Source organism: Hyla sarda, chromosome 11 (assembly GCF_029499605.1).
Source record: "Hyla sarda isolate aHylSar1 chromosome 11, aHylSar1.hap1, whole genome shotgun sequence".
In the NCBI taxonomy this organism is placed as follows: Eukaryota; Metazoa; Chordata; class Amphibia; order Anura; family Hylidae; genus Hyla; species Hyla sarda.
This window is the reverse complement of record NC_079199.1, coordinates 85,901,448-86,026,724: the sequence shown is the minus strand read 5'-3', so window position 1 is coordinate 86,026,724 and position 125,277 is coordinate 85,901,448. Positions and strand designations below refer to the sequence as shown.

Below are 125,277 nucleotides of genomic sequence, written 5' to 3'. Positions count from 1 at the left end.
TTTTTTTTCTGGACAAACTGGAAATACTAATAGTTTATATAGATTATAAGTAAAACATGTCTATGTAGATTATAAATAATACAAAAGCTTATTATTAGCATTTACTTTGAAAAATTATAATTATAGACAGGCCTTGTTTATACTGCGGAATTTCGCTGCGGAATCTGACGGAAAAATTTCGCTCAAAAAATTCCTTTGCAGCCACATTGTTTTTAATGGGATTTGGCTGCACCATTGCACACGCAGAATTTCTGCACCGGAAATTCAAATTCAAACTTGATTTGTCAAATCTTTCTCCGGAATCTGCTTTGAAATGAATTGCGCATTTTATAGCAGTCCTAGCGCTTGCTTTTTCTGACTTTCCCTGCCTTGGTTTAGAGCAGTGGTCTCAAACTGTGGCCCTCCAGATGTTGCAAAACTTCAACTCCCAGCATGCCCGGACAGCCAACGGCTGTCCGGGCATGCTGGGATTTGAAGTTTTGCAACATCTGGAGGGCCTCAGTTTGAGACCACTGGTTTAGAGAGCATTACTTGAGTTTCTTCCATCCCTGCCATTGACTACAAGTGTATGTTACACCTGACACCCACTGCGGATGGTGCAGGCTCTTGAGCTTTTGCATGTTTTGATGTATTGACCTACTTTTATGTACAATTTTTATGAAAGATGGCTGGACCATTCAAGTCAAGCACTTTTTTGCCTTTTATTTCATCACTACTACTTATAAATTGTAAGCTCTTGTGAATTGTTAGTTTGTTACTCTGTACATCTGATGGACATGTCTTTTTTCAACTGGACTAGCTATAAAAAGTTTGATTTTGTCTGTACATGGACCATTTGTATCTGTAAGTCTTGTGGAATGTGTTTACACAATATAAATAAAGATTATTATTATTAGGGGTTGTAATAGTATTATTTATTATGGCGGTATTTATTTTGCACTATAGGGTACTTCTTTTTTTGCAGGCAACAAGGGCTGCTATTTAAGGGGTATTCCAGGAATCAAAAACAGGCCTTTTTTCTTTCAAAGACAGCACCCTCCTTGTCTCCAGTTTGGGTGTGGTTCTGCAGTTCAGCTCCATTGAAGTGAATGGAGCCAAGTGGAGACAAGGAGAGCGCTGTCTTTAAAAGGGGTTATCCAGGGAAAAAAAAAAATGTTTTATATCAACTGGCTCCAGAAAGTTAAAAAGATTTGTAAATGACTTCTATTAAAAAATCTTAATCCTTCCAATAATTATCAGCTGCTGAAGTTGAGTTGTTGTTTTCTGTCTGACAACAGTGCTCTGTGCTGACATCTCTGCCTGTCTCTGGAACTGCACAAAGTAGAAGAGGTTTGCTATGGGGATTTGCTTCTACTCTGGACAGTTCCCGAGACAGGTGTCATCAGAGGGCACTTAGACATAAAAGAACAACTCAACTTCAGCAGCTCATAAGGACTGAAAGAATTAAGATTTTTTTTATAGAAGTAATTTACAAATCTATTTAACTTTCTGGAGCCAGTTGATATATAAAAAAGTTTTTTTTTTCCCTGGATAACCCCTTTAAAAGAAAAAAAGCCTTTTTTTATTCCTGGAATACCCCTTTCAATACTAACTTGAAAGTTGTTTTTTTTTATTTTTTTTAATCAAATATTGTTTTTACAGTCATGGCTGTAAATGTTGGCACCCCTGAAATTTTTTCTATAAAATGAAGTATTTTTCACAGAAAAGCATTGCAGTAACACATGTTTTGCTATACACATGTTTAATCCCTTTGTGTATTGGAACTAAAAAAGGGAAGAAAAAAAGCAAATTGGACATAATGTCACACCAAACTCCAAAAATCGGCCGGACAAAATTATTGGCACCCTTTCAAAATTGTTGAAAAATAAGACTGTTTCAAGCATGTTATGCTCCTTTAAACTCACCAGGGGAAAGTAACAGGTGTGGGAAATATAAAAATTACACCTAAAAGCAGATAAAAAGGAGAGAAGTTCACTTATTCTTTGCATTGTGTGTTTGTGTGTGCCACACTAAGCATGGGCAACTGAAAGAGGAGAGGAGAACTGTCTGAGGACTTGAGAACCAAAATTAAGGAAAAATATCAACAATCTCAAGGTTACAAGTCCATCTCCAGAGATCTAGATTTGCCTTTGTCCACAGTGCGCAACATTATCAAGAAGTTTGCAACCCATGGCACTGTAGCTAATCTCCCTGGGCATGGATGGAAGAGAAAAATTGATGAAAGGTGTCAACGCAGGATAGTCCGGATGGTGGATAAGCAGCCCCAAACAAGTTCCAAAGATATTAAAGCTGTCCTGCAGGCTCAGGGAGTATCAGTGTCAGCGCAAAGTATCCGTCGACATTTAAATGAAATGAAACTCAATGGCAGGAGACCCAGGAGGACCCCACTGCTGACACAGAGACATAAAAAAGCAAGACAAAATTTGGCCAAAATTTACTTGAATAAGCCAAAAATCCTTGCACCAGCCCTGTCTGTAGCACGACATTTTGCTAACAGTAATCATAATGTAACTGATCTGAGATGACAAATCTTGGAAGAGATACCGCTCAATGTGACTGAGGATATGAACAGACATTGTTTATAGCAACGGGAGGTCTATTGGATAAGTGAGTTAGATACAATAGAGCCAAGAGGTTTAAATTAAATATGTTAATTATGTATTTAGTCTTTTTGTAGATTGCCTTTCATACATTATTGTTTTTCTTTTACAAAATATGTAATGAAATTGTAGTGTCATGTGCATGTAATAGTTAACTCTATTTGTACCATAGTGTGTGCTGTGAGGTATTTGTCATCTCCAGCTGTTAGTCTGAGCGCATGATTAGGGGACCCTCCCCGAAACGTAGCATCGGACACAGCTATGGACGTTGGTGAACCATCCCCGTCCTCCTATCCTGCTTAATATGTACTTTTTTCGACCTTACAAACCATGTAATGACCTGTTCAAATCATGTTTTTGCATTCTGTTGAATAGTCTTTTTTTTTTTTCAAGGTAAGAAAAAAAGGTACCTTTTAAATGCCACCCCCCCCCCCCCCAAAAAAAAAATAAATAAAAAACAACAAATACAATTTATGATGTTATATTCAACATTTGTGTACAAGAGGATGTGGGTAGTGGGACAAAGTTGTTGGACTTGTGTGACCACTAACATCAGATGTATTAGGAATCACAATAAATCCAGGGTCTCCGTAACAACCACATGACACCGATATTTGGTCACAAGAGCATTTTTAAAGGTAATCTGTCAGCTCAATATCGTGCTCAGAGCTTAAGTGTCAAGCAGGCTGTGTTGAGCCACAGGATGCTGTAATCCTCTTTCCCACCCCCTCATTATACAGAGCTGGAAGTGGAGCCGGAAGCGCAGTTCACTCCCCAGCTCTCAGCGATCTTAGTCTTACTGTCCCATAGACTAATAAAGGAGCAGCGGGGCAAAGATTGCTATAGGTTGGGAAGTGAACTGCGCTGCCGGCTTCACTTTCACCGCTGTACAATGAGGGGTGGGGGATGGAGGAGGCTTGTTCTTCTCATCGGTAGGGGAATCTGACCAATCAAAACTTTTTACATGTCTCTAGGCCAGTGGGACAGTGTCCATGTAAAGAGAATCAGTAAGCTCTATAGTGTGTCATAAAGGTGGTGCCGAGCATCAGCATGCATGAATTTACCGTCTCTGCCTTGACTGACATACAGGGCTCAGTGCAGGAATTGTAGCACTGTACATCAATGATGCAAGACACAAAGGGGTGGGGGAGAAGGGAGGCATGCTTGACACCACCTTCTTGACACTTGGGCTCTGAGCATGATATAGAGTAGACAGATTCTCTTTAAATGGGTTTTCAGTCTTTTGAAACTGATGACCTCTACTCAGGATAGACCATCAATATTAGATCAGCATGGGTCAGACTGATCAGCTGTGTGAGGCAGTCACGGTATTCTTCAATGTTTACTAGCACTCGTACCTGTATGGCTGCACTTTTTGTGGCAATAGTGCAAGACACTGTAGGACTATGCTTCAGTACCTTACAGATACAAGATGTTGGTATGCATTAAAGAGGTTGCAGCGCTTGCACAAGCTTTTCGGTGGGATACTGGGAGTCGGGCCTCCACCAGTCTAGTATTACAAAAATGTATCCCCTATTCGCAGGTTAAGATTTAGATTGAGTGGGGTCCGACCAGCGGTCAGATCCCTGCAATGTAAAACTTACGCCTCCCCCCCCTCTCTTATTGGAAGGCGCCTTTTCCCAACAGCAATTTTAAGATCTTTCCACAGTTGTTCAATGGGATTTAGATCTGGACTCATTCCTGGCCACTTCAGAACTCTCCAGCGCTTTGTTGCCATCCATTTCTGTGCTTTTTGACGTATGTTTGGGGTCATTGTCCTGCTGGAAGACCCAAGATCTCGGACGCAAACCCAGCTTTCTGACACTGGGATGTACAGTGCAACCCAAAATCCGTTGGTAATCCCCAGATTTCATGATGCCTTGCACACATTCACAGCACCCAGTGCCAGAGGCAGCAAAACAAACCCAAAACATCATTGAAACTCCACCATATTTCACTGTAGGTACTGTGTTCTTTTCTTTCTAGGCCTCATTCCTTTCTTCGGTAAACAGTAGAATGATGTGCTTTACAAAAAGCTCTATCTTGGTCTCATCTGTCCACAAGACATTTTCCCAGGATTTTGGCTTACTCAAGTTCATTTTGGCAAAATGTAGTCCTGCTTTTTTATGTCTCTGTGTCAACAGTGGGGTCCTCCTGGGTCATTTCATTTAAATGACGACAGATAGTTGCGCACTGTGGACAAAGGCAAATCCAGATCTCTGGAGATGGACTTGTAACCTTGAGATTGTTGATATTTTTCCAAAATTTTGGTTCTCAAGTCCTCAGACAGTTCTCTTCTCCTCTTTCTGTTGTCCATGCTTAGTGTGGCACACACAGAGACACAATGCAAAGACTAAGTGAACTTCTTTCCTTTTTATCTCCTTTCAGGTGTGATTTTTATATTGCCCACAGCTGTTACTTGCTCCAGAGTTTAACCCCTTAACGACACAGGACGTATATATGCGCCGCGATCCCGCATCATATTGCGTCGGTCCCGGCGCTCATCAACGGCCGGGACCCGCGGCGAATACCACACATCGCCTATCGCGGCGATGTGCGGTATTAACCCTTTAGAAGCGGTGGTCAAAGCTGACCACCGCTTCTAAAGTGAAAGTGAAAGTGACCCGGCTGCTCAGTCGGGCTGTTCGGGACCGCCGCGGTGAAATCGCGGCATCCCGAACAGCTTACAGGACACCGGGAGGGCCCTTACCTGCCTCCTCGGTGTCCGATCGGCGAACGACTGCTCCGTGCCTGAGATCCAGGCAGGAGCAGTCAAGCACCGATAACACTGATCACAGGCGTGTTAATACACGCCTGTGATCTGTGTAGAAGATCAGTGTGTGCAGTGTTATAGGTCCCTATGGGACCTATAACACTGCAAAAAAAAAGTAAAAAAAAAGTGTTAATAAAGGTCATTTAACCCCTTCCCTAATAAAAGTTTGAATCACCCCCCTTTTCCCACAAAAAAAATAACAGTGTAAAAAAATAAATAAACATATGTGGTATCGCCGCGTGCGTAAATGTCCGAACTATAAAAATATATCATTAATTAAACCACACGGTCAATGGCGTACGCGCAAAAAATTCCAAAGTCCAAAAAAGCGCATTTTTGGTCACTTTTTATACCATTAAAAAATGAATAAAAAGTGATCAAAAAGTCCGATCAAAACAAAAATCATACCGATAAAAACTTCAGATCACGGAGCAAAAAATGAGCCCTCATACCGCCCTGTACGTGGAAAAATAAAAAAAGTTATAGGGGTCAGAAGATGACATTTTTAAACGTATACATTTTCCTGCATGTAGTTATGATTTTTTCCAGAAGTGCGACAAAATCAAACCTATATAAGTAGGGTATCATTTTAACCGCATGGACCTACAGAATAATGATAAGGTGTAATTTTTACCGAAATATGCACTGCGTAGAAACGGAAGCCCCCAAAAGTTACAAAATGGCATTTTTTCTTCGATTTTGTCGCACAATGATTTTTTTTTCGTTTCGCCGTGCATTTTTGGGTAAAATGACTGTCACTGCAAAGTAGAATTGGCGACGCAAAAAATAAGCCATAATATGGATTTTTAGGTGGAAAATTGAAAGGGTTATGATTTTTAAAAGGTAAGGAGGAAAAACGAAAGTGCAAAAACTGAAAAATCCTGAGTCCTTAAGGGGTTAAAGGAGCATCATATGCTTGAAACAATCTTATGTTTACACAATTTTGAAAGGGTGCCAATAATTTTGTCCAGTCCAACACTTATCCATTCTCAAGATAGGGGATAAGTGTTTGATCACGGGGTGTCCGAACGCTGGGGCCCCCGGCGATATCCTGTACGGGGCCACAGCTCTCCCGTGCAGGGGGGGCGTGCCAGCCGCAGCATGAAGTTGCGGCTGGCACGCCTCCTCCATACATCTCCATGGGAGAGGCAGGGAGGCAGCATTCGTGCCTCCCCGCATCCCCCATAGAACTGTATGGGGACGGGGAGGAGAGGGGGCGTCACCGTCGACCTCTAGGTCGACGCTACGTCACCATGAGCGCTCTTGGCGGCGCCCCGTTAGGGAGATTGGGGGGGTCCCAGCGGTCAGACCCCCCGCGATCAAACACTTATCCCCTATCCTGTGGATAGGGGATAAGTGTATTGCCGCTGCAGTTGTCCTTTAACCCCTTCCCTAATAAAAGTTTAAATCACCCCCCTTTTCCCATAAAAAAAAGAAAACAGTGTAAATAAAAATATGTGGTATCGCCACGTGCGGAAATGTCCGAACTATAAAAGTATATAAAAATGACCGCATGGTCAATGGCATACAGGTAAAAAAATTCCAAAGTCCAAAAAAGCTTATTTTTGGTCACTTTTTATACCATTAAAAAATTAATAAAAAGTGATCAAAAAGTCCGATCAAAACTAAAATGGTACCGATAAAAACTTCAGATCACAGCGCAAAAAATGAGTCCTCATACCGCCCTGTACGTGGAAAAATAAAAAAAGTTATAGGGGTCAGAAGATGACATTTTTAAACGTATACATTTTCCTGCATGTAGTTATGATTTTTTCCAGAAGTATGACAAAATCAAACCTATATAAGTAGGTTATCATTTTAACCGCATGGACCTACAGAATAATGATAAGGTGTAATTTTTACCGAAATATGCACTGCGTAGAAACGGAAGCCCTCAAAAGTTACAAAATGGCGTTTTGTCTTCGATTTTGTAGCACAATTATTTTCTTTCCGTTTCGCCGTGAATTTTGGGGTAAAATGACTAAATGTCACTGCAAAGTAGAATTGGTGACTCAAAAAATAAGCCATAATATGGATTTTTAGGTGGAAAATTGAAAGGGTTATGATTTTAAAAGGTAAGGAGGAAAAAACGAAAGTGCAAAAACTGAAAAACCCTGAGTCCTTAAGGGGTTAAGTGTTCCCTTTATTTTTTTTGAACAGTGTAAATAAATATATAGTGTGTGTGTGTGTTTTTGATGACCACCCAAAACTGAACAACACTTTCACTGTCTTCTGGGCAGTGTTTCACAACCACGGTGCCTCCAGCTGTTGCAAAACTACAACTCCAAGCATGCCCTGGTAGCCATGGGAGTTGTAGTTTTGCAACAGCTGGAGGCACATTGGTTGGGAATTATTATTCTAGGGAAGTGGTCTCCAAACTGTGGCCCTCAAGATGTTGCAAAATTACAACTCCCACCATGCTAGGAGTTGTAGTTTTGCAACATCTTGAGGGCCACAGTTTGGAGACCACTGTTCTAGGGAGCAAACTCGTCGGGGCAAATGGTGGACTTTGAATATATATATATATATATATATATATATATATATATATATAATGTGTGTGTGTAGGAGTTCCCGCCAAAAAAAATCCAAAACAAAAAAAAACACACAGAAGGGAACTTCAGGTACTGGATCAAGGTTCTAGTACAACAAAAAATGCGCTGGCTCACATCCGTCAGAAAACCGCGACCACAGCAGACGCATTGTCATGACGTCACATCCTCTTACCCGGAAGTGATTCTAAAACGCGTCGCGGTCTGGTCTGCATTTTACAACACGGAATCCTGCATTGTCCTCCATTTTGTCGAAGCCCTGCTCCCGTGAATACCTAAAACGGTCATCTCACCAAAAATGGCACCGTCTCTGGCGACATCGAGACGAAGCAGATTTAGTTTGTCGTTGTAGGGTGCTGAGTGGAAGTGGGGAGGTGTGAACAGGAAAGGACCCGATTGTGCGTGAGTAGCCTATAAAGGTGAGTTTTCTGGGTGCTTTGGGTCCCTTGTTGATGCTATGGTGATGTGTAGGGACTGTCATTGTCCTCATAGTCCCAGCTGGTTGCTGTGTTGTATACAGTTTTGTATTTGCACATATATGATGTGCTTTCAGCCAAATGGTGTTATTTATATGTTCAGTGAAGTTTTTTGTCCCCATTTCATGTTAATGGCGCAACTGGGAGTAAAGGTCGTGTTGTCACGGCTGGTGGTCACATGACATAGTCTGGTGATTCTGTCGTCCAATAGCTACAGCGCTGTATGCTAGAAAATCGCACAATTAGCAATTCCTTAAAGCAGTAGAGTAGTCTCCAAACTGTGGCCCTCTGGGTGTTGCAAAACAACAACTCCCAGCATGCCCGGACAGCCAACGGCTGTCCGGGCATGCTGGGAGTTGTAGTTTTGCGTCAGCCAGCGGTCCATAGTTTGGAGACCTAGGCCATAAAGTGTTCTGTACAGCACTGCAGCCATTGGATGGTGTCGTAATCACCATGGGGATGATTTATTAAACTTTGTGCAGAGGAACAGTGATGCAGTCACCCATAGCTACCAGATTCCAGTTTTAATTTATTTTATTAAAAAAAAAAAAAAATGAAAGCTGAAATCTGATTGGTTGCTATGGGCAACTGCTCCACTTTTTCTTTTTTTCCCCCCACAAGGTTTGGTAAATCCCTTGGACGTAAAGTTTACATGTGACTTCAGGGTTTTGGGTGAAACGAGACAGAATTTTTAATCATAACCTATGGTGAAGTTGGCACTTTTTACTATATGCAGGTTAGTGGACTGACATGGATATATCGGGGGTCACTCTAATATGTGACATGATGTTCAAGTTACCGGGGGCAAAGCCCATACACAACAGTGGTGCCTCACAGCAACAACTATTATCCAGATCCTAGTGGGTCCTCCACTCTTGTGACCCCCCCCTCTATGACCCAAATGAAGTGACACTCGTGAATAGCTCATGGTGTGTCCAAAAATTGTATGTACACACATTCATCTGAATATATATTTATACACTGATCTGTTTTCTCTTTAATTGTAAACCTGTCACGTCACTAATTGTATCACACCTGAATGCTATATATACACTTTACAATGTGTACTAGTCACTGCTTGACAAAGGCCGTGTGAGACGGCTGAAACATCGCAATCTCTGATGTTTTGGTGAATAAAAGCAACACATTATTCACGGATTCCTTGAGTGCTGCTGTTTTTGAGTGCTGATGTGTGTGTGTGTGTGTATATATATATATATATATATATATATATATATATATATATACATACACACACACGCATGGATTGATACAGCACTACCTAGCCAGTCCTAGTGGTAGATGGGGGTAAGGAGAAGGTCGGCACTGGTACTAGGGGTGCTCGTGGATCAAAGTAGATCAATGTAGGTGAAAGTAGATCCCGGCACACAACAATCTTGATGCAAATCTTGATAATTTTTATTGAAGCATTAATTCATGCTGAAAAGAACGCAGCATGCGTTCTGGCTATAAAGCCTTTCTCAACTGCAGTTGAGAAAGGCTTTATAGCCGGAACGCGTGCTGCGTTCTTTTCAGCATGAATTAATGCTTCAATAAAAATTATCAAGATTTGCATCAAGATTGTTGTGTGCCGGGATCTACTTTCACCTACTAGTGGTAGATGGAACCATCTTCCCAGTTTACTTAACATACCAATACGATGGCACAGCACTCAAAAGTCTGTAAAAAAATTAAATAAAAATTATAGCTCATGTCAGAAGGATTCTACATTTCAGTTCATCCTCAATGCTTACAAGTGAATTAATGGAGAGGTACGGAAATGTTGCATCCTTTTGATATGAGCTTACATGTGCTGTTTAATTGGTATGTGTATGTGTGTATATATACATACATATATATTATAATTTTTTACATGTTGTCCAGACATGTCAAAAGTATAGATTGCATCAGGTCTTACTCCTGAGGCCAGCTAGGTGAAGTGCAAAAAAGCATGTGCATCACTCCACGGCTACCACTCAAACTCACCCCTTCACTGCATAGGTCTGTGGTAGTGCTTCTCAATCAGTGTGCCTCCAGCTGTTGCAAAACTGTGAGTTGTAGTTATGCAACTGCTGGGAGTTGTAGTTATGCAACAGCTTGAGGCACACTGGTTGGAAAACACTGGAGTGAGAAGGTCAGACGGAGCAGCTGGCTGGGGAGTGAAGAGCAATGCCACACATTTCACAGGGTTATTATGCACGATTTTAGTGGATCTTGGGGGGGGGGGGGGGTGAGGGGGGGGCGGTAGAACTGTATGTATATCTAAACCTTTAAATGGGCATTTTCAGGTACAATAACTTTTGATATATCATAAAGCATTCAAAAACCTAAGTTTTGCTATTGCTTTCTTCAGAAAATGTTCAGTATTTCATACTGAAAAGGCCAGTCAAAAAAAGTTTAAAAAGTGGCCACTAGGGGTCCCCCTGCCTCCTGGGACACATACCAGTCCTGCAGTGTCCAGTGGTCATGGACACGATGAGTGATTGACAGGGCTGCAGGCAGGTCCAGAGCTGCTGTGCTTGCTCTCAGGCCTTCTGTGAGTCAGAGGGAGGGGGAGGAGCCATCACAGTGAGGAGAAGAGAGGGACACGCCCCATGCCTCTGCATGGACAGAAACCTCACTGAGCGAATGATGGCAAGTAAAGTTAATTCTGAGAGAAATATAGGTCGTAGACACATAAAAATTAGATGTACATGATCAGGATGAGGTTCTGAGAAACACATAAGTTTATTTATTTATTTATTTTTTTACTATTTTTTTTTTTTTTTGGTGGGGGGGAATCTGACAGGTAGGATTTAACATGTCTGGACAACATATCAACACTTTAAATGTTTTTTTTTCACAATGATCCTGTGTCCCTCCTTGTTAAATATAGCTTGGGTTAGACACGTGAGCTGACACTTCATTAAAGGGGTAGTCCACTGGTGAAAAACTTATCCCCTATCCTAAGGATAGGGGATAAGTTTGAGATCGCGGGGGGTCCGACCGCTGGGGCCCTCTGCGATCTCTCTGTACGGGGCCCAGGCTCTCGGCCCAGATAGCGGGTGTCGACCCCCGCACGAAGCGGCGGCCGACACGCCCCCTCAATACATCTCAATGGCAGAGCCGGAGATTGCCGAAGGCAGCGCTTCGGCTCTGCCATAGAGTTGTATTGAGGGGGCGTGTCGGCCGCCGCCTCGTGCGGAGGTCCACACGCCCCCTTCCCGCGGGCTGTCAGGGCTCCGTACAGGAGATCACGGGGGGCCCCAGCGGTCCTTAGGATAGGGGATAAGTTGCTCACCACTGAGTCACCACTGGATATCTCCTTTAAAGGGGTATTCCCCTGGAAAAAATTTTTTTTTTAAATCAACTGGTGCCAGAAAGTTAAACAGATTTGTAAATTGCTTCTATTTAAAAATCTTAATCCTTCCAGTACTTATCAGCTTCTATTTGCTCCACATGAAGTTATTTTCTTTTTGAATTTCCTTTCAGTCTGACCACAGTGCTCTCTGCTGACATCTCCAGTGTAGGAGCAAATCCGCATAGCAAACCTCTCTTTCTCCAGACAGTTCCTGAAATCTACAAAATATGTCAGCAGAGAGCACTGTGGTCAGACTGAAAAGGAAATTCAAAAATAAAATAACTTCCTGTGGAGCAAATAGAAGCTGATAAGTACTAGAAGGATTAAGATTTTTAAATAGAAGTAATTTACAAATGTGTTTAACTTTCTTGCCCATAGAGGTATATGGAGTGGCAGAATGCATGTTATACCTGAATGGAGTCAGGAAGGATTCCCCATCTTGTGATTGGTGGGGCTCCCAGCTTTAAGTACCCCTGTGTGTAGGTGATAAGTCTTATGTGGGGAAAACCCCCTTTAAACTTTATTTATATAGGATTTGACCACCAAGTGAAGGCTCAGTTGGTAATAATGGCTATAACAGAAACATGAACAGGGTATAGAATAGCTCTGCATGTCACACATTGCTTTTAGACTATTACATTCATTTCATATCATTTTCTTATTTTTATGCTTCTAGAATAAACATGGACCAGGAAAGTAATACAAAGACATTCAGACGGATGTGCAATGTAAGTACTGCAACCGACTCTCACATTTATTGTGAATTTTAAACCCTTCTCCGGCAGTTCTAACAAAAGAGGCCTGGCTTTTATAATAGGAAGTGAGGCCTAAGCACATCAATAACTGCACCAAAATGTCGGTGCACAATTAGACAACATAAGTGAATCTGGGCCAATATGTTTAACGTAAGTGATTGACCTCTGTATTAGTATGTTACTTAAAGAGTACCTGTCACCAAACTAAACTTTTAATATATTGTTCCTTATGTAATTATAAGACACTTTGCTATTTACTTGCTGATAAAATTCTCCACCTTTTCATATGTTTTTAATGTGATTGAAAAAATGGCCACTAGGTGGCTCTGTTCTGTTCCCTGCCGTAAGTAACACAGTTAGTATGGTCTCCTCCCGGCCTGGCAGGAGGCCAAACTCAGGAAGTGCGTGCGGGGCATGGTAAGGTACAGCTCGCACAGGCTTCCATGACGTTGCGCCTGCTGCGGAACACCCACTTTCTCCTGCCGGGAGCTCACACAATGGGGGACATGTATCATTATTTGTGTATGGTAGAAGCAGTTTACCCCTTTTCCCGAATTCTAAATTATGTGCAGAAGCGCTAAATTTATCAATCAAGTGCAATGAGCTTCATAAATTGCGGGTAAATATAGTAATCTCCTAAATCCACTCTTTGGAAAATAGAATCCATGATTTAGAGCATCTTGCTACGTCAAGTCCAAGATGGCTTATATTTGCGCAAAAAAACAGCTCTTGCGGCAAAATTTTTGGTGTAAAGGAAAAGTACGCAGTTAATAAATCCATGTGTACTATAGATGTCACTCCAAGGTACCCCGATTCAGCCACATCTGGAGGACATGCTCTACCAAAACGTGCGCAAAAAAAAGGGCTTGCGCAAAATTTTGCGCAAAAAAATACACACAAAACAGGGGTAAAATCTTTGATACATGTCCCCCAATGTGAGTAAGGAGAAAGATGTGATACAGAGCTTTTTAAAGCTAGAGGGAAAAGGGGAAAAAATTATGGGCAGGAGGGGTGTTAGGAATATTTAGGGAATATAATCTGAGTTAGTTTAGAAAATATGGTTTGATGACAGGTACAAATGGCTTTTCTTTGTTTTCACAGCTCTGCGATGCACACTTTTACACTGAAAAAGAATATATTACACACTATGCAATGTCATTTCACAAATTCATGACGGTAAGGGATCTCCCTGAGTTTTTTTTTTTTTAAATAGTATTTTGTAATACAAATAATTCTAAATTATGAATTGTCCTTTTCCTATCGCATGACACAGGGTAAAGACTTCTATTGTAGGTGGAAACATTTGTAATGTACATCCGGTGATTCTCCAAGCCTGAGCCTTCTACAAGACTACGGGCGATCACTCTATAGATTCTCATGGGACTTCCGCAATATCTGTAGATTAATCTCTTATAGACTTGTGCAGGTCTCAGACTCTGGCAGCGGTGCAAAAGTTTAGCTATATATCACTGGATTTTCGCATTAGACAATCTTCTTATGTTAAAGGTGTGTTCATGAATTGACCTATTATTTAAAGCGTCAGATTTGACCACAGTGCTTTCTGCTGACACCACTGTCCATATTAGGAACTGTACAGAGCAGGAGAAGTTTACTATGGGAATTTGCTCCAGCTCTGGACAGTTCCTGACATGGACAGAGGTGTCAGCAGGGAGCACTGTGGTCAGACATAAAGGAAATTCAAAAAGAAAATAACTTCCTGTGGAGCATATAGCAGCTGATAAGTACTGGAAGGATTAAGATTTTTTTAATAATGTAATTTACAAATCTGTTTAAAGGAAAGCTATCAGCAAGTTCACCCACACTAAATCAAATACACTGGGCTATAGTGTGGGTGCACAGCAGTTGATTCAGGGATCACTTACTTTTCTCTATCGGCTCCATTGGGGGACACAGACAGTGGGTGTATCTTGCTGTATCTAGGAGGTGTGACACTATGGTGATAAAAAAAAAAGTCAGCTCCTCCCAGCAGGATACACCCGCCTTCATGCTCTGAGCTAGTCAGTTTGAGCTTAGTGTCTGAAGGAGGTGGAAGTGGTCTGCGTTGCTCCAGACCATGTCTTCTAGTTTCTTTGTTTTCCTAGTTAGGGACGTGTTAGTTTTTTTATTTCTTTTCTGTTTTCAGGTGGGGACTGCGTTTCCCCATTGCGAGTGAAGGGGCACAGACATTGCGTATATGCGCTGTTAACCCCCCCCCCCCTCGCCAACGGTCAGCGCTTGGGTGGTACCTCACGGGTCCGGGTTCCCTATTTCCCTGCTCGCCTCGCTCGCGCATAGCAGCCAGGTGTGATGCAGGTAACTAATGCTGACTGAAGACTCCAGTAGGTGAGTTCTTCTGACTGAGGTAAGTACTTCTCCCTTTTTTTCTCCACAGGTACGGACTCGCAGCAGCTGGAGACCCCCTGTTTTGGCCCACCTTCAGTTTTTGGGGCTGCACTTTATTTTTGGGGGAGCAGTGGCACCTGAAGGGACATCATATAGGGGGCACTTTACTTATGTGTGTGTGCTTGGGTGTCTACGTCCACAGCGCCTTTTTCAATTTGTGTGTGTGTGTGTGATTGATATTGCCTTCTAAACAGCGCCTTATCGCGGCTGTCAGCCGCAGTGCTGTCCCGGGCGCTCTCAGCGCCGGCTTACTTTCACTTTGTCGGCAGCGCCTTATAAGCGGCTGACAGCCGCGGCGCTGCTGTGAGCCGGGCGCTTCTGCGCCGGCTTACTTCTTTTCACCGGCAGTCTCTGTCTGCGCTGGTCGCCCGCCCTATTACCCCAAGCGCACAAACGGCCGACAGGTGCGCTCGGGACAAGGAGCGGGCGCCATGACAGTTCTCTTTGGCCGGTCTGTAGCTCTGCCCACGGGGCTGGGAGCGCTCAGAGGCGCGAAGCAGCCTCCAATCAGCGCCGTGGGCGCGATTTTCAGTAGGAAGGGGTCAGTTACTTAGTGCCCTGCTTCAGGCACGCCCCCCTTTTCCTATTGGTTGTCCTGTTTCTCTCTCTCTCTAGCTGCACAGCGCGAGTCTCCTCACTGCAGCTGACAGGGGACACAGACTAGGGTGAGAAAGTTCCTACCTCCCTTCTTTTCCCACATTATGTCCGTACCCAGAGCTGTTCCTCCCTCTAAACAGAGACCTTGAACTTCAGTGACTTACTATCTCTGTAAGCACTGTAATACCAAAATGTCTGGCTCTGCTGAGCCCACTTGTCCTGCCTGCTCCACTGCTCCCCCAAACCCCCTGGTACCCCCTGATGCCCCTTCAGTCCCGGTGGATCAAGCCGCTCCCCCAGCCTGGGTTTCTTCCCTAACCCAGTATATGGCTGACTTGAACAAAGTCTCCCGCTCGGTGGCTGAGGCCTCCCGGGAAGTGGTATCCGCCTTGAAAGGGTCTTCCCTGGTCAGGACCTCTGGAAGGGCTCGCTCCTCGTCTCCCTGTTATTTTGCCCGGCTCCTTCTCATCCTAGGGAGCACTTACTGCACAAGCTGGACGTGGTTCGGGCTGTTCGGGCTTATCTCTCCATCACTTCTTCGTTTCGTCAGTGTGATTCCTTTTTCATCCTTACGGAGGGTCGTCGCAAGGGACAACCTGCTTCCAAGGCCACCATTTCTAGGTGGATTCGGTCTACAATTTCAGAAGCATGAGAGAAAGAAGCCACGCCCCCTCATCTCCCCCTCCTGGAGGACTCAGGTGAGCATAAGAGAAAGAAGCCAGAGCAGGGGGAGAGAGGACATACAGTGGTCCCTCAACATACGATGGTAATCGCTGTAAGGGGAAGATTCCTTCTTTCAGGGTTGTGGCTCATTCCACACGTTCTGTTGGGGCATCCTGGGCTCTCCAGAATAGAGCCTCAGCCTCGCAGATTTACAAGGAGGCTGCCTGGTCGTCTTTGCACACTTTCTCGAGGTTTTATCTGGTTCATACTTTCGCATCGACTGATGCTGCCCTGGGGCGTAAGGTGTTGCAAGCGGCAGTGGATCAGCCGTCTGCCTGATTACTTCTCTGCCACCCAAGGGACGGCTTTGGTACGTCCCACTGTCTGTGTCCCCCAATGGAGCCGATAGAGAAAAGGAGATTTTTTTACACTTACCGTAAAATCTCTTTCTCGAAGGATCCATTGGGGGACACAGCTCCCGCCCTTTTTGGAGTTTTTCCTTGGTTCTCTGTCCGAGGGTGTGTTCAGTTATGTTTTTTCTTCTGGTTCTCGGACAGTTTGGGGTTTTTCCTTGACCTATTAGTCTCCTCCTATTGCTCTGGAACTTAAACTGACTAGCTCAGAGCCTGAAGGTGGGTGTATCCTGCTGGGAGGAGCTGACATTTTTTTATCACCATAGTATCACACCTCCTAGAGACAGCAAGATACACCCACTGTCTGTTTTCCCCAATAGATCTTTCGAGAAAGAGATTTTACGGTAAGTGTTAAAAAATCTCCTTTTCTTTGTCCAGTAGCCGTCGAGTTATGTGCCTATGAAGTTCCTTTCTTCTGTCTATAATATGCGCTTCAAGATGGGATGCCTGCCGATCGTCTGCTTCAGCCTCCCGCACTGAAGCTTCTAAGCACGCCCTCATTTTATAAATATTCATTATCTTCAACTCCACGTCCTAGTGACGTGGAGTCACATGTCTCCTGAGCGCAGCTCTCTGATTGCACAGTGCATGATGGTGTGATTGTACGGCTATTGAAGCTTCGCTACCCCCTACTTCTGGGTGTAGCGAGGGATGGCACATGCGCAGTGGCACTGCGCAGTGTGACAACAGTACGCAGAGCTCGTACGTCATGTGCTCTGCAAACGGAGTGCCGCGCTCAGGTGATATGTGTCTTGACGTCGCTAGGATGTGGAGTTGAAGATAATGAATATTTATGAAACCGGGGCGTGCTTAGAATCTTCAGTGTGGGAGGCTGAAGCAGATGACCGGCGGGGGTCCTGTCTTGAAGCGCATATTATAGACCTAAGAAAGGAACTTTACAGGCACATAACTCGGCGGCTACTGGACAAAAAAAAAAGTAAGTGACCCCTGTATTAACTCCTGTTCACCCACACTATAACCCAGTGTATTGGGTTTAGTGTGGGTAAAATTGCTTACAGTTTTCCTTTAACTTTCTGGCACCAGTTGTTTTAAAAAATAAATGTTTTCCAGCGGTGTATCCCTTTAAAGACAGGCAAATCAGTGTTTCTATGTATCACTTCTATATTGTGAGATATTCTGTTAATGATAACGTGTCTTTTTCCCTTGTGGACACTAAGTAGCTGTTCCCAAAGATTTGTTACAAAACACTTTCACCAGAATGTTGCTCCGAAAAACGTTCTTGCAAAATGCTCTCGTGCTGGGAGACTGCCCCGGCCGGCGGCGTCTACAACCAGCGATTGCGTTCGTTGAATGGTAATGAAGACCTACAGCTGTGTGAGACTTCATTACACTTAGCTGTAAGGGTCGAAAAGCATCTAACGCGTTTTGGAAAAAGGCGTTTTCCTTCATCAGAGTTGAATTTCCAAGGTTACACAGAACAGTTACTTTGTATCCACACGGTAAAAAGACACTTTATTTTCATTAACAGAATATCTCACAATATAGAAGTGATACATAGAAGCACTGATTTGCTTGTATTTAATGTTCAATTCATGACTGTTTTTAAACAGATGGATCCCTGATACTAAATAATTTTTATATAAAAAAATAAATAACTAGGTGACACATTCTCTTTAAGTAGACTGCTCTTCTTTGTGTCAGGAGATAGATCATTTGTTGGGGTCCTGGTACCCTCTTGATCACATTAGGGTCAGCAGAACTGCTTGCATGTTGGAGTACTATTGGCTTCAGTGGGAAAACCCAACGATAATTGTATGCTTTGTGGAGGATCTGTTTCATGCATAATAATCCAGTAATTCAAAACATTTGATAATCCAACATTCCTCAGATTCTGTCCGTGTGGAGGTAATGGCAATGTACTGTATGATGACAACACAATATGATTCTCATTACTCTTCATATAGACATTAAAGAAAACACAGCAGACTTATATAGGAAACGGGAAGACGCTGAGTGAGCAGATCACCGAAACAGGCAAAAAGGAACCTTTAGTTGGTAAGAAAAAATGTGGCTTTAGGATCAGTGGTTGGGTGACAGCTGAAGGGACTTACAGCACTCTTTGGCTTTCATTGGGAAATATCTGGGGTCTCCTAAGAAGAGCCAAGCTTTCTTAAATTGGAGCAGTAGAGAATATTGAAGTGTCTCTCTCTTTGCGATTGGTGGTGTTGCTGCAGTTGGACCCACATTAGTTTTTCATTTTTTTTTTTTTTTTTAAATATATGCTAGTGTACCCTACTCCTTGTGATAATTACGTATAAAGATAGGACCTTCTGACACATCACTGCCAGTCACCAGGACCAAATTGAATTGAGAAATCTAAATTGTTTTGTGCTTCCCTCATTTAATTGGTCCATGGACCAGAATTCTGGGCCAACCATTCTTCTGAAAATAGAAGGCTATGCCTGTAAATGGAAAACTTGAGGGAGGGCAATGGATAAATTGTCTATTAAAAAGCTTATTTCTTTTGCCAGGTCTCGAGTACATATACGAATATGCAGAAGATAGCCAAGGTGTCCGCATGTATGAATGCAAACTGTGCAACTCTGCATATAAATCAGATTCCATCTTCTTTCACGTTGTGGGAATACAACACAGAGTTCTGTACCTGGTAAGTTTGGCAGCATTGAGGGGAAATTGCTGTTTTTTTTTTTTTTTGTTTTTTTTTTACGGCAGTTGTACGTGTCATCTATGGGTCTTAAAGAAATGCAAGTTTATACTTCAAATACATAGTTGAGCTGCTTTTTTGAAGTATAATAATCTAACTTCTAATTGTTATAAAAAAATTATATGCCCACCCAGAACCCCCTGACCATGTTATTTACATGGTTTTACAGTTACATTGGCATATAGTTGTCATGCAGGTTTTTAGTGATTTAGTTAGGTAAGTGAGACCCTTAGGCATGGTGTCAACAGAACGCCACTCTTGTCATAGCTTAGCTTTAGTGAAGTGAATGTGTTGTTGTAATACTGCATATATCCTTTTGGACAAATGTGGCAGTATTTTTTGTTTTCTTTAAATAAAAAAATAAATAAAAAGAAAGACATGTGTCCCCCCCAATGGATCCTTCGAGAAAGAGATTTTACGGTAAGTGTTAAAAAAAATCTCCTTTTTTCTGAATTAGTAAAACACAGTTAACATCATGGTGTGACCATGTACAACCTGCATGACCATCACAAATCACCCCTGGAGTTTGTCACTCGGCTTACCTAGATTCCCACAGGACATTTTTTAAATGTGACGCTTGAGCAAAAGATGTATGTATGTATGCATTACTAGGTAGGATTTCTATGTCAGGGATCCAGGCAATAACACCAGTGATAGCTGTCCTTGGTATTGTTTTAACTTCTAATGCTATAGAGACCTCAGTTTTGATTTGTTGCATTTTTTTTTCCAGGCGAGGCATCATCCTATTATGGGCATTGATTCTGGCTTCGAGGTACAACAGCAAGGGCAGTACAGGAAGTTAGCCAATAATGCCCTGGCCATTGAACAAACACACGGAAGGAAGAAAATAAATGTAAGCCGCCTTCTGACAGCAGCCATAAAGATCTTGTATTGGTTACACAGGCAGTTTGTAATTTGCATCTTCTACAGCTGTTGCCAGAATGAAGAATTGAGAGGTTGTCATGCACAGATGGCTAGATGTTTCTGTAACTCCCATAAAATTCAGTTCAGATCCATATGTATGGTCTCTTCTCCATTAATTCACTGCTTTAAAATGGCAAATGTGTTGTCAGACATGCGTCTACCAAACATTTGTGGCATTTTGCCCTTTGCTGGTCCTAACCATGTATAGTAGTTATTAGGGATGTACCGAAATTTCGGCTGCTGAAAATGGCCCTTTTCGGCTAAGTAAATTTTCCACCGATCATAACGGGAATCGTGACTTAATCCCTAGAGGATGCAGAGCGTACAAGTACGCCCTGAGCACCTGGGACTTAGCGCATCAGAACGTACCTGTAAGCCCTGAGTCCTGCCTCATTTTTTATTCAAAGGGAATAAGCCCCTCCCCCAATAAAAATTAAATTCCCCTCTTTTCCTATAAAAAAAAAAAAAAAAAAAGTCAAATTTTTAAATTATTTTTGGGTGTGGAATTTCCGATCTATGAAAAAAATATGCTAATGCTCTTATACCGTGTACGGCGTAAACAGTTAAAAGCACCAAAATATAGATTTTTAATCGCATCATAGATCAGAAAAAAATTAATTAAAATTGATTTAAAAAAAAAACCATCAAAACAAGAATGGTACCGATACTGGTGCAAAAAAAGAGACCTCATACATCTCTGTATAAGGAAATTTTTTTTTATAGGGGTCAGAAAAGGACAATTTTAAATATACAAATTTTTTTTCAATGAAGTTTGACTTCTTATAAAAGTAGAGCAGTATTAGAAAAACTATATCAATTCTGTATAATTTTAATCGCATTGACCTACAGAATAAAGATAACCTCTCATTTTAACCATAAAGTGCACTGCGTAAAAACAAGACCCCCCAAAATTTGCTTAATTGTGGTTTTCTCTTAAAATAATACTTTATTTATTTATTTTTTTGTTTCACCATACGTTTTATGGTAAAATGAAAGGTGTCATTACAAAGTACAATAGGTCACGCAAAAAACAAGTCCTTATATGGGTCTGTAGGGGGGAAATGTAAAAAGTTAAAGAGGTACTCCGGTGCTTAGACATCTTATCCCCTATCCAAAGGATAGGGGATAAGATGCCTGATCGCTGGAGTCCCGCCCCTGGGGACCCCCGTGATCTTGCATGCCTCACCCCGTTTATAATCAGTCCCCGGAGAGTGTCTGATTACCGGCGACCACAGGGCTGACGGCGTGTGACGTCACGCCTCCGCCCCCGTGTGACGTCACGCTCCGCCCCTCAATGCAAGCCTATGGGAGGGGGCGTGATAGCTATCACACGCTATACACTTCACACGCCGTCCGCCCTGTGGTCGCCGGTAATTAGACCCTGAGCGAACATGCTCCGGGTACTGATTATAAACGGGGTGCAGCGTGCAAGATCACGGGGGTCCCCAGTGGCGGGACTCCCGTGATCAGGCATCTTATCCCCTATCCTTTGGATAGGGGATAAGATGTCTAAGCACTGGAGTACCCCTTTAAAACTCTTAGAAGGCGAGGAGGAAAAAGCAAAAACGCAAAATTGGAATTTCTCGGTCGCTCTTCATTGGGGGACACCTATACTGATGGGTATATGCTATTGCCACTAGGAGGTGCCGACACTAGGAAAAAAAAGTCGGCTCCTCCCTGGCATGATATACATGCCCACTGGAAGTGAGGTAATCCGTTTTAGTGTCAGTAGGAGGGAAGACACATGTCTGGGAGCTCTCCCAGGCCTGGTCTTTTATTGTATTGTTTTCTAGTTAAGTATGTCTAGTTAGGTTCTTTTTCCTTTATTTTTCTAGGTGGGGCGACAGGAGCATGGCGCTACCTGATCTCCCACATGCGACAAGGGGGTACAGTGCATAAGAGTATGGGGGGTCAACCCCTTATCACCACCGGCTAGCGCTTGGAGGTTGTACCCTGTCCAGGTCCCCCACTGCCCCTGCTTACCAAAATGGGCGGGCAAAAAGGCTGTCTCTCGCCTCTGCTGCGCAGAGGAGGTAATTTGCATACTATCAATAGAGTCTATATTTTAGAAACAGCTGGGGGGACCAATTTTAGTAAGTAAAACATTTTTTTTACTCAGGTCCACTCACGCTATAACTCAGTGTATTGGGTTTAGTGCAGGTGAACAGGCTGACAGTTTCCATTTAACAAACCTTCAACAGAGAATTCCATATTGGCTCTGGGATTCATTATTCTTAAAGGGGTACTCTGCTGCCCCTTCGTTTGGAAAATTTTGTTCCAAACGCTTGGACCGGGGGTCGTGACATCATGACCCCCGCTGCCAGCACCCAGTGTTCTAAACGAACGCAGGGTGCTGCACAGAGATTGTGGGGTTCCCAGCTGCGGGACCCCCACGATCAGACATCCTTTGTATAAGGGATAAAATGTCTAGGGACGGAGTACCCCTTTAAGATTGGTATAGGTCCTGGCTGTCGCTTCTCTATCGATCATACTTTTATGGTATATTCAGTTGCTTTGGAGGAAACCTCCTATAAACAGTAAGACAACTACATGATGGATGTGATTTAATACAAGAGCAGCTCTTCACATTGTTTATGCATATAATTTTTTTTTTACCTTAGGTCGTGAATGAAGTTTATGTGTCAAAACCGAACGTCTGTGAAGTCAGTGATACAGAAAGTATTCCTGAGATTCCTGAGGGTATGTTCTCCCACTGCTGCTGTAAAATGATAGAGGTTCCATGGTCACTGTGGTTGTTCTGTTAGTTTTATGTTCATGCTTGGTGATTTTGGCGTTTAATGGGGGCTGACATTTATGGCATATCTAGAAGGGACTACCAGGCCACAGATGTAGAGATTCTCCCCTGACACAATCAACATTTGGAATTTGTTTGCATTGTTTCATCTATTACCTGATACAATAAAATTCCAAAAATCTTGTATCTTCACGGTCACCAAAGTGCTGCATTGTCCGAAATTCTTGAATATTGGTCGTTTACTTAGATATATATAGTCATGGCTGTAATTGTTGGCACCCCTGAAATTTTTCTAGAAAATGAAGTATCTCTATCGGCTCCATTGGGGGACACAGACTCTGGGTATATGTTGCTGTCTCTAGGAGGCATGACACTATGGTAACCAAAAAGTCGGCTCCTCCCAGCAGGATATACCCGCCTCCAGGCCACTGAGCAATTCAGTTTTTGTCTTAAGGAGGTGGACATGGTCTGGTGTTCTCCAGACTGGGTCTCATATTTTTTATTTTTTAGGTTTAGGGAATGTGTTAGTTCTTTATTCCTTTTTATTTTGGTTTTCAGGTGGGGACTCAGGAACGCAATGTTCACTGTTTCCCCATTGCGAGAGGTGGCAGGCATCTTGGATGTACTGTTAACCCCCTCTCGCCAACGGTCAGCGCTTTTTACTTTCACTTTTGGCAGCCGCGGCTGCTGACTGCACTTCGCACGCTCCGTCCCCGGGCGCACAGAACTCGCTGCAGGCGGCGTGTGCGCTCGGGGTTCGGAGCGGGCGCCATTACTGAGTGAGTCCCGCTGTATCCTTTGGCAACCCGGTGGACGTTAGCTCCGCCCACATGGCCGCATAAGAGCCTCAGTAGCGCGAAATGGCCACCAATTAGCGCGGTGCGCGCACTGGGGCCATGCAGGGGCCAATCACAGAGCTCCTTGCCCTGACCCGACCTCTTCCTTCTATTGGCCGGCTTCTTGTCTCTCTTCCCTCAGCACGGTGCGGAGTTCTCCTCACAGCAGCTGCCTTGGGACACAGACTTGGGTGAGACTGTTCATTTTTTTGTCATATCCGTGCCCAGAACTGTTCCTCCCTCTAAGCAGATATCGGGAATTTTAGTTACCCATTATGCTTGTAAAAACTGCTCTGCAAAAATGCCAGGTTCTGCTGAACCCACTTGTTCTGCCTGCTCCACTGCTCCCTCAGACCCCCCCTGCTATTTCTAACCCTGGTGCCCCTCCAGCCTGGGTTTCATCCCTCTCCCAGTCTATATCCGACTTGGCACAGGTCTCCCTTTCTGTGGTGACTGCCTTGGAGAGGTCTACCCTTCACCGGCCCTCTAGAAGGTCCAGTTCCTCTTCTCCCTACCCTTCGCATAAGCGTAATAGGGGTGTCTCTTCTGACTCATCCCCAGAGTCTCCTGGTAGACACAGGCGTTCCTCTCGCAGGTCTTGCCCGACCACTTCTTCAGGCCACACGCGTCACTCTTCCAGAGGACGTTCCCGTGGTCTCCGCTCTGGCTCTCCTGAGCCACGTACCAGGTCGGAGTCTCCCTCTTCCAGGGCTGCCTCCACTCGTTCACACTCTCCTGGAGAGCTAGCGGCCGAGGGTTCCGATTCGGAGGACCGTTCGGACTCAGTGGACACGGTGAACTCATTGGTTATGGCCATAAGAGACACCTTTAACCTAGAAGACCCAGGAACTTCGGGCGCAGCTCCAGAAGTATCCTTTCATCGTGCCCGACCGGCACCCAAAGTGTTCAGCTCTCACGCTGAATTTGAGGCCATTCTAGAATCTGCCTGGAAGCACCCTGAGAAGAAGTTTCAGGGACTGAAGAAAGTCCAAGCGCGATATCCTTTCGCCAAGGACCTTGTCTCCAAAGTGACTTCCTCTCCGTCGGTGGATCCTCCGGTTTCCCGCATCTCTAAAGCTACTACTTTGCCGCTGGCGGATGCAGCTGCCTTCAAGGATCCTGCAGACAAAAAGGTTGAGTTGTTAGCGAAGTATGTCTTTGAAGCAGCGGGTTCTTCCCTGCTTCCGGCCTTCGCCTCCACCTGGGTGTCTAAGGACCTCTCGGTTTGGCATTCCCAACTCCTTCAGGGCATTCTTTCAGGTTCTCCCCCGGAAGAACTGTCTGCTCTGGCCCTCCAATGTTCCAAAGCTGGAGATTTCCTGTGTTCTGCTTCCTTGCACTCATCTCGCTGCGCTGCCTTTCCCACCGGTAATCTAGTGGCCCTCCGTCGTTCCATTTGGCTTAAAACTTGGAACGCGGATTCTGCATCTAAGAAGTCTCTCGCCGAGATTACTTTTACTGGTTCCCGACTTTTTGGCAAGCGCCTGGATGAGATTATCTCTGAGACGACAGGGGGCAAGAGCTCTTTATTACCTCAAAAATAGTCTAGTACTTCCTTCCGCAGTAAGTCTTCTTCCTTTCGGACGTCTGGCCCTTCTAAAGGGTCCAGCCAGGCGCCTCCACGGGACGAGAAGGTCCCCTTTTTCAAGGCGCGTCCCTCGTGGAAGTCGGACACCAACCGTCCCGACCGTTTTGCGGCCAAATCAGGCAACCGCAAACCCACTTCTGCATGAAGGGACGCCCCCATCCGCAGCTTTTTCTCGGGTGGGAGGTCGCCTCTTGCTTTTTCGAGATGTTTGGACTACGCACATTCAGCACTCCTGCGTCAGGGATGTGGTATCCAACGGATACCGGATAGAATTTGCCTCCCTTCCGAGGGATCGTTTTTTCCAGTCCCGTGCTCCCCGATCTCCCTCGCTTGCAAGGGGATTTCGGGAGGCTCTTCAGTCCCTTCTCGTCCAGGGTGTCATTGTCCCAGTTCCTTCAAGGAAACGCTTTCAGGTTTTTTATTTCAATCTTTTCGTGGTTTCCAAGAAAAACTGTGCGGCCAATCCTGGATCTCAAACATCTCAACCGACATCATCTTTTTTCATATTCTTTATTGAACATTGTAAAATGGAGTCACAAAAAATAAAATAAAAATAAAAATAAAAAAGGGAAGGGCCAGACAATGAAATAGTCGTCAAAGTCAGGGGGCATAGGATAAATAATATGACAATGAAAACAAACCACCTCATGCAGGAGGGGAGCATAAAAAAGAACAGGGGCAACAACAATGTAGTCTACAGTTTAGACGAACCCATACAGGGTAAACAGGAGATGAACAATCTCATAGCCGAAGTAGCCAGGCGGTATAAACATAGCATGCCGAAAACACTAAAGGGGATATCAGGAGGGAAATCAGGTAAGCAATCCGAACTCACTTCTATAATAACATGGAATTAGTGGGGGTTACATAGGAGGGCATGGGAGGAAACATTTAGAGAGGAGGAAAACAATTGGAAGTATAAAATAAAAAAAGAGGGAAGAGAGAGGAGGGAGAGAAAAGAAGGAGGGAGAGAAAGGGGGAGGGAGGGGAGGACAGTCCACATGAGGGTATAAGATACAGGATTAAAGGACCAGTGGGACTAAGGTTTTGGAACAGAGGAAGAAGAAGAGGAGAGACCAAATTGTAAGAATTGAGGGGAAAAGAGAAAGTCCAGCCAGTGGCGCCAGCGCAGCAGGAACTTCGTGGCAACTCCGTGGCCGTAGGAGGGGAAGCGGACTTCCAACGTCTAGGAATAACCCGCCTAGCTGCTGCCAGTAACAAGCCTGTAAGGCTTCTCTTAAGGGACCTCGGTGAGCCAGGGATCATAGATATCAATAAAACCTGAGGTGTAGGTGCTAAGTGCGTACCAGTGATGTCAGCGATAAGCCTGCATACCGCCTGCCAAAAGGGAGTCATCAAAGGGCAGGACAGCCACACATGAGTCAACGTCCCACCCGGTTGGCCACACCTCCAGCACAAATCCGGAACGGTAGAAGCGATGGAGGAGGGGAGGAACCCTATACCATCTGGAGAGCAGTTTATAGTTGGTCTCCTGGAGAGCCACCGCTATGGAAGATTTGTGACATAATAGGAAGGCAGTCTCCCATTCAGGTGCGCTGGGGGTGTAACCAAGTTCAGCGATCCAACCTCTCTGGTAGGGGAGAAGGTCCCTCGAGTCACGTGGACGTAAAAGAGCGTATAGCTGGGAAACCAAATGGGTCGGGGCAGTAGAGGATAAACAGAGGTGCTCGAACGCTGTTAGATCTAGGTGGAGATCCCCCGGGGTCCACCATGTAGTGTAGAAGTGTTGCAGCTGCATGTATTGGAAAGAGTACACGGGGGAAGGTGTGGTGTCCCCTAAGATGTCAGAGAGAGGTTTTAAGGAGGAAGACTGAAGCACCTTGGTAATAGGGAGGGGTGCAGCAGGGTCAGCCCCCAGAAAGAAACCAGCAGATGAGCCCGGGGGAAAATCAGGATTACCCAACAGAGGGGACATGGGACCCAAAGGTTGGAAGAGTCGTACTCTAAACAGGTGACGATGACAGGTCTGGAGGAGAATACGGGAACTTAGAGGGATATCGGACAGGACACTTCTAGACCATAACGCCGGACGAATCCATGGCATGGCAGTAAGCGGGAGCGGCGATAATGCCATCTCCAATTGTACCCACAGTTTCTCCCGTGCATAATGAAAACAGTCCAAAATGCGGGAAGCAGATGCAGCTAGATAATAGGAATATGGGTCAGGAAAGGCCAAACCGCCGTCCCACTTAGGCCTAGCCAGGGAATCTTTAGCAATGCGATGACGGGCGTGAGACCATATGTAATCGGTGAACAGATCAGTGAGAGGGTGGAAAAAATCGCAGGACAGTAACCTAGGGAGGGTTTGGAAGAGGTAAAGTAAGCGGGGGAGTAGGTTCATTTTCAGGATATCGATTCTCCCTAGCCAGGAGTAATCCTTACGGTCCCATTTACTCGGGTCCCTTTTGAACCTAGAGATCAGGGGGGGGAGGTTAAGATCAACAACAGAAGACAAGTCACGGGGAATTAGGACACCTAGATATTTAAAGGAGGTGGGGAGCCAGGAAAATGGATAAGACGCACAAAGACGTTGGGCTGTGAGAGGGTCTAGAGACACATTCATGGCCACACTTTTAGAGCAGTTAATTTTATAGTTACTAAGTTTACCAAAGTCATCCAGGACCGCCAAGAGTGCCGGAAGGGATAAGTCGTGGGAAGAGATGTAGAGGAGGAGATCGTCGGCAAACGCGGAGCATTTAAAGTGCATATCTTTTATCTGAACTCCGTGGATGTCTGGGTGGAGACGAATGGCTTGCAGTAAGTGCTCCATGACAAGTACATAAAGCAACGGGGAGAGAGGGCAACCTTGGCGTGTCCCATTACGGATTTGTAAGGGGCGAGAGAGAGAGCCATTAATACGTATCTGTGCCGTAGGGTTACCATATAAAGCTAGGATCCTGCTGAGAGCTAAGGGACTGAGTCCAATTTGCCGCAGAACACCCTCGAGGAATCCCCAGCTCACCCGGTCGAACGGCTTCTCGGCGTCTAAGGATAATACCATGAGGGAGAAGGTCTTAAGTGTGTTATCCCGTGCTTCACGAGAGGGGACAAAACCCACTTGATCCGGGTGAACCAGAGAGCCAAACAGGGGAGTAAGGTGCATCACCAGCATCTTCGTGTACAGTTTAGCGTCCACGTTTAGAAGCGAAATAGGGCCGATAGCTAGGGCAGAGCTTTGGGTCCTTCCCCTCTTTGGGGATGACTAATATAAAGGCTGCCAGAAATGAGTCTGGGAACTGTGAGGTGGGAGAGATTGCATTAAAGGCGAACAGGAGATGGGGGGGGGCTAACTCAGCGTGGAGTAACTTATAAAACTGGGAGGTATAACCATCCGGTCCTTGGGCTTTACCTGAAGGGGAGTGAGAAACAGCCGCCAAGTCCTCCTCCGTAAAGGGTCTATCTAGGTCAGTCAGGGTGTCTGCAGAGAGAGAAGGGAGGGCGGTATGCCGTAGGAAGGAGACAACGTCAGGCATGTGATGTGATGGGTCGGATTCCGAACCCGCAAGATCATAGAGTTGCATATAGTAGGCGTGAAAGCTTTCTAATATGTTAGAGGTAAGGTGCTCCAGCCTTCCATCAGGGTTCCGAAGAGATGGAACATAGAGGGCCGTTCTCCTATCTCGCAACGCGCGCGAACATCCTGCCAGCCTTATTGCCCCACTCATATCTGGACGCCGCGCAAATCTGTCTATAGTGATTGTGTTTGTGTTCTATGAGGACCTGGACCTCTTTCCGCACTCTAAGAAGGTCCCTGAGGACGTTCTCAGTCTGCGATCGCTTATGAGCGGCTTCAAGAGTATGAAGCTGATCTAGGAGAGCAGTCAGTTTCTGAGCAGCCTCACGCTTGCGCCTGGTTCCGTGTCTAATCAGGGTACCTCGGAGAACACACTTCAACGCTTCCCATTGGTATCGGAAGCATGCACAGAGGCAAACTCAGCAACCGCTGATTTGAGGTCGGCCAGACAGAGGACATCCGAGAGAAGCGTCTCGTTGAGATGCCAGGTGAATTCCCCATTAGGGAGATGGGGCAGGTGAAGGGTGCAAGAGATAGCTGCATGGTCCGAATAAATTATCGGATCAATAGCAGCAAAACCTAAGGAGGGGAGAAGATGATGGGATATGAACACATAATCGAGCCGTGAGTAGACCCTCCTTGCATGTGAGTAAAATGTATAGTCACCCTCCGTGGGGTGACTCAAATGCCAGGAATCACACAGCTGTTGTCTATACAAAGCACGTTTGATCCTGTTTAGAGTTGCATAGGATAGAGTACTAGAGCCCGAAGACGTTTCAAGGGAGGGGTTATGAGCCACATTGATATCTCCACACACAATCAAAGTCCCCTGAGAGAAGACATTAAGATCATCCAATGTCTTCTCCAAAAAGGCGCGCTGGCCATGGTTAGGGGCATATAAGGATGCCACTGTGTATTCTCTACCCTGTATCAGGCATTTCACAAAGACATAACGTGCGTCCTCATCTGAACGGGTGTCCAATATCTGGACCGCCAGAAACTTGTGGAAGAAGATGGCAACTCCCTTAACCTTTTGGGATGAAGAACTGCTATTGAACCATACCGGGTAGTATCTATTGTGGAACCCCGCCAGTTGGTCCCGAAGTAGATGTGTTTCTTGTAAGCACACCACTTGTGACTTATGTTTATGGAAGCCATAGAGAATCTTTGCTCATTTCCCTGGGACATTGAAGCCCTGAACATTCAGGGAAGAGACTTTAAGTGACGCCATCAGGTAAAGGGTCGCAAAGGGAGCAGCAAGATGTCCCCAGAAAGAAAACGAGCAAATCCAAATCCCCACCACTGGGTCACAGACAGAGAGGAGGGGGAAGAGAAGAGATAAAAAGAAAAGAAATGAAAAAAAAAAAGGAGGGGGGGCGGGAGGTAGGGGGAAAGAGAAAGGAGTGACAAGGTCAGAAGTAGGGAAGACGAAAGAAAAAACAGGAGGGAAGGGAAAAGTGAGAGAGGGGATGCGCACAGTAAACTAATAGAGAAGCCAAAGGCGATAACCTGGTAGAAGTAATATTCTACCAAAAACCTACCAACCTACATCTTCTTATCCGCCATTTCCGAATGGAATCTCTCCGTTCGGTGGTGGCATCTATGGATCAAGAGGAGTTTCTTTCCTCGGTGGACATCAAGGATGCCTACCTCCGTGTTCCAATTTTTCACGGACACTAGCGGTACCTCCGCTTTGCGGTTCAGGAAGGTCATTATCAATTTGTGGCTCTCCCCTTTGGTCTGGCCACAGCGCCATGAGTCTTTACCAAGATTCTGGCACCTGTGGTAGCTCTGTTGCAGTCAAGAGGGGTCTCAGTGATACCCTACTTGGATGACTTCCTCATCAAAGCCCCCACCAGAGCCCAGGCCCTGGAGAATGTGAGCCTCACTCTTCAGACCTTATGTCACTTCGGGTGGATGGTCAACCGAGACAAGTCAGTTCTCACCCCCACCTAGTCTCTGGTCTTCTTGGGGCTTCAGTTCGACTCGGATTCGCCTTCCGCCGGACAAACGTCTGGCCCTTTTGTCGAGAGTCCGCTCCCTCCGGATACCATCCCCGGTCGCCATCAGTTCTTGCATGGAAGTCCTGGGTCGGATGGTGGCAGTCATGGAGGCCGTACCCTTTGCCCAGTTTCATTACCGTCCTTTTCAGCTGGCGATTCTTGCACAATGGGACAGGTCCCCTCCCTCTCTCGATCGCAAGATTGTTCTCCCTCTCCGGACCTGTCGGTCTCTACACTGTTGGCTCCGCTCCCCCCTTCTTCTTCAGGGGCGCTCGTTCCTCCCCCTCCACTGGCAGGTGGTCACGACGGATGCCAGCCTGTCGGGCTGGGGGGGTGTTTTCAGGGATCAGATGGTTCAAGGTCTCTGGCCTCCCCAAGAAGCCCTTCCTTCCATAAACATCTAGGGAACTGAGGGCGATTTATCTTTGTCTGACGCATTGGGAGTCCCTGCTTCAGGGCCACCCTGTCCGTGTCCAGTCGGACAACGCCACGGCTGTGGCGTACATCAATCGGCAGGCGGCACTCGCAGCTCAGCGGCCATGTCCGAGGTGTCAAAGATCCTCCTTTGGGTGGAACAAATAGTTCCAGCCATTTCGGCGATTCACATTCCTGGAGCGCTCAACTGGGAAGCGGATTTCCTCAGTCGGTCCTCAGCCGACCTCGGAGAGTGGTCTCTTCTTCCGGAGGTGTTTGCGCAGATCTGCGACCTCTGGGGGTCCCCAGAGGGGGACCTCTTCGCGTCTCGACACAACCGAAAGATTCCGACGTTTGTGTCAAAGTCCAGGGACCCCCTGGATCTAGCTGTGGATGCCCTAGTAATTCCGTGGTCGGGCTTCATACTGCCCTACCTGTTCCCTCCTCTCCCCCCTCCTTCCCAGGGTTCTGAGGAAGCTCAAGGCGGAAGGAGTCCCCGCCATTTTAGTGGCTCCAGACTGGCCTCGAAGGGCATGGTACACCGACGTTCCGTTCTGTCTTCCACTTCGTCCAGACCTACGGTCACAGGGTCCCCTTTGCCACCCTAATTTACAGTTGTCTTTTGCTGCAGATGTCTTTTAACTCTTAAGATGCCACAATCAAAGCCAACTATGATATCTAAAACTGCCACAATAATTTTGCTGATCTGATAGTGGGGCTGTTATAGACATCCATTGTAACATAGTAACATAGTGACTAGGGATCGACCGATATCGTTTTTTTAGGGCCGATACCGATAATCGGTGGAGGTTAGGGCCGATAGCCGATAACTTATACTGATATTCCGGTATAAGTTATCGGCTATTTATCCCCCCTCGACACCGCTGCAGATCATTGATTTAAAGCAGGCGCTTTAAATCAGTGCATTGCAGTGGCCTTTGCGGTGCCATAGGCCGCCGCCGCCGCCACCACCCGCATCTCTCCACCTACCTGTCAGGGTGGTCCGGGTCATCCTTCCTTCCTTCCTGTAGTGTCCGGCGGTATTCCGAGTGGAGGGTGAACCGGTCCGGGCTGTCCTTCTTCTCCGGGGGTCATCTTCTCCACTCCGGGCAGGCTCCGGCCTAGTACGCTGCATAGTCTATGCAGCGTACTAGGCCGGAGCCTGCCCGGAGTGGAGAAGATGACCCACGGAGAAGGACAGCCCGGACCGGTTCACCCTCCACCCGGAATGCCGCCGGACACTACAGGAAGGAAGGATGGATGGCCGGGACCACCCCCATTACGGGTAAGTTTCATTTTTTTTATTGACTCGGAGGGTGGGGGAGGGGCCCGACCGGTATAGCGGTATGGGCAAAAATCCATACCGGTATACCGCCCAGCACTACGGTGGGGGGTGCGACGCGGTGCGTGGTCGCGGTACGGCGCGGTGCGGCGGGTCGGGAGGGGGGCGGTGCGGGGGCGGGGCATTATCGGCTTATCGTCAAGGTAATTGCGATACCGATAATGCCCAAAATCGTGATTATCGGCCATACCGATAATCGGTCGATCCCTAATAGTGACATAGTAACATAGTTCATGAGGTTGAAAAAAGACCAGAGTGCATCAAGTTCAACCTATATCCCTACTGAGTCCCTACTGAGTTGATCCAGAGGAAGGCAAAAAAAAACTCATACTAGAGGTAAAAATTCCTTCCCGACTCCAAATATGGCATCAGAAGAAATCCCTGGATCAACGTTCTGTCCCTATAATTCTAATAAACATAACCAGCTATGTTATTAATCTCCAAAAATGCATCCAGACCCATTTTGCAGGCTCCCAAGCAGATATTTGGTAGGCTGTGTAAGCATAATAGCAATATTAATCAATAATGCTATCATCCTTGAAAGATTTGTAATAGTCCCCAAATGGGCACTTAAAAATAGTGATAACATTTCTTAAAAAAAAAAAAAAAAATTGCATTATTAAGAGGCATGTCTCCTTTAAGTTGGTCTGCTGCTGGCAAAAAATGTTTTGTCATCCCTGTCATATATGTATATGGCAGGGCACTGAAACATTGACCTGGGCACTTTGTGATGATTCCGCTATCATCTTTCCCTTAACAGCTGTCATTGGTGTTAAAGTAGTGGAGTGGTGTATTTAACAAAGGTTTTGGGTGCGGAACAAAGTGCCTTCAGATTTTCAGAACTCCAGGCATTCCTTTTGAAAATCTGGTGCACGTGGCAAAGTTTCTGGCGCTTATAAAACTGTACTAAATACACAAGTCTTTGAATATGTCCCCCTATGTGTGCGTTCACACTACGCAATTCCTCTGTAAACTTTTACATCAGTGGGAATGGGTTTCCGCGAGACCCATTCACACTGAGCAATTTCAGCGGTGGACAGTTCCACCGCTGAAATTGTTCCACACAGAGAATTAACATGTTCATTCTTTGTGTGGAATTCTGCTAGCACTGCATAGCTGTCAATCGTGACCGTGCATTGCCGCAGGGTCCTACCGCCGACGGTGGCTGCCAAGCTGAATCTCCACTCGCTGAATCTCATTCTGCAGTGTGAACACACCCTTAGTCTCTTGGGCAGGAGGTATAATAACTCTTGGGGCATTCTCCTAATGTCCATATCTAAAGGGACCTATCATAAAGGCAGGTTTGCATTAAAGGGGTTATCTTTCATCCATCTACAGATAATTAAGCCCAAAGAGACCATGGATGGCAAGAAATTTATATTACAGATTTTTTTAAGTGGCTTTCTGATTTGGTTTAAAAAGGGTTGCTTCCTTTTTTTCCATGATATTGGATTTCATCTGTGCCCACATAGATTCTTTAAAGCAGTTAACTAGAAATACGGTTTTTATACATGTAGGTTGAAGGGTATGCTGCTGGTGAAACTTTATTTCTTGGTCACTTCATTGGGAGATACAGAAACCATGGGTATATGCTACTGCCACTCGGAGGCTAACGCACAGAAAAAAGGTTGGATCCTCCCCAACAGAATATACCCGCCCACTGGCACAGAGCTAAACCAATTTTAGCTTAGTGTCAGTAGGAGGTAGACACAGGTCTGGAGTTCATCAGACCTGGTCATTACTTTAAATTTTTTAGATAAGGTTGTGTATAGCTAGCCTGATTTTCTTCCTTCCCAGGTGACCAGGGCAACAGGGATGACAAGGCTGCCCTGTTCTATCAAATGCGACAAAGGGGCATGGTGCATAATAGAGTTCATTGTTGTCCCCTTATTGGCAAAGGTTGGCACCTGGAAGAGTACAATGGGACCTGGTGTGTAGCAGCTTCCCTCTGATCTCTCCCCCCTTCTGGGGTCTTTGTTACTCCTGGGATTTTCCCCTACAGGTCTCCCTCTCCCTGCTCTCACTCCCTAGGTGCAGCCATGCATTTTTTGGCAAGTACCTGGCTTAGGGTCTCCAGCTTGTTAGCATCCTGGACATATGCTCCGGAGCGCTATAGTTCCTTTGCAGGTGCCTGCTCTCAATCTGCAGCTGTGCGGCCTGTGTTGCTCCCACACAGTATGCCGGTTATTGATGTTCTTGGCTGCTCAATATTTCAGCCACGCAGCATTTTCTGCTCTCATGACCGCTCATGTCTAGGTCCAGTTCCTTTTGTTTGGCTCAGGCAGGAGGTGGGTCCTTGGCCTCCATATCAGGCTTAATATTAATTTAGCCCTTGGATATGGCCCTCTGTTGGAGGACAGCTTAACTGTGCCCCTCCCTCTCCTCCTGCAATAGGCTTACAGAGCATCACCAGGGATCACGGTGCTCCTTCTTCTGCTCCCTCTTGGCTCTAAGAGCGCTCAACTTTCGGTTTTGCATGTCTCCTACTCTCCTATGAGTACTCTATGCGCCAACTACAGCCTTTAAGCTCTAGGCTGTCACCTGCCCCAGCTTGGACTTCTTACTGGTGGCACTGTATCTCTAAGCTGGCAGTTCCGCTCCACTGCCTTCCTCTCAGGCTGTACAGTCACTTGGACGGGTCGGTCGCCAGCACTTCCGCAAGCACCCCAGGGTCTCATCCTCCTCCGGTTCTTCTGCAGGACCCCAGCACAAGCTCCCGTCATGCCATATGGTGGACAGCCTATTCATGGTTATATGTGGCTTTAGGCCTGGAACGCTGATTCTGCCTCTAAGCACTCTCTCATTTGCCTCATCTTTGACATAATTGCCTGTATGGTAAGAAGTTAGAATAAATCCTTTCTGGAGCTACCAGTTGTAAGAGCTCTCTTGCCCCAGGTCCATTCCCGTCTCTTGGGCCCTCAGGTGGAGGTGGGCATGAGGGACCCAGACTTTGAGGAAGAAGACTATGGACTGGACCACTTCCTTTCACTACTTTTCTGGCCTTTTCCTCGGGGTTAATGGACACAAGCATCTACATGCCAGGAGAGGATGAGCCCTTCCTTCAAGACACATACATCTTGGTAGTCCAGTCCAAAGTCTTTTTCCTCATGTCTGGATCCCTCATGCCTTCCTCCGCCTGTATGGGCACCCTGCCCGGGTCTCTTCCTTTAGGTCGGCAGCCGTCTGTCTCTCTTCTGAGACATGTGGTTGGCGCTAGGATCGACCGATATCGATTTTTTTAAGGGCCGATACCGATAATCTGTGACCTTTCAGGCCGATAGCCGATAACTTATACTGATATTCACACCTAAAATGTGAAACCCCACACAAAAGAAATAAAATCAACTGTAAAATATGGTTAAAAATAATTTTATTATATTTAATAAGGAGTATGCACACAGAATCCATAGGGGGTATAAATACAATAAAAAAAAAAAAAAAAAAAAAAATATATATATATATATATAGAACACGAATATGGTAGTATACAATGTATAATAAATAGCGCAAAGAGCCTAATTAATGCTATTGTAAAGTATATAGTGCTATTATAAAGTATATAATGCTATTGTAGTATATAGTATATAGCTATAGCAAAGGTACAGTGGGACACAGCCAATAAATAATGTGCAAAACTAATGCTGAGTGGATAAGTCAAAAACCATACTGTGAGATGGGTGCATAATAATTAATCACAAAGGTTCAATACTGTGCCAAATTATTTAAGTAAATGCAAGGACAGGTGATGTTCATAAATCGTGCAAGAACCAAGAAGAGACAAAAGTGAAAGCTGAGCTGTGATTGGTTGTTGTGGGGAAATCACTCTATTTTTTCTCTCACACAGTTTGATAAATCTGGGCCAAAGTCCTTTTACCCTTTTCCATCCTTTCTCCCAAATGTTGTTCCCTCTTTTCATGTGTATAAGGACATTGTCATCCCTTCTTTCTCCTTCTCTCCTTCCCATTCTTGTGAGCTTCCTCTTCACAATCTGGATGAGGTATATGCATATCTCTTGCTCATCTCCTCCTTCCTGCGCTCTGACTCTCTTGTTATCCAAGAAGGACGAAAAAAGGGCTGCTATTTGTAAAGCCTACCGCTGCAAAGGGAAGATTCCTCTTTTTTTCGGGTCATGGCCCACTCCACATGGTCTTTGTAGGCTTCCTGGGTGGTTCAGGTGTGCCATGCCACTTCTTGGTCCTCCTTGCCCACCTTTTCACATTTCTACAGTGTGCATACTTATACATCGGAAGATGCAGGGCTCAGCCACATAGTTTTGCAGGCGGCAATGGTTCAGTATTCTGATTGACCTCCCTTTCCCTGCTGGTTATTTTTTCTACCCAGGGGACTGCTTTGGGACACCCTATGGTTCCAGTGTCCCCAATGAAGCAACTGAGAAAAGAGGAATTTATATACTCACTGTAAAATCTCTTTCTCGTAGCCTTTATTAGGGGACACAGCTCCCACCTTGTCTGGTTGCTTTTTTTGCCTGTTGGCGGAGTTCTTGGACTATTTCTCTTAGTTTTTTTTGGCTTTTCATGCTGCTCTGTGACCAACTGGTTTAGCTCAGTGCCAACTGGAGCAAACCTTTTTTTTTTATTAGTGTCAGACTCCTAACGGCATAAGCATATACCCATGGTTATGTCCCCCAATGAAGGCTACAAGAAAGAGATTTTACGGTGAGTTCAAATTTGCTATTTGTTGCTAAAACACAGACCTTGCATGAACAGAATCACACTTATTAATTGTATTGCATCTCAGCTCAATTTAAAATTAATACGTATAAGCTGCAATATGAATGTAAATATTTCCTCTGATCATTATCTTCTACAGAGATAGCAAGGGAAGTAAGTGAAGTAAGTGAAGACAGCAAGCCCCCTCGTAAAATGAGTAAATCGAAGAAAGCTAGGAAAGAGCGCAGAGCCCGGGAGAGATTATTGAAGCTTCAAGAGGAAGCAGAAGCTCGGGAAAAAGCTGAGGATGGCCATGTCCGATCCTGGCAACAGGACCGTGAGCCGGAATCTCAACGTGACAGTAGAGAAAAGCCAAGATCGCTTCTACAAGTTGACGATTTTGATGCCAGACCCTTGCAGCGTGCCAGGAGCCCGTTATCTCAGTATGACAGAAAAGATGATGCGAGAATTCAAGAACGAGATGGTGAATATTATTCCCAATCCAGGTACCGTGATGTTGGCTCAGTATATCATTCTGACAACAGAGACAATCCAAAATATCAGCAAGATACCGTAGGTGACATGGCATGGCAGTACAAAACTGGAGGAGGGACAGACTTATTGTCGGATACTAGGGTTGGTTCTTTACCTTCTCGTAGTATTGGTAATATCCCTTCATATCAACAAGAACGACCATTTCCACCTGCCACTGAAGTTGTCCCACCAGTCAATGCTACTCTTCCACTGGTTGGTGGAGGCAGCACTACTTATCCGCTGATTGGTGGTGTTAGCAATACTCATCCGCTGGTTGGTGGTGCCAGCACTACTTATCCACTGGTTGGTGGTGGCAGCAATGCTCTTCCGCTGGATGGTGGTGGCAGCAGTACACTTCCTCTGGTTACTTATCCTCCAGTTCGTAGTAGCAGCACTACTTATCCTCCGGTTGGTAGTGGCACCACTACTCTCCCACCTGTAAGAAGTTTAGGTTCAACCTTTCAAGATGACTTTGATGATGTGGACTTAAGAGTGGTTAACCCTGATCATGACAAACCTTCAGTTATACGTGAGAAGGGAGACACTCCAAATCGTAAAAGTAGCCGTAGTGATTCCCGATCTACCAGTCGTAAAGGCTCCTCATCTACTTCTGCAAGCACCAAGGACCAGAGCAGAAGGCGAAAACACTCTCCAGATTCCCGCAGTAGATCACATAGACACGAAAAACGAGACAGGAACTGTGAGGATGTTGATGTGCGGTCCGCGTTACCCCCGGGAGGTGTTTCATTTAAAGGTAAGCTAATTTTTTTTATTGATTTGTTGCTGTTTATTGGGTCACTTTTTGATTATATCTGTTTCTACACTCAAGGGTCACCAGGGTTTCGCACCCAGAGTTCCAACTCTTGTGGCAAATCATCTTAATTTTGCACAGATTCAGAATCCTAGATTATACCATAAGTAGCCAGATTTGCCATTTGAACCATTGGGTGACCCTTTGTGGGAGCTTTAGTGGTGGCCAACAAATTTTGACTGTAATAATGTTTTTTTCATATATATAGTTTATTACTGTATATACTTAATGAACACATGTGTTGTCTTTTATAATTATAGAACTGAGGGAGGCGTATCAAAAAAATCCAAATATAGTTTTCAGGTAAGTAATAAGGGTATATTGTAAAGGGTACATCTATTACTCATTAGGTTTATATGGGGTTAGGCACAGTGCATTGATGGTATAGTAGTATGGAGGGAACCAACTTTGTATTTGTTTATATAGCACTAACAACACTTTTTTTTTATCATAGTGGAATTTGCTTTTTATATTATGCCTTCTTTAACCCCTTAAGGACACAACCAATTTTATTTTTGCCTTTTTGGTTTTTCCTCTTCACCTTCTAAAATCCATAACTCTCTTATATTTTCAACTATTATAGTAGAAATACACCGGCACCAGTGTCGGGCTGGGGAATGATGTGGCTATATGAGCGGGGCTTAGTACCTGTCTTCATGCATAAACTTTGGCGGTGCAATGCGTTCCATACAGTTGTCCAATGAATCCAACAAACAGTAGAAGAAGCAAGCAAAATAATGCAGCACTCGCCACATGTTTTGTGTTCACCGTCTTCTTTATTCGGTTCTTTAAAATGCGCGAGATGGCCTGACGAAGTGCTGAGAGCACGCAACGGTCCGTCGCCACCCACATCCCCCACACTCTAGGTCTCCGCTCTCCTGTACACTAGGTCTCCTGTACCTGTCTGCGCATTTTAAAGAACCGAATAAAGAAGACGGTGAACACAAAACATGTGGTGAGTTCTGCGTTATTTTGCTTGCTTCTTCTACTGTTTGTTGGATTCTTTTATATTTTCATTCACAGACCCTCATTTTTTGCGGCATGCTCTGTAGTTTTTATTGCTACCACTGTGTATATGTGGATTTGTGATTACTTTATTCCTTTTTATTTTATTTTTTTAATGTGATGTGACTAAAAATCTGTAACTATGGAATTGGTATTGGTATTTTTTTTTTTTTACATTGTTCACCTTACAGGATCATTAACATTAAATCTTAATAGTTTGGACATTTCCGCATACGGTAATACCAAATATGTTTGTATCACAGATTTGTAACATTCTTTTTTTACTTTGTCATCATGAGGTATTGAATGATGGAGGGAAACGTCAATTTGTTTTTATTTTAGCACAAGGCTGCAACATAACAAAATGTGAAAAAATTAAAAGGGTCTAAAAACTTTCCAAATGCATTGTATATTTTGATGCAGTATTGAGAGATTGCTATTAATCATAGTATTTACATTTTATGATAACTGGTGCCATATTACTAGGAAGCGACTGTGCTGGGAGAAAGTCAAAAGGACCTTGGTCCATTCATCCTCATCAGAAGTAGGCCCCGCCAAACATATCCTAGTGATATTCCTTACAGGAGTTGTGCAGCAAAAGTTCACTTATCTTTTATCCACAGGATAGGCAATAAATAGCTGATCATGTGGGGGTCTGACCGCTGGGACCCCTTGCGATCTCCTGCACGACACTCCGGCTTTCCCCATACATGAAGCTGGGGTCGGCACGCACCCTTCATGTATGTCTATGGGAAAGCCAGAGATACACGAACGCTGTACTTTCCGGCGGATGAATTGACGCGTGCCACCACCCACTCCATGCATGGAGAGAACCAGAGCACCATGCAGAAGATCGTGAGGGGCCTCTGAGGTCGAACCCACTACAAACAGTTACTTATTCCCTGTCCGGTGGATAGGAGATAAGTTAGTTTTCTCTGCACAACCCCTTTAACATTATATAATGGAAATACTATTTGAAGGAACTCTCCACTGCCTGAAGGCAGCCTTTTTTTAATTTTTTTTAGCCGCTGTGCATTAAAAAATTTTAAGAGTTCTATTTGTTTAGCTTTGGCATACATCTCTGCCATTGAACCCACATGTCATCCATAAAATATTAATAGATATATTTCTTGTTCAGCTCCATTGGGGGACACAGGAACTGTGGGTATATCTTGCTGCCACTAGGAGGCTGCCACTAGGCATAACAAAAAAGAATTCTGCTCCTCCCAGCAGGATATACCCCACCTACTGACTCAGAGGCATTCAATTTTAGCTTAGTGTCCTAGGAGGAAGACACAGGTCTGGTTTTCTCCAGAAAATTTATTATTTTCTAGTGCTAGTGTTTAGATTTTTTCTCCTTTTTTATTTTTCTAGGTAGGGGCTAAAGGAGCATGGCGCTGCCTGATTTCCCCACATGCGACTGAAGGGTATGGTCCTTTAACCCTTCCTCGCCACCGACCAGCACCAGGTTGTACCTTGGGTCCGGGTCACCTATTGCCTCTGCTCGCCCCGCTTACTGAAGCCTGGTATGATGCAGTTGGCCTAGACTGGTTGAAGAGGGGCACTTTTCTATCTGGAGAGGTAAGTATATCACCATAGGTAAGTATGATTCCCCTCTTCAAACACCCCCCCCCCCCCCCCATCTTCTCTTCTTTAACCCCTTAAAGACCAGGCCATTTTACACCTTAGGACCAGAGCGTTTTTTTGAACATCTAACCACTGTCACTTTAAACATTAATAACTCTGGAATGCTTTTAGTTATCATTCTGATTCCGAGATTGTTTTTTCGTAACATATTCTACTTTAACGTGATGGTAAATTTTTGTGGTAACTTGCATCCTTTCTTGGCGAAAAATCCCAAAATTTGATGAAAAAATTGAAAATTTAGCATTTTTCTAACTTTGAAGCTCTCTGCTTGTAAGGAAAATGGATATTCCAAATAAAAAAAATTTTGTTTCACATATACAATATATCTACTTTATGTTTGCATCATAAAATTGACATAGTTTTTACTTTTGGAAGACACCAGAGGGCTTCAAAGTTCAGCAGCAATTTTTCAAACATTTTCAAACTCACTATTTTTCAGGGACCAGTTAAGGTTTGAAGTGGATTTGAAGGGCCTTCATATTAGAAATACCCCACAAATGACCCCATTATAAAAACTGCACCCCCCAAAGTATTCAAAATGACGTTTAACGGCGTGGCTGTTGAAACCGCTATACTGAGGGCCCGTGGTTTTTCCTCAGGGGTTATTCGCACCATGCTCAGGGCACGTAAGGAATCCTCGGGTAGGTTTTTCCACAGTACTTGGCGAGCCTATTTTCGGTGTTGTGAGGCCCGCTCTTTCTCCAGTTCGTTTTTCCCCACCGAATCTCCTGGCGTTTTTACAGTCGGGCCTTGAAACATGTTTGCCACTTAGTTCCCTCAAGGGTCAAGTGTCAGTGCTGTCAATCCTTTTTCACTGGCCTCTAGGTTTTAACTCTTCTGTTCGCACCTTTCTCTTTCTGCAAGGGGTAGCTCATGAGATTCCTCCTTACAGGTCTCCTACTCCTCCTTGTGACTTGAACTTAGTCCTGAGCGCTTTGCAGTCCGCTCCGTTCGAGCCTATCCGGGACATTTCCCTTTGTTTCCTTTCTTGGAAGGTGGCCTTCCTGGTTGCAGTGACCTCCATTCGTCGGGTGTCGGAATTGGCGTCTCTCTCTTGTCGGCCTCCCTTCCTGGTGCTTCATCAGGACAAGGCTGTGCTCCGGCCAGTTCCTTCCTTTCAGCCAAAGGTGGTTTCTTCTTTTCATCTGAACGAGGATATCGTTCTTCCCTCCTTCTGTCCGGCTCTGTCTCATCCTAAGGAGCGCTCTCTCCACAACTTGGATGTGGTCAGGGCCTTGCGGGTTTACCTTTCGGCCACCTCTTCTTTCCGAGGATCTGATTCGCTGTTCGTTCTGCAGGAGGGCCGATGCAAAGGTTTGCCGGATTCTAAGGCCACCATCTCCAGGTGGATCCGGTCCACCATTTCTGAGGCGTATCGTTCTAAGAGGAAGGTTCCCCCCTTCCGGGTTACAGCTCACTCCACTCGCTCTGTGGGGGCCTCTTGGGCGGTCTTCAACAGGGCTTCTGCTCTCCAGGTGTGTAAGGCGGCTACTTGGTCTTCAGTGCACACGTTCACCAAATTCTACCAAGCGCATACTTCTGCATCCGCTGACGCCAGTTTGGGGCGTAAGGTTTTGCAGGCAGCGGTGGGTTTGCCGTCCGCTTGATTCCGGGATGATTGTTTTTCCCGCCCCGGGGACTGCTTTGGTATGTCCCACGGTTCCTGTGTCCCCCCTTGGAGCTGAACGAGAAAAGGAGATTTTTTTTTACACTTATCGTAAAATCTTTTTCTCGGAAGATCCATTGGGGGACACACCTCCCACCCCTTTGGTTTTAGTTTGTGATCTGAGGGTCGGTCGCCTGTCAGTCTGTTTGGTTCTCTTGTTTGACTGGGCTTCCTCTGCACTCTGTATTTTTCGGTTCCTCCTATTGCTTTGGGACTAAAATTGAGTGTCTAAGTCAATAGGTGGGATATATCCTGCTGGGAGGAGCCGACTTCTTTTTTTGTTATGCCTAGTGTCAGCCTCCTAGTGGCTGCAAGATATACCCACGGTTCCTGTGTCCCCCAATGGATCTTCCGAGAAAAAGATTTTACAGTAAGTGTAAAAAATCTCCTTTTATTTTCCAGCAGTGAAAATCTTCCTCTGTGTAAAAAGAAAGAGGTAAGCAGCAGAAATAATTATTTCCTAAACCATGTGATTGTTTGTTATGAAAGTTGCTATCTTTTGCCTTTACTTTATGTTTTTCAGGACAAGGAGACTGACAGTGACATGGAAGTCTGCAGCATGGTATGAGATTAGTCATGTTTGTTCTGTAAACGTGGTACAGTGGGTTTATGGCATATTAAAGGAGAACTCCGGAATAGGAAAATTATCGTCCATAGTGCCGGCAGTAAAAAAAAAAAAATATATATATATATATATATATATATATATATAATTCGCTCCCCCATTGCCTCCGGTAACCGGCTCCGGCCTCCGCCGCGATCCTCTTCCTGGTTGCTGGTGGTCGGCGAGTCATACTGCTCTCAGCCAATCACCGGCCACAGTGAAGTCTCGACTCGGCCGGCAATAGGCTGAGCGCCAGTGTGAGAACGCTTCAAGACACGCAATTCTTCACTCCACCGGCACCTGCTGCCAGGGCCGAAAACATCACACTGCTGCTCAGCCTATCGCTGGCCAAGTCAGGACTTTGCTGCAGCCTGTGATTGGCAGTATGAGTGCAGTATGACTCGCCGACCACCGGCGGAGGCTGGAGCCGGTTACCGGAGGCACTGGGGGAGCGAAGGAAGGTATGTACCTGTTTATTTTTTACTGTAGGCAGTATGGATGATAATTTTCCTATTCCGGAGTTCTCCTTTAAAGACTACACTTTTATTTACTGGGAGTGTTTATTTTAGATGGTAAAAACTTTGGATTAGGGTGAAACGTATAGACCAGTGGTCTCCAAGCTGGGGAACCTCAGGTGTTGCAAAACTCTCAGCTTTTGGCTGTCCGAGCATTCTTGGATTTGTAGTTTTGCAACTGCTAGAAGTCCACAGTTTGGAGACGACTGGTATAGACCATACACCGATCAGCCATAACATTGATAAACTACCTGCCTAATATTGTCCGTATCAAAACAGTGCTGCCCTAAAGGTTCCTCTGAAGGTATCTGAAGCATCTGGCAGCAACACATCAGCAGCCGATCCTTTGTTCTGTAAGGTGTGGTCTTCACAGATCAGACTTGCCTTTCCAGCACATATACACAGAATGACATCTGGGAAATTTGAAGGTCAACACCTTTTAACTCTGTCATATTCCCCAAACCAGCGCTAAAGAGCCCACAGCTGTTAGGCAGTACAGTTGCCATGTACATGGTTTGTAACATGGAACATGTCAAAATTACAATCACATGAGGCCAGGACCTCGCGATAGGTAAGTATATACTACTTTGCAACCTATACCTTTCTAAGGGTTCCTTTCCATGGCAGGTTTGCTCTCTTTTATTGTTTTTAGGGTCACCTCCCCTATTTTCTTTTCTCAGAGAGTACATAATCCTGTACTTATTGCCTCTCCCCCCCCCCCCCCCTGCTATTTTCTTTTCTCAGAGGGTACATAATCCTGTTCTTATTGCCCCCCCCTCTCCTATTTCTTTTCTCAGAGGTGCATAATCCTGTCCTTATTGCCCCCCTCCCCTCTCCTATTTTCTTTACTCAGAGGGTAAATAATCCTGTCCTTATTGCCCCCCCTCTCCTATATTTTTTTTCTTAGAGGGTACCTAATCCTGTCCATATTGCCCCCCCCCCCTCCCCCCCTCTCTCCTATTTTCTTTTCTCAGAGGGTACCAAATCCTGTCCTTATTGCCCCCTCTCTGCAGCACTCTGTTTCTTCATCTTGGTCCTGGTGTCTGGTTTTTCTAGGCCTTGTGGTCCAGTGGCCTCCCTCTCCCCAGTCTTCCCATGCAGTGTCCGGGCGTTCTCTGGCAGATTGCGCACCTTTTAATCCTCTACCTGGTCCTTCTCCCTAGTGCTTTCTGGAGCAGGTTGTGTGCTATACACGTCCTCAACTATTAGTAATTTTTCTCTTTGCTCCTGTTGCTGCTCAGGCTGTTCCGTCTGGTCACAGAAATGTGGTGCCTCATACAGCTGACCTCTAACGCTATGTTCCTTCCAACCCAAAATTTCACTAGAATTCTCCTTTAGGTTTTTTATTCCCTACCTCGGGGACTTCTTTTGGATGTTCCATGGTCTGTTGTGTTTCCTGATGAAAAATTTGAAAAAATTAGATTTTTGTTCTTATCGGTTAAATCCTTTACTCACTTTATTCATTGGGGGAGACACAGTATCCACCCAATAATTTTGGTTCTTCCTCTTCACTAGTTCTTGGTGCTTCACCGTCCAGAGCTTTCTCCTGGTGTTACATTTCTTCAGTGTTGGGTTCTTCTGTTGCTCCTTCTGCTTGTGTACAAACTGTTTAGCTCAGTGTGTACTGGAGGGGAATATCCTGTGCAGGAGGAGCTAACACTATCCTGCTTAATGGTGCCTCTTAATGCCATCAACCTATACTCCCAGTTTTGTGTGTCGCCAAGTAAATGGAGCAAAAAAAATTTTTACAGGTAAGAACAAAATTTTTTTTTTCAGCCCCAGAACTGACCTTGACAGGTGCCATTGTTTTAAGATTATATATTTTATTCTCTTTGTCTTCATCTGTTAGTGGGGTTAATTTTATGGCTGATCACTGTGTATTGATATCTAAATTCACACTGATATTAAATACCTGAGTTAATGTGATTAAGAAGGTGTAGAATTGCTAATAAAAATATCATTCATTTCTTTCTAGGAATTCAGCGACTGTGAGCCAGATGAGTTCTGGAACAATGAAGAGATGTTTGATTTCTTGGTAAGGTGGTTGACTATGCTTCTTACAGACACAAGATATATCATTGACTAGCTAGCTGTCTACTTGAAGCCACGAAAGATAACACAGCCAATGTATTTTGAGGACTTTGTATGCTATTCAGGGGCTGAGCCGAGGTTGCTCCACGTGCAGTTGGTGCCAGCTGTATAATACAATTGATACTCTCCATTAGTTGACAGGATCTGACTTCAATTTAACCTCCCAGATGCCACAGTGAGCAGCTCCCATGGCATCTAGGTAGTTATTTGACAATTTCCGTTCCTGTCTGCCATGATAGAGCTTATGATTGATCACCGGCTAACAGTACACTGTAATACAGGTTTTCATTGTAATGCACAAACAGTCACATGTTTAAGTTCCCAACATTGACTAACAACGTAAGGGCAAAAAAGGTTTTAGAAGAAATTTTTTTTACAGAAATGGTATGTCTGTGTGGGAGAATGTCCTTACTATAAAAAAAAAATATATATATATATAATGTTGTTGATCCCTCACAGTGAACACCATAAACAACTGTCAATTTTTGGTCACCTTGCATCCAAAAAACATGGGACAATAAATGAGGAAAAATCCATTTTAGAAATGGTACCAAGAAAAATTACAGATCACTGTGCAAATAACAAGCCTTTACATAGAACTGTAGATGGAAAAATAAAATATCAGTCAGAGTATGGTGATGTAAAACAATTAAGGAAAAAACTTTTTTTTATATATCAACTGGCTCCAGAAAGTTAAACAGTTTTGTAAATTACTTCTATTAAAAAAATCTTAATTCTTTCAGTGCTTATGAGCTTCTGATGTTAAGGTTGTTCTTTTCTGTCTAAGTGCTCTCTGATGACACCTGTCTCTGGAACCGCCCAGTTTAGAAGCAAATCCCCATAGCAAACCTCTAAAAGTAGTTAAAAATAAAGCTAAAATCATATAACTTGGGTATTGCTGTACATAATATTTCCTATTATGTTTCATGGTAAAAAAAAAATTCCATTACAAGCACTCGATGAAAACATAGACTCTTCTGCTATCTTATCCAGTTTTATTTATTATAGAATCAAAGATTACTGGGGGGCATGTTTTCTTTAATGTATGTATGTTTCTCTCACTTTCTCTTAGAAATTCTTCTACATTGATAATGAAGAGGATGTTAAGTTTGTCTTGGAAGCCATAAAGCAAATGTCTGAAGCTCTGGTACGTTACAAGACACGTAAGGAGGATTTGCAGAATCGCATTTTTGCGGAGAAAGAGAGGCTGGAAACAGAAAAGAAGGTATTATGTCTTGTATTACAAATCCTGAACATGAGGGACCTTCTGGTATCTGCTCCTCCCTATGTTGCTGTTGTCCCCTCCTTGCTCTTCTCTTTTAGCTGCTATAAAGATGCTCTTTATGAGTAGCTGCCAAAAGAGAGGAAGTTATGTTGGCAAGATGCTCGGAACCTAAAAGGGTATTTAGACGTCAGGGAAATAATAACAAAGCTGTTTAAGCATTTACCATTTCTAACCTCTTTGTTCCAGTTCTGAAACCAATAAGAATCTATTTGCCCAGCTTTACGTCACTGTTCTCCCACCTTGCCTACTCAACTCCCACAGCAATCCTACCAGTTCACCACCCAGAGCTGAAGTAGGACATTGCTCTACAGAGCAGAACCTTTTGTATTTATTTATTTACCTGCATGCTCCTCTGCCTGTATCATTGTTTAGCCCAAGGCAGCATGCTATAAACATATCTCATTCTTCTCTAAATCATTCAATAAAGATCTATATGTATTTGTGTATATGACATGGAGATGGGGGTGAGCCTTGAGCTCAGAGATTAGATCCAGCCAAGCCCTCTGATACAACAGATTATGAAAGAGGGACAAGCCGAAGAGATGGTGAGATAACACCACACTGACAATATCTTAGTTTTATTTAAATACAATTTCTCTATCGGCTCCATTGGGGGACACAGACCTTGGGTATATGCTGTTGTTGCTAGGAGACTTGACACTAAGGAAAAAAAAAAAAAAAAAGTCGGCTCCTCCCAGCAGGATATACCCGCCTACAGAGCCTGAGGTAATCAATTTTAGCTTAGTGTCGCAGGAGATGGACACTAGTCTGGGGTTCTCCCCAGACTTGGTCTAACATTTTTTTATTTTTACAAAATAGGGACGTTTAGTTTTTCTTATTCCCTTTTATTTTCCTTTTTTCAAGTGGGGTCTCAGGAACATAGCGTTCACTGTTTCCCCATTTGCGATTGAGGGGGCAGAGGCATCGTGGATGTACTGTCAACCCCCTCTCGCCAATGGCCAGCACCTGGGGTTGTTCCTTATGGGTCCGGGTCCCCCACCTTTCCCTGCTCGTCTCGCTTTTCAAGCCCGTCATGATGCAGGTGACAAAAAAGCTGGCTGAAGACTTCATGACTGAAGACTTCATTAGGTGAATTCTTCAGATTGAGGGGAGTATTCTCCCCCCCCCCCCTTTTTTTCCTTTCAGGTGCGGGGGCTTGCAACTGCTGGTTTTGGTGCCACTCCTTTTTATTCTATCTAGTTGGGGGTCCATATTGGCCAAGGGCTCCCTAACGTTTATTGGGGGCACTTGGGGAATGCAGGGGGCTAAAAGGAGTCAGTGGTGTAGGACTTTGTGTGTGCTTTCACTTTTTGCAGTTATTCAGCAGCCGCGGCTGCCTTTTCACTTTAGCATTCCCCTGTGCTCTGGCCGCGTCATGTGCGACCCGGGTGGAGCGCAGTTTACTTTCACTTTCGCAGCGGCCCGCTGCGCCGGCATTCTCGCTCGCTCCCGTTCCCCTTCACTCACATATGCTTCGGGGATGGGAGCGGGCGCCATTAATAGCCGGCCTCCTTCTTTCTCGGCAGAGTTCGCGCCCTTGAGAGCGCACAAATCTCTTTAGCCAATGAGAACTGGGCAAGGGGCTGTTAGCCAATCAGAGGAGCCTCAGTCTAATCCTGCCCCTCTTTTCTGATTTGTCCGGCCGTCCCTGCCTGTTTTCTCTCTCCCTTCTCGTTCCTTTCCTCACAACAGCTGCCTGGTGGGGGACACGGACGCTGGTGAGGCTGTTTTATTTTACTCATGTTCGAGCCAAGAACTGTTCCTCCCTCTAAACAGGTACCTGGGGCCCTGGTCACCTACTATTCTTGTAAGGGCTGCAACTCCAAAATGCCTGAGTCTGCTGAACTCACTTGTTCCGCCTGCACCACTGCACCTCCTGACCCCCCTGGTATTCCTATTCAGGTTGCTCCCCCAGACCCAGTGGGCTCTGCTTCCCCTCCAATATGGGTGTCTTCCCTCTCTGTCTATTTCTGACTTGGCGCAGGTCTCCCACTCCGTGGTGACTGCCTTAGAGAGGTCCTCCTTACACCGTTCCCCAAGAGAGCCTCGCTCTCCCTCACCCTATTTTAAATGCTCTCACAAGCGTAATAGGGGTCATTCCTCTGACTCCTCTCTGGAGTCTTTGTACAGACGTAGGCGCTCCTCTGCTACGTCTTCCAGCAAGTGTCTTTCTTCTAGAAGAGACTCCCCAAGTCGCCGGTCTGAGTCTCAAGAACGGCGCGCCAGGTCAGTGTCTCCCTCTTCTAAGGCTGCCTCCACCCGTTCCCACTCCCCTGGAGAACTAGTTGATGAGGCTGCTTCTGTCTCTGGCTCAGAAGACCACGCTGTCATGACCGATACGGTGGACTCATTGGTTTCGGCCATAAGAGACACCTTTCACCTAGAGGTCCCAGGAACTTTGGACGCTGTCCCAGAAGTTTCCTTTCATCGTGCCAGTCCGGCACCCAAAATGTTCAGCTCCCATGCTGAATTTGAAGCCTTGCTAGAGTCTGCCTGGAGGCACCCTGACAAGAGGTTTCAAGAAACAAAGAAGGTTCAAGCGCGTTATCCCTTTGCTAAGGACCTCATTGCCTGGTGGACCTCACCTCCTACGGTGGACCCACCAGTCTCCCGTCTATCTAAGACTACTACCCTACCTTTGCCCGATGCTGCATCTTTTAAGGATCCAGTGGACAAAAAGGTGGAGACCTTGGCTAAATTTGCCTTTGAGGTGATGGGTTCATCTCTTCTCCCTAATTTTGCCTCTGCCTGGGTTTCCAGGGCCCTTGCGATGTGGGTTTCCAGACTCCGCCAGGGCATTTCTTCTGGGGCTTCCTCGGAAGAACTGGCCGACTTAATTCTGCTTTCTAAAGCGGGAGATTTTCTTTGTTCTGCTTCCATGCAGTCGGCCCGCTGTGCTGCTTTTGCCATGGGTAACCTTGTGGCTCTCCGTAGATCTGTGTGGCTCAAAGCCTGGGATGCGGACGCAGCTTCTAAAAAGTCTCTCACTGAGCTTCCTTTTACTGGCTCTCGGCTTTTTGGTAAGTGCCTAGACGAGATCATCTCGGAAGCCACGGGCGGGAAGAGTTCCTTATTACCTCAAAATAAGGCCCGTAATACTCCCTCCCGCCGTAAATCTACCTCCTTTCGGACCTTCGGGGTCACGAAGGGGACTAGGCAGGCGCCTTCTCGGGACAAGAAGGCTCCCTTCTTCCAGACTCACCCATCCTGGAAATCGGATAACCGTTCGGGCTGCTCTGCGCCCAAGGCGGGTACCCGCAAACCCACATCCGCCGGAAGGGACGCCCCCACCCGCAGATTTTTCTTGGGTAGGAGGTCGTTTGTTACTCTTCCGGGACGTCTGGACCACACATGTGCAGGACTCCTGGGTCAGAGATGTGGTGTCCAACGGTTACCGGATCGAGTTTGCCTCTGTTCCTAAGGATCTCTCTCTCTGGCAAAGGCCTTACGAGGTGTGCTTCAGTCCCTCCTCATTCAAGGGGTCATTGTCCCGGTTCCTCCCAGGGAACGCTTTAGAGGTTTTTATTCCAACCTCTTTGTAGTTCCCAAGAAAGGGGGTTCTGTACGCCCAATCTTGGATCTAAAGCTCCTCAACAGGCATCTCCTCCTGCGCCACTTCCGCATGGAGTCTCTCCGTTCGGTTGTGGTGACCATGGATCAGGGGGAGTTTCTTTCCTCAGTGGACATCAGGGACTCCTACCTCCATGTTCTGATTTTTCCGGGACACCAGCGGTTCTTCCGATTTGCTGTCCCGAAGGGACATTTCCAGTTCGTGGCTCTCCCCTTCGGCCTGGCCACAGCTCCGAGGGTATTCACCAAGGTCCTTGCGCCGGTGATCGGCCTGCTATGGACAAGGGGGGTCTCAGTGATCCCTTACTTGGACGACCTTCTGATCAAGGCTCCGTCCAGAGACCAGAATCTAAAAAGCCTCACTCTTCAGACCCTGTCTCGCTTCGGTTGGTTGGTCAATCGGGACAAGTCCAAACTATCCCCCACTCAGTCCCTGGTTTTTCTGGGACTTCGGTTCAACACCCGGTCTGCCCGGGTTCACCTCCCGTCGGACAATCGATCGACTTTGTCAGGGGTTCGTATACTCAGGAACCCCTCCCCAGTAACCATTCGGTTTTGCATGGAAGTCCTGGGTCGGATGATGGCGGCCATGGAGGCCGTTCCCTTTGCTCAGTTTCATTTTCGACCCCTTCAACTTGCGATTCTATCGCGGTGGGACAGGTCTCCATTGTCCCTCGATCGCAAGATTGTACTTCCTCGGACATCTCGCCGCTCCCTTCTGTGGTGGCTCCGCTCCCCCCTGCTTCTTCAGGGACGCTCCTTCCTGCCCCATCCATTGGTTGGTTGTCACGACGGATGCCAGCCTTTGGGGTTGGGGGGGTGTCTTCCGAGACCGGACAGTCCAGGGCCTTTGGTCTCCCAGGGAGACACTCTTCCCGATCAACATCTTGGAACTGAGGGCAATCTACCTTTGCCTGTTACATTGGGAGAGCTTTCTCCAGGGCCGCCCAGTTCGCGTCCAGTCAGACAACTCCACTGCGGTGGCATACATCAATCGCCAGGGCGGCATCCGTAGTTCGCCCGGCGATGGCCGAAGTTTCCAAGATCCTTCTCTGGACGGAGCTCAGGGTTCCGGCCATCTCGGCAATTCACATCCCAGGTGTAAACAATTGGGATGCGGACTTCCTAAGCAGGTCCTCTCCCGACCCCGGCGAGTGGTCCCTTCATCCGGAGGTATTTGCAGAGATCTGCGGCCTCTGGGGAACTCCAGATGTGGACCTCTTTGCATCCCGCCACAACCAGAAGGTTCCCCTCTTTATGTCGAAGTCGTGGGACCCCCGTGCTCTGGCAGCGGATGCACTGGTAATTCCTTGGTCGGGATTCGCCCTTCCTAATCTGTTCCCTCCTCTTCCTCTCCTTCCCAGGGTCCTGAGGAAGCTCAGAGCGGAGAACATTCCCGCCATTCTCGTGGCTCCAGATTGACCTCGGAGGGCATGGTACGCCAACGTCGTCCGGCTCCTGGACGACGTTCCGCTGTGCCTTCCGCTTCGTCCAGACCTTCTCTCTCATGGTCCCCTGTGCCACCCCAATTTACCATCGCTGCATTTGACGGCGTGGCGGTTGAGACCGCGGTAATAAGGGCCCGTGGCTTCTCAACTCAGGTGATTCGCACCATGCTCAAGGCACGCAAGCCCTCTTCCGCAAGGATTTACCACCGTACCTGGCGGTCTTATTTTCGTTGGTGCGAATCTCAATCTCTTTCTCCAGTCGTGTTTTCCCTTCCCTGACTTCTTTCATTTTTGCAGTCAGGGCTGGAACAACAATTAGCTCTCAGCTCTTTAAAGGGTCAAGTGTCTGCCCTTTCCATTCTTTTCCAACGCCCTCTGGCATTTGATTCTCCTGTTCGGATCTTTCTTCAAGGAGTGGCCCACGCGGCTCCTCCTTACAGGTCTCCTACACCTCCTTGGGATCTGAATTTGGTCCTTGGCACACTACAAGGCGCGCCCTCTGAACCCCTCAGGGAGGTTTCCCTTTGTCTCCTTTCCTGGAAGGTGGCGTTCCTTATGGCAATTACCTCCATCAGACGGGCTCCTTTTCTAATTGTCCATCAGGACAAATTAGTTTTTCGTCCGGTTCCTTCTTTCTTGCCTAAGGTGGTTTCTGCCTTCCACCTTAATGAGGATATCATCCTCCCGTCCTTTTGTCCCCCTCCATCTTATCCCGGGGAGCGTTTGCTTAATAAACTTGATGTGTTACGGGCGGTGCGTACCTACCTCTCTGTTACATCTTCTTTTCGTCAGTGTGATTCCTTTTTTGTTCTTACGGACGGTCACCGTAAAGGGTCTACCTGCCTCTAAGGCGACCATTTCGCGGTGGATCAGGTCTGCCATTTCAAAAGCTTACTGTTGCAGGGGGAAAAGACCCCTCCTTTCAGGGTTTCAGCTCACTCCACGCGTTCTGTCGGAGCTTCCTGGGCTCTTCATAACAGAACTTCAGCCTCTCAGGTCTGTAAGGCGGCTACATGGTCGTCCTTGCACACTTTCACTAAGTTCTACCAGGTTCATACCTTTGCATCCTTGGATGCTAGTCTGGGCCGTAAGGTGTTGCAAGCGGCGGTGGCCCAGCCTGCCCCTTGATTGTTTTCTGTACCCACCCTAGGGACGGCTTTGGTACATCCCAAGGTCTGTGTCCCCCAATGGAGCCGATAGAGAAAAAGGGATTTTTGTCTTACCGTAAAATCCTTTGCATACAGTAGTGAATGTTGATATACATTAAAAAAAAGTTTTTTCCTGGAATACCCCTTTAATCCCCAAACTCCGTTCATGGCAGTGCGACTTCGGCTACCACAGCAAGAGGATGTCTGTTGCTGTGATAGCCGAAGCTTCTTGGGGGGCTTGCGTGCTCACTTCATGCTTGCGGGGCACAAGATGTCAGCCTGCGGCTCACAGTACCACATGACAGCGGGAGGATGGATTTCTCCTCCCGCTGTCAGGCAGCCCTGTGCCCACGGCTCACAGTGTACTGAATACCCTGTATCAGCGCTGCGACTGGGTATTCAGCACTATTCAGCGCCCACGGGGGATATCAGTGTATAAGTGCAGCGGCTGACAGTTAACCCCTTCCCTGCCATGGGAACCGTGTGTCCGTGGGGGGAATCGGCTAGCATGATTGCCTCCGCGGGCGTACGGTCCCCATGGTGGGGGAATTAATAACATGTCAGCCGCAGCGATATCATGATTTCCCCGCGGGCAGCTTCTCACCCCGCAAGGAACAGAAACCCTGTGCCCACGGCACACACTGGCTTTTCTGCTCTGCAGCGCCCATGGCTCACACTGGCTTTCAGTGCTTGTAGAGGGGGGGGGAGGTGACAGCTTGTGGTCTCCGATCGCCAAACGGGGGAAGGGGAACAGAAGCACTGCAGCGCCCACGGCTGACAAATCATTAATCCCCCGACGTGGGGAGAATGTGCAGCGCTGCGGCTAACAGTTAACCCTTTCCCCAATGCGGGGAAATCGCTTTGGGGGGAGGGGCGGAGGGAAGAAGAGCAGCACCCGCGGATCACATATGATTAGTTCCCCGATGCGGGGACAGCGTGCTGCGGCTGACCATTCATTCCCTGATGTGGGGACTGCGGGGTGAGAAGCTGACAGTGCGCCCACGGGGGAATCAGCTGCATTGCTGAATACCCAGCCGCAGGGCTGATACAGGGTATTCAATAGACTGTGAGCCACGGGGGCAGGGCTGGCTGACAGCGGGAGGAGACATCCATCCTCCCGCTGTCGTCTATTACTGTGAGCCGTGGGCGCATCATGTTGTAGTGTGAGCTGCGTGCACAGGGCCGCCTGACCGTGGGAGGAGACATCCATCCTCCCGCTGTCCTGTGGTACTGTGAGCCGGGGGCTGACATCTTGTCCCCAACAAGTGCGAAGCGAGCCCAAGCCCCCCATAAAGCTTCGGCTATCACAGCACCAGACATCCTCTTGCTGTGGTAGCCAAAGTCACACTGACATGAACGGAGTTTGGGGACTAATATATATGTCCTGTGACACTTGGACACCCCTTCCCAGCCCCCGCAGTAACCAATGGTAGTGAGTGGGTGTGCGAGTGCAGCCAATTGAATATGATGGGGCTGTGATGCTCAAGCACTAAAAAGTGAGGAGTCACCCTATCACATTCTATGGCAAAACACATTCTACAGCACTACACCCCCCGCAATCTCCTGTATGGGGCAGCATGATGCCGTGGCCAACACGCCTCCTCCATATATCTCTATGGGAGAGACAAATGGGGATAAGTGTCTAGGGCTGCAGGTCTCCTTTAATAGTTGCTGCTTCCTTTTTTTCACTGTTCGTTCTTCAGGGTGATAACTGGATAACTGTTCCTTATAGTGAATGTCAATCTTGTCGAGATAAAAGTATTGGGATTATTTGTGTTACTGATTTATTTCCTTCACTCCCTGTCCACTGCAATTTGTGACCTATTTCTGTGCTGGGATATCCGCTGATTCCAAGACGTGAAACAAACCAAAAACAGTCCTACTAGGTTAGAGGATAAACAGATTAGGAGAATTTGTTCATTAATGATTCTAAAATAGTTTATTAAACAATCTGTACATTATTGCCTCAGGTTTACATATAACCAGCTGTTTTTTTTTTATTTTTTTTATCCTAGGTGTTTTCAGAGATTAAGAAACGAAAAGAGGATTGGATCATAGCAGGAATAAAGCCTAAAAAAAGAGGTAAGGTGCCTATAATACAAAGATTAAAGGGGTACTCCGGTGCTTACACATCTTATCCCCTATCCAAAGGATAGGGGATAAGATGCCTGATCGCGGGAGTCCCGCAGCTGGGGACTCCCAGGATCATGCACGGGGCACCCCGTTTGTAATCAGCCCCCGGAGCGTGTTCGCTCCGGGTCTGATTACGGTCAACCGCAGGGCCGGCGGCTTGTGACGTCACGCCTCCGCCCCCGTGTGACGTCACGCTCCGCCCCTCAATGCAAGCTTACGGGAGGGGGCGTGATAGCTATCACGCCCCCTCCCGTAGGCTTGCATTGAGGGGCGGAGCGTGACGTCACACGGGGGCGGAGGCGTGACGTCACACTCAGCTGGCCCTGCGGTCACCGGAAATCGGACCCAGAGCGAACTTGCTCCGGGGACTGATTACAAACGGGGTGCCGCGTGCATGATCCCGGGCGTCCCCAGCTGCGGGACTCCTGCGATCTGGCATCTTATCCCCTGTTCTTTGGATAGGGGATAAGATGTGGAAGCACCGAAGTACCCCTTTAAATGTAGCCTGAAAGGAGACCTACCAGGAGAAATTCACAAAAGCCTCTAAGTTCACATAAAAACATTTGATAGTTTTGAATGCTAGGTTGGGGGGGGGGGAACCATTATCGGTGGAGGCGCGCTGGAGCAACTGCGTAGCTGACATGACTGATGAGGAGTGGGATGATGCCCTCTCCTCACATCTCTATGTCTCACCTTCTATTAATAACCGACTGGTCCAGCTGTACATGTTCCACCAGTCGTACCTCACTCCGATACGCTTGGCTAAAATGGGTAGGCGCCCTGATTCCGCTTGTCACCGTTGTGGGAACCCAGACTCTGACTTTATTCACATGATGTGGTCCTGCCATTATATAGCAACGTTCTGGTCCGAGGTGGTACAATTTCTCAATACCTTAACTCCACGCCCAGTGCCGCTCCTCCCGAAACACTGCCTTCTGGGCCTCTTTGACGAGGAGCTGTGGACACCAGCTGAGATTATTTTCCTCAGGGAAGTTCTTTTCCTCGCCCGCGAGGCCATAGCGTTGCGTTGGATGGACCCTAGGACCCCCACAATTGCTGGTTGGAAAACCCTTGTGAACACCACAGTGAACTATGAGTATCTGGTTTATAAGCACCATAAGAACCCTGCCAAATTCTATAAAATATGGGCGACCTGGTGTGCCTCCCCTCAGGCTCAATACACGGTCTCCAGGTTCTTGGCTGCAAGAGACCTCCTTCTATCGCAATCTTCTCCCCCGGCTACTTGATTCCTCTTTTCTTGTCTGATCTATGCTGATACTCCCCTCCCCCCCCCTTCTCCGCTCCCTTCTCCCCTTTCCCTTCTCTCTTCTCCTTTCCCCCTCATTTTCTCTTGTCTCCTTTTTCTTTTCTTCCTCCCCCCTTTTCTCTCCTTCTCTGTCTTCTTTCTTCTTTTTTTCTCCTCTTCCCTCCCCCCCCCCCCCCCCTCCCCCTCCCCCTGATCTGGATGGATTTGTGTGGTGTTCTGTGTCTGCAGTGTCTTGTTTTTGTGTTTGTCTTTGCTTCCCCTTCCGTAGTTCCTACGTTCCCACCATACGGTGGTTTGGTTTACACTGTTTTCTGTGTTTTAGTTTGGTTCATTGCTGATGTATCTGCTCGTGTCATGCTGATGACTGACCTTCCTTTCTCCTGCTTAGCTCAGTGTTTCCCAGCCAGGGTGCCTCCAGCTGTTGCAAAACTGCAACTCCCAGCATGCCCGGACAGCCGTTGGCTGTCCGGGCATGCCAGGAGTTGTAGTTTTGCAACAGCTGGAGGCACCCTGGCTGGGAAACACTGCCTTAGCTGGCACTATATACGCCAGTTAGGTAGATATTGATAAGTTTGGCGCTGTGTATCCAGTCTAGGCCACCACATAATGTAGAAGTATTTGGTTTAGCATGAAATCTCTGTGTGCTGTTGGCTGTCCGGGTATGCTGGGAGTTGTAGTTTTGCAACAGCTGGAGGCACCCTGGCTGGGAAACACTGCCTTCGCTGGCACTATATAAACCAGTTAGGTAGATATTGATAAGTTTGGCTCTGTGTATCCAGACTTGGTCAGCATATAATGTAGAAGTATTTGGTTTAGCATGAAATCTATGTGTGCCCTAATAGGGTGTGAAGTTGTCCAGAAGTGGTTTTGGTTCAGTTTCTGATACCTGATAATGCTGTATGGCAATGATGATACATACACGTTATAAAATCTGCTCAATTGGTTCCAAGCACTTTTTAATAATTCATGAAATATCTTATGAATCAATTTCCTCATAGTAACTTAGATATCTTTTTGTAGTTAAACCTGACGAAAATGCCACCCAGCAAGAGACCGACTCCCAGACGCCACTAGCATCTGGTACAGCTCCGGCATCTGGTACAGCACCCAAAGGTAACTATATAGTAATGAAGTAATTCTCTGGGTTCTACATATATTCGCCAACAGTCTAATTTTACCCATTGTAAAATAACATGCTGTTGCTCAGCAATTGACGCAGAACCCACAATTGATTACGGATATTCTGTTTTTTTCCACCAGTGATCTTTAATAGCATACATGTTTTTTTTACTTTTCTGCCACAGAGACAGTCACTAAGCCTCCACAAGGGAACAGCTCCCAGAAGACATCCGTGTCTGGGAAGCCACCAAAAGGTCAACAAGCTGCTCAGAAACCTAAAGGTAATTGAAATTTAAAGGGGCTATCCCACCTAACATCTTGGCCTATATTGTGCAGGAATACACAGAATGAAGCAGTAGAGTCCTATTAATAAACCCCTTAAGGACTCAGCCCATTTGGGCCTTAAGGACTCTTATTTTTACATTTTAGTTTTTTTCCTCCTCGCCTTCAAAAAAATCATAACTCTTTTATATTTTCATCCATAGACTAGAATGTGGGCTTATTTTTTGCGTGACCAGTTGTCCGTTGTAATGCCGTCACTCACTTTACCATTGTAATGTATGGCGCATCCAAAAAAATACTATTTGTGTGGGAAATAAAAAATAAAAACGCAATTTTGCTAATTTTGGAAGGTTTCATTTTCACGCCATACAATTTACGGTAAAAATTACGTGTTCTTTATTCTTTTGGTCAATACAATTAAAATGATGCCCATGATAACATACTTTTCTATTATTGTTGTTGAGCTTATAAAAAATTTTGCTAATGTTTTAACCAAATTAGTACGTTTAAAATCCTCCTATTTTGAAGACCTATAACTTTTTCATTTTTCCGTATAAGCTGCGGTATGAGAGCTCATTTTTTGCGCCGGGATCTGTACTTTTTATTGATACCATATTTGCTTATATCAAACTTTTAATCCATTTTTTATTTGAAAAAATTTGGAATAAAATGTTGTAAAAAAAGCAGCTATTTTGGATTTTTTTTTTTAACATTTCCGCCGTTCACCGTACGGTATCATTAACATTTTATTTTAATAGTTCAGATATTTACGCACGCGGCGTTACCAAATATGTATATAAAAAAAATGTTAACATTTTTTGGGGGTGAAATAGGGAAAAATGGGACCATTTACGTTTTTATTGAGGGAGGGGGTTTTTCAATTTTTTTTAACTTTTACTTTTATTTTTACACTTTAATAGTCCCCATAGGGGACTATTTATTGCAATCATTCGATTGCTAATACTGTTCAGTGCTATGAATAGGACATAGCATTGATCAGTATTATCGGTCATCTTCTGCTCTGGTCTGCGGGAAGGCAGATCACAGCAGAAGACTCCCGGAAGGCAGCGGAGGCAGGTGAGGGGACCTCCGTCTGCCGTGCTGGATGATCGGATTGCTGCGGCAGCGCTGCGGGCGATCCGATCATCCATTTTAGTGACCGCGATGCTGTAGATTCCGTGATCTGTATTGATCACGGCATCTGAGTTTGTTAATGGTGGACATCCGCTGGATCACGGATGTCCGCCATTACCGGCAGGTCCCTTGCTGCGATCAGCAGCCGGGACCTGCCGTGCATGATCCGGGCATCGCTCCGATGCTCGCGGTTATGCTTAGGACGTAAATGTACATCCTGGTGCGATAAGTACCTGCTCACCAGGACGTACATTTACGTCCTTCGTCGTTAAGGGGTTAAAGGGGTATTCCAGAAAAAAAATAATTTTTTAAATATCAACTGGCTCTGGAAAGTTAAACAGATTTGAAAATTATTTATATTAAAAAAATCTTAATTCTTCCAGTAGTTATCAGCTGCTGAAGTTGAGTTGTTCTTTTCTGTCTGACCACAGTGCTCTCTGCTGACACCTCTGCTTGTCTCAGGGACTGTCCAGAGTAGGACAGTTCCTGAGGCAAATCCCAGTAGGTAAATCCCCATAGCAAACCTCTAATGCTTTGGACAGTTCCTGAGACAAGCAGAGATGTCAGCAGAGAGCACTGTTGTCAGAAAGAAAAGAACAATGCAACTTCAGCAGCTATAACTACTGGAAGGATAAACAGATTTGCAAATTGCTTCAATTAAAAAATCTTAAAGTTTCCGGCGCCAGTTGATATATAAAAAAAAATTTTCTCCTGGAATACCCCTTTAAATTACTCTCCCGTCCCCCATATAATACATTACAACACCATAATTTTCTATATTTTCATAGCGGAAATCAGGGTGGCAACTATGTTGTATCACATGACCCTCTTCTTGGTAACTCTACAGGAGTGCTGTCTTCTTCCCGCAAGCTGCACACCAAGAAGTATGTCCTCCTGACCCCCTTTTTTAAGGAAGCTGTTGGGTACTAAGTCATATGGAGTATCTTCTCTGCTTGTTAGAGGAGAAAAATGCCATTACTCTTGCACAGCATCTCCTCTGATAAGCCGAAAAGACATAGAAGATGGAGAGACAGTGTTTTCACCATAGAAGGAATTCCCCACACAAGCATAGGAATGACACATGCTTGGTCACCTCTGAACATTTAAAGGGGTACTCCGCAATCTAGACATCTTATCCCATATTGAAAGGCTAGGGGATAAGATGTCTGATCGAGGGTGTCCTGCTGCTGGGGACCCCCATGACCTTGGCTGGGGCACCCCAGGCATCCGATGCCACATGACTGTCGATGCGGGGCAGAGGCTCGTGACATCACATCCATGCCCCCTCAATGCAAGTCTATGGGAGGGGGCGTGACGGCCGTCTCAGGCGCTGCACCCAATGCTCTAAATGTACGCCGGGTGCAGCAGGGAGATTGCGGGGGCCCCCAGCGGCGGGACCCCCGAGATGAGACAAAGGATAGGGGGTAAGATGTCTAGGGGCAGTAAAGGTGAAACACTAGGGGGTGCTATAATAAGTTTTATAACTTGTGAAAAAAAACTTGTGTAATCAAATCAAAATTTGCAATGATATTGGATCCAAAATTTATTCCAAACACTTTCATATTCTCTCCATTCTGTTAGGCAGATGTTTTAGTAACATAGATATTTTGTACCCTTTATGAAACAGAGAAAATCACCACGCCTGAGCAAGTCATCACCTCCGCCAAGGCGATAGTGGCTGGTATAGCACCACTACTTCAACAACTTTTCAAGAAATGTCAAGGTAAGTACATAACTAATGAAGCAATGTTTTGCTTGTAAAGTAAAATACAAACAGAATACTAAGGTTAAAATCACATTTGATTGAGTGATGCAGAATATACATAGGACATGCATTTTGTTCTGTAAGCTGGATATATATACTTTTTCCTTATAGACCCTGACTTTCGTCCTAACCAAAATCTTGGTTCTCCTCTTGACATGAAGGCCCCTGTTGATGGAACAAGACCAGGTAAATTCCAATATAGCAGTTGTTGGTAGACGTGGATTAGGTCCAGAGTAACTGTGACAAAAGTTCTTTTTTCCCCTTCCCCTGGCGTTGTCTGAAATGATACAGGGATAGGAGAAGAATTACACATAACAGATCCTTCTCCTTTCTATGTATACTGCTAGCATATCCCACTCTGCTTGACTTTCTTCTCCTTAACCTGGATTGAGAACAGTATATGCTGCTGTCATGTTAAGGGGACTTGTCCTCAAAACCCTAAATAACAGTTGGCAACAGGTTATATAGGGTAAAATCGTGTTGCTCACCATAATTGGAAGTCTTCAGGGCTAGCAGCCATCCTGGAGAATATACATTTTAAAGTTATCCTGCACTGCATGTAAATTGGGTATAGGTAGTCCCCAAGGCATTTTTTATCCTGAGCTAGTCACTCTGCTCCGTGCTGTAATCATTCTTACTCCAGCGTGATTGACATTCCGGGCACCGCCGACCTCACCGTTCTACTCCCTGAAGTCTTGCGAACCCATAAACTACCCCATTAACAGGGATCGCGCCGTGACGTTGGTGGTGCCATGGCTGGAGTAGGAATAATTTCAGGAGCGCAGTGATTACCTCAGGATAAAGAATGTCCCAGGGACTACTTACAAATGATTTACATACAGTGCAGGAGACTTTCAAACTTATTTTCTCCAGGATCGCTGCAGGCTCTGCAGACTAATATATGGTGAGCATGCTGACCCTATATAACCTGTTGCCAATGGTTATATATATAGATATATATATATATATATATATATATATATATATATATATATATATATATATATGGTAAAGTTTGATGTCAGGTTCCCTATAACATAGTTTTTTGACATATGGAAGTATTGCCTAGGGGCAGGGGATAGTAGAAACTAAGATTTATACTTGTCCCACTGCTTGCTTCTGCACCATTGCTGCACTGAACTTTGTAATTTGAAGGATGTCATTTCTATCCATAGATCCTCACAGACTTTCTAACCAAAATCCAGGATCTCGCTTTGACACCAGGGGACCCGGAGCAGCCTTAGGGCCAGGTATTTTCATCTAAACTGCAGTGACGCGTACACTGCTTATCGTGTGATCCAATACAGTGCTGTCTCCTTCTCACAAGCTGCACACCTAGAAGCATGTCCTCCTTCCCTGTAATTCATGGGAGCTGCTGTGAGCTCACTAATATCTAGTATGTTATCTGCTTGTTAGAGGAGAAGATATGCAAGGCATCTCTTCTGACAAGTGGAGAAGGACATGAAGATTATGAGACAGTCTTTTCTCACTGAAGATCCCTCAGCATATAAACAGCACATGCATGTCCACCTCTGAACACTTTGGGTGGGTGCACAAGAGGGAGGAGACGTGCAGTTTCCCCAAATAGTTTCTGACTAGAACATGTTCTTATCAAATTATAGGATCTTGCTTTGGCACCAGGGGATACGGAGCAATCATAGGGCTGGGTAGTTTCATGCTTAAAGAGTACCTATCATCAAATCTTATTTTCTAAATTAACTCAGATTATATTCCCTAACTACTCCTAATACCCCTCCTGCCCTTAAAACATTTTTCCGAGCTATAAAAAAAACTCTGTATCTTACCTTTCCCCTTTCTCACATTGTGTGAGCTCCTGGCAGGAGAAAGTGGGCGTTCCCCAGCAGTCGTGAAGTCACTGAAGCCTGTGATACCTGTGCCTCATCATGCCCCGCACACACTTCCTGAGTTTGGTCTCCTGCCTGACTGGGAGAAGACCAGACTAACTGTTTTATTTGCATCAGGGAACAGAACAGAGCCACCTAGTGGCCATTTTGTCAAACACATTAAAAACATATTAAAGTTGAGAATTTTAACAGCAAGCAAATAGCAAAGTGTCTTATAATTACATAAGGAACAATATATTAAAAGTTTAGTTTGGTGACAGGTACTCTTTAAACTGCAAAGGCATGTTCACAGCTTATCTAAGTACAAAAACATCCAGAGGCATCTACATAGATGAGATGAGTGTACAGACCTCGTTCTTTCTACCTTACTACTACACATTACAGCCATATAGACTTGTGTATGCATAAACGTATTTAATGTACCTTCTCCCTTCACACAATCTAAGGGCCTAAATATTAGAAAATTTTATGCATAAATATTTTTTTTATTTCAGCCTCCGAAACGCGTTTCAGTCAGAATCAGCAAATTCCTGGTTCCATATTTAATAATCCATATCCTTCTAAGGAACAAACACCTTTACCAGGACAAGGAACTGGGAGATATTCAGGTATTCCATAATGTGACCATGTTAAAGCATTGCTGTCACGTCTAAAAACGTCATCAATTTCTATATAGAGCCAGAATAAGCGAAATTGGAACATGCTTTATTCCTTGGCTTGGTGCTTGCTCTGACCCAGTAGATCAGTGTTTTCCAACCAGTGTGTCTCCAGCTGTTGCAAATCTACAATTCCCAGCATGCCCAGACAGCCTTCAGCACTTAGGCTTAGGAAAGGACCAGAACCCCCTCAATGGAGGAAACCTCTAGGAAACCATGGCAAAAGGATTGCCCTTCTATTAAACATAGAGCAGTGTTTTCCAACCAGTGTGCCTCCAGCTGTTGCAAAACTACAACTCCCAGCATGCCAACGGCTGTCTGGGAATGCTGGGAATTGTAGTTTTACAACAGCTGGAGGCACCCACGTTGGGAAACACTGCAGTAGATGCACTGTATTATAGTCTATGGAGCCGGTCTCCTGCAGTAAGTCGAAGCCAGGGCAGTGAAGGGTACTGTCACCTGCTTCTCCTCACTGTATCTAGGGTTTGGAGGAGGTCTCAGCATTGGGGCCCCAAGCGATCAAATCTGCACGCATGACATGTCAGAAGTTTTAAGAAATGACCATACTGTTTTATTAACAGTAGCAATAATGTAAAATCCTAACTCCAATGAAAACCTACAAGTACTTGTGACTGCATTTAATCCATATGGCTAATAGATGTTCCCCCTATGACCTCCATATACATTAATATAATGTATAGACAGGGGTTGTGTCGTTGTATAACCCATTTGTAGCATGTTGGACTTGCAATACAAAAAATTACATGTTCTCTTTCTGGAGTCTGACATTATCTATTCCAGCGGCTCTTTTTTTAGGCGTAGTTCAGTGGAAAACATTTTTTTCCTTTTAAATCAACTCTTGCCAGAAAGTTAAACAGATTTGAAAATTACTTTTAGTAAAAAATCCTTACCCTTCCATTACTTTTTAGCAGCTGTATGCTACAGAGGAAATTCTTTTCTTTAGGACTTTTTTTTGTCTTGTCCACAGTGCTCTCTGCTGACACCTGATGCCCGTATCAGGAACTGTCCAGAGCAGGAGAAAATCCCCATAGCAAACCTATGCTGCTCTGGACAGTTCCTGACATGGACAGAGGTGTCAGTAGAGAGCACTGTGGACAAGACCAAAAAGAAATTCAAAAAGAAAAGAATTTCTCTATCGGCTCCATTGGGGGACACAGACAGTGGGTGTATCTTGCTGTATCTAGGAGGTGTGACACTATGGTGATAAAAAAAAGTCGGCTCCTCCCAGCAGGATACACCTGCCTTCAGGCTCTGAGCTAGTCAGTTTAAGCTTGGTGTCTGAAGGAGGTGGACGTGGTCTGGGTTGCTCCAGACCAGGTCTTCTGATTTTTTGTTTTCCTAGTTAGGGACGTGTTAGTTTTTTATTCCTTTTCTTTTCTGTTTTCAGGTCATCTAGGCACAAACGTCGCTCCTCCAGAGGACGTTCTCGGAGTCGCCGCTCTGCCACGCCAGAGCCGCGTTCTCGGTCAGAGTTGCCCCCCTCCAGGACTGCCTCTGCTCATTCTCATTCCCCTGGTGAACTGGTGGACGAGGCTTCCGAGCCGGCATCTGACTCTGAGGACCGCCCAGACTCAGTTGCAACGGTTAACTCTTTGGTTACAGCCCTAAGAGACATCTTTCTCTTAGAGGACCCAGGATCTTCAGATGTCAATCCAGGAGTATCCTTTCATCGTGCTAAGCCAGTACCTCAGAAGTTCAGCTCTCACGCTGACTTTGACGACATTCTGGAAACCGCATGGAAACATCCAGACAAGAGGTTCCCTGGAATCAAGACAATTCAAGATTGTTATCCATTTGACAAGGTCTTTGTCACTAAGGTGGTTTCTCCTCCCTCAGTGGACCCACCAGTTTCCCGGATCAATAAGGCGACTACACTGCCTCTGGCAGATGCCGCTGCCTTCAGGATCCCACGGACAAGAAGGTAGAATCCTTAGCGAAGTTTGCCACTGAAGCTGCTGGCTCTTCTCTTCTTCCCATCTTCGCCTTCGCATGGGTGTCCAAGGGCCTGTCAGAGTGGTGCTAAAAGCTCAGTCAGGATATCTTAGCGGGATCCCCCCTCCCCCCGGAGGATCTATCTGCTTTGGCTCTCCAATGCTCTAAAGCCTGGGATTTTCTGTGCGCAGCTTCCATGCAGGCAGCTCGTTGTTCTGCCTATGCTGTGGGTCATCTAGCGGCTCTCCGCCGCTCTATGTGGCTTAAGGCTTGGAATGCTGATGCTGCTTCCAAAAGATCTCTCACTGAGCTTCCCTTTACGGGTGGCTGTCTTTTTGGCAAACGCCTTGATGAGATTACCTCCGAGGCAACGGGAGGTAAGAGTTCCTTGTTACCTCAAAATAAGGCTCGCCCTACTTCCCAAAGGAAGGCCTTTTCCTTTCGGACCTCCAGCTCCAACAAGGGATCCGGGCAGGCGCCCTCGCAGGACAAGAAGGCTCCCTCGTTCCGGGCTCGCCCGTCTTGGAAGTCGGACTCCAACCGGTCCGGCCCTTTTGCGCCCAAATCAGGCAACCGCAAACCCACTTCTGCATGAAGTGAGGCCCCCACCCGCGGTTTCTTCCCGGGTGGGAGGTCGTCTCTTACTTTTTCGAGACATTTGGACCTCTCACATTCAAGACTCTTGGGTCAGGGACGTGGTGTCCAACGGTTACCGGATCGAATTTGCATCCCTTCCAAGGGATCGCTTTTTTCGATCCCGGGCCCCCCGGTCTCCTCCTCTGGCAAAGTAGTTTTGAGTGGCTCTCCAGTCTCTGCTTCTCCAGTGGGTTATCGTTCTTGTTCCTCCAGGGGAACGTTTTCAGGGTTTCTATTCAAATCTTTTTGTGGTCCCCAAGAAGGGACTGTTCTGTGCGTCCAATTTTGGACCTCAAGCGTCTCAATCTTCATCTTCTCATCCGCCACTTCCGAATGGAATCTCTCCGTTCGGTAGTGGTGTCCCTGGAACAAGGGGAGTTCCTTTCATCGGTGGACATCAAGGATGCCTACCTCCATGTGCCAATATTTCGGGGCCATCATCGGTACCTCCGCTTTGCGGTTCCGGAGGGGCACTTTCAATTTGTAGCCCTCCCATTCGGTCTAGCCACGGCTCCTCGGGTCTTTACAAAGGTCCTTGCGCCGGTGATGGGCCTTTTACGGTCGAGGGGAATCTCGGTGATACCCTATCTGGAAGACCTTCTCATCAAGGCTCCTACCAGGACCCAGATTCTGGAGAATCTGGACATCACTCTCCACACTCTGACTCGCTTCGGGTGGATGGTCAACCAGGACAAGTCAGTCCTCCGTCCTACCCAGTCTCTAACCTTTCTGGGACTTCTCTTCGACACGGCCTCTGCCCGAATTCGTCTTCTGCCGGACAAGCGTCTGGTGCTCCGGTCGGGGGTCCGCTCCCTTCGGACCCAGGTATCAGTCTCCATCCGCACTTGTATGAAAGTCCTGGGTCGGCTGGTGGCAACCATGTAGGCCGTACCTTTTGCCCAGTTTCATTACCGCCCCCTCCAACTGGCGATTCTCTCTCGGTGGAACAGGTCTCCTCTGTCCCTCGATCGTCAGACTGTTCTCCCTCTCAGGGTCAGTCAGTCTCTGCTCTGGTGGCTCCGCTCCCCCCTTCTTCTCCAAGGGCGGTCGTTTCTTCCCCTTCACTGGCCGGTAGTTACAACGGATGCCAGCCTGGAGACCCTTCTTCCGATAAACATATTGGAATTACAAGCGATTCTTCTTTGTCTTCTTCATTGGCAGTCCCTCCTCAGTCCCGTCCTGTTCGTGTTCAGTCGGACAATGCCACGGCCGTGGCGTGCATAAATCGTCAGGGCAGCACTCGCTGCTCGGCAGCCATGGCCGAGGTGACCAAGAATCTCTCCTGGGCAGAGAGCAAGGTTCCGGCCATTTCGGCGATTCACATCCCAGGGGTGCTCAACTGGGAAGCGGACTTCCTCAGTCGGTCCTCACCCGACCCCGGCGAGTGGTCCCTACATCCAGAGGTCTTGGCGCGCCTCTGCGACCTCTGGGGCATTCCGGACGTGGACCTCTTCGTGTCCCGACACAATCGGAAGATCCTTCCGTTTGTGTCAAAGTCCCGGGACACTCAGGCTCTGGCCATGGACGCCCTAGTGATTCATTAAGCGGGGTTTACCCTACCCTATCTGTTCCCTCCTCTTCCGCTTCTTCCCAGGGTGCTGAGGAAGCTCAAGGCAGAGGGCGTCCCACGCCATTCTGGTAGCTCCAGATTGGCCCCGAAGGTCGTGGTATGCCGACCTGGTCAGGCTCCTGGACGACGCTCCACTGCGCCTTCCGCTCCGTCCGGACCTGCTCTCTCTCAGGGTCCTCTTTGCCACCCCAATTTACAGTCGCTGCATTTGACAGCGTGGCGGTTGAAACGACGGTTTTGAGGGCCCGCAGGTTCTCTTCCCAAGTCATTCGCACCATGCTCAAGGCTCGTAAACCCTCCTCTGCAAGGATTTACCACCGTACATGGAGGTCTTATTTTCGTTGGTGTGAAGCTCAGGACTTCTCCCCGGTGACCTTCTCTGTTCCCCATCTTCTCTCCTTTTTAGCAGTCTGGGTTGGAACTGGGGTTGTCTCTCAGTTCCCTTAAGGGTCAGGTTTCGGCCCTTACTGTTCATTTCCAGCGGCCCCTGGCTTCTAATCCTCATGTCCGAACCTTCCTGCAAGGAGTGGCGCACGCTGCTCCTCCTTATCGGTCTCCCTCTCCTCCTTGGGACTTGAATTTGGCCCTAAGTGCCCTCCAGGGTGCACCCTTTGAGCCCCTTAGAGAGGTGTGTCTCCGCCTCCTTTCTTGGAAAGTGGCGTTTCTGGTGGCTATCACCTCCATCCAGAGGGTGTCTGAATTGGCAGCTCTTTCCTGCCGTTCTCCGTTTCTGGTAATCCACCAGGACAAGGTTGTTTTCCGGACAGACCCTTCCTTTTTACCTAATGTGGTCTCGGCCTTTCATCTCAATGAGGACATTGTCCTCCCGTCATTTTGCCCGGCTCCTTCTCATCCTAGGGAGCGTTTACTGCACAAGCAAGGCGGCTACCTGGTCATCTTTGCACACTTTCTCGAGGTTTTATCGGGTTCATACTTTCGCATCGGCTGATGCTACCCTGGGGCGTACAGGTGTTGCAGGCGGCAGTGGATCAGCCGTCTGCCTGATTACTTATCTGCCCATCCAAGGGACGACTTTGGTATGTCCCACTGTCTGTGTCCCCCAATGGAGCCGATAGAGAAAAGGAGATTTTTTTTAACACTTACCGTAAAATCTCTTTCTCGAAGGATCCATTGGGGGACACAGCTCCCGCCCTTTTTGGGGTTTTTCCTTGGTTCTCTGTCCGAGGATGTGTTCAGTTATGTTTTTTCTTCTGGTTCTCGGACAGTTTTGGGTTTTTCCTTGACCTATTGGTCTCCTCCTATTGCTCTGGAACTTAAACTGACTAGCTCAAAGCCTGAAGGCGGGTGTATCCTGCTGGGAGGAGCTGACTTTTTTTATCACCATAGTGTCACACCTCCTAGAGACAGCAAGATACACCCACTGTCGGTTTCCCCCAATGGATCCTTCGAGAAAGATTTTTTTATGGTAAGTGTTAAAAAAAATCTCCTTTTCCTCTGTAGCATACAACTTCTAATAAGTACTGGAAGGGTAAAGCTTTTTTTAATAGAAGTCATTTACAAATCTGTTTAACTTTCTGGCACCAGTTGAGTTAAAAAAAAAAATAAAATAAAAAGTACCCCTTTAAGCACCTCGAAATCCTTCCCAGCATTAGGAACAAGATGTTCAAAGAAATCAAGGTAACAAATAGCATCAACAATTTTTTTCTTGGCTGTTCAGTCAAGTTGTGGGCAAGCCACTCTAATATAAAAAAGCACCCCTCTGTGTACTAGGCAGTGGATGAACCATAGTTGAGCTCAGATAGATCTTTTAGTAACATGGATATTTTTATACACTTTTAGCAGCTAATGTCAAATACTTTACCTTAATGATGATAATCAGAATGATGCTGGATTTCCATTTAATGAATTGTCATATCAGAGCCATTGGTAACATACCATTAGTCCAATTTGTGAGGGTCACAGTAGTTTGACCTATGCTGATTACTAAAATGAAGGTGTGCGGGTTCTAAGAAAGTGCATTTCCACTTTTCATCCTGTCTTCAGCTTTTTTTTAGATGTCTGTGGGGTTAGACAATGGCCCAAATAATGTCTAGTGGATCTCCAGGTGCCTCTTTGGTTGATCCTTTGTGGAAGGGACATTAGTGACATTTCTTAGCAATATTGTACCAAAGTCTCTGATTTGACAACTTCTATAACTTCTACCACATACTAAAGTGACATACTCTCTAAATAATGCAAAATATATAGTAGATGGGTGTATTGTTAATACTGCAGGACTTCCTTTATGGGAGTGAGAGCTGAATTGCATAATGGCAATCATATTAACCCCTTAAGGACACATGACGTTCTCATACGTCTCCATTTCCGAGTCCTTAAGGACACATGACGTATGAGAACGTCATGTGTTTTACCGGCCCCCCGCAACCATCTGGAGCGGAGCCGGTCCCCGATGCCTACTGAAATCGTTCAGCAGGCATCGGGGCATATCGCCCAGGGGGGTCATTATGACCCCCCATGTCGGCGATGGCCGCAGATCGCTGGACAATTCAGTCCAGCGATCTGCGGCGGATTACGGGTCAATCGGGTCTCCAGTGACCCGGTGACCCGGAATTATATACAGCCAGAGCCTGCAGGGGTGAGGTGGCACTGGTGCCACCTCACGATCGCCCTGATTCGTCGGCCGGATTACCGGCCGACCAATCAGGGCGCCTGCTGCGGGTGTCACTCCCGCAACCCGCTCCGCCCCTCTTCCGGAGGACGTGAGCGGGTGCGGGACGTGCACCCCGGGTGCTGGGGACCCCGATCCCCGGCGCCCCTGTTGGGATCGGGGCCCCAGGAGCAGCGGCGGCGGAGACGACGAGGGACTGACCTGTGCAGCGAGGATCGTTGGAGGTGAGTGACAGCCTCCTGCTGTTGCTTAGCAACAGCTCCCAGCATGCAAAAAGGGCATGCTGGGAGCTGTAGTTATGCAACAGCAGGAGGCAGACCACCACAACTCCCAGCATGCCCTTATGGGCATGCTGGGACTTGTAGTTTTGCAACAGCTTGAGTCACATTCTTTCTATGGAAAAGTGTACCTTCAGCTGTTGTGTAACTACAACTCCCAGCTTGCACAATCAGCTAAAGTGCATGCTGGGAGTTGTAGTGGTGCATCTGGTGGTTGCATAACTACAACTCCCAGCATGCCCGTTTGCTGTCGGTGACTGCTGAGAGTTGTAGTTTTGCAACAGCTGAAGGCACACTGAGTTAAGTAGCAAACCAGTGTGTCTCCAGCTGTTGCTTAACTACAATCCCCAGCATCCCCAGGCAAAGTAGTATGCCTCCAGCTGTTGCATAACTACAACACCCAGCATGCCCTTCCGCTGTCCGTACATGCTGGGGGTTGTAGCTTTTGCAACAGCTGAAGGCACACTGGTTGCAAAACACTGAGTTTGTTACCAAACTCGGTGTTTCACAACCAGTGTGCCTCCAGCTGTTGCAAAACTACAACTCCCAGCATGCACTGATAGACCGTACATTCTGGGAGTTGTAGTTTTGCAACAGCTGGATGTTCCCCCCCCCCCAATGTGAACGTACAGGGTACACTCACATGGGCGGAGAATTACAGTAAGTATCCGGCTGCAAGTTTGAGGTGCGGCAAAATTTCTGCCGCAGCTCAAACTGCCAGCGAGAAACTACTGTGAACCCCCGCCCGTGCGACTGTACCCTAAAAACATTACACTACACTAACACACAATAAAATAAAAAGTAAAAAACACTACATATACACATACCCCTACACAGCCCCCCTCCCCTCCCCAATAAAAATTAAAAACGTCTGGTACGCCACTGTTTCCAAAACGGAGCCTCCAGCGGTTGCAAAACTACAACTCCCAGCATGCACTGATAGACCGTACATGCTGGGAGTTGTAGTTTTGCAATAGCTGGATTTCCCCCCCCCCCAATGTGAATGTACAGGGTACACTCACATGGGCGGAGGATTACAGTAAGTATCCGGCTGCAAGTTTGAGCTGCGTCAAATTTTCTGCCGTAGCTCAGACTGCCAGCGAGAAACTACTGTGAACCCCCCGCCCGTGCGACTGTACCCTAAAAACACTACACTACACTAACACAAAATAAAATAAAAAGTAAAAAACACTACATATACACATACCCCTATACAACCCCCCCTCCCCAATAAAAATGAAAAACGTCTGGTACGCCACTGTTTCCAAAACGGAGCCTCCAGCTGTTGCAAAACAACTACTCCCAGTATTGCCAGATAGCCGTTGACTGTCCAGGCATGCTGGGAGTTTTACAACAGCTGGAGGCACCCTGTTTGGGAATCACTGGCGTAGAATACCCCTATGTCCACCCCTATGCAAGTCCCTAATTTAGGCCTCAAATGCGCATGGCGCTCTCACTTTGGAGCCCTGTCGTATTTCAAGGCAACAGTTTAGGGCCACATATGGGGTATCGCCGTACTCGGGAGAAATTGGGCTTCAAATTTTGGGGGGTATTTTCTGCTATTACCCTTTTAAAAAATGTAAAATTTTTGGGAAAACAAGCATTTTAGGTAAAAAAAATATATATTTTTTTACATATGCAAAAGTCGTGAAACACCTGTAGGGTATTAAGGTTCAAATTACCCCTTGTTACGTTCCCCGAGGGGTCTAGTTTCCAAAATGGTATGCCATGTGTTTTTTTTTTTGCTGTCCTGGCACCATAGGGGCTTCCTAAATGCGGCATGCCCCCAGAGCAAAATTCGCTTTCAAAAAGCCAAATGTGACTCCTTCTCTTCTGAGACCTGTAGTGCGCCAGCAGAGCACTTTTCACACCCATATGGGGTGTTTTCTGAATCGGGAGAAATTGGGCTTCAAATTTTTAGGGGTATTTTCTGCTATTACCCTTTTTAAAATTTTAAAAATTTTGGGAAATCAAGCATTTTAGGTAAAAAAAATATATATTTTTTTACATATGCAAAAGTCGTGAAACACCTGTAGGGTATTAAGGTTCACATTACCCCTTGTTATGTTCCCCGAGGGGTCTAGTTTCCAAAATGGTATGCCATGTGTTTTTTTTTTTGCTGTTCTGGCACCATAGGGGCTTCCTAAATGCGGCATGCCCCCAGAGCAAAATTTGCTTTTAAAAAGCCAAATGTTACTCCTTCTCTTCTGAGACCTGTAGTGCGCCAGCAGAGCACTTTTCACCCCCATATGGGGTGTTTTCTGAATCGGGAGAAATTGGGCTTCAAATTTTGGGGGGTATTTTCCGCTATTACCCTTTTTAAAAATGTAAACATTTTGGGAAAACAAGCATTTTAGGTAAAAAAAAAATATATTTTTTTTACATATGCAAAAGTCGTGAATCACCTGTAGGGTATTAAGGTTCACTTTACCCCTTGTTACGTTCCCTGAGGGGTCTAGTTTCCAAAATGGTATGCCATGTGTTTTTTTTTTTGCTGTCCTGGCACCATAGGGGCTTCCTAAATGCGGCATGCCCCCCAAAAACCATTTGTCGCTCCTTCCCTTCTGAGCCCTCTACTGCGCCCGCCGAACAATTAACATAGACATATGAGGTATGTGCTTACTCGAGAGAAATTGGGTTTCAAATACAAGTAAAAATTTTCTCCTTTTTATCCCTTGCAAAAATTCAAAAATTGGGTCTACAAGAACATGCGAGTGTAAAAAATGAAGATTTTGAATTTTCTCCTTCACTTTGCTGCTATTCCTGTGAAACACCTAAAGGGTTAATACACTTACTGAATGTTTTTTTGAATACTTTAGGGGGTGTAGTTTTTATAATGGGGTATTTTATGGGGTATTTCTAATATGAAGACCCTTCAAATCCACTTCAAATCCACTTCAAAACTGAACTGGTCCCTGAAATATAGTGAGTTTGAAAATTTTGTGAAAAATTTCAAAATTGCTACTGAACTTTGAAGCCCTATGGTGTCTTCCAAAAGTAAAAACTCATAAATTTTATGATGCAAACATAAAGTAGACATATTGTATATGTGAACCCCAAAAAAATATATTTTGAATATCCATTTTCCTTACAAGCAGAGAGCTTCAAAGTTAGAAAAATGCAAAATTTTCATTTTTTTCATCAAATTTTGGGATTTTTCACCAAGAAAGGATGCAAGTTACCATAAAATTTTACCACTAAGTTAAAGTAGAATATGTCACGAAAAAACAATCTCGGAATCAGAATGATAACTAAAAGCATTCCAGAGTTATTAATGTTTAAAGTGACAGTGGTCAGAATTGCAAAAAACGCTCTGGTCCTTAAGGTATAAAATGGCCTGGTCCTTAAGGGGTTAAAGAGAACCTGTGGCTAACCCACAAAAAATATGTTTGTGGCTATTAATAAATAGCTTATGGTGTCCTCATCATGTGCCTTTTTACAGTTTCTTGATGTGCCGTTCCATTTTTGAGATATAAGGGTTAATAGTTTGTCTGACAATTCAGGGAATAGTCAGTTGGGTGTGAACTTGTATTTAATAATGGAAGTCATGAAATGGTCAGGATTATACAGTCAGGGTGTGTGAATGTTTTATACTGAGGGGTCTATATGTCTAATTCACATCCCTGACTGTATAATCCTGACCATCACCTGATGTCACTCCTATCATTGCTATATATCTTTTGGTACTGGATTTGATGTGGATTTTCTTGCAGCTTTTTAGGTTTTTCTTTTTTTTATTCAAGTTCCCATTGATTTCCGTGTGAGCTTTGAAGTGGAACTGCTCTTAAAAAGTAGCCCTTTTTTTGTTAGGGCTGTTTTTAAATATTCCCTATTAGTCAAAGGGAGGTGGGAACTACAATACATAGTTTTTTCCTGTGTTAAAGGGGTATTCTGGGTATATACAACTTATCCCCTATCCAAAATATAGGGGATAAGATGTATGATCACAGGGGTCTTGCTGGCACAGACATGAATTGAGGGGGCATGGCATGACATCACAGGGGGTGTGACGTCACGTCCCCGTCTTAGAAGCAGCGCCCGGCACAGAATGCTGGGGGCTGCACCGAGGTCGTGGGGGGGTCCCAGCGACGAGACCCCTGTGATCCATATGAGCAGGAGACCCTTTGCACACTACAGCTGTTCTGACATATGTATTTCATGCTGTTTGTTCTCATGCAATGTAAGGGGCATTTTATGAAGTATATATGTTTTGTTCTACAGGGGGTGAAACACATTTCAATCAGAATCAACCTCCTGCCTCCAGATTTGAAAATCCAGATCTATCAAAGGACTTGAGACCTCTTATGGGACCGGGAGCAGGCAGATATTCAGGTATCCCTCATTATGACTTGAAATTTTGATTTACCTTGGACCAAACTTATGGTGGCTTTAATGTGTTTTTTATTTTTTATAATTCTTTATTTCTCTATCGGCTCCATTGGGGGACACAGACCGTGGGTGTATGCTGCTGTCTCTAGGAGGTATGACACTATGGCAACAAAAAAAAGTCGGCTCCTTCCAGCAGGATATACCCGCCTCCAGGCCCTGAGCTAATCAGTTTAAGCTTAGTGTCTGAAGGAGGTGGATATGGTCTGGATTTCTCCGGACCAGGTCTTATGTTTTTTTATTTTCCTAGTTAGGGAATGTGTTCGTGTTTATTCCTTTTTCTTTCACGTTTTCAGGTGGGGAACTGCGGCTCACTGTTTCCCATTGCGATTGAGGGGGCACAGACATTGCGTATATGCGCTGTTAACCTCCTCTCGCCAACGGTCAGCGCCTGGGGTTGTACCTCATGGGTCCGGGTCCCCCTATTTCCCTGCTCGCCTTGCTCGCCCATGGTAGCTCGGTGTGATGCAGGTAACAGAAGGCTGACTGAAGACTTCACAGAAGAATCCATTAGGTAAGTTCTTCTGACCAGGTGAGTATATATTTTTCTCCCTTTAGGTGCTGACTTGCAACCTCTGGAGACCCTCATTTTTTGGCCCACCTTTCAGGATCTATGGGGCTGGCCTGTATTGAGGCTCTATCTTTATTCAAGCAGGGGCGAACAATGGCATTTTGGGCAGGAAGGGGTTACCTGGCTACTTTATTTTACGTACGTGCCGCGGCGTTTGTACTGTTCGGCGCACGGAGCGTCAACTTACTTTCAGTTTTGGCAGCACAGCTGCCGGCGGACTTGTGTATCGCCCGCGGGCGCAGACGCTAAGGACATGTGCGCCCGGGGCAAGGAGCGGGCGTCATTACTGTTGTTCTTCACGGCTGCTGGGGTGCTATAGCTCCGCCCACAGGGCCGCTGGAGCTTACTGGGGGCGCGAATTGCCCTCCAATCAGCGCCTTGCGTGCGATTTTCGGGGGCAGAGGCCAATTAGACAGTGCCTCTGCTCCAGGCACGCCCCGCTATGGCTATTGGCTGGCCTGTTTCTCCCTCTCTTTCACTCAGAGCGGAGTTCTCCTCACAGCACAGCTGTAATGCCAAAATGCCTGGTTCTGCTGAATCCACTTGCTCTGCCTGCTCCTCTGCTGCCCCAGACCCCATGGATGCTCTTTCAGTTCCGGTGGATTCGGCCGCCCCTCCAGCCTGGGTTTCTTCCCTATCCCAGTATATGGCTGACTTGACTCAAGTCTCCCGTTCGGTGGCTGAAGCCTCCTGTGACGTGGTGTCTGCCCTGCGCCTGCCCTCTAAAGGGACCCGCTCCCCTTCTCCACATACCTCACGCTCTCAAAAGCGTACTAGGGGTGCATCATCTGACTCTTCCATTGAGTCTTCAGGTAGACGTGGGTCCCGCCCCTCCGGGTCTGGTCACAAACGTTGCTCCTCCAGAAGACGTTCCCGCAGTCGCCACTCTGCCTAGCCAGAGCCGCGTACCCGGTCAGGGCCGCCCCCCTCCAGGGTTGCCTCCACTCGTTCACATTCTCTTGGTGAACTGGCGGATGAGGCTTTCGAATCGGCGTCTGACTCTGATTGGATTCAATTGAAACGGTGAACTCATAAGAGACACCTTTCACTTAGAGGACCCAGGATCTTCGGAAGTGACTCCTGAAGTATCCTTTCATCGTGCTAAACCGGCACCTCAAAGGTTCAGCTCTCACGCTGAATTTGACACCCTTCTGGAATCTGCATGGAAACATCCAGACAAGAGGTTCCCGGGAATGAAGAAGGTTCAGGTGCGTTACCCATTCGACAAGGACCTTGTCTCTAAGGTGGTTTCCCCTCACTCGGTGGATCCACCAATTTCCCGCCTCTCTAAGGCTACCACACTGCCACTGGCAGATGCAGCTGCCTTCAAGGACCCGACGGACAAGAAGGTGGAGTCCTTAGCGAAGTTTGCCTCTGAAGCAGCAGGCTATTCTCTTCTTCCCACCTTCGCCTCGGCTTGGGTGTCCAAAGACCTATCGTTGTGGTGCTCAAAGATCCGTCAGGATATCCAGGCGGGATCCCCCCAGAGGATCTGTCTGCTTTGGTCCTTCAATGCTCTAAAGCTGAGGAATTTCTGTGCACAGCTTCTATGCAGTCAGCCCGTTGCGCTGCCTTTGCTGTGGGTCACCTAGCGGCCCTCCGCCGTTCCATGTGGCTTAAGGCTTGGGATGCGGATGCCGCTTACAAAAGGTCTCTCACCGAGCTTCTTATTACTGGTGCCCGTCTTTTTGGAAAGCGCCTTGACAAGATTATTTCTGAGGCGTTTTGCGGCCAAATCGGGCAACCGCAAACCCACTTCCGCATGAAGCGATGCCCCCACCCGCAGATTTTTCTCGTGTGGGAGGTCGTCTCTTATTTTTTCGAGACATCTGGACCACACACATTCAGGACTCTTGGGTCAGGGACGTGGTGTCCAACGAATACCTAATCGAGTTTGCCTCCCTCCCGAGGGATCGTTTTTTTCAGTCCTGGGCTCCCTGATCTCCTTCTCTGGCGAAGAAGTTTCAGGAGGCTCTCCAGTCCCTGCTTCTCCAGGGAGTTATTGTCCCCATTTCTCCAAGGGAACGTTTTCGGGGTATCTATTCATATCTTTTTGTGGTTCCCAAGAAGGGCGGTTCGGTGCGGCCAGTCCTGGACCTCAAGCGTCTCACCCGTCATCTTCTCATCCGCCACTTTCCAATGGAATCCCTCCGTTCGGTAGTGGCATCCATGGAACAAGGGGAATTTCTTTCTTCGGTGGACATCAAAGATGCCTACCTCCATGTTCCAATATTTCCCGGCCATCAACTGTACCTCTGTTTTGCGGTTCCGGAGGGGCATTTTCAATTCGTAGTCCTCCCCTTTGGTCTGGCCACTGCTCCTCGGGTCTTTACCAAGATCCTTGCGCCAGTGATAGCCCTGTTGCGGTCGAGGGGAGTCTCAGTAATCCCTTACCTAGATGACCTTCTCATCAAGACTCCCACCAGAGTCCAGACCCTGGAGAATGTGGATCTCACCCTCCAGACCCTGGATCGCTTCGGGTGGATGGAAAACAGGGACAAGTCTGTCCTTTCTCCCACTCAGTCTCTGATCTTCCTGGGACTTCAATTCAACACGGCCTCTGCCAGGTTTTTCCTTACGCCGGACAATCGTCTGACACTACTGTCAGGAGTCCGCTCCCTTCGGGCCCAGGTCCCAGTTTCATTACCGTCCCCTTCAACTGGCGATTCTCTCTCGATGGGACAGATCTCCTCTGTCTCTCGATCGCAAGATTGCTCTCCCTCATCTGATCCATCAGTCTCTGCTCTGGTGGCTCCGCTGCCCCCTTCTTCTTCAGGAACGATCATTTCTTCCCCTCCACTGGCAGGTGGTTACAACGGATGCCAGTCTGTCGGGCTGGGGCGGTGTGTTCAGGGACTGGACGGTTCAAGGCCTCTGGTCTCCCCAGGAAGCTCTCTTCCGATAAACATCTTGGAACTGAGGGCGAATCTTCTTTGCCTTCTTCATTGGGAGTGCCTTCTTCAGTCCCGCCCTGTCCGCGTCCAGTCGGACAATGCCACGGCCGTGGAGTACATGAATCGGCAAGGCGGCACTCGCAGCTCGGCAGCCATGGCCGAGGTGACGAAGATTCTCTTCTGGGAGGAAAACAAGGTTCTGGCCATTCACATTCCGGGTGTGCTCAACTGGGAAGCGGACTTCCTCAGCCGGTCATCGGCCGACCCCAGCGAGTGGTCTCTGCATCCGGAGGTCTTCGCGCAGATCTGCGACCTCTGGGGCACTCCAGACGTGGACCTCTTCGCGTCTCGGCACAATTGGAAGATCCTTCCTTTTGTGGCGAAGTCCCGGGACCCCCTGGCGCTAGCTGTGGATGCCCTAGTGATTCCTTGGACAGGGTTTGCTCTGCCCCATCTGTTTCCTCCCCTTCTGCTCCTTCCCAGGGTTCTGAAGCTCAAAGCGGAGGGCGTTCCTGCCATTTTGGTGGCTCCAGATTGGCCGCGAAGGTCGTGGTACGCCGACCTGGTCAGGCTCCTGGACGACACTCCACTACACCTTCCACTCCGTTCGGACCTTGTGTCTCAGGGTCCTCTTTGGCACCCCAATTTACAGTCGCTGCATTTGACGGCGTGGCGGTTGAGACCACGGTTTTGAGAGCCCGCGGTTTCTCTTCCCAAGTCATTCGCACCATGCTCAGGGCTCGTAAACCCTCCTCGACAAAGATTTACCACCGTACTTGGCGGTCTTATTTTCGTTGGTGTGAAGCTCAGGTTTTGTCTCCTGTTACTTTTTTTGTTCCCTGTCTTCTCTCTTTCTTGCAGTCGGGTTTGGAACTGGGGTTGTCTCTCAGTTCCCTTAAGGGTCAGGTTTCGGCCCTTTCTATTCTTTTCCAGCGTCCTCTGGCTTCTAATTCTCATGTCCGGACCTTTCTTCAAGGAGTGGCGCATGCTGCCCCTCCTTATCGGTCACCTTCTCCCCCTTGGGACTTGAATCTGGTTCTGGGGGTCCTCCAAGGTGAACCTTTTTAACCCCTTAGGGAGGTGTCCCTGTGCCTCCTTTCTTGGAATGTGGCATTTCTTGCTATCACCTCCATTCGAAGAGTGTCTGAATTGGCAGCTCTCTCCTGCCTTTCTCCGTTTCTGGTGATTCATCAGGGCAAGGTTGTCTTCCGGCCAGATCCTTCCTTTTTGCATAAGGTGGTTTCGGCCTTTCATCTCAATGAGGACATTGTTCTTCCGTCCTTCTGTCCCGCTCCTTCTCATCCTAAGGAGCATTTACTCCACAAACTGGATGTGGTTCGGGCTGTTAGGTCTTACCTCTCTATCACTTCTTCGTTTCTTCAGTGTGATTCCTTTTTCGTCCTTACGGAAGGTCATCGCAAGGGACAACCTGCTTACAAGGCCACCATTTCTCGGTGGATCCGGTCTGCCATTTCGGAAACCTATCGCTGTAGGGGGAAGGTTCCTCCCTTCAGGGTTGTGGCTCATTCTACCCGTTCTGTTGGGGCATCCTGGGCTCTCCAGAACAAGGCCTCGGCCTCGCAGATTTGCAAGGCGGCTGCTTGGTCGTCTTTGCACACTTTCTCGAGGTTCTACCGGGTTCATACCTTCGCATCGGCTGATGCTAGTCTGGGCCGTAAAGTGCTGCAGGTGGCAGTGGAACAGCCGTCTGCCTAACTGATTATCTGCCCACCCAAGGGACGGCATTGGTACGTCCCACGGTCTGTATCCCCCAATGGAGCCGATAGAGAAAAGGAGATTTTTTAACACTTACCGTAAAATCTCTTTCTCGAAGGATCCATTGGGGGACACAGCTCCCACCCATTTGGGTTTCTCTTTGGTTTTCTGTCCGAGGGTGTGTTCAGTTATATTTTTTCTTCTGGTTCTCGGACAGTTCGTGTTTTTTCCTTGACCTGTCGGTCCTCTCCTATTGCTCTGGTACACAACCTGATTAGCTCAGGGCCTGGAGGCGGGTATATCCTGCTGGGAGGAGCCGACTTTTTTTGTTGCCATAGTGTCATACCTCCTAGAGACAGCAGCATACACCCACGGTCTGTGTCCCCCAATGGATCCTTTGAGAAGGAGATTTTTTAACACTTACCGTAAAATCTCTTTTTTCTAAATTTTAAATGTAAGCAAGCGACACAGCCATCCCTACACAAAAGGAGTGGTGTTTTTAATGTTAGTGGCAATCCCCAACATTCAATTTCATTCTTGTCCAGTTAAAGGGGTATTCTGGCATTATGCATCTTGGCCTCACGCCCCCTCCCATGGAAATGAATGGAGGGGGAGGGTGTGACATCACTAGGGGGCGTGGCTGTGACATCACATCCAGTTTGCAGCTTTCTGGCGGCCGTCCACTCCTGCCATTCCAAGAAGCCCTTTCCTTTTTCCTCTTCCACAGGCTGCTTCTTCCCGTGCTGTAGTTGGAGTCTTATGACACTCCATGGTACAGTGCACTAGGACCCCACAGCTACTCTTCCCATCAACATCCTGAACAGGCTGTAAACACTGTCTGGGTTGGTGTCTGTTCATAAATAGGCATCCCTTTTTTCCTGTGATTTTTGTGATTAATATGAGGTTTTATTAGCTTACTTTGTAATGATCTTATTCATTTATAGAACCCGGCAGTCGTTTTAACCAAAATGAGCAGTTTCCTGGTCCCAGGATTGACAGCAGTGGATCTCTTGATAAGATGAAACCTCTCTTAGGTTCAGGTAATTGTAAATATGGAGGATGTGAAAGACATCAGCTTTATTGCATGATGATGCTCCGGATCTGTTTTACCTGGCCAGAATTTGGTGCTTATTGTCTTCTATGGACAGCACCTCTATATGCCTCCGATTGGTATGTAGAATCGCATGCTACATTGTGATGCTGTAGTGCAGTGTTTCCCAACCAGGGTGCCTCCAGCTGTTGCAAAACTACAACTCCCAGCATGCCCGGACAGCCTTTGGCTGTCCGGGCATGCTGGGAATTGTAGTTTTGCAACAGCTGGACGCACCATGATTGGGAAACACTGCTTTAGTGCAATAGCTTTACACAGATAAATGATTGAAATGCTTCAGCCCTTCAAAGTAAATCTTACCAAATTAGCACCTATTAAACAATGACGAACAAGTGACATGTTTGTCACTTTTTAAATGTCTATTGTCCAGGATATTGTGAGTCTCTGGATTTGCTGTATTCACAAAGTATAATATTGGGATGTGCTGTGTTACCAATCATTCATGAGGGGCATGCACCAAAGCCACTATGCACTGTCTAGTCAGCATCAACAGTGTCAAAGCAGCTTTTGTAGCCAGATGTCACAATATCTTCCCCCCTCAAATCATCTAATGTGTTTTGTTTTGTAATATTATTTTATTTTACAGGTTCAGAAACACATTTCAGGCAAATTCCAGGCTCCAGGTTTGATAATACAGATCCTTCTAAGGATTCAAGACTTCTCATGGGGCAAGGAGCAGGAAATTATCCAGGTATTCCACATTGTGCACATTTGTGACCCACATAAGAAATGTTGTGAAAGCCTCTCTGGAACCTGGGATTTACATTGGTAATACTATTGAAAGGGTTGGCCAATTTTTCTACTGCTTGTTAAGAATACCAAAAATGGAAGCTATACCCACCTGTTTAATCAGTCCTTTCCTCTGGATCTCTCTACATGCGTGCAACGATAATATGCCCGTATACACAAGTCACCTCTGTAGACAGTCACTGGCCTCTGTAATATACAGCAGGAGAACACTGAAGCCAGTGATAACTAAGGCTGGGTTCACACCACGTTTTTGCAATACAGTTCCCGTATACGTTTTCAATTTGAAAACCTTATGGAACCGTATTGAAAACTGTACCCATTGACTCTCCATTGAAAACCATATGTCAAAAGATGCATCAGGTTGTGTCCATTTTGGATCCTGGACGGTTTTGTCAGGTTTTTTTTCCCGTACCCAAAACCGTAGCCTACCACGGTTTTTGGTCTGGGTAAAAAAACGTATTGAGATGTATACTTCTTTATTTTTATTTAACATGGGAGTCAATGGGAACCATACAGAACCGATTTCACCAGTTTTTAACTTTACACAGTTTTTTTCTTGGAATTTCAATCAAACAAGTAAAACTTTATTCATAATGGAGGGAAAAGTAATTTTTTTTAGTTGTTTTGAGGAATCCGTTTTTCATCAAAACCCTGATACGGAAACTGTATTGCAAAAACATGATGTGAACCCAGCCTTATACAGGTGTTTTTGCTACAGCTATATAAACAAAGCCAAAGGTGAGGACTGGAGTAGCGGCACTTTCTTCTGTGACATGAAGCAAAAGTCTGTCATCGCTGGTGATATTCTTTCCCGCACTATGAAAATAGCAACTCTGCTCCCTGAGATTGTGTTATAATTCTGTCATTCATTTACAGAACCTGGCAGTCATTATAAACAGAATGAGCCATTTCCTGGTTCCCGGATTGACAACAGTTTATACCCCGATAAGACAAAACTGCTACCTGGAGAAGGTAACTGCACATGTTCATGATGGGGGAAATTACAGTATATCATATAGATGCATTATTGGATGTTTTGTGGAAATTATCACCTTTACATAGTCCCAACTAATTACTAGTAGGAGGGTCCTGAGTCCCAGAGGAGTTTGAATGGACACATGGTCTGTCATATTAAATTCCTAAAGACATAGGACGTAAATGTACATCCTGATCCAATGGTATTTAGTGCACCAGGACATACATTTACATCCTATACAGGAGGCGAACATCGGGTCGGTGCTCACATCATGCATTGCAGGTCCCGACTGCGATCACGCTGATGTCTGCCATTAACTCCTCAATACAGATCACGTCATCTGCAGCAAGATGAATGCATGGCCGCGGGGATCAGATCAGCCAAGATGGCAGACGGAGGTTCCCTCACCTGCCTCCGTCCATCTTCCCCGCGTCGTCTTCTCTGGTCTGACATGGAGCAGACCAGAGAAGATCGCCAATAATACTGATCAGTGCCATGCCTATGCATAGCACTGAACAGTATTAGCAATCAAATAATTGCTTTAAATAGTTCCCTATGGGGCCAAAAAAAAAAATATTTATGTAGAGGATTCCATACGTTGAACGGCGTAAATGTAAAAACAAAAAAGTCCAACATTGCTTTGTTTTGGTCACCTCTCATTCCAAAATAAAATAATAAAATGTGATCAAATACTCAGATATATGCAAAAAAAAACCCTACAGATTACGGCATAAAAAATGAGCACTCATACAGCCCCGTATACAAAAAAAAAAGTGAAAGTCATAGGTGGTAAAAATAGGGCAATTTTTTTTACATATTTTGTTAAATGTAAAAATAGAAAAAATAAAAGCAGTACGATAATAGAAAAGTATGTTATTATGGGAATCATTATATTCATATTGACCCACAGAATACAAAAAATTGTCATTTTTACTGTATAGTGTACAGCGTAAAAATGAAACCCTCCTAAATGTGCAAAATTTCAGTTTTCTTTTCAATTTCCTCATACACATAATTTTTTCGGTTTGACGTCCATTTTATGGTGTCATTACAAAGTACAATTGGTAATTCAAAAAAATAAAATAAAAAGCCCTCACATGGGTCTGTATATGGAAATATAAAAGAGTTATGATTTTTAGAAGGCGAGGAGAAAAAAAACGAAAATGCAAACATTTTAATTGGCTGTGTCCTTAAAGGGGTACTCTGCTGCTCAGCGTTTGGAACAAACTGTTCCAAAAGCAGGAGCCAGTGCCGGGAGCTTGTGACGTCATTGCCCCGCCCTCTCATTACGTCACGCCCCCCTCAATGCAAGACTTGCATTGGGGGGCGGGGCGTGACATCACGAGGGGACGGGGTAATGATGTCACGAGCTCCAGGCGCTGGATCCCGCGTTCGGAGCAGTTTGTTCCAAATGCCGGGCAGCGGAATACCTCTTTAAGGCTAAAATGGGCTGTGTCCTTAAGGGGTTAAATAATTATTGAGCCCCTGTTGTCCTGCTTGCCGCCTCCTGCAAAATGTGTGTATAAATGTGTCCTGCACAATCAGGCAATAAATACAAATGGCTCAGTCACATCTGCCTTGTGATTCTGTTCATAAGCAAAAACCATGATGAAGTGCCAGGTCTGTCACACAACAGATACTGGTGGCATCTAACTGATCCTATTGCCTTATTATGAGACATCTGTATTCTTTTTGTCAAAATCCCCAAAAATAGAGCAAAACCTACCTTTAAGCTCCAGCACATATGTGAATGTAGCCTAAGTTGGTATTTCTTTGTGCCTGTTGTTAAAGGAGCATGTGCCTAACCCACTTTCATGTTGTCCAGCGTGAACAGCTTCTGAGCAGCTTCTGTTGTAAGATATCGCAATATCTAAGCGTCTTTTCAACAATTATGTTTCTTGGTCGCCTTATTGGGGAATACAGACACAATGGGTATTATGCTGCTGTCCACTAGTAGGCTGACACTAGGCAAAAAAAAGAAGTCTGCTCCTCCCAGCAGGATATACCCGCCTACAGGCACTGAGCCAGTGAGTTTTTAGCTTAGTGTCAGTAGGAGGCAGACACAGGTCTGGAGTTCTCTCCAGACCTGGTGTTTTCTGTTTTATTATTTTCTAGCTAGGAATGTTAAGATAAGGTTTTTTCCCTTTAGTTATTTTTCTAGGTTGGGCGACAGGAGCATGGCGCTACCTGATCACCCACATGCGATGAAGGGGCACGGTGCATAGAGTATGGGCCGTTAACCCCTTCTCTCCAACAGCCAGCGCCTGGCAGAGTACGCTGGGTCCGGGTCCCCCACTTGCCCCTGCCCGCCATACTATGGCAGTTTGGTGTGATGCAGCGTGGTTTTTAGCTGGCCGAAGACTTCAGGGTAAGTATAGGAAGATGAGGTCTGCGGGTGAGTATGTACTACATTCCCCCTTCCATTCCTCCTCTACCTTCTAGGGGTCCTATACACTATGCCCAGCTCCTCGGCTGCCATTGCTGGTGGCTGCTCTGGACAAGACCCCTCATGGCCCCAGCGCCAAACCTGTAGGGGTCAGTCCGGTGGCCTGTCTCCCTCCCTCACCCGGCCACTCAGCTCCCCAGCTCCACTAAGCTATGGACATTTTTCCCCAGCTCCTCTCACCCCATGTCGGCTAGCTGGCTGACGGACTAAGGTTCCCCTCCCCCCTGTACCTGTGTTGCAGCAGGCTTAGTGAGGCTGCATTTCATGGCCTTCTATGGGAACGGGTCTCCGGTCCATGGCCTTCTATGGGAACGGGTCTCTGGTCCGTGGCCGGGCAGTGCAGCAGTGGGGACGGGACGGCCGAATCAGGCATTCAGTCTCTGGCCTGGTCCGTGGGGCTGCCATTGGGGAGACGCGTTTTTGCACCGTTACTTCTCTTTTCCCTGCTGCCGGCACCCTGATCATGCAGCCCTGACCCTGTTTGGTCCCCAGCCTGGTTTATGGGACGGCTTCCGGGGAGGCGCGGTATCCAGCGTGCTGCGATTCCCGGCTGCCCGCTGGTGCTCCATAACTTTAGTCCCCTGGCAACTTGCATCCTCCCTGTCAGTGGTCCAGACCTAGGGATAGTCATCGGCATGGCTTGACTTCCATATCATTCCTTGGGGAATTTCAGGAAACCTGACAGCACCTGTCTGTTTCGTTCGCCACCGGTCATCAGGGCCAGGTCTGCTGTGCCTGAAGTTCCGTTCTCCCCTCTACCTGTGTGAGGTACCTGAACAGGGTGACATGGCGTGGGTGACAAATTCTCTGCAGCTTCCGTAGGCTAATCCAGTGTAATCTGGTGAGTGTGTCATCTGCCACAGCTGCTGTGAGTGAGAGTAGACCGATGTACAATAGACCCTCTTTGACTCCTAGGGAGTACGTAACGCCTGCCGCATCTGCAGTTCCGATACCCCACTATACGTGTGAGTGGACCGATGTAGGTTGGACACTCTGCGATGCCCATGGATGGCGTGATGTTTACCACATCTGCATTTGCAGTTACGGCACTCCACTGTGAGTGGGAGTTGCAACGTATATTGGACCCTCTACAACTCTTAGGGAATACTTGACACCTGCTGCATCCGTGGCTGCAGTTCCGGTTCCCCACTATACGTGTGAGTGGACCGATGCTAATTGGACCCTCTGTGATGCCCATAGACAGCACGATGTCTGTCACATCTGCACTGGCAGTTCCGGTACCCCACTGCATGTGGGAGTTGACGATGGGGTGATCCTGCGTGTGCTGAGCATTCTCTATCACGTACAGGGGAACGTGCGGTCTGCCACACTGCAGCTGAGATTCCGGCCCCCCACTTCCTTTGGGAGGTGTCCTATTACTGTCCCTCCAGGTGCAATGTACCACCTTCGCAAGCAGCAGCAACCCCTTTATCGCTGCCATGTGTTATGTACCATGGGTGTACAGTCATGTCTGCTATTGTCCTGGTCAGAAGCCTATGCAGTGATTGCCTCTTTCACGGTGGCGGTTCTAGTACTCTTCTACTGGTACGAGGGGCTCTGTAGAGTGACCCTGTGTATTCAACGGGCTCTGGACAGTCATGGTGTCCTTTTCCTCCCTTCCTTATGTGAAGTATCAATGGTTTTATAGGGGCAGTACATTGTGGACTACCTGCTGTACTCCCCCCCCCCCCCCCCCCTTTTTTATAGAAAGGGCAGGTTTGCGGAGTACCTGCATGGGTCACTAGAGCCTTTTCTCTTCCCCCTTCCACGGGGGGAGTCGTTCAGTCATTCGTGGACTGACATTGTATACAGGTCGGGGCTTAGTGGATTCCGACTCTGGCTAGTCCAGGGTTCACATTTCCCTTCCCAGAAAAGGTATCATGGTGAGCTACTCTACTGCTCTGGCTGGTTCATCCATCAAATTTTTCTCCATGGCATGGGTATTAGTTTTCTTGCTACCTATTTCTGTTGCCTACGATACGATGCCTGCTATTCATCATGCAGTAATTTTTCACACCCTGGCTCATGGGCAGGTTTCGTAGGTGGCCTATTTTTTCTCCTGCTGGGATGGTTACTGCTCTCACCCCCCCTGTTTTTTCTGCGTGGGGTGTTGGTGACCCTGGCGTGGTTTCTACTCTAGTTAACCTGACCCTCATGTGGCACTCTCCTTCAGGGTAACTTGCTTAGGCTACATCCGGGCAGTCCTTGTGTGGTTTCTGCATCAGTCTCGATGCGGCATTTCCGTCCTCTTTCGGGGTGGGTGTCAGTTGTTCAGTGACTGGACAACAGTCTGGTGGGCGACCTCCTGCGCCCAGATAATGTCTTCTGTTTATGTGCCTTATTGTTTCCGCTGGACTGACACCGGAGCTGGGTCCCTTCTGTCTCTCTCTCTGTGCCTTGCCTTCTGGGCTGTGTTTCCTTGGAGTCATCCAGTCCGTTCTGACCGCTCGGATCCAATGCTTATTCGGAATTGTCTAGCCTCTCGTCCCTTGTATCTGAGGGTTCTTGGGCTGCGCAGTGATCTCGGTGCTAGTGTTGCCTGTTGCTCTGCCTGCCGTTCCCTCTAAGGGTAGGCCACTTCGTTCATGGTGGTCCCTACTTGTTCTGGACCCTTTGTGTTGTGCTATCTTCCAGGTGGCAGTTACATGTCTCGGTCTCCAAGGTAGTTTCCCTATTCTTTTCGGCCTAGGGCTCTTCACCTGGGGCGTTTTGCCCCGGCTTGGGCTTGCTTAGCCACTTCTGGTGTGGGACCCCGTGGTCCCTCAACTTATTCCCGGATGTAGGACCCTCTGGTTCTCATGAAGACTGTTCCAGGGTTTCCAGATAGTTCTAACCTCCTTACCGACCTGTTTGTCTCTCATCGTCTCCCTCTGGGGTGAACGGACCTTGTGGCCGAGGGCCCTTCTGTCCTCCTGGTTACCTCTGTCTGGCAATTCGCACCTAGATGGGTGTTGTACTCCCGTCGCCCTCAATTTTCCTCGCCTTTCCAGGCGATACTGTGTGCTCTTTGAGTTTCGTCTTCCACCCGGTCCCTTGGCAGCATGGCCTTGGGACTGTGGTTCGGTGTCCGGGTCTCTCGGTCCGAGCAGTCAGCAATGTGCTCCTGCCCTAGTCGTCTTCTGGGCCGGAGTGTTGTGCGTTTGGGCCTGGACATGGATCTTGTTTGTCTGTCTTTCTTCTCCTTTTCCGGCGGCTTCTAGTTCCACCTTCTGAAGGTTTTGCACTCTGCTGGGCATGTTCAGCTGCCGCCTTCTTGTCATTCTCTCTTCTCTGCCTCAGTCCTGTAGTTGCAGCTGGCCTCCTAGTGGGACTCTCGCTTCGGGCCTGTCCTGCACGCTTCTCTTCTGGCAGCTGGAGTTTCCTCGCCATGTTTGTTTGCTTTGTGGAACCCCTGAATTAGAGTTATCTTGTCGCTCTCTCTTCCACGTTTGGGCCAGGCCTCGGTGGTCCTGTGCCTTATGTTTTTTCTGTGGTGTTCGCCCTCCGGCCAGGGGGCTGTCTGGCCGTCAGGCCCCAGATGTTGCATTTGTTTAGAGGTTGGACCACCATCCTTGCTTGGTTCCTTCCATTTCAGGTCCTAGCTCTCCCCTCATGTTTTGTGGGTGTTTCCAGGTGGTGGGTTTCCTGTTTCCTCCTAGGCCTCTTCCACGTTCCTGTGCGATTGGGTATAGTTCAGTCCCTGAATTGCTCTTCCCCTTTCTGGCGGTTGTTTTTCCTACCCCAGGGACTGCTTTGGGACGTCCCATGGTCTCTGTGTTCCCCCTAAAAGGCGACCGAGAAAAGGAGATTTTCTTTGTACTCACCGTAAAATCTCTTTCTCGTAGCCTTCATTGGGGAACACAGCACCCACCCATTTATGGTTCCTGGTCAGGTTGTTTTGTTGCCTGTTTGTTACTTTTGTCCTTCGGATGAATCTCCTTTGTTTGTCTTCTCCTTCTGCTTTGTGACACAACTGATTAGCTCTGTGCCTGAAGGCGGGTATTTTCTGCTGGGAGGAGCAAACCTCTTTTTTTGCCTAGTCTCAGACTCCTAGTGGACAGCAGCATAATACCCATGGTTCTCTGTGTTCCCCAATGAAGGCTACGAGAAAGAGAATTTACGGTCAGTACAAAAAAATTCTTCTTTTTCATTCCTCAGGTCCTGAAACACATTTCAGTCACAGTCAGGGCATTTCTGGCTCCAGATATGATAATCAAGGCCCCTCTAAGGAAGCAAGACCTCTGGTTGGACAAGGAGCAGGCAGATATTCAGGTATCCCCCATTGTGACTTACAAAGTTATGATTTATGTGGGAAATGTATTAATGCCTCTCCTCTCAGCTCTGCTTTACATTAGCAATACGGTTAAAAGGGTTGTCTTAATTTCCTACTACTTCTAATATAAAAGTGTTCTAATATAAAAATATCAGCTGTACTCGTTTAAAGTGGTGTTCCGGCTTTATACATCTTATCCCCTATTCGAAAGATAGGGGATAAGATGTATGATCGCAGGGGTCCTGTCGCTGGGGACCCCCGCCATCTTGGTGCAGCCCTGGCATTCTGTGCAGGGTGCTGTCTACCAGACGGGGACGTAACGTCACAGCCACGTCCCCTAGTGATACCACGCCCCCTCCATTCATGTCTATAGGAGGGGGCGTGACAGCTGTCGTGCCCCCTTCCATAGACATGAATGGAGGGGGCTTGGTGTGATGTCACTAGGGAGTGTGGCCATGACATTACCACTGCAGCCATGTAAGCAAAGCTGCGGCCACTTATACTGGTGAATATAGTGTCTATTGTTGTTACTAGAACAATAATAAAGAGTAGGATATTTTTCCCCATAAGTTGGACATTTAAATCCTCACCCCCCCCCCCCCCCTCAAGACCTGAAAATATAGGAAATAAGCCCCAATATCCTATTACTCTCCTCATATCACACCCCAGAGTTCAGAAAGCTGGTAGGGTCCTCGCTCTATAGGACTATTGTAACTCTCCCTCTGCTTTCTTCATATGCTGTAATTGCTGGTGATTTTCTTTCCAGTGTGACCAAAATTGCAATGCTTCTCGTTGAGATTGTGTTATAATTCTATTATTATTTATTTACAGAACCTGCCAGTCATTATAAGCAGAATGAGCCGCTTCCTGGTCCCCACGATAAGACAAAACCACCACCTGGAGCAGGTAACTACAGATGTCCATGATCAGAGAATTTAACAATTATCATACTGATTATTATTGTTGGATTAGTGGATGTTTTAGTGAATGTGAAAGCAGTTATGACATGGACAACGTTTATCACCTATCAGCAGTCCCCACTGGTCTCTAGTAAGGGGGGCCCAAGCCCCAATTCCAGAGGAGTTTGAATGTAGGCATGGTCAGACATGGTCTGTCATATACAGATCAGGCCATAAATACATAGAGCTCTGTCACACCTGCTTTGTGTTTTTTCTATAAGAGGAAAACATGACGCAGTGCTGGATCTGTAGCACCACCATGGCGACTAACTAATCCTATTGACAGCTCTGTTTTTCCTGTCACAAAGGACAAAATCTAGAGCCTCCAGCACAGATGTGAATTCACATTTCTTTGTGCCCATTGTTAAAGGTGTATGTGCCTAAGCCGGCTGTCATGTTATTAAGGGTGAACAGAGCCAAAGCAGGTTCTGTAGCATAATCTACAATATCTATGGGTATTATCAAAACTTTGTTTTTTCATTTCACAGGTTTCAATCAGACTCAGGGCATTTCTGGTACCAGATTAGATAATCTGGGCCCCTCTAAGGAACTTAGACCTCTGATGGGGCAAGGAGCAGGCAGATATTCAGGTATTCTGCATTTGGACTTACTCAGCTGTGATTCACATGAGAAATGTTGTCAAAGCCTCTCTTCTCTGCTTAACGGTGGTAATACTATTAAAGCTGTTTATGAATTTCCTTACTTATTAGATTTCTTGTGCAAAAATATGAGCTATACTCACTTTAGTTATGACTGGGGGGGGGGGGCAGAAAAATTGGAGAAAAAATTTTTTTTTGTTCCACTTGTTTTCCCAAAGCCATTTGCTTTTCTTGAACATGTTATTTATTTTTCCTCCTCTCAGTAAAATGGTGAGAGCAATATCCAGTACTGAAATCATTTTCAATTCGTAAAACTACTCCACACTTACCGTATTTATCGGGGTATACCACGCACTGGCCTATAACACGCACCCTCATTTTACCAAGGATATGTGGGTAAAAAAAGTTTTTTACCCAAATATCCATGGTAAAATGAGGGTGCGTGTATACCCCGATACACCCCCAGGAAAGGCAGGGGGAGAGAGGCCGTCGCTGCCCACTTCTCTCCCCCTGCCTTTCCTGGGGTCTAGAGCCCTGCTGCCGACCCTTCTCTCCCCCTGGCTATCGGCGCCGCTGCCCGTTCTGTCCCCCTGACTATCGGTGTCGGCGCCCCATGGGGCGCCGATAGCCAGGGGGAGAGAAGGGGCAGCGGCACCCATTGCCAGCGCCGCTGCCCTGTTGCCTCCCCCCATCCCCGGTGGCATAATTACCTGTTGCCGGGGTCGGGTCCGCGCTGCTGCAGGCCTCCGGCGTGCGTCCCCTGCGTCGTTGCTATGCGCTGCACGGCGCGGCGCATGACGTCAGTGCGCCGCGCCATGCATCGCAACGACGCAGGGTTTTTATATTTTTCCTCACCCCACCCAAGACCTGAAAATATAGGAGATAAGCCCCTATATTTTACTCTCCTCATATAATACTCAGAGATCAGCTGTTAGGTAGCGTCCTCACTATCTACAACTATTGTAACTCTCCCTGTGCTTTATTCCTTTGTTGTAACTGCTGGTTATTTTAATTCCAGGACTACTAAAGTTGCAATGCTGTTTATTGGGATTGTGTTATAATTTTATCATTATTCATTTACAGAACCTGACAGTCATTATAAGCAGAATGATAAGTTTCCTGGTTCCCGGGTTGATAATAGTTTATACCCCGATAAGACAAAACCACTACCTGGAGCAGGTAAGTGCAGATGTTTAGGATCAGAGATTTTGCCAACTATCATATTGATGCATTATTAGATGTTTTAGTTAATGTGCAAGGGATTATCCTATGGAGAATGTTTGTCACCTATCCATAGTCCCCACTGATGTCTGGTATGGGGGTCATCATCCTAGAAGAGTTTAAATGGAGCCATAGTTACACATGGTCTATCATATAAAATAATTATTGGGGCCTTGTTGTCCTGCTTGCCTCCCTGCAAGATGTGCATATAAATGTGTTCTATACAGATCAGGCAATAAATACAGCTCTGTTGCTTTTTTTAGAAGAGGAAACCATGATGCACTGCTAAATCAAACACTGGTGGTACCTAGATGATCCTATTATTTTCCTATAGATTCCCCTAGGGGTAATCCAAAAGTACCCTAATTTCCCACATACTTATTTTTAAAATATTCCCATAAGCTTTATTTCATTTATATCACTACACCCTGTATTAAAATTAGAGTGCTGAAAGCCCCTGATTCCTTTAGTGTACAATGATCTGTTGGAGAGATTCTTCGACAACAGTGTAAATTGTTAAACAGTTTAGGTGTGCCTGCAGGTCACACTTATTTCTGTATTCCGGCTCAGCACTCTGTATTTAAAAACTCCTACTCTGCCCCCCCTCGACATGTTTCGCTACGTAAGTAGTAGGGATCGACCGATTATCAGTTTGGCCGATATTATCGGCTGATATTCACGATTTAGGACGTTATCGGTATCGGCAATTACCATGCCAATAATGCCCCGCCTCGCCTCCCTCTCCAGAGACCGCCGCCACCACTGTCCCCGCTGTCCCATTGCCTCCTCCATCCCCGATTTTATAATTACCTGTTCCCGGGGTCCGCTCTACTTCTGGCTCCTGAGGCGTCCTGCGCTATTGCTGTGCGCTGCGCAATAACAAGTGACGTCCTCAACGCGACGTCACTGTCAGTGCGCACAGTGACGGCTCAGGACACCGACGGAGCCAGAAGTAGCGCGGACCCTGGGAACAGGTAATTATAAAACCGGGGATGGGGGAGGTAATGGGGCAGCGGCGGTGGTTGGACTCTGGATCGGCAGGGGGAGAGAAGCGGGCAGCGGTGGTCTCTGGCCAGAGGATAGGCAGGGGGGCAGCGGCGGTGGTGGTTGGACTAGGGAGGACCCCAGGACAGGCAGGAGGAGAGAAGGGGGTGGTGGTGGCGGTCTCTGGCCCTGCAAAAGCCGCTGCAGTTCATTGATTTAAAGCGCCCGCTTTAAATCATTGATCTGCAGCGGCTTCTGGTGGGGGGGGGGGTGGGGGGGTTGAATAGCTGATAGCTTATACCGATATTCCGGTATAAGTTATCGGCCTCAAAGTTCACAGAGTTTCGGTATCGGCCCTAAAAAATAAGTATCGGTCGATCCCTAGTAAGTAGCTTTATCAAGAGGCGGTGGGCCTCTTGATAAAGCTACTTACGTAGCAAAACATGTCGAAGGGGCAGAGTAGGAGTTTTTAAATACAGAGTGCTGAGCCGGAATACAGAAATAAGTGTGACCTGCAGACAAACCTAAACTGTTTAACAATTTACACTGTTGTCGGAGAATCTGTCCAACAGATCATTGTACACAAAAGGACTCAGCCGCTTTCAGCACTCTAATTTTAATACAGGGTGTAGTGATATAAATGACATAAAGCTTATGGGAATATTTTAAAAATAAGTATATTGGAAATTAGGGTACTTTTGGATTACCCCTAGGTTAATCCAATTGAAATTAACCTTCCATATTGAAAATTAACCCTCCATATACTGGTCTTGACCAGAAATGGTAGATGATCCTATTAACTTATTATTAAACATCACTGTTCTTCCTTTCAAAGGCAACAACATTTTCTATGTAGTCTCCAACACAATTGTGATCATAGCCTAAGTCGGCACTTCTTTGTGCCCATTGTTAAAGGTGCATGCACCTAAGACACTGTCGTGCTCTCCGGTGTGAACCGTGTCAAAGCAGTTTCTGTAGCAAGATCTTACAATATCGAAGGGTCTTTTTTAACAATTTTGTTTTTATTTCACAGGTTTCAATCAGACTCAAGGCATTTCTGATACCAGATATGATAATCTGGGTCCCTCTAAGGAACCAAGAGCTATGTATGGGCAAGGAGCAGGCAGATATTCAGGTATCCCACATTATGACTTGCACAGCTCTGATTCACATGCATAATGTTGTGAAAGCCTCTCCTTTAACTGGCCACTGTCAGATCTTAAAACCTTTTATTGTTGTTACTGATGAAAACTAAAGACCTATTTTTTATAGTTGTTTAAAATTTTTTGAATGTTTAATAAAGAAAACTGCTCCTGAAAATCCCACCACTAGGGGTCTCCATACCTACCGGGACACTAACCAGTCCTGCAGCATCATCAGGTTTGTCCACGAGTCACGGACTCGTGGACAAGAGATGACTCAAGGCTGCATAAGCAGACGGACCAATCATCTCCCATCACAAGAGAGTGACAAGGATTTCTAACACTGAGCTAGTGAAAAGAGGGATTTTTATTTTTGTCATCAAGGGGTAGGACATTTTTTAATAAGTTGAACAAGCCATTTAAAGCCTCATCCCATTCAAGACCTGAAAATATAGGAAATAAGCCCCGATATCCTACTCCTCTTTATAAGACACTTAGAGTTCAGCTATGTGGAGCTGTTTGGTAGGGTCCTCACTATCTACTATTGCAGCTCTTCCTCTGCTTTATTCCTATGACATGGAACAAAGATAGTAATCGCTGGTATTTTCTTTCCAGTGCGACCAAAATAATTACTCTGCTCCTTGAGATTGTGTTATAATTCTATCATTATTCATTTACAGAACCTGACAGTCATTATAAGCCGAATGAGAAGTTTCCTGGTTCCTGGGCTGACAACAGTTTATACCCCGATAAGACAAAAGCGCTACCTGGAGCAGGTAAGTACAGATTTTCAGGGTCAGAGAAGTTAGAGATTATAATATTGATGCATCATTGGATGTTTTAGTGAATGTGTTAGGAGTTATCCTATAGAGCAGTGGTCTCCAACCTGTGGACCTCCAGATGTTGCAAAACTACAACTCCCAGCATGCCCGGACAGCCAACGGCTGTCCGGGCATGCTGGGGGTTGTAGTTTTGTAACATCTGGAGGTCCACAGGTTGGAGACCACTGCTATAGAGAATGCTTATCACATATTCCCAGTCTCCGTTGCTCACTAGTATGGGGGATCCAGAGAAGTTTGTGCAGTTATCACGTCTCACAATATACTGTATATGAAGCCCTGTATATTCTGTTGTATCAAGAGAACCTGTTACATCGACTCTCATATTTTATCAAATAGTTATTGGAGCCCTGACATCCCCCATACCCCCTCAGGCAAAATGTGTGTAAAAATATATATGGCTCTGTCATATCTGCATTGTGATTTGTCACATGACCACCACTTGTGACAACTAACTGAGCCTATATACTTATTATTAGACAGTGCTTTTCTTCCAATAAAACATGACAAATCTGCAATGCAGCCTCCAGCAGAGATGTGAACAATAGCCTAAGATGGCATTCTATTATGCCTATTGTTAACAGTACATGCCCCTAAGATGCCATCATGCTATCCAGTGTGAATAGCATTGGAGCAGCTTCTCTTCTGAGATTTCATAATTTTTTTCATTTCACAGGTTTCAATCAGACCCAGGGCACTTCTGGCTCCAGATTCGATAATCCAGGCCCCTCTAAGGATGCAAGACCTCTGGTTGGACAAGGAGCAGGCAGATATTCAGGTATCCCCTATTGTGATTTTTTATTCAGGAGAAATTTTGGAAAAGGCTCTTCTCTCAGCTGTGCTTTACATTGGTAATACTATTTAAAGGGGTACTCCACCCCTGGCATCTTATCCCCTATCCAAATGATAGGGGATAAGATGTTAGATCGCCACGGTCCCGCTGCTGGGGACCCCGGGGATCGCCGCTGCGGCACCCCGACATCATTACTGCACATAGCGAGTTCGCTTTGTTAGTAATGACGGGCGATACAGGGGCCGGAGCAGCGTGACGTCATGGCTCCGCCCCTCATGACATCACAGCCCATCCCCTTAATGCAAGTCTATGGCAGGGGGCGTGCCGACCGCCACGCCCCCTTCCATAGACTTGTATTGACGGGGACGGGCCGTGACGTCACGAGGGGTGGAGCCGTGATGTAACGATGCTCCGGCCCCTGTATTGCCCGTCATTACGTGCAGAGCGATCTCGCTCTGCGCAGTAATGATAGCGGGGTGCTGCAGCAGCGATCCCCGGGGTCCCCAGCAGCAGCACCGCGGCGATCTGACATCTTATGCCCTATCCTTTGGATAGGGGATAAGATGTCTAGGGGCGGAGTACCCCTTTAAGGGGTTGTCTTTCCTATTTTTTTGTTATTGTCCTATAAGTTGGACAACCCATTTAAAGGGGTACTCCCGTGGAAAACTTTTTATTTTTTTTATTAACTGGTACCAGAAAGTTTAACAGATTTGTAAATTACTTCTATTAAAAAAATCTTAATCCTTCCAGTACTTTTTAGGGGCTGTATACTACAGAAGAAATGCTTTTCTTTTTGGATTTCTCTTCTGTCACAACCACAGTGCTCTCTGCTGACCTCTGCTGTCCATTTTTGGAACTGTCCAGAGCAGGAGAAAATCCCCATAGCAAACATATACTGCTCTGGACAGTTCCTAAAATGGAAAGCAGAGGTCAGCAGAGAGCACTGTGGTCGTGACATCAGAGAAATCCAAAAAGAAGAGCATTTCCTCTGTAGTATACAGCCCATAAAATGTATTGGAAGGATTAAGATTTTTTAATAGAAGTCATTTACAAATCTGTTTAACTTTGTGGCACCAGTTGATTTAAAAAAAAAAATCACAGTAGTACCCCTTTAAAGTCTTGTGTCACTAAAGAGTCCTCTCCCTCTATAACTACTGTAGGTTTCCCTTTGCTTTCTTCTTATATCATGGAGCAGGTCCCAGTTATCTGTGGGAATTTTCTTTACAGGACCACAAAAATCGAAACTCTTCTCCTTTTAGATGGTGTTATATAATTTGATTGTTATTCATTTACAGAATCTGACAGTCATTACAAGCAGAATGAGCAGTTTCCTGGATCCCGGGTTGACAACAGTGGATATTACGATAAGACAAAACCACTGCCTGGAGCAGGTAACTGCAGAAGCTTAGGGTCATAGAAATTACACATTGTCATATTGATGCATCATTGGATATTTTGGAGAATGTTTATCACCTATCCATAGTCACCACTGATCTCTAGTTTGAGGGTCACACATGTGCCTTGCAGCTCTGTTCAGAATCTGTGAAATTGATGAAGTGCTTTGCTCAGCTATCTCCGTTAGTCTTATTAGACATTGAATGGAGCATTAATGCTTCTAGTACTGACTGCAGAGCCCCATAGGTGCAGCATTTTACAGTAGAGCCTGTGGGTATGTAGCATGAATCTTTAACCATTCTACCCTGGGACCACCACACCTCTTTCCGCCTACATCACTGGATCACCCTATGTGTCAGTCACACAGGGACGTTCCATAGGCGAAAAGAGGCACGGTGGCCCTGGGGCATTGTGAACCACAGGCCACGCCTCTCAAGCTATTTGTAACTGTTGAAAAAACGAGTTTTTATAGAAATAAAGCCACAGAATAAAAGGACAAAGATATGTCTTCAGTATACGTTCCTACAGCCTGTACTCTGTGTGGACAGTTTCATATTGTGATTTAACACCTTATAATAACAATTCTTAGCTATTTACAACTGTATGACTTGTCAAGTTGTGTGTTGTAGTGCTCTGTTGTGGCCATCAATTATCTAGTAAATTGAGGTATGTTGTGATGTCACAGACTACACAAAAAGGTCTCTTGCCATGTTACCGTCCATATAGATGAGATGTGCACAGACGCTGACCTCCCTTTCTTCACCTTCAGCTGTAATTGTTTATCACAGAATACTGTATAAGGATTGGAGTGACCTGAACGTTTTGTCAGTAAAGGCAGCCGGTCACATTCTCTCGTATGAAATGAAATAATTATTGGGGCCCTGTTGTCCCACTTGCCCCCTCCTGCACAGTGGCCCTCATTTACTAACACAATGGCCCTCATTTCCTGACAGGTATTTTTCCATTACTATTGTATCTTGTATTTGGCGATTTTCCCTACATTTTTCTTTTTTTTTTTACTCGTGCTCTGAGCTGTCAGGTTTTTCCACCACATTTTATGTGGGAACATTAGTAAATTTTTAGTTTTTTTTTTCGAAAATGTAGTCTTTTTGGAGAGACACCACATTTCGGGTTTTCTGAGCAAAGTGGAGAACATGCGACACCAAAAACCCTACAAAATCTACTCAAAGAAACCTTCGTAAATGAGACCCAATGATCCCAATGGGATAAATATGTGTTTTATACAAATCAGGCAATAGATACACACAGCTGTGTCACATCTGCATTGTGGTCTTCTTATCCAGAAACCATGAAACAGTGTTAGATGTAACTGATCCTATTGACTTGTTATGAGACATCACCATGGAGCCTCCAGCACAGATGGGAACATAGCCTAAGTACGTATTATAGGTTGAAAGGGCCTAAGCTTCCATCAAACTGTCCAATGTGAACAGCTTCTTTTGCAAGACCTCACAATGTGTAAGGTTTTTTTTTTTTTTTTTTTTTTTCTTTACAGATTCTGAAATGTTTCCACACAGATGTGATCATAGCCTTAGTTCGCATTTCTTTGTGCCCAACAGTGTTAAAGCAGTTTTTGTAGCAAAATCTCATAGTATCTAAGGGTATTTTAACATTTATTTTTTCATTTCACAGGTTTCAATCAGACTCAGGGAAATTCTGGCTCCACATTTGATAATCTGAGCCCTTCTAAGGAACCAAGACCTCTGCTTGGGCAAGGAGCAGGCAGTTATTCAGGTTTCCAGCATTGCAACTTGCACAATGATTTGTATTAAAAACACTTTAAAAGCCTTTCCTTTCATAGAGGTTCAGGAAGCTGAGATTTGAGGCTGAGATTTGCTGTTTGGGGGAATCCTTATACCATAGACCTGAAAAAAAAGAAATACATCAAGGAGGCTTCCTCGTATTATAGTTGGTTGACAAAGCAAATTTCCCAGGGCCCCACACTCGTCAAGCAATGCACTAACCTTTTAGAGTTGTGCAAATAAAGCAAACTCTAAGGATCACCAAACAGTAAAAGATCGCTGCAGCACCTTGTGGGACTACAATAAGGCAGAGCTGAGAAGTGGAGTAGAACACCGAGAAGCCATGACCAGGCTAAGAAATCAATCACTACCACACGTCAGGGCACATGCAACCAATGGATCCAATCCAAGGTTCCTCCAAATTAGGCAGCTATAGGGGCAAAAGCACCTCTCAGGATCTCTGTGTACGTCACGATTGGCTCTTTGGAAGTTGCAAAGACGATAAGAAAAACAAGGATTGCGCTCACCATTCAAACGATTATTTATTCCATAGTGTCAGGTATAACAAGCTGGTGCGAGGGTGGAGGCGGGGGATAGGACTGGGACAGACTGTTTCACGCCACTAAGGCACTTCTTCCAGCCGGTATACAAACCTGGTGCTCTCCGGTGACGCAATTTATCAGCGTCAAGGGGGGCGTCGGCGTCATAATCATGTGCCCTAACAAAAGGGTCATGTGATCAAAACAAAACAACATGTGCAATAATCAACAATACAAGGACAACACCAATCATCACCTCACGGGCCGATAGTAAGTAGGTAGATCTCGACACATGTTTCTGTAAATAACAGATCTAAATATCAGTGTTTTTTTGTAAAAATCCTACTGATCGAGAAAAGGGGCTAGCTCTACTCGATCATTAAGTCCCAAAACACCTGCTGCATCTAGTTTCAGAATCCACGCTGCTTCTCTTCTCAACAGGGCAGCATGACTATCACCTCCATTCGGTAGGGATTTAACTCTTTCGATGCCAGCAAATTTTAGGACTCGTGGATCACTATGGTGGGCTTCTTTTATGTGGGCGATCAAACTAGGTGCGCCTATCCCTGTTCGAATAGACCTAATATGATCGCCAAAACGAACAAATAGGGGGCGGATAGTTTTTCCCACATAAAAGAAGCCACAGGGACACACAATGACATAAACGAGGTAAGAGGTGCGGCAAGTCACCAAGTCATTGATGGTATGAAGATGACTTCCTAATTAAATGGTCTTAGTGGCTAAATTCTGGGGGCAAAAAGAATTTTTTTTGCAAGGATAGTTTCCTTTGGGGGTCATGTTTGTTAGCCAATTACTACTTGATTCCGGTTGTTCCTGTATCTTTGTAGCAGATGGGCGGAGAATATCCCCTATCATGCGATTCTTACTATAGGTTATTAAGGGAGAATTTGCAGCTATACCTTTTAAATCCGCATCTGACTCCAGGATATACCATGGAAGTTGCATGACTAAGTGCTCCACTTTTTTAGACCCACTCCGATCTCTCCCTATGAGACCAAGGCACGGTCCATGCTGGAGCGAACTATTGTTCCTTTGGTCCTACTGGCAGGCCCCGTGACACCAGGCAACAGTTCAGTCCAGGCTGTCTGTTCTTCCCTGCAGCCCCCTGAGCACAACCACACGGCCCCTATATAGTGTAGCAGTTGAGGCATATACTGACAGAAAGCAGAAGATGTCAAGGGTGATGCATTTCTGCGCTGGGGACATTTGCTAGTATCCCAGACTCAGCCCCTTGCCCGTGTAGTGTACAGTTTAGTAGGGACTTGCCCCCTTAGTTCTGCTTTTCCTCTCCCAATATGCTGCCAGGTTATTGTTTGAGTGTGTTACAACTGAGTCTTCTGTTACATGGGCAACTGAGTGTTCATTGTGCCAGGAGTCAGTTCAGATATAGATGGATCCACATGTTTTTACTGTGCTTGTAGTTGTATGTGAGTAGTATGAGGTATCACTGTTATAATTATATTTTCTCTATCGACTCCATTGGGGGACACAGACTGTGGGTGTATGCTGCTGTCTCTAGGAGGTATGACACTATGGCAACAAAGAAGTCGGCTCCTCCCAGCAGGATATACCCGTCTCCAGGCCCTGAGGTAATCAGTTTTAAGCTTAGTGTCTAAGGAGGTGGACATGGTCTGAAGTTCTCTCCAGACCAGGTCTTATGTTTTTTTTATTTTCCTAGATTTAGTGATGATTTTTTATTCAATTTTCTTTCCTGTTTTCAGGTGGGGACTCAAGAACTGCGGCTCACTGTTTCCCCATTGCGAGTAAGGGGGCACAGACATTGAGTATATGTGCTGTTCACCCCCTCTCGCCAACGGTCAGTGCCTGGGTTTGTACCTCATGGGTCCGGGTCACCCTATCTCCCTGCTTGCCTCGCTCGCGCATGGTAGCCCGGCATGATGCAGGTGATAAAAGCTGGCTGAAGACTTCATAGGAAGACTTCATGAGGTAAGTTCTTCTGACTAAGGTGAGTATATTTCCCTTTCTCCTTAGGTGCAGATTTGCAACATCTGGAGACCCTCAGTTTTTGTCCCACCTTTCTCATGGGTCTAATGGGGCTGGCCTGGACAGGGGGTCCTTTATTACTGGGGTGAGCAGTGGCAGTTTGAATGGGGCACCACTTTCTACACTTTATTCTTTTATATATATATATATATATATATATATATATATATATATATGTGTGTGGAACGACTGTGTGTGTGTTTTTTACATTGAAGCGGCTGACAGCCGCGGCATTCTTCTATGCGGGCGCTCTGAGCGCCGTCTTACCTACACTTTCGGCAGCGGCTGCTGCCGGCGGTGTCTAGTCCACTCAATTCCCCACTAGCGCACATGCATTCGTATGTGCGCTCGGGGCAAGGAGCGAGCGCCATTACAGGACTTCTCGTTAATACTTCGGCGGCCTGGTGCGCGTTAGCTCCGCCCACCCAGGGTGAGAGAGGCCCAGAACGGCCTCCCTCTAAACAGTTAACTGGAGTGTTAGCCACTCCTTTATTCTGTTAATACTGTAACTCTAAACTGTCTGGTTCTACTGAACCACTTGTTCTGCCTGCTCCACTGCTCCCCCAGACCCCCCTGCTACTCTACCCCAGTTGTTCTTCCAGACCCGGTGGGTTCGGCCGCCCCTCCAGCCTGGGTTCCCTCCCTCTCCCAGTCTATATCTGACTTGGCTCAGGTCTCCCATTATGTGGGACTGCCTTGGAGAGGCCCTCCCTACACCAGCCCTCCGGAGGGTCCCGCTCTCCCCCTATTCTGACGCTCTCGCAGCATCATAGGGGTGTGTCATCTGACTCATCCCCCAAGTTTTCTGGCAGGCACGGGCGCTCCCCTCTCAGGCATCGCCCCGTTACTCCGACCTGTAGCAAGCGTCGCTCCTCTAGAGAATGCTCCCAGGGTCGCCGCTCTGGCTCTCCAGACCCGCGTACCAGGTCCGTCTCTCTCTCTCTCTCATCCAGGGCCGCCTCACACGTTCCCATTCACCTGGAGAACTTGTGGAAGAAGTTTCTGATTCGGCCTCGGACCGCACGGATGTGCCTAATGTGGTGTACTCATTGGTTGCGGCCTTAAGAGACACCTTCCAGCTAAAGGACCCAGGAACTTCGGACATGGTCCAGAAGTTTCCTTTCATCGTGTCCGACCTCTTCCAGGGCATCCTCACCTTGTTCCCCTTCACCTGGAGAACTTGTGGATGAGGTTTCTGATTCGGCCTCCGACTCAGTGGACCCCACGGATGTGCCTGATGTGGTGTACTCAGTGGTTGCGGCCATAAGAGACACCTTCCATCTAAAGGACCCAGGAGATTCGAACGTGGCTCCAGAAGTCTCCTTTCTTTGTGCCAGACCAGCACTCAAGACTTTCAGCTCTCACGCTGAATTTTACGCCCTGCGGGTATCCGCCTGAAGTCACCCTATCAAGAAGTTTCAGGAAACTAAGAAGGTTCAAGCGCGGTATTCCTTCGCCAAGGACCTCATTGCTTGGTGGACCTCCTCTCCAACTGTGGATCCGCCGGTCTCCCGCCTCTCTAAGGCGCCTACCCGGCCGTTGGCTGATGCGGCTGCCTTCAAGAATCCAGCGGACATGAAGGTGGATATTTTGGCAATATCTGCCCTTGAGGCAGCAGGTTCTTCCTACTTTTGCTTCTGCCTGGGTGTCAAAGGCCCTTTTAGTATGGTCTTCCAACTCCGCCAGGGTAGTCTTCAAGATCCCTCCGGAGGATTTATTTAATCTAGCTCTCCGCTGCTCCGCACCCGGAGATTTTTCTGTGTTCTGCTTCCATGTGCAGCCACTGTGCTGCCTTTACCACAAGCTACCTGGTAGCCACCGTCCCTTCATGTGGCTTTAAGCCTGGAATGCGGACACCACCTTCAGGAAGTGAGGCGACGGGCGGAAAAAGAGTTCTTTATTACCTCTGGTAAGACTCACAGAACCGCTTTCCATCGTAAGTTCTCCTTCCGGTTCTTCGGACCTTTGGTACCAACAAAGCGTCCAGCCAGGCGCCTTCATGGGAAGAGGGCTCCTCTTTCGGATCCCATTCCTCCCGGAGGTCGGCTATCCGTTTCGGCCGTTTTGCGGCCCCATCAGGCACCCATAGGCCTTCCTCGGCCTGAAGGGTCGCACCCACCCGCCGACCTCTCTCGGGTGGTGTGTCGCCTCTTACCCTCCGGGATGCCTTGACATGCAGCTTCAGGGGAAAGTTTTCGAGGTTTATTCCAACCTCTCTGTGTCTCCAAGAAAGGCGTTTCTGTTTGCCCAGTCTTGGTTCTCGAGTATCTCAGCCAGCATCTTGCGTTCCCATCCCGAATGGAGTCTCTCCGTTCGGTGCTGGCGTCCATGGTTCAAGGGGAGTTTTCGTTCCTCGGTGGACATCAAGGATGCCTGCCTCCACTTCTCATTGTTTCCCGGTCATCAGCGGTACCTCCGCTCTGCAGTTCTGGACGGTCATTTTCTATTGTGGCTATCCATTTCGGTCTGGCCACTTCTCCGCGGACCTTTACCAAAGTCCTGGTGCCTGTGATAGCCTTTTTACGGACAACAGTTGTTTCCGTGATTCCTTATTTGGACTACCTCCTGATCTGAGCTCCAGCCAGGACCCAGATCCTGGAGTCTTAGTCTCAACCTCCAGACCTTTTCTCACTTCGGTTGGATGGTCATTTGGGACTAGCCCAACCGCTTTCCTGGGGCTCCAGTTCGATGCTGCCTCTGCCTGCTTTCGACTCCGACTCTTTTCAAGAGTCTGATGCCTTTGGCTCCCTGCTCCAGTTTCCATTCGCTTTTGCATGGATGTCCTGGGTCGATTGGTGGCGGCCGTGGAGGCCGTGCCATTTGCCCAGTTTCATCGACCTCTTCAACTGGTGATTTTTTTCCTGTGTGACAGGTCTCCATTGTCTCTCGGCCGCAAGATCGTTCTCTCTCGTCAGTCTTGTTGATCCCTTCTATGGTGGCTTCGTTTTCCCCCTCATTTTTTTTCGGAGGTGTTCCTTCCTGTCTATCCCTGCTAGTCTGTCAGGCTGGGGAGGTATTTTCAGGGACCGCCCGGTCTGGGGTCTTGGCCCTCCGAGAAGCTTTTTCCCCTTCAACATTTTGGGCCCTAGGGCAATTCTTTCTTTGCTTGCTTCTTGGGAATTTCCCTCCTGGACGGAACTCAGGTTTCCGGCCATCTCAGTTATCTTCAATCTGGCCGTCCCTGGGATGTGATCTTCTCGGCCGGTCTTCAGTCGTCCAAGGCCACTGGTCCCTACATCCAGGGGTGTTTGCTGTGATCTGCAACCCCTGGGGCGCTCCAGGCGTGGACCTCTGCTTGTCCCACCACAACCGAAGCGTTCCTCTCTCTTGGTCGAGCCTTGCCCTACCTTGTCTATTTGGTGGTCGGACTTTGCCCTATCTTTCCTTTCCTTTCCTCCCTTTGTTCTCTTTTCGGGGTCCTGAGGAAACTTCCCTATCGTCCAGACCTCCTATCTCAGGTCTCCTGTGCCACCCCTATTACCGTCTCTGCTTTGACGGCGTGGTTTTGAGAGCCGCGGTTTCTCTTCCCAAGTCATTCGCACCATGCTCAAGGCTCGTAAGTCCTCCTCGGCAAAAATTTACCACCGTACCTGGCGGTCTTATTTTAGTTGGTGTGAAGCTCAGGTCTTGTGTCCTGTTACCTTTTCGGTTTCCCGTCTTCTCTCTTTCTTGCAGTCGGGATTGGAACTGGGGTTCTCAGTTCCCTTAAGGGTCAGGTTTCGGCCCTTTCTATTCTTTTCCAGCGTCCTCTGGCTTATAATTCTCATGTCCGGACCTTCCTTCAAGGAGTGGCGCATGCTGCCGCTCCTCATCGGTCACCTTCTCCCCCTTGGGACTTGAATCTGGTTCTGGGGGTACTCCAAGGTGAACCTTTTGAACCCCTTGGGGAGGTGTCCCTGTGCCTCCTTTCTTGGAAAGTGGCATTTTCTTGTTGTTATCTCCTACATTCGTAAAGTGTCTGAATTGGCAGCTTTCTCCTGACGTTCTCCGTTTCTGGTGCTTCACCTGGACAAGGTTGTCTTCCGGCCAGATCCTTCCTTTTTGCCTAAGGATGATTTGGCCTTTCATCTCAATGAGGACATTGTTCTTCCGTCCTTTTGTCCCGCTCCTTCTCATTCTAGGGAGCATTTACTCCACAAACTGGATGTGGTTTGGGCTGTTAGGTATTACCTCTCTATCTCTTCTTCGTTTCGTCAGTGCGATTCCTTTTTTGTCCTTACGGAAGGTCGTCGTAAGGGACAACCTGCTTCCAAGACTACCACTTCTCGGTGGATCCGGTCTGCCTTTTCGGAAGCCTATCGCTGTAGGGGGAAGATTCCTCCCTTCAGGGTTGTGGCTCATTCTACCCTTTCTGTTGGGGCATCCTGGACTCTCCAGAACAAAGCCTCGGCCTCGCAGATTTGCAAGGTGGCTACTTGGTCGTCTTTGCACACTTTCTCGAGGTTCTACCGGGTTCATACCTTCGCATCGGCTGATGCTAGTCTGGGCCGTAAACTGCTGCAGGCAGCAGTGGAACAGCCATCTGCCTGACTATCTGCGCACCCAAGGGACGGCTTTGGTACGTCCCACGGTCTGTGTCCCCCAATGGAGCCGATAGAGAAAAGGAGATTTTTTTAACACTTACCGTAAAATCTCTTTCTCGAAGGATCCATTGGGGGACACAGCTCCCGCCCTTTTGGGTTTCTCTTTGGTTCTCTGTCCGAGGGTGTGTTCAGTTATATATTTTCTTCTGGTTCTCGGACAGTTCGTGTTTTTTCCTTGACCTGTCGGTCCTTTCCTATTGCTCTGGTACTAAAACTGATTACCTCAGGGCCTGGAGGCGGGTATATTCTGCTGGGAGTTGCCGACTTCTTTGTTGCCATAGTGTCATACCTCCTAGAGACAGCAGCATACACCCACGGTCTGTGTCCCCCAATGGATCCTTCGAGAAAGAGATTTTATGGTAAGTGTTAAAAAATCTCCTTATTATCTTACAGACACTGGCAGTCGTTTTAAGCAAAATGAGCAGTTTCCTAGTTCCTGGAGTGCCAACAGTGGATTTCTCAATAACACAAAACCACCCATAGATGCAGGTAACTACAGATTTTCTCATAACTGCCAGATTATCAGATTAATCCCATTACTGGATGTGTTGTGCTGTGTAGCCAGAATCCCTATTTCCCAAATATGGGGTTCGTAATTTTCACCATCATGTACCTCCAAATTCAATAGCACCGGGGAGCCTCCAGGTATTTCATGACTTTTCTGTGCTTCTTTCATAGCAACTCCAGACCACCGGCTGCCAGATCAATGGAATGCAGCCGTCTATTTACCTTACTTGGCAATTATGATGCATATGCTTTTATTTTTATAGACATGGAAGCAAAGTATAAGCAAACGCAGTGGAGTAGTGGACCAAAGACTGGAAATCAAGGTTTCTATAATGATGCACGAACCGCTACCGGGAGCGGAGGAGGAAGATATGGAGGTATTATACATTTGGATTTACTGACTCTTTACTATGCCAATACACTTTCCCCCTGAAGCATAGACTTTGTATAAAGTGCTATTATTGGGTGGCGTGTGACTGAATGGAGGGAGAGGACGTCTGTATACAGAAAGGAGGTAAATTAACAAATAATCACCTGTGTGTTTCTTGACAGAGCAATACACCCAAAACCAGTGGCAATCTCAAACCAATAGCAAAGCAGCACCGAGCGAGGCAAAACCTGAACCAGGTATGAACATATCTTCTGGTATTTATTCATCTTTGTATCTATACAAATCTTTACACAATGCATCTTATATAGTGTTGCTAAAGGAGTTTTCTAACATTGGCATCCTGTGTCATAAACAAATGAGGTGGTAGTCCTCACATGGCAAGCTTATTTTATGTGTTATTCATGGATGACATGAAACCACTGCATGTGACCTTTGACTATGCGCCCATATAGCCCTTCTGTCCTCTTATCCTGGTCTTCTTCCTGCGTCCATGTGCACGTATCATCACACTGCGATCAGCGTATCGCTGGCCTCAGCGATGTCACGCCTGTGATAGGCTGAGCGCACTGTCATGTAAGAGGCCTGGGCCCTCCCGCCTTCTGCCTGCTGCCCGGGCTGGTTACATGACACTGTGATCAGTCGATCACCAGCCGAGGTGGGACATCGCTGTGGCCGGCAATACGCTGATCGCAGTGTGACGATCTGTGCACATGGAAGCAGGAAGAAGACCGGGACCGGAGGACAGAAAGGCTATATATTTTTTGTTTGTTTCTTACTTTTTGCAGCCCGGGCACAATCATAAAAAAAAAAAGCGCTGGATTACTCCATTACGAATGTTTATTCTTTGTTCTTTGAGTTTCATAGAAAGCTATAAGATTCTTCAAAAGTTTTAAGCTAGAAGGTTATACAGCTCCACATAATGAAGCCTGCCTCCAAACCGAAGTTCACTATTCCCTATTAAAAAGGCCATTTTGGTGGAGCCAGGAGCATACCCAGAAATCATTTTTGACCAATACCAAAACTTGGTATGGATCCCACCCCCACTAGCTTACTGTTATTTTATCATTTTATTTTTGTTTACCGTCTTCTTATATCTTTTTCAGGGGTATCCAGCCCCACAAAATTCTTGTCCATGAGCTTGGGTATGAAAATGGAAAAAAAAAAATATAAAACAAAATTATACTCTCCTGCCCTGATTCCCTGCCTTATCCTGCCAAACGGTGCCTGGTCCTGGCTAAGCAGCGCTTTCTTGCTTTTGCCGTGCAGAAACTGCCCATTCCACCAATCATTTGACTACGGTGGGACAAGAATTTTGTGGGGATAGACAACCTCTTTAATATTGAAACACAGCCTCACTAAATTTATCATTATTTTTTTTTTTATAGCGCCCTTGGTTCCAGGGCGCTGTAGAGATTTGTTAGGCTTAAGTACTAAAACAAAGTGGAACATGTCCTTTATAAATGTGGCACCTAGTCTAAAAAATATATATTTCAGTGTGTTTACAACAAATGATTGGGTTAAATGCATTGAAAATATCCCTCCCCCCTCCCCCCAATGTAGCACTTAATTCCCTGATTTATTTCACACAGCACATTAGACTGACTGTGAATGTGTACAGGTACCATTAAATGGGTTTTCCAGAACTTTGTGATTGATGACCTATCCCGCCAACACCCCCACTAAGTCGCAGCTTCCATATGTACACAGTGAAGCAGAAAACATCATACATTGGTTCTATTGTACTAAAAGTGTTTTATTAGTGGGATTTTATTTGTGTGAAATGTTTGTTCAGACTTCCACTATTTACTATGGGGACACACAGGTCAGGAAAGTTCTGACCATCATTTTCTTGGTGAGAATTCCAGCCATATATTCACAGGATTTTGTGTGAATTCAATAGAAAATAGGTCGGGTTGTGTGATCATGTCCCTATACTGGGTGACCATGCCTCTTTTCTGGGTTTGTTTTGACTCCTTGCACCACAAATTCCATCTAAACAGGCCGGGTTGACACTAGTAAATCAGGACTTAACAAATAACAGGAAAAAAAATCCGATCACCTCTCCATGTAGATTGTAGCTGCCATGATTCCTGATTGTTCCAGTTGCTGCCGTAGACAAGGTGCGTAATGGAAAAAAGGTTTGCTCACTGGGAGCAGGAATCTCTCAGCACTTCCAGACACATCAATGTGCATAAAAACACAAGCTTTATTTCATCTTCATTAAAAGCATCAGGGTAACACATCAAGTTAAAAACATGGACCGACGCGTTTCGGCTGTGTAACCTTTTTCGAGGCTACACAGCCGAAACGCATCGGTCCATGTTTTTAACTTGATTTATTACCCTGATGCTTTTAATAAAGATGAAATAAAGCTCATGTTTTTATACACATTGATGTGTCTGGAAGTGCTGAGGGATTAATGCTCCAAGTGAGCAAACCTTTTTTTCCATTACGCACCTTGTCTACGGTAGTAAATCAGGACCACTGTGTCTGCAGTAACCTGACTTGGCCATTGTGCAGTAAACAGAGCCAACTGCTCCATCTTTACTAAAAGTATACAACCAGGTGCAGCAGCTTTGCCTAACAGGTAATCGGCATGGTGCCGTCAAGTAGATATGGCTTATATTGAGGATAAACCATCAATCACAAAGTCCTGACCCATTTAACGACCACAAACATAAATGTACGTCCTGGTGCGGTGATACTTCACTCGCCAGGACGTACATTTACATCCTGTACATGACCGTGAGCATCGGAGCGGTGCTCGCGTCATGCACTGCAGGTAGCCGGGGGCACTGATAGTAGCCGGGGGCCTGGCGTTAATGGCAGACATCAGAGATTGCGCTGATGTCCGCCATTAACCCCTCAGATGCCGTAATCAATACAGATAACGGCATCTGCGGCAATGCGGACGTTTAAATAGATGATCGCATTGCCCACGGTGCTGCCTCCGGCAGTCTCCTGGGGTCTTCTGCTTTGGTCTGAGATGGAGCAGACCAGAGCAGAAGATAGCCGATAACACTGATCAATGCTATGCCCTATGCATAGCACTGAACAGTATTAGCAATCAAGTGATTGCTATAAATATCACCTATGGGGACATAAAAAGTGTAAAATAAAAGTTAAAAATAAAAAGTAAAAAAATGTGAAATATCCCCTCCCCCAATAAAAATGGAAATTGTCCCTTTTTCCCATTTTACCCCCAAAAAGCGTAAAAAGAAAAACTGTAATAAACATATTTGTATCTCCGCGTGCGCAAATGTCTGAACTATCAAAATGTAATGTTAATGATCCCGTACGCTGAACACCATAAACGTAATTTTTTTTTTTTAAAGTCCAAAATTGCTGCTTTTTTGTCACATTTTATTCCAAAAAGAAATTTATAAAAAGTGATTTAAAAGTTTTATATCAGCAAATGTGGTATCAAAAAAAGTACAGATCATGGTGCAAAAAATTTGCCCTCATACCGCCCCATATACAGAAAAAAAGGAAAAGTGTTCAAAATAGGGTGATTTTAACCTGTTCAGGATGTAGGGCATATACATACACCCTGCATCCCAAGTCCTTAAGGACCAGAGCGTATGGATACGCCCGTGGGAATTCCGGTTATTTTTTGGGTTTGCCGTACATTTTCTGGAAAAATGATAGGTGTCATTACAAGCCCTTATATGGGTCTGCAAAGGAAATTATAAAAAAAGTTATGGATTTTAGAAGGCGAGGAGAAAAAAACCAAAAATGCAAAAATAAAATTGGCCTGGTCCTTAAGGTGAAAATGGGCTTGGTCCTTATGGGGTTAAACTTAGTGAAAGTAGTATGGACTGATCTTCCTTAGTTTTGGCTGTAGAAAATGTTTGACTATTTGTTGGGAAGCTGCTGGTGAACAGAGTTGGGCACTTTCTAACCATTTATCCTGGCCTAGATCTTCAGACCTTTGTCAGAGTGTAATGGTTGGTGGATGTCTGACTACTGGTAACCCACTGACTCCAATTACAGGAGTAACTGAGTATGCAGTCTCTATCTTTATTAGCGCCAACGGAGGTTGCAGAAGTAGCACCATAAGCACAGTTGTTTTGGATTGATTGGGGGTCCACATGGTCAGACCACCACCAATCAAACCTCTGTGGCATATCTATATATCATAATTGTCTTTCATGGGTAAACCATTTTAACCACATGGAAGGAGTGTCCATGGCACATAACTGATTATGCAAAGGAATAGTGACTTAAACAGGATTTGTCTTGTCCTTACATTTAGCTAGTGAAATTAGTAGTAATGCAGTAAATAAATGATTATGTATCTCACTCAACTCCTGTTCATTGTTGCATTGCAGGGTCTCAAACTTATCAGCCGACAGGATCTCAAACTTACCAGCCGACAGGACCTCAGAGTCGACAGCCGACTGGAGCTCAGAGTTACCAGCCGGCAGGACCTCAAAGTCACCAGCCAACAGGACCTCAGAGTTACCAGCCGGCAGGATCTCAGAGTTACCAGCCGGCAGGATCTCAGAGTTACCAGCCGGCAGGATCTCAGAGTTACCAGCCGGCAGGATCTCAGAGTTACCAGCCGGCAGGATCTCAGAGTTACCAGCCGGCAGGATCTCAGAGTTACCAGCCGGCAGGATCTCAGAGTTACCAGCCGGCAGGTTCTCAGAGTTACCAGCCGGCCGGTTCTCAGAGTTACCAGCCGGCCGGTTCTCAGAGTTACCAGCCGGCCGGTTCTCAGAGTTACCAGCCGGCCGGTTCTCAGAGTTACCAGCCGGCCGGTTCTCAGAGTTACCAGCCGGCCGGTTCTCAGAGTTACCAGGCGGCAGGTTCTCAGAGTTACCAGGCGGCAGGTTCTCAGAGTTACCAGCCGGGGGGATCACAGAGCTACCAGCCGGCAGGATCACAGAGCTACCAGCCGGCGGGATCGCAGAGCTACCAGCCGGCGGGATCGCAGAGCTACCAGCCGGCGGGATCGCAGAGCTACCAGCCGGCAGGATCGCAGAGCTACCAGCCGGCGGGATCGCAGAGCTACCAGCCGGCGGGATCGCAGAGCTACCAGCCGGCGGGATCGCAGAGCTACCAGCCGGCGGGATCGCAGAGCTACCAGCCGGCGGGAGCTCAGAGCTACCAGGCGGCGGGAGCTCAGAGCTACCAGGCGGCGGGAGCTCAGAGCTACCAGGCGGCAGGAGCTCAGAGTTACCAGGCGGCAGGAGCTCAGAGTTACCAGGCGGCAGGATCTCAGAGTTACCAGCCGGCAGCATCTCAGAATTACCAGCCGGCAGCATCTCAGAGTTACCAACCAACAGATTCAACTAAATTTCCTTCAGACAGGCAACAAGGCAATTTGGTCAGCCAGGATCCTCCCAAAGCTCCTGCCTACCCTCGCAGCATTCTCAAAAACAAAACAACAAATCTACCTTAAAGCCTTCTAAGAAAAAACAAGCAAATATTTCTGTAAGTGATGGTGTCTCGTTGAAGGGTTACTCTCATTAAAACTTTTTTTTTTTTTTTGCTATAGCACTCCTTATGGTAAATAAAAAATATTTCTAATATACTTTGTTTAAAAAAAAAAAAGAAGTTTTCTATGTTTTATAGAGCCCGCTTTTCCCCCATCTTATACACAGACTTTGGACCGAAGTCCAAACACAGGAAGTGCAGCCTGGAGTGCTGAGGGGGTGTGTCAAGCCTCACCAATCATAGCTCCTCTCACACTAAACTCCCATATGCTGTTGGTTGGACCCCCGCCCCCCTCTCTCAGAACGGGGTGCAATATCAAAAATTTGTTTTAATGAGAGGTCCCATTTAATACAGGCTATCCATATATTGTATTAAGTCAGATTTATGTCATAAATGCTGATCCCCATGATCTCCCAGCAAGGAGCAAGAATGAAGAACTGCTCTCGAGCAGTGGCAGCTTTTATTTTAATACTGCCATCATGTTTAAATTGTACAGCTGCTCTTGTAAATGAGAGAATAGTGTATGTTACAATTCCATAATGTAGGCGAGAGAGTTCTGAGATCTGATGAAAGGGCAGAAACCACTGCTCAGCAGTACGCAGGCTAGTTTAAGAACATATTCACACTATGTGAAGGTACTATAATGCATTTAAATAGTCATTGAATTTGCATGCAAAGTTTTTAAATTTATTAAATAGGGAGATAAATTTATATTTCTCGGTCGGCTCCATTGGGGGACACAGAAACCGTGGGTATATCTTGCTTGACACTATGTACGTAGGAGGCAGACACCGGTCTGCAGTTCTCCAGACCTGGACTTTTTCTTATTTTTTAGTTAGGGCTGTTTAGTCAGATTTTTTCCTCCCTTTTCTTTTCTTTTTTCAGGTGGGGGTTCAGGAGCATGGCGCTACCTGTTTCCCCTAATGCCATGAAGTGGCACAGCACATAGAGTATGTGCTGGTAACCCCTTCTCGCCAACGGCCAGCACCAGGGGTTGTTCCTAGGGTCCAGGTCCCCCTATGGTCCCTGCTCGACTTGCTGTTGCAGCCTGGCATAATGCAGCTGCCTAGCTGGTTAAAAACGTCGATAGGTGAGTATTAGCGGGTCAGGTGAGTATCCACATGCCAGAACTCCCTACCCTCCTTTCCTTCTTTCTTTTCTTTATTGTTCTAGAGGGGCCATGCTTCCTGCTGCTATCCCTTCAGGTATGGCAGAGGTGATTACAGGGGTTTATGTGCTTTCACTGGGACACAGGAGCCTGGCATTCGGTGCCTTCACTCAGTAGCTCCCTCACTTCTACTGCACCCCTCACTGTATCGCCGCCTCCACTCTCGCGGCCGTGCAGCTTCTGTTGGGCGGCACGTCCGCCCAGCACTTCTGTCCTGCTGCACATCTGCGCTGGCCGCATTTCTTGCCCGCGGTTCTCCGGGCGCGCGCCCGGCTTTATACCTTTACTGTCCGGGGGCATATTAATTTAGGCCGTGGCTTTGGCCTTCTCAGTTGGGCACGAACTCCGCCCACTTTTTATAGGAGTGTGCTCTCTGTACAGCGCTCCCATCCCCTTCCACTCCTGTGGGGGGGGGGGAACCATGCTGGTTCCCTGGGCTACTCTCTTCCTTGAACGAGTGCTTGCTCCCCTGCTGTGGACTTCTATGTTTCTAGCTCCATCTTCAGGACACAGGAACCTGGGTGAGATTGCTCCGATTTTTTCTTTGCTGTCTTCTCCCTTTTTTTTTTTTTTTTTGTAATTTAACACTTTATTGTAATAGTATAATTTCCAGAACTACAGTATACAATTCAGATATACATAGCAGCACCAGTCAAAAAGACCATATAACCAACTTATACTTGTTTACATCTAAAAAGTATACCAATTCATTATTCAGTACTTCAAACGAACCCTTTTCCTTCCCCATAGAAGTCTACCCAGTATCACTTCAATCCTCCGGAACCACCCCTTACCGATCCACATTGGCGATGCGCTAAGAAAGAACAGGATCTGTGGGAGGACCACCATTTTTACTATCGCCATCCTTTCTGACATCGAGAAGGGCATTTTAATCCACACTTCCACTCTCTTCTCTAAACTATTTAATAGAGGGCGTATATTATTACTCACAAACTTATCATTTGTGGCTGCTATTTTCACTCCCAAATAAGGGAAACATTCAGTTTTCTTTAGCACGGACAATCTTCCTACCTTCACCCCCATATCTTCATCCAGGGGGAGCATATTAGATTTACTCCAATTTATCTCCAACCCCGATAGAGGGGCAAATACATCAAACATTTTCATAATCTGGTGTATTTTTTCTTGTGGGTTAGTTACAAAAAGGAGAATATCATCTGCAAATAGTAAAATCTTATTTCTTTCTCCGTTTACTCCAAATCCCTCGTAAACATTGCTATCTCTTATCCAAGCCGCTAGGGGTTCCATGTAAATTAAAAATAAAAAAGGTGAGAGGGGGCACCCCTGTCTTGTTCCTCTACTTAATTTGAATGGGTAAGAGGGAATTCTATCCACCACTACACTCGCCTCCGGATTAGTGTACAGTAACTGAATATAACTCAGTAATCCCGGGCTCACCCCCACCCTCCTCAGCACTTCCCAAAGGTATCCCCACTCCACCCTATCAAAGGCTTTAGTTGCATCCAATGACAGGATGGAGCGGGGGCCCCGAGCTCTACTCTGGATTGCCTCATACACCTGGTGGATATTGTCATGGACCGTCCTTCCCGACCTAAACCCCCCTTGGTCTCTCCCCACCACTACTTCCACCACTTTATCTAATCTCCTTGCCAATACCTTCGCTATTATTTTTATATCTGTATTGAGCAAGGAGATGGGGCGATATGAACCCAAATCTAAAGGATCTTTATCTTTCTTCCTAATAAGTGTGATGTTAGCCTCACACATCGACTTAGGGAGAACGCCCCCCTCCAGGATTCATTAATAATATCCAGCAGTTTTGGAAGTAGCAGGGTTGAATATGTCCTGTATATCTGGAAAGGACTTCTTCTTACTAGCGCTATGTCCGACCCCAGACCCAATGTTCCTACCAGACAGGGGACTTCAGCCCTAGTCACTTACTATTCATGTGTGAGCTGCAAATCTAAAATGCCTGCTACCTGTCCTGCCTGTTCTTCTGTGTGACCCAGCCCTCCTGTGCCCCTGCCAGAATAACCCCTTAGAACATGCAGTTTCTTCTTCCACACCAGAATGGGTCTCCTTCCTTTCTCAGTCTATTTCCGACCTGGCACGGATCTCATTTGGACCTTCTAACCGGGACCACTGCTTGGTCTCTCCTGATTCCCCCTTAAAGCTTTCCCACAAACGCTCTAAGGTCTTGTTGTCTGACTCCTTCCCGGAGCCACGGGGTGGGGATAGGTCCCCTTCTCGCTAGTCCTGCTTCATGCCCCTGGCTTCCTGGCGATGTCCCTGCTCCCATGGTAGATCTCCCGGCGTCCGTTCCAGGTCTTCAGCTCCCCACTCCAGGTCCACTTCACCTCAGTCCAAATCCACCAATGCTCGCTCTCTGTCTCCTGGAGAGCTGGAGGACAAGGTGTCAGACCCTCCCTCGGATCAGGAGGACCGGACTAACTTTTCTGACATGGTGGACATTTTAGTGTCAGCCATTAGAGACACCTTCAACTTGCAGGACCCTGGAACTTCGGACCCGGCTCCTGAAGTCTCCTTTTGCTGCTTCAGACGCTCTCTCAAGGTATTCAGTCCTCACACTGAATTTGACCGCAAAAGCAGGTAACCGCAAGCCTCCTTTTACCTGAAGGGGCACCCCCACCCAAGTCTCCTTCTCGGGTGGGAGGTTGCTTATCCCTATTTCAGGATACATGGCTGGCTCAGATACAGGACTCTGGTTCGGGACGTCGTTTCAGACGGCTACCGCATAGAATTCTTTTCCTTTCCCCGGGATTGTTTTTTCTGTTCCCGCCCTCCTCGTTGGTGGCAGCTTTCCAAGTCGCTCTTAATGCGCTTCTTGCTTAGGGATTAATCATCCCGGTTCCCCCCAAAGAGCGTTATTCAAATCTTTTTGTCGTCCCCAAGAAAGGGGACTCTGTCCGTCCTATCCTGGACCTGAAGCTCCTCAACCGCCACTTGCTCCTGCGGCATTTCCGCATGGAGTCCCTCGAGTCGGTTGTTGCAGGACCAGGGGACATCCAGGACACATATCTGCACATCCCCATTTTTCCTGCTCAACAGCACTTCCTCTGCTTTGCCGTGTCGGCGGGCCATTTTCAGTTTGTGGCTCTTCCCTTTGGCCTGGCCACGGCACCCAGGGTCTTCACCAAGGTCATGGCAGTGGTCATTGCCATTCTTCGTGCTCGGGGAGTGTCAGTGATCCTTTACCTGGATGATTTCCTGGTCAAGGCCCCATCCAAGATCAAAAATCAGGAGAGTCTCCACCTCACGATCCAGACATTATCCAGTTACGGCTGGGTGATCAATCAGGAGAAGTCCAATCTGTCTTCCACCCAGTCTCTGATTTTCTTGGGACTCCGTTTCGATACGGCGGCTGCCTGGGTTTGACTTCAGCTGGACAAGCTCCGCACCCTGTCAGCAGGCGTCTGCCTCTTACAATGCCTGGCTCCGATCTCCATTCGCTCCTGCATGGAAGTGCTGGGTCAGATGGTGGCGGCCATGGAGGCCGTTCCCTTTGCCCAGTTCCGGTGTCTGCTTCCTCAGCTGGCCCTTCTGTCTCGGTCACCACTTTCCCTCGATCGCAAGATTCTTTGCCCCCTCAGCCAGTCTCTCCTGTGGTGGCTCCACTCTCCATCTTCAACGGGGGCGGTCTTTTCTGCCTCTTCATTGGCAGGTCGCCACGACCGATTCAAGCCTTCTGGGTTGGGGGGAGTCTTCCCGGACCGGACGGTCCAGGGCCGTTGGTCCTCCCGGGAGACTCTCCTCTCCAACAACCTTCTGGAACTCCTGGCCATTTTCCTTTTGTCTCCTTCATTGGGAGACGCTTCTTCAGAGCCATCCTGTTCTTGTCCAGTCGGACAACACCATGGCTGTGGCAAATATCTATCGCCAGGGCGGCACCCGCTGCCCCTCGGCAATGGCCAAAGTCTCCAGGATTCTGCGATGGGCCGAGAGCCGGGTCTCATCAATCTCGGCGACTCGCATCCCAGGGGTGGACAATTGGGAGGTGGACTTCCTCAGTCGCTCCTTAGCCGACCCCGGAGAATGGTCTGTCCACCCGGAGGTGTTTGCAGAGATCTGCAACTACTGGGGGACCCCAGACGTGTATCACTTCGTGTCACATCACAACAAGCAAGTCCCTCGCTTCGTTGCAAAGTCCCGTGATCCTCTGGCTCTGGGCGTGGACGCCCTGGTAATCGCCTGGTCGCCCTTCGCCCTCCTTTATCTCTTTCCTCTGCTTCCCCTTTTTCCCAGGGTAGTGAGGAAACTCAAGGCGGAAGGCGTCTCGGCAATCCTCGTGGCTCCAGACTGGCACAGACAGGCGTGGTATGCCGATGTCGTTCGTCTCGTCGCCGCCGTACCCCTCAATCTTTCAGCTCTCCCTGACCTGCTCTCGCAGCTTTCTCTCTGCCACCCCAATTTACTGTCACTGCATTTAACAGTGTGGCTGTTGAGACCACGGTTCTGAGGGCTCAGGGGTTTTTTACCCAGGTGATCCGCACCATGCTTAGGGGCTCGCAAGCCGTCCTCCGCTAGGATTTATTACCGTACTTGGTGGGCCTATTTCAGGTGGCGCGAGTCTCAGTCCCTCTCTCCAATCGTTTTCTCTTTTCTGCGCCTTCTTTCCTTTTTTGCAAACTGGTCTGGAACAGCATTTGAATGATGAGGAAAAAGGAGGCCCTTGTGTCCAGCGCTGCTCGGTCCAGAGATGTTTCAGGCAAGACGTAGGTTTAAAAAGGTTTATTTATATATAATAAATAAATAAAAGTGTTATTATAAAAATGCATGCAGGCAATAACGTGTTTCGGGATCAGCATATCCCTTCTTCAGATTGCAGATGTAAAAATGATGAAACAGAACATTTAAATAGGCACCAGACCGATATTCCAGGTCAGGGGGCGTGTATCTGACCCGGATCCGGATCGGCGTAATGTCTTAAAATTTTACCATTAGGGAGACTCGTTAAAAAGAAACATAATACACGGGGCATATATTGTAAGAATAAAGCAGATGTGTATCTAAGAACAAAATATCACGGTGAATGGGCTTTTGTGATATTTTGTTCTTAGATACACATCTGCTTTATTCTTACAATATATGCCCTGTGTATTATGTTTCTTTTTAACGAGTCTCCCTAATGGTAAAATTTTAAGACATTACGCCGATCCGGGTCAGATACCCGCCCCCTGACCTGGAATATCGGTCTGGCGCCTATTTAAATGTTCTGTTTCATCATTTTTAAATCTGCAATCTGAAGAAGGGATATGCTGATCCCGAAACGCGTTATTGCCTGCATGCATTTTTATAATAACAGTTTTATTTATTTATTATATATAAATAAACCTTTTTAAACCGTCGTCTTGCCTGAACCATCTCTGGACCGAGCAGCGCTGGACACAAGGGCCTCCTTTTTCCTCCTCATTCAAGTACTTTACGGGTTCCTGCCCAGGATACCGGTCTAGGCACCTTCGGCTGCAGCACGGATTCCACCCAATACCCCTAAAACGGGGAGACACGCTTAACCCCCAAGAGGGTCACCAGGTGAGAGCACACCCTGCTGGGGGATCCACCTGGGTTTTCCTGTTTGTACGGTATCACACGAGGCGCTGCCCTCTCTTTTTTGTTTCCTCAATTTCTTTTTGGAACCGCATTTGGCATTCAGTACCCTCAGGGGACAGGTGTCAGCTCTTTCCATCCTCTTTCAGCAACTCTTGGCTTCCAACTCTCACGTCCGCACTTTTCTGCAGGGCATGGCTCATGCGGCTCCCCCATGCAGGTCCCCCACTCCACCTTGGGATCCGAACCTTGTTCTTAGCGCCTTACAGGGCGCTCCTTTCGAACCCCTCTGGGACATTCCTCTGTGTATACTTTCCTGGAAGGTGGCTTTCCTCATTGCGGTCACATCCATTCGGAGAGTCTGCGAGTTGGCAGCTCTCTCCTGCCGTTCTCCATTTATGGTTCTGCATTAGATCAAAGTCGTTTTCCGGCTGGTTCCTTTTTTTTCTTGCCTAAAGTGGTCTCTTCCTGAACGAAGAAATTGTTCTCCCTTCTTTTTGCCCAGCCCCATCCCACTCCAGGGAGCTCTCGCTCCATTGTCTCGATGTGGTTCAAGCTGTTCGGTCTTACTTTTCGGTCACCTCCTCTTTCTGTCAGTGTGACTCCTTAGTTCTTCCGAAGGGTCGTCGCAAGGGACTTCCAGCTTCCAAGGCGACCATCTCACGGTGGACCTGTTCTGCCATCTCTGAAGCCTACTGTTGTAAAGGGACAAAGCTCATTCCACTCTTTCCGTTGGGGCTTCCGGGGCCCTCTTGTCACAGGGCTTCGGTCGTCCTTGCACACGTTTACAAAATTTTACCAGGTGTACACTCTTGGGTCTGCTGATGCCAGTTTGGGTCGCAAGGTGTTACATACGGTGTTGGCTCAGCCTGATTCTTCTGGTTTTGGGTTCTATCCCACCCCGTGGACTGCTTTGGTACGTGCCACGGTTTCTGTGTTCCCCAATGGAGCCGACCTAGAAAAGTAGATTTTTTTTATATTTACCGCGAAATCTATTTCTCGGAGGATTCATTGGGGGATACAGCACCCACCCATTTGTTGTTGTGGTCTACGGTTTTGTTGTCTGTAGGGGGGATCCCTCGCACAACCTCTTCCTTTTTCTGCCGGTCGTCTCTTACTGCTTTGGGACTAAACTGATTAGCTCAGAGACAGTAAGCGGGGTATATCCTGCCAGGATCAGCCGACTTTCTTTATGTTGCCTAGTGTCAGCCTCCTAGTGGCAGCAAGATATACCCACGGTTTCTGGGTCCCCCAATGGAGCCGACCGAGAAATAGATTTTACGGTAAGTATAAAAAATCTACTTTTTTTTAAACTATGTATTCAGGTTTAGTATGTAAAACCTGTGGATATTGAGCGGGGATTCATCAACATCAGTGTATGCTAGAGCTTTTTTTACCCCTTTCTGCTGCGTGTATTTGTCATTTAGCTGCGCAAAATTTACTAAACGTGCGCACGGGTCTCTGTGAATCATGTGCAGTAATAGAATCCAGCTCATCTCAGCTCTTGAAAAAAATATAAGGCAGACTTGTACGTGTGCTCGGAGCTGGTGTATATTTGCGCAAAAAAAAAATGACACTTGCATTCTTTTTGTGCGCAAAAAAAGACGCAGTTAGTAAATTCATGTCTACAAGAAAAAAAACGGCTCTATGGTACACCTGAACGGTGACATCTTTAGAAAAAGTTCCACCAAAAAAGATGCACAAAAAGAATGCAGGAAATATCCTTGCGCAAGAAAATACACCTAAAATTACTCTATATAGATTGATGAATCCCCCCCCCCCCCCCCCCCCCCATTGAGTGCATTTTTTTCTGCAGAAGCAGCTGCTTTAGTATAGGAAGAATTACGGAATTGCTGGTCTTTACCTACTCCCCACCCCACCCGTTTCTCTTATTTTTGTCTTCCTCCCCTCTTCTCCTTTCATTCTTTTTTGCTTTCACCTGTTCAAACCCGTTTTTCTTTTCTTCCCATTCCTTTGCTCTTCCTTCTCTTACAGTTTTCCTCACATTTTTCCCATTTATCATTTTTCCTTTTCTCACACTTTTCCTCACTTTACTATTTGCTTCTCCCCCCCCCCCCTTTTTTTGCTTTTAATCTTCCTCCTACTTACCTTCTCTACCTCTCCTCTTCCATCCCAGATTTCCTTTCTTAAATTTCTTTTTCAGTTTTTTTCTTATTTTGTTTCCTGTCTCCTTTCCAACTAGATTCCTTCTCTTCCTTGTTCTTTCTTTCTTCCTACCACTTCTCGTCCTCCTCTTTTCTATTCCTCTCTCCTCTCCATATTTCCATTTTCTTTTCTGTTAATCTGCTCCCACTGCCCCTTGATTTCCTTTTTTCCTTCCTTGATTCCTGTCACTCTTACTTCTCCCTTCTTCCCCTCTTTCTCAATTCCTCTTCTTTTCCTGTCCATATTTACTCTCTTCTTTTCCTCCTTTATTATGTTTCTCCCTTTCATCTTTATTCCACTTCCCTTATATCCTTCTTTTTCTCCCTTCTATCTCCATTCTTTTCCACTCTCTCTTCTATCTTCTGCTCTTTTTTTTTTATTGCTTACCATTCCTATTCCTTTTCACATAGTATATGGTTGTGGTAAAAGTACATTTCCTGTCAATTCAATCACTCTGGACTTCTGTACCTCACTTTTACATTTTTTATTTTGTGATTAATTGCAGATGACGTTTTCCATCATTACGAGAAAGCACAGAGGCGCAGATATGATCAAGAGCCGCGTGTTATGGATAAAGTCTGTTTATGACAACATAGTGTAACACGTCACTTTATGAGGCCGTTATTTCTGTAGAATAATACATCCCGGAAGATAAGATGTGAGCTGCTGTTGTCCAGTGATTTGTATATAGTTTTAATTTTTTTTTTTTTTTTTTTCCTGTTATGACACTTTTTGCTATTAGTAAAATGTGACTTTAAACCTACTTGCTGCTGCCATTATGTCTGGTAGAATATTTATAGCAGCACCAACTGGTATAACAAAATTGTGTGAATTACAGTGAGGTACATAGCCCATGGGAAAAGGTCCATGAACAGGGAAAAACCAATGTGGATGAATACGAATGTAAAGGGGGCAATAAATGACAAAAAGAAAGCATTTAAGCTATAAGGAGAAAAAAAAATCTGTAAAAAAAACAGATAAGCAGCAAAACTGGAGGCAGACTCATTGCAAAAGAAAGTAAAACTAACCCCAAATTATTCTTTAATTACATAAATACCGTATTCATCGGCGTATAGCACGCATTTTTTATGCTAACATTTTTGCGTGTTATACGCCGATAGACTGTTTGTGACCCTGCAAAAGCATCTGCAGTTCAATGATTTAAAGCAGGCGCTTTAAATCATTGAACTGCACCAGCTTCTGCCTGGCCAAAGCCCCACTGCCACTGCCAGATTCCCTCCCCATCCCCGGTTTTATAGTTATATGTCCCGCCACAGCCACTGCCCAATTCCCTCCCCGTCCCCGGTTTTATATTTACATGTGCCCTGGGGACTGAGGTCCTTCATGCTCCGGCAGCCTCCTGAGCTGTCACTGTGCACTGCGCTATGACGAGTGACGTCCTCAACACGACGTTACTCGTCAGTCAGTGCGGGGCGCACAGTGACAGCTCAGGAGGCCGCCGGAGCATGAAGGACCTCAGTCCCCAGGGCACATGTAACTATAAAACCGGGGAAGGGGAGGGAATCAGGCGGCGGCGGGATATTTAACTATAAAACCGGGGACGGGGAGGGAATAGAGCAGCGGCACTCTGCCCCACAGAAGCCACTGCACGTCAATAATTTAAAGCGCTTGCTTTAAATCATTGAACTGCAGAAGCCGCCAGAAACAGTTTATCGAGTTACACCTGCACACACACGAACCCTCATTTTTCCAAGGATATTTTGGTATTTTCCTTGGAAAAATGAGGGTGCGTGTTATAGGCCGGTGCGTGGTATACCCCGATAAATACGGTAGTAAAAGGTTAAAACTGAACGTGATGGCCCTTTAAAAAGTAAAGAGGGAATTCTGTAGGGCGATGAGGGAAAAGCAAATATATTAAACACATTCTTTTCCACTGTATTCACAGAGGAAAATAAAATGCTAGATAAAATAAAGTGGGAAATGGTAAACTCCCCAGTACATGTCACCTGTCTAACCCAGGAAGAGGTATAATGGCAGTTTTGGGCCCTATATTTTTTATATATTTATTAACGACCTTGTAGAGAAATTGAACAATAAATAATCAATCTTTGCAGATAATACTAAGCTCTGTAAAGCAGTTAACACAATAGGGGACAGTGCACTGCGTATAGTAAATAACACAATAGAGGACAGTGCACTGTGTATAGTATATAATACAATAGAGGACAGTGAATTATGTATAGTAAATAAGACAATGGAGGACCGTGCACTGTTACAAATGGATCTTGATAAGTTGAAGGCTTGGGATGAGAAGTGACAGATGAGGTTCAACACTGATAAATGTAAGGTTATACGCATGGAGAGAAAAAATCGAGGCTGGGAAAATACTGGGTACAACGAACATTGAAAAGGACTTCAGTTAATTCAACTGTAACAGCCAGTGTCAGGCAGCTACTGCCAAAGCAAAAAAAATATGGGGTGCATCAAAGGGGGCATAGATGCCTACTACAAGGAAATAATTCTACCACTGTACAAATCACTAGTTAGACCACATATGGAATACTGTGTACAATACTGGGTACCAGCATATGAGATATTGTGGAGGGTTTAAAGACAGGCGTAAACGTAAAAAATTAAAAACTCCAAAAATGCTGCTTTTTTGTCACATTTTATAAAACATTTTTATAAAAAATGATATAAAGGTTTATATATATGCAAATGGGGTATGGATAAAAAGTACAGATGACGGCACAAAAAAATGAGCCCTCATGCCGCCCTATATTCAGAAAAATGAAAAAGTTATAGGTGGTCAAAATAGGGTGATTTTAGATCACTGATTTTGTACAAAAATGGTTTAGATTTTTTTTTAAGCGGTACAAAAATATTAAAAGTATCTAGCCATGGGTATCATTTTAATCGTATTGACCCACCGAATCACATGTAATTTTTACCGTAAACTGTACAGCGTGAAAACGAAACCCTCCAAAATGTGCAAAATTGTGGTTATCATTTAAATTTCCTTCCTAAAATAATATTTTTTTGGGTTCGCTGTACATTTTATGGTAAAATGAGAAGTTTCATTACAAAGTAAAATTGGTCACGCAAAAAACAAGCCCTTATATGGGTCTGTAGATGGAAATACCGTATTTATCGGGGTATACCACGCACCGGCCTGTAACATGCACCCTCATTTTACCAAGGATATTTGGGTAAAA

General features: G+C 46.4%; 1 protein-coding gene across 1 annotated transcript; it reads left to right on the top strand.

Annotated features, from left to right (window-relative positions):
• Nucleotides 1-8,094: 8,094 nt before the first annotated feature.
• Nucleotides 8,095-122,877, top strand: LOC130295667 (uncharacterized). Its single transcript, XM_056546661.1, has 38 exons — nucleotides 8,095-8,344; nucleotides 12,418-12,469; nucleotides 13,598-13,672; nucleotides 18,498-18,588; nucleotides 19,065-19,201; nucleotides 19,989-20,111; nucleotides 22,804-22,882; nucleotides 37,486-38,613; nucleotides 38,931-38,973; nucleotides 43,391-43,424; nucleotides 43,512-43,550; nucleotides 46,083-46,142; nucleotides 47,271-47,423; nucleotides 55,665-55,731; nucleotides 58,070-58,162; nucleotides 58,354-58,449; nucleotides 61,212-61,307; nucleotides 61,461-61,535; nucleotides 62,525-62,599; nucleotides 63,709-63,822; nucleotides 75,158-75,268; nucleotides 81,448-81,543; nucleotides 82,201-82,305; nucleotides 83,241-83,336; nucleotides 89,924-90,037; nucleotides 90,870-90,944; nucleotides 91,486-91,587; nucleotides 92,680-92,775; nucleotides 94,835-94,936; nucleotides 95,624-95,719; nucleotides 96,459-96,560; nucleotides 97,871-97,966; nucleotides 99,624-99,725; nucleotides 107,274-107,369; nucleotides 107,651-107,764; nucleotides 107,940-108,014; nucleotides 112,110-113,217; nucleotides 122,607-122,877. Exons 2-37 carry the CDS (start codon nucleotides 12,425-12,427, stop codon nucleotides 113,183-113,185), a joined length of 5,277 nt encoding a protein of 1,758 aa, XP_056402636.1. The 5' UTR covers nucleotides 8,095-8,344; nucleotides 12,418-12,424; the 3' UTR covers nucleotides 113,186-113,217; nucleotides 122,607-122,877.
• Nucleotides 122,878-125,277: the final 2,400 nt, after the last annotated feature.

What these genes read in the sequence shown, in the direction of transcription:
- LOC130295667 (XM_056546661.1), top strand. Translation starts at nt 12,425, where the DNA reads ATGGACCAGGAAAGTAATACAAAGACATTCAGACGGATGTGCAAT. An exon ending in ATCTGGTACAGCACCCAAAG is followed by an intron (nt 58,163 to 58,353) that starts GTAACTATATAG and finishes TTTCTGCCACAG; the next exon opens with AGACAGTCACTAAGCCTCCA. An exon ending in TGTTGATGGAACAAGACCAG is followed by an intron (nt 61,536 to 62,524) that starts GTAAATTCCAAT and finishes TTCTATCCATAG; the next exon opens with ATCCTCACAGACTTTCTAAC.